The sequence below is a fragment of the Prosopis cineraria genome, unplaced genomic scaffold (assembly GCF_029017545.1).
Source record: "Prosopis cineraria cultivar Desert tree isolate PC_DT_omini unplaced genomic scaffold, ASM2901754v1 PC13, whole genome shotgun sequence".
Lineage (NCBI taxonomy): Eukaryota > Viridiplantae > Streptophyta > Magnoliopsida > Fabales > Fabaceae > Prosopis > Prosopis cineraria.
In genome coordinates this window covers 33,572,969-33,717,147 of record NW_026555344.1, presented here as the reverse complement: position 1 = coordinate 33,717,147, position 144,179 = coordinate 33,572,969, and the positions used below count along the sequence as shown (strand labels likewise).

The 144,179-nt window shown below is 30.6% G+C and overlaps 6 protein-coding genes and 6 long non-coding RNA genes across 17 annotated transcripts; 9 read left to right on the top strand and 3 right to left on the bottom strand.

Moving 5' to 3' along the window:
- Positions 1–2,661: 2,661 nt before the first annotated feature.
- On the bottom strand, positions 2,662–6,929 carry LOC129290040 (pyruvate dehydrogenase E1 component subunit beta-3, chloroplastic-like). Its single transcript, XM_054926757.1, is given in 7 exon segments — positions 2,662–3,432; positions 3,434–3,989; positions 6,317–6,360; positions 6,492–6,506; positions 6,508–6,589; positions 6,656–6,715; positions 6,799–6,929. Coding segments are annotated over 7 exon segments (1,305 nt in total). The 3' UTR covers positions 2,662–3,015.
- An 11,969-nt stretch (positions 6,930–18,898) lies between these two features.
- On the top strand, positions 18,899–21,063 carry LOC129291858 (uncharacterized). The gene is made up of 2 exons (XR_008588781.1): positions 18,899–19,056; positions 20,109–21,063. It is a non-coding gene; the product is annotated as an uncharacterized LOC129291858 (long non-coding RNA).
- A 6,929-nt stretch (positions 21,064–27,992) lies between these two features.
- Positions 27,993–31,971, top strand: LOC129289823 (uncharacterized). 2 transcript variants are annotated; one of them, XR_008588249.1, is made up of 4 exons: positions 27,993–28,143; positions 29,150–29,254; positions 30,526–30,646; positions 31,540–31,971. It is a non-coding gene; the product is annotated as an uncharacterized LOC129289823 (long non-coding RNA). The 2 variants fall into 2 exon arrangements; XR_008588248.1 differs by having other exon boundaries at positions 29,150–30,646.
- A 9,828-nt stretch (positions 31,972–41,799) lies between these two features.
- LOC129289801 (uncharacterized) lies at positions 41,800–51,364 on the top strand. Of its 2 annotated transcripts, none has more exons than XR_008588236.1 (5): positions 41,800–41,878; positions 48,146–48,200; positions 48,957–49,130; positions 49,742–50,353; positions 50,997–51,364. It is a non-coding gene; the product is annotated as an uncharacterized LOC129289801 (long non-coding RNA). The 2 variants fall into 2 exon arrangements; XR_008588235.1 differs by having other exon boundaries at positions 48,143–48,200.
- A 4,726-nt stretch (positions 51,365–56,090) lies between these two features.
- Positions 56,091–59,203, top strand: LOC129290368 (uncharacterized). 2 transcript variants are annotated; one of them, XR_008588333.1, is made up of 5 exons: positions 56,091–56,248; positions 57,377–57,454; positions 57,995–58,051; positions 58,683–58,834; positions 59,012–59,203. It is a non-coding gene; the product is annotated as an uncharacterized LOC129290368 (long non-coding RNA). The 2 variants fall into 2 exon arrangements; XR_008588335.1 differs by having other exon boundaries at positions 58,998–59,203.
- Positions 59,204–61,417: 2,214 nt separating this feature from the next.
- On the top strand, positions 61,418–64,246 carry LOC129290152 (uncharacterized). Of its 3 annotated transcripts, XR_008588264.1 has the most exons (5): positions 61,418–61,739; positions 62,372–62,437; positions 62,861–62,908; positions 63,032–63,102; positions 64,009–64,246. It is a non-coding gene; the product is annotated as an uncharacterized LOC129290152 (long non-coding RNA). The 3 variants fall into 3 exon arrangements; XR_008588262.1 differs by lacking the exon at positions 63,032–63,102 and having other exon boundaries at positions 61,420–61,739; XR_008588263.1 differs by lacking the exon at positions 63,032–63,102 and having other exon boundaries at positions 61,421–61,739; positions 64,079–64,246.
- A 1,486-nt stretch (positions 64,247–65,732) lies between these two features.
- Positions 65,733–66,978, bottom strand: LOC129290153 (uncharacterized). Its single transcript, XR_008588265.1, has 2 exons — positions 66,789–66,978; positions 65,733–66,020 (listed from the first exon to the last, which is right to left on the bottom strand). It is a non-coding gene; the product is annotated as an uncharacterized LOC129290153 (long non-coding RNA).
- A 10,066-nt stretch (positions 66,979–77,044) lies between these two features.
- Positions 77,045–81,788, top strand: LOC129291288 (serine carboxypeptidase-like 20). The gene is made up of 14 exons (XM_054928568.1): positions 77,045–77,209; positions 77,855–78,000; positions 78,135–78,211; positions 78,353–78,475; positions 78,561–78,663; positions 78,750–78,787; positions 78,858–78,959; positions 79,378–79,458; positions 79,614–79,856; positions 80,189–80,254; positions 80,400–80,521; positions 80,793–80,906; positions 81,256–81,301; positions 81,482–81,788. Exons 1-14 carry the CDS (start codon positions 77,067–77,069, stop codon positions 81,563–81,565), a joined length of 1,488 nt encoding a protein of 495 aa, XP_054784543.1. The 5' UTR covers positions 77,045–77,066; the 3' UTR covers positions 81,566–81,788.
- Positions 81,789–89,702: 7,914 nt separating this feature from the next.
- On the top strand, positions 89,703–98,449 carry LOC129290346 (uncharacterized). The gene is made up of 9 exons (XM_054927094.1): positions 89,703–90,152; positions 91,025–91,174; positions 93,531–93,745; positions 93,900–93,970; positions 94,097–94,259; positions 96,098–96,287; positions 97,031–97,189; positions 97,364–97,452; positions 98,148–98,449. Exons 1-9 carry the CDS (start codon positions 89,819–89,821, stop codon positions 98,238–98,240), a joined length of 1,464 nt encoding a protein of 487 aa, XP_054783069.1. The 5' UTR covers positions 89,703–89,818; the 3' UTR covers positions 98,241–98,449.
- A 440-nt stretch (positions 98,450–98,889) lies between these two features.
- Positions 98,890–107,477, bottom strand: LOC129291529 (linoleate 9S-lipoxygenase-like). The gene is made up of 9 exons (XM_054928931.1): positions 107,253–107,477; positions 106,183–106,469; positions 105,052–105,286; positions 103,860–104,207; positions 103,145–103,230; positions 102,161–102,250; positions 101,343–101,641; positions 100,104–100,367; positions 98,890–99,768 (listed from the first exon to the last, which is right to left on the bottom strand). The coding sequence occupies exons 1-9, from the start codon at positions 107,449–107,451 to the stop codon at positions 98,997–98,999; spliced, it is 2,580 nt and encodes an 859-aa protein (XP_054784906.1). The 5' UTR covers positions 107,452–107,477; the 3' UTR covers positions 98,890–98,996.
- Positions 107,478–109,485: 2,008 nt separating this feature from the next.
- On the top strand, positions 109,486–110,271 carry LOC129290420 (uncharacterized). The gene has a single exon (XM_054927179.1). The coding sequence runs from the start codon at positions 109,555–109,557 to the stop codon at positions 110,038–110,040; it is 486 nt and encodes a 161-aa protein (XP_054783154.1). The 5' UTR covers positions 109,486–109,554; the 3' UTR covers positions 110,041–110,271.
- A 9,297-nt stretch (positions 110,272–119,568) lies between these two features.
- LOC129291871 (uncharacterized) lies at positions 119,569–120,624 on the top strand. The gene is made up of 3 exons (XM_054929424.1): positions 119,569–119,728; positions 119,883–120,061; positions 120,152–120,624. The coding sequence occupies exons 1-3, from the start codon at positions 119,718–119,720 to the stop codon at positions 120,556–120,558; spliced, it is 597 nt and encodes a 198-aa protein (XP_054785399.1). The 5' UTR covers positions 119,569–119,717; the 3' UTR covers positions 120,559–120,624.
- The last annotated feature ends 23,555 nt before the right edge of the window (positions 120,625–144,179 follow it).

The window sequence follows — 144,179 nt, the reverse complement described above, 5'->3', positions numbered from 1 at the left end:
GATAAATTCAAATGAGGCACATCTAAGAAAAAGTGGGTGTCGTATCTATTGAAAGAAAATGATAGAAAATTATTTAAGATGATTTGGGAAAATACAAAGAAGACCATAGGAGGCACCCTAGATGAGAGTGGAATAGATAATTTTGAGTCCTGTCAAGAAGAGTAGAGGAAGGCCAAAAAGAATACTTTTGAAAGTTATTGAGCGAGACCTTTTAATTAACCAACATTTATAAAAGCTTAATAAATGATAGAGCACAATGGCATCATATTAATCCTTGCAACCGACTTTACCTAATGGGATAAGGCTTGTTATTGTTGTTGTTGGATCTCATAAAAACTTAGTTAACCACCACACTCTTTCTTCACTTAACCTTTTTACGTTTCAATAGAGATACAATGAAGTCCACTGGCTTATCGTTTTTCATTTTTAAGAGCTTTCTTTACCTCATTATTGCATATCCTTCAATGGAATCCCACAATTTTTTTTTCACGAGTTACTAAATCCTCCAAGTTATAGACAAACTCTCTTTATCATTGAACAATTTGAAAAAGTAAGTCTCTCATCTATCTTTAATACCACTATTGTGACCAAAACTCTTTCCTCTTCATCCTTTACGCACTTAACCTATTCCAAATCTCTTGAACATCTTTCCTTATTCTTAGCAATCTTATAATTTTTTTGTTTTCCATCCTTTGTTCCAAGACTATTGTAACTCTTCAAATATTTTAGACTGAGCTTCACTTATAGCTTTCTTAGTTTCTTTCTTAGTCATACAATACCTTTCCCAATTTCATCATTATTGTCTAAATGGATGGCTTGAAAACAATCCTTCTTAAATTTGACTTTTCTTTGTACACTATCATTATACCATCAAGACTTTTTATCTCTCCAATCAAACCTTTGATTCTCCTCAAACTTCTTAAGCAACCTTCCATATCTTCTTAGCTATATCTTTTATAAAATACTAGCACTTTCCTCGGACTTTCAAATTCCTTTGGCCAAAAGATTTCGCTTAAAAAATTCTTGCTTCTCATCTTTTAGGTGTCACCACCTAATCCTCGGAGTCACCACTTATTGACATTTTTTATTTTTACTCATAATACGCACATCAAGAACAAAGACCCTGTGTTGTATCGTTACAACAGCATCCCTAGGAATCAACTTACAATTTTTACAGAATCTTCTATCAATGTTCCTTACTAGAAGAAAATCAATCTATGACCTTAAAGATTCACTTTTATAAGTGATGAGATGCTCATCCCTCTTCTTGAAATAAGTGTTAGCAACCTTGAAATCATAAACCAAAGAATTAAGAATAGATTGTACTTTATTGTTTAGCTCCCCAAAAACTAAGGCCAACATGCACCCTTGCATATGATGACCTTTCTCCCTCCTAACTTGACCATCAAAGTCTCCTCCAATAAAAAATCTTTTCACTTTATGGTATACATTGAATCAACCCCTTCAAGTCTTTCCAAAAACAATTCCTTAAGACTACCTTTTGCCTCGGTTTGAGGTGCAAAGTGCTAATAATATTAACAGTCTCCCATCCAACAATCATTTTTAAAGAAATAATTTTGTCTCCAATTTTATTAATTTCTATCACATTCATCTTCCATTCCTTATCAACAATGATACCCACCCTATTATGTGTGTTTACTTTCTCTTTATATCAAAGTTGAAACCTTGAATATTCTTAACCTTTTCACTGGGCCATTTAGTTTCATGCAAGCACAAGATATCAATTTTTCTATGAATCATAATTTCTATCACCTTCATAAATTTACAATTCAAAGCCCCACATTTCAAGTGTCAAATTTGATCTTACTTACATGAATTAACTTCTTAACTAAACTCATTCAGAATAACACAATAGCCCTTGCTCATTCAACAATACATTTGGATATTAATACAATAGCTTTAACTCACTCATCATTACACTCGAGCCATATAACGAGTTACTTATGGGCAATGATCTAGCATTATCACAAATGGTTTGTTGTCCATATTCATGTGAAATTCAAAAATTTTACGTTGGTTATTAAAGATGTAATACAACTTTCCTCCTTTACCTTACCAGAATCAGGACTGGCTATAAACATAGCGAAAATTATGATTGATTAAAGCAAAGGACAGAGAGAGAGAAAGTGAGAAGATGAACTCACAGTAGCAGGTGCGGCTGATGAGGAGGTAAGTCGTTTCTGTTGACGACGGTGGCTGTTGCGAACCAGGAGATAGCGATGGCAAAGAGCACAAACGAAAAGAGAAGGAGAGAGAGAAGCTGTGAATACTAGAGAACGTGCGGGATGATAAAATATGGTGAGGGTAGTTCCAGAAGGGGGGGGGGCCAAAATCTATCCAATTTGAAGAGAAAGTTTTGAGGTAAAAATACATGGAGCCCACACCATTTTTTATCCCCCACTTTTCCTTCTTTTTCCCATTTTCACAGCAGCAGATGTATATTTTTCACAGCATTAATGTCAGAAAAAACGAAGTCAGTTGGGGGAAAAAAAAAATAGTAGTCAACAAAACTTGTTAGCTGGAGCAGTTTCGACTATTGAGACACAGTGGGGATCACTTTCGTGCATTTAGCATTTTCAGAACTTTGATACCCAAAAAAAAAAAAAAAAAAACAGAGAGAGAGAGAGAGATACCGCCCTATTAAATAATTTACTGTGCAATCCCCATACTTGCGTAAATCTTTGAATTGAATGCAAAAGCACTCAAATACACGCAGTACCATATACATAGGCGCATTTGCAAATAAATAACAAGGATTAAAGGCAACCACAAAATATTGTGCTTACCAAAGTTCTTACAAACTATATATCAGTGATGCAGAAGAACTAAATGAAACTCCCATAATAAACTAAAATCATAATGAGTTCCCCCCCCCCCCCAAAAAAAAAAAAGAACAAAGGAAAAAGAAAGGAAAAATATAATGAAAGTTCTAGCTTAGTCAACAAGAAAAGCTTTACCAGAACCACACCCTAATTGCTCATATAATTGAAGCAATTACTCGCAGAGCTTCTCAACTGCCGTCACAATCTGTGCAGGTTGAACTACAGTCCATTCCTCCAATGTCCCAGCATATGGGGTTGGCACATCCTGAGAGGATAAACATACAACAGGAGCATCCAAATAATCATGGAAATTTTCGTTGATGGCAGCTGTCAAACTAGAACCAATTCCACCTGTCCTCATGCATTCTTCAACAATTAGCACATGGTGCGTCTTCTTGATTGAATTCCCAATTCTGTAGAGATCAAATGGTTTCAAAGACCTGATATCAATTACTTCAGGGTCATACCCCTTGTTCACCAATGTCTTGGCAGCCTGCATTACATGATACCTCATCCTGGAATAGGTCAATATGGTTACATGCTCTCCAGGCCTAACCATCTCAGCTTCTTCAAGCGACAATACATACTCTTTCATCTGGAATTCTCTCCTTGAGGTTATAAAGCAGGACATGCTCAAATAGTATCACAGGATTCTCACTACGAATTGCAGCTTTCATCAAGCCCTTGGCATTGTAAGGGGTTGAGCAAGCCACCATCTGTATTCCAGGGATTGACTGAAAATATGACTCCAGTCTCTGGGAGTGTTCTGCCCCTAATTGCCGCCCAACTCCACCAGGTCCACGGATAACAATTGGTATTTTAAACTGACCTCCAGAAGTGTAATGGAGCATGCCGCAATTGTTGGAGATCTGGTTAAATGCGAGAAGCAGAAATCCCATGTTCATGCCCTCAACAACTGGCCTCAGACCAGTCATGGCAGCCCCAATACCCATCCCAGTGAAGGAGTTCTCAGCAATAGGGGTGTCCAGAACCCTGAGGTCACCAAACTTTTTGGCCAGATCTTTAGTCACCTTGTAAGATCCTCCATAGTGACCTACATCTTCACCCATGACGCATACAGTGGGATCCCTTTCCATTTCTTCTTCCAAACCTTCACGTAAGGCCTCAAAAAGGAGAAGTTCATGTCTGAAATCAAATATGCATCTGGTTAATGGCAGAAATAGGCCCTACCTCCAGAACTAGTGGGCACTGTAAACTAGGAGAAAACTTAAAACATAGTTCCAAGGTTTAAGCAACATCAACCATTCACGTCTACATTATAGATCATGCCTTAAGAATGTCCCAAAGGTTTTGATCCCACATCATTGCCCCACATTTATTCAAATATTGAATTTGTTGCAGCAATCCATCAGACCAGTGAGGAACATAAAAAATTATGAAGTTGTTAGTTTGCTTAAGAATTAATTATTAATTAGTAGCAATTACTACTTGTGTCTTCATGCCACTATCATAGCACAACTTTCCCAAGATCAGATACATAGACAAATATTATAATAAAATATGGCAGTGGATGGCACTTGATTGCTATTTTTTTTTTTTTTTTCATTTTAACTTCCAAAAGACTTTAAACTTTTATGCAGCATGTATATACACAGAATAAAGAAGAACAAGACATAGTAGAAACCTGAATTAAAAGGCCAGACAACTGGACTAAAATGAAACTGAGATTTTTCTATTACATATGTTTTCCTGCAAATGTGCTTTTCTATCGCCAAGATAGTTTAAATGATAATGATAAGGATAACAAAAATAAGCAATCATATTTGGATTTTGGTCCTTGTTAAAATTAGCCAATTAAAAATATTGCATGCATGTGGAACAATCCAGGCATGCCAGAACAAGTACTGAGCCTGATGTTCTCACAAGGCATTTGCACAAAATAGTCCTTATTTGTTGTGATATTTTATTTTCTAACAAAGTAGGCTATTGGTTGAACAGAAAGACTTCAACATGCAAAGACATTAATCCCTGCTTGTTTATTTTCCCTTGTTCTAGAAAGAAGATTTTCCTGACCAAAAGATACCAAAGGAAGGACAATTATATTACGTATGAGACTGTGAATTCATGTAAATGCATTTTTAAGTGCACTAGCATCCACCACGCTGTGCCTTTTGCCTGGAACATAATTGTAAGCCCCCCATCTTTAGAGCCCAAATCAGGCATCAAGAAAAGATGGCATTTATTCAAAATGCATCACTCTTAAGTAACAGAGTAAACCCCCCCAGCGTACCATCACCAAGCATGTAATGTGCTGTCTGGTATGGAATACTTGAGGCTAGACATATACAGAAACGAGAACAGTTGTATCCCAACAAATAGATCCAATAAGTCAATGATACTTAAGTGCATCTTATTCAAAATTAATTATATGTCATACAGATTCTGTGATGCTACTCATTTCAGAACAAGAATCTTCACATCTCTGGGGTATATACCCTCTATCATCACTCCTGCCATGTTATTATCATCACCATTCAAATTTTCACTCTCCCACATATGATAATTTATTGCGCTCGGAGAATGCCATTACTGGGGCTTCTGTGCTGAGCTTAGCTGTGATACAGAGACTAAAAATTTGAATAGGTACTTCAGGATTGGCAATAACATTTCTTGTTAGAATTGTATAAGGCGCGTTTATATATGAAGGTTTGTACAGCCTGTTCTTCATAGCTATGCCTTTTTGTTTCTGCAAGCTTGTATTGTTGCTTGTAATAAAAACAGATTAAATATATTCTTTGGTTCCTTAACAAACAAACAAAAAGTGTGAATTAAAAAAAAAAAATCAAATTGGTTTATACCAGAACTATTTCATACTTTTAGGTATCATTTCCAAGCAGACAGAAATGCTGCCAGAAGCTCAAGTTCCTTTAAAGTTTAAACAATATATTTCAAGTGTTCAATATTACAACAACAACAAAAAACCTTATCCCACTAAGTGAGGTTAATTATATGGATTGTATGATTTTATTATACTCCAAGCGTTCAACTATTATCCAAAGTTATTTATATTCCAATTTCAATTGTAGAAGGAAAAAATGAAATGTAGAAGGATTGATAAGGTTGCTAGTTTCCCTCCTCCTTTGCTCTCCCACAAGGAAGTCTAAGTTGATTTGCACTTTTTACATTTATCATTTACGACGTTTTCTTTTTTCATCGATAATCCAAACATTCTAAGTGTTAAAACTATTTCTGATAACTTTTAGATGAAACGTTAGGGTGAAAACTGGAACAGTATCATCAATTTGAGTTACATTGGACTGCATTAAAAGGTCAATTTAGCACTAAAAGTACTATACAAACAAGAACATGGCTTCCATCTCAAAATTATATTACAAGATATCATCGAATAAAGATTAAGCAGGAACGAGAAAGACAGAGGAGAAGCCAGATATACAGAGAGAGACAGCCGTGGATGAGATGGAACAGTAAGTAGTTAAAGTTAGAAAACCTACCCAGGTTTCGATGAAGTAGAAGCCGCAGAACTATCTCCTTTAGTCTACAGAAAACCCACAAAAACTTAGGGACGCGAGGCTAGAATGAAAACCCATTCGCGTTGGTCCAATAACAGATTTGGAACGGTGGAGAAGAAAACCAAACTCGGAAAGTAATGGAAGAAAGATAACTTACTGCAACTGCTTTTGGTAATCAAGCGTTCAGCCTTACGAGCTCCGGCACTGAAGTTCAAACTCGCATCAGATCTGACTACAATATGCCAGCTTTCCTCCCTGAACCAGTAGTACGTTAAACCAAAGTGTAAGAATCAACGTTAGAGTCAATGACACGGTACATACCCAAAAGACAGACTATAACTAGAAATGACAGAAAAAGGAACAGCAATTGGAATCATAATCCTAGAATTCCAAACATTTATGGATCGCAGAAGGCACTATCTCTGTCACACTGCAAAAGTGAGTCCAGTAGAATCAATAACTACAAATCCACAAGGGCAATCCAGCAAAGCATAACGGGAGATAAAAATGAGATAGGAAGCGAACCCGAGAATTTCTTGGAGTCAAGTGAGTTTGAGGCAGAGAAAGCGGAAGCAACAGCCACAAGGGGCGCCATTAATGAATGAGGAAGGAAATCGAAGATTGAAAAAGACGGAAATGAGGAGAGAAAGCAGGGATGGGAATACTATAATACGAGAGAAATGAGAATAGGAGAGGAAGAGAATGGGCGGAGAAATTGAGGAGAGAATCGATATCGCCGATGCTCCCGAGCTATGGGTCTCTCTGGTCGACGCACGGTGTTTCTCGCATGAAAGCGAAAATGATATTTGTGGCATTGCGAGAAAATTTAATATTTTGATATTTATAAAATTTGGAAGAAGTATTTTTCCTTCAACGGACTTATTTAAAATTTATAAATAAACCCGTTTTATGAAATTCTTTGAAAGCAAACTTATTTACGTCTTAGTTTATATAGTAGATTTATTTATAAATAAATTTTATAAAATTATTTAAAAATTATAATTAAAAATTTTAATTTTGAGTGTAATTTGAATTAAAATTCAAAGATAATACTGTTCATAATTATTAAGTTTAACTTTTAAATATATAAAATTATAGTTGTAAAATATTAAAGTGATAGATATTAACTTATTTATCTGATAGTTGCATACAATAGTTGTACGTAGTTGAATAATTAGTGTTAAATTTTATTAATAGTGTATGATCTATTTAACTATTGAATATATGAAATTAATTATAGTTATTAAATATTGAAATAATAGTTGGTAAATTATTGATAAGGCTGTTATAATCAATTGTAATATTTAGTAAATTACTGATGAAATTATTGTAAACAATTACTAATGGTTTAACAATTGTATATGTATGGTTATATACAGTTGTAAAAGTTAGAGTAGTAATAGTTATAAATTATTAATAGAATAGTTATGAATTACTTGATTATATAATATATTTTTAATAGGAATATTATTTTATCTTTATATTTTAATTTTAAATTACACTCAAGTCTCAAGTTTTTAAATTTTGAGAGATTTATTTGTAAATAAGTTTGATCCACTAACCATAGCCAAATTATATTTTAGTGAGGGATTTTGTCTCTCGCCAATTCGTAGTTAAAAAAAGGCTTATTAAATTTAACAAGGAATCGTATTTCCCTCATTAATTAGCAAGAGATTCAATCCTCATTAATTTTAATGAGGAACTAAATCTCTCACTAACATCCTTCGCTAAATTATTTAAATTTTGATAATTTAGCGGGGGATTAGTCCGTTGTTAAATATTGCTTATATTTAAAAATAGTGATGTTATATCACCCACCCTGGGTTGCGTCAACTGTGACATATCACCACAATCTCGTTACACCCTATTACCAGCCACATGTGCAATGGACTCATGATATGTCATTATCCACCTTAACGTTATGTCACTTGCTCTTTATCATATCTATACATTCATTATGTTTATGTCAAAGTTTAAAACTTAAACCTTTAACCTCATACCTTAAAAGCCTTCTTATATTCTTTTTCTTGTCAATTAAATGAAAAAGCACCTGCACTTATATATAAAAATAAAATATATTTATTTAATTAAATAAGATATTCAAATAATATATTATAAAAATACACCATATACTACATATTAAATTTTATTTTCAATTATAATATGTATAAAATATTTATATTTTATTTAAATTTTTCTTTATATTATATTTTTAATAAATATTATTTTATTAATGAAAATCAACTTAAAATAAAGAAAATATTAAATAATTTTATTATGAATTTTTAGTTAATTTTTAAATTTAAATTTTTATTTTTAAATAAAAATAATTAATATATAATTAAAGTTATTATCAAAAGTTATTTTTTTAATAATTAGCTAGAGATAGAATCCCTCCCTAATTATCTTTTTTAGAGAGGGATATTAGTTCCTTGCTATTTTTTTTTGTGCTAATTTCTTATTTTAGAAAGAACAATTTGTAGTCCCTCATTATTTTTCTCACTATTACTCATATTTTAGAGAAGTATTAGTAGTCCATTGCTTATTTTCTTCGTTTTAATTGTCTTATTTTAGGGATGGATTGATAGTCCGTCTCGCTTTTCTTTACTTAATTCTTTTATTTAAAGAGAGATAACAGTTTCTCGCTATTTTACTTTAATTTTAAATCAAGTTATGAAATCAACTCCCTTACTAATTTCCTCACTAATTTGATATTTTAGAGAGGAATAGATGATCCCTCACTAAATTTTTTCACTAATTTTCATTTTTTTAGTAGTAATATACATAATTTTCCCTACAAATAAGGATTTAATAATATCATGTTTCTTAATATATTTCATAAAATATCTTATTTCTATGATCATTATTGATATTTCTTATGATTTTATTTTTTAATCATTTTCAAAAAATCTAAAAGTAATATTTTAACTTAGTAATATATAAAAATAATAGATAAATTTTTTAACGATATAATTTTATTAAAAATTATTACAGTCTAACGTATCTTAAATGAAAAATAATTATATTTTTTATTAATTAAAATTTTGTTCATTTTTTATAAAATATTTTCAAAAGAATTTTAATTTTGAAAAAAAAAAAATCAACTATTATTATTCAATATATACTCCTTCTGTTTTTATCTATAAAATATTTTTTAATTTTTTTCTTTTAAATAAAAGAGATTGTTACAAAGTTGTTAAACTCTCGAGTTGACTCTCCAAATTTAACATTTTTATATTTCTAGCTTACAAAATCATGTCAAATCACTCATAAGCTCAAACTAAATATACACTCGGTTAAACTTGCAAGTTTATATTCAAGTTTACTATTTTTATGTTTCTAACTTATAAAATCATACTAGCTAATTCATAAACTCGAATTATACATAAACTTAGTTAAAACTTGTTAAGCTTATCGAATTTTATTTTTTTGTGGGAGTTATGGTCCAATTAGTGAAAAATATTCCATAAAAAAACAACAATTTCAGTTTCAGATTTGATTTTGCACATAATATGGTTACATGTTTATGGAACAAGAGCTAGCTCACCTTGCATTATGATCACAAACAATTTGTGATATAAGGAAAAAATATTTGCAAATTGATTTTGTGATGGATTAGTATACTTTTCTATTTGCCACAATGTCTAGGTTGGACTTAGCATGAAAAATTTTCATTACAAATTCTGTCACATGAATTTTATATTTTTGTTATAGTGTCTCGGACAAACATTTTTGATAATAGAATTTGATTTGACTAGCTAGAAAACATAAGATCAAAATATGGTTGAAATGTTCTAGACTAGGTTGGACTTAAAACTCCCTTGATTGCATTAAATCTACATGTACAAAACACGTGCACAACCACACACATCACAAACCACGGCTTTCAAACCTTAGGACGATCTTCTCAGGGGCGGCCAAAAGAAACCCTAGTACTTAGGTCTCATCACCCTACACACACACACACACACAAACACACACAGACACACACACATATTCGTAGACCCCTTTAGATCCAAAAGCTATACAAAAGCGGCCGCCATCGGGCTTTATTTGAAGCAGAAGGTTTTTCTTTGGTTGCTGTTAACGATTTAGACATGTTATCGATGGAAGTTTCAGGTCAAGAAGATGATGATGGTGATGAAGCTCTGAGAAAAGGATTCACGCCTGCCTTTATAAATCAGATCAATGGAATACTAAATGAAGGTATATGTGGAATTTGACCATCATTCATGTAATCTTCTAGATCTTGTGTGTGTGTGTGTGATTATCATTTGGTGCTATCGATCATAAGCTAAAAAAATTATATCGCGAATCAATGAATTATTTCGGAAAAGAATAACAAATTTACAATTGCTGAGTTTCATTGACATTAGTTAAGGATTTTAGGGGTAATTAAAAATTAGGATTTTATGTTCAAGATTTAGGATTAGAGTGTCATAATTTTTTTCCACCTTTAATTATTTGACAAATCTTAACTTGCACATTCCATTTGATAGAAGTTCTCCCCCACCCCCCAAAAAAATATATTGAAAGAAATTATTTGATAGATGATGATAATAATTATGTTCTTGCCCATCCGTAAGCGAATTCGTAGGTCCAAAGATGAATAATAGTGCTTGAAACTTCAACTAAACAAATTAGTGGAAGAAATAAAATTGAGGTGCTAAAATTTATTCTATCTAATTTGATTTAAATAAAATTGTTCAATCTGCTCATTCAACATGGTATAATGCTACAAAAATGGGCTAGGTAAACATTTTTTAAAGGAAAAAATATAATAGTAAATCCCCTACTGTGATTATATTTTGTTTTTAGTCTCTATATATAGTTTTATTTAGTTATTTCCAGTTTCTTTAATTTGATCAGTTTATAACATAAATTCCTTGTATGAATTTTTCTCTTTTGTATACGTACATGTAATGGATTGGCTTTCCCAGACACAAGAATGTCAAGTGTATCAAACACAGAATCAAAACCATTCTTGTGAGATGGAAAACCTCAATCTCCAAGGTGAACATAGTCGAAGAAACGAAGATCTAGCACAGAGCATTAGAGAAATGATTTCTGTAAGTAAAATAATATGATTTATCTTCTATTAATGTTCTGACGAGTGAAATTTCATGTGTGCATCTTTTCATATGAAATGTGCAGAAATCAGTTAAAGACCTCATAGCTGATAGTTGAGGAAAGAAAAAAGAGAATTGTTCTACCAATAATTTTTCGAGACTGAAGTCATGAGAAATATTCAGAAACGCAGCAGAAGAAGAAGGATAAAGAATGATGATTGTGGTGCTGAAAATATCCAAGACATGACATCGTGGTACTGAAGTGCCTCGATCAGCTTACTAAAAATCTATAACTAAGGTAAAGTATATATACATGTATGTCTACTTGTCGTCCAGAACAAATATATACTAAGATTCATGCATGCTTTATTATTTTGTAAAAAGTTATTATTTCCCACCTATTATTTGTCATTTTTAAATTTTATTCAGACATTGGCATTATTTTTGGGACAGATATCGCTGAAAGAAAGTTAAATTATTATTTAATTGAAATAAGAAGAAACAAGTTGTAAAGAACAAGCATTGGGTAAAAACTTAGATTCTGACGAAACTTTACTTGATGGCCTGTATTAGAGTTCTGCATTAATCACAAACTAATTAAGATTCACAACCTTATTTTAGTATATGTTAATCTTTATGGCCACATATTTATATAGTTGTAAATTAACTTTCTAATCACTCAGTGTGGGACTATTGTACATTTAATATGATAACCTGCTAGAAATGATTCGTGACATGAGAGAAAGTTGAATTAAATTTAATTAGATGTAACATTTGATTTAGTTTGAGTTCATTATACACGTACCGAAACAATTTGTTTAATTTTATTTTATATGTTTAATCAAACAGTTGAGTTATTGATATTTACATCTCAACAGTGGAACATTCATCAAGACTGAATTGGTTGCAGCTAATAAGTAGCTCCTGACTGAATTGTTTGCTATTAAGATATGAGTTGACTTTGCTAGTATATATACAAATCTTTCTTGTATGTTATATATAACAGTTTTATTTTATTTCTGTCAAAAGTAGCTTTACAATACCAAAGTAGACTTTGTTTTTGGCTCCATATTATTAATCTTTAAAACTCTAATTTGCAGGTTTAAAATATTACCTTTAAAGAGGTTTCACTCGAAGGATTTCACGAGAATTATTTGGATGCCACATTTTATGACATGGTCAAGTCAGACCTTGTAATTGGTTGAGGATCTCAACAAGTTAGTGAAAAAATTGGCTTCAAGCTGAATCTTGACCTTTTACCAATGCTTTTCAAGTATACTCTTACTTGTGAGGTTTCCTAATTTCAAAAGACTTTACTCGGCCTCCTATTGGTCAAAATTTTTTGTGGGTAATTCTTTTCATGAAACTGACTTCTCTAAAAAACATTAATGTTACATGCACAAAGTCTAAGAAGAAAAACCTATCTCAAAAGATTAATTGCCTGTTAGGATGAAGAGCTCCTTGCACTTATAAATTACTTCACTTATAAGGCTCATAATGTAGGACTCATGACATAGTGTTTCAAGATTAATTCATTATTCTTGTGAATTTCAAGTGCAAGTATATGTTATGATACGGTCATGTTAATTGTTAAATGGATTAATAAATTTAATCACTATGTAGAACATATACCATGAACAAAAAGGCTCAGGCTACAATTAAGTCCTTGTCACTATTTTTTTGTTTATTATTTTTCCAGAAGGCGTCGAAATATGCTGGAGTTAATTTCTTAGTTTGAGACAAGAAGATGACGCATATTACATGATATACTCAAAATTACGATAAAAATTCAAAAGCTAAAGGAGTCCATCAATGTGTACGTGTTTCTGCTGGCTTTTGAAGAAAACTTTTTCATTTTTAATGCTTTGATTTAGTTTAATAATGACATAGAATTAGACATTAATTAGTATTATTGTTCGTTACACTTATTTTTAGAGAGAAACTGAAGTAAAGCTTAAGAGCTAATAAAATCAGTTATTTGCAAAGAATTTGTTTAGTGATGGATTTGAGGGGGATCATAACAGCAGGGTTGCTTGCCTCCCATGTTACAAATTTAATTTGTTGATGACTTTTATTTGGAAAAAAATAATAAAACTACTTTTGGCCCTTCGCGAGTTAAGTTCTGGATCCATCACTAAATGTGTGTGGTGAAGTTTCTTACCCCAAGTTTTGACACACAAGGATGATACACACAAGTTTTGACAATTATACTATGTATTCGTCCTAATTTATAAGATATTTTAAAATAAAATTACGCATATTAATAAAACTTATTAAATATATTTTTTTTAAAAATAAAATATGAACTTTAAAAAATATTATTTATTTAATTCTTCATTTCGAATGAATCTCTCTCTCTCTCAAAGAGAGAGAGAGTTGGTCGAGAAAGGTAATATTGTAAAAGTATTGTTAATACAACTTTATTTTTATTAAAATATCTTATCATTTAGGATGTTGAATTTTTTTCAAAAATGTCTTATAAATTTAGATGAGGGGAGTGTTTTCAAAAGACAAAGAAGAGAAAATAATATCAATGGAGGTTGGGTTGTGATGAACTTCAGTTTGAAATCTTATTAAAAGAAGTGCTCACCTTTAATGCTCAACTGTGTCTGAAACAGGATCACACGTGTGATCAATTAAAAAAAAAAATAGAGATAGAGAGACAGGGAGATGAGGAAATAATCCTATGAAAGCTCAAGAGGGATAGTGCTCATTATCTGCATAGAACGTAACATTTTGGAGTTGCCACCTTGGGTTTAATTTTATTCATGATTTTGGCAAGTTACATCATCCAATTATTTCATTGAAAAAATTAAATATTACAATGTTATATAAGTTATTTTCATTTTCAATTTTCTTGTATGATAAAGAGCGATTAAACTAATTTTGAAATTAGGATGGAATACACTTATACACAGCCAAGAGATGGTCCAATTTTGGTGCTCTACTTTTTGGTTCGGAAATTGGAATCCTGCTTAATTAATTACGAATATTTTACTCCAACATATTTTACCTAATTTGATAATATATTTGTAATTTTTCAATACTTTAGCCCTAATATCATTAGTTCTATTAAAACAAATTTCTTACATTAAACTTTTGAATGTTGATAAAATATTATCAAATGTTGATATATTAAATAATTTTTTAAAATAATTATGATTGGGGGAAAAGGTATTAGTTGAATTTGGAAAATTGAATAAAAATATGTCATAAAATTAAGGAACTAAACTAGAACCTTATACTAGTTTTGTCTCAATTTATAAAATACTTTTATAATCATGAATATCAACAAAAGCTCATTAAATTCAATTTATAATTTTATTTTTGTAAACTAAAAATATAAAATTTTTAAAAATGCCTTTCATTTAATATTCATTTGTGAAAGAATATTAAAGAGAGAATATATGGGATGAGTAATATTAAAAAATATCATTAATAAAACTTTAATTTTATCTAAATGTCTTATATTTTGGGGCCATTAAATCTTGTCCAAATTTAAAATTTATTATAATTTAGGATAGAGGGAGTATAAAAATGATGTTGGCCCCATTGTACTTGAAATTTTAAAATATTTGAATTTAATAGTAAGAGTGATGTGTCATAATTAATATTATTGGTTGATTAGCATAGATCTTGCATTACATAAAATCACAGTTCTGATGGCTTAATTCCTCTAAAAGACCATTATCTTCATACGTTATTTTCTTAAAAAAGTTCATTTTCTACAAATTGTTTTTGGTAAAAGAAAATTTATGTGAGTCAAGTCTTTGGAGCTCACAAATCATTTTTTCCAATTAATTTGCGAATCATGTTCTTTTCCTGAATTTTTTTTCAACTTTTTCCGTCCTAACCCAGTACAGTATAACTTCACTCACGCTTCCCCTTAATCCCTTCACTCACGCTTCCCTAGTCCCCTATACACGTATTAATTACCTTAACCTGAATTCAAAAGACCATTATCTTCATACGTTATTTTCTTAAAAAAGTTCATTTTCTACAAATTGTTTTTGGTAAAAGAAAATTTATGTGAGTCAAGTCTTTGGAGCTCACAAATCATTTTTTCCAATTAATTTGCTAATCATGTTCTTTTCCTGAATTTTTTTTTCAACTTTTTCCGTCCTAACCCAGTACAGTATAACTTCACTCACGCTTCCCCTTAATCCCTTCACTCACACTTCCCTAGTCCCCTATACACGTATTAATTACCTTAACCTGAATTCAAAATATACTTTTAGATAACATCATAGAGTACATACTAATAAAATTTATTAAATATACTTTACAACATTATTTTTTTTAAAAAAATGTAATTAAACTTTCAAAAATGCTTTAGTTTAATACTATATTTGTGAAAAAATATTAAAGGAAGAGAATATATAAGAATGGTAATATTGATAAAATATTATTATTGAACACTACTAGAAAAATATAAATTAGAAAGAAAATTTAGCAAAGGATCATCTATTCCTCTCTAAAATATCAAATTAGCGAGGAAATTAGTTATGGATGTTGATTTTATAGCTCAATTGAAAATTAGCAAGGAAAATATCTAGAAACTGTCAATCCCTCTGTAAAATAAGATAATTAGTGAAAAAAATAGTGATGAACTATTAATCTCTCTCTAAAATAAGATGATTAGTAAGAAAAATAGTGAGGAACTGCCAATCTCTTTGTAAAATAAGATAGTTAGTGAGAGATTTGATAAAGGATTTTATCCCTAGCTAATTAAATTAGTGAGGGATTTGGTGAAGGATTTTATCCCTAGCTAATTATTGCAAAAGATTTTGACTTTGACTTTTAATTATATATTTAATTATTTTTATTTAAAAATAAAATTTAATTTAAAAATTAACTAAATATTCATAATAAAATTATTTAATCTTTAATATTTTCTTTATTTTAAGTTCATTTTTATTAATAAAATAATATTTTATTAAAAATATAATATAAATAATTATTTAAATAAAATACAAATATTTTTAACATTAAAAATTGAAAATAAAATTTAATGTGTGTGTGTGTGTGTATTTTTATAATGTATTATTTGATATATTTGTATAGTTAAATAATATATATTTAATTTTTCATATAATGACTACAGGTACTTTTCAATTCAACTAGTAAAAAAAGAGAGCATAAGGCTTGAAAGGTAAGAGATAAAGTGTTTAAGTCTTGGCTTTAGCATAAATGTAATGAATATGCGACATGGCAAAGAGCAATTGATATGATGCGAGGTGAAAAATAACATGTCATAAGTTATCATACATCTGGCGGGTGATGAGACACAAAATGGTACACGATATGGCAGTTAATGAGGCACAAAGTTGTTGGTAACATGTTACAAGTTGATGCATACATGGTAGGTGATGTGAGATTACCATTTTTAAATATATGTATATTTAACAAGGGACTAATCTCTTGCTAAAGATTATCAAGAGATGTGGCCCTCACTAGAAATTAGTGAGGAAAATATAATCACTCGTTAAATTTAGCAAGTCATTTTTTAGCTATGAATTTAACGAGAGACAAAGTCCCTCATTAAAATACAATTAGCGAGGAAAAATGGCTTTTAATGAGGGATTTGTCCATCATTAAATTTCATTTTTTTAGTAGTGAAAACCTTATTTTTGTTAAAGTGTCATATATTTTAAAACATTGAATCTTTTCCAAATGTGTTTTATAAATTGTGACTGAGGAAGTATATTACAATAAAATTTTATATGGACCTGGTGCATCACGTTATCCATTATCTACCTAATAAAATTACACTAATTCAATCAAATAAAATTTTATGTGTCATTATTTTTAATGATTTTATTTCTATAATATAATGCCTATTTAATTTTTTGCCTTCTCTCTCTACTATCATTAATGTTAGAATTAATTTATAGTTAATGCCATATGAGACATTTTATTTGATGAATCCTAGATGACGTGATGCATTGGGTTCGTGCAAGAATTTCTTGTATATTAATAGGCCTTAGTGTGTGTGCGTGTGTGTGTGTTTTTTTTTTGGTGGAAAAAGTTAAGGTAAGTTGGGTCCTAGAGGCTTATTAAAGCCAAAGCATACACCTAGGCTCAAACAGTTGTTACAGAAAAGTAGCAGGATTTGGACCTATGACTTTGTTGGTTGTGGGTTGTTTATGGGTTCTATAGATGCTAAGGGTTGTGGAGGACTAGTTTAGGATACCAAAAGGAATATCATTGAAGCTTTCATACTCTGGTGAAAGGAGGGTGATAGTCTAATAGGAGAACTATGGTCATGCTATATAGGGCTTAAGAGAGCTTGGGATATCAAATGCAAGCATGTCAAACTTCATAGTGACTATTGCGAAGCATTATCTCTATTAAAAGCTACTAATTATGAACTTCATGAGGATCAAGAGATTATTATAGAGATTCAACAATTACTTCAAAGAATTTGATAGGTTCATTTGATTTGCATCAGAAGGAAGTTTAACACTGAAGTTGATTTTTTAGCTGAACGTGCCTTATCGCTCCCTTAGGAACTTCACATAGTGGCTGGTGACTCTATTCCTTTGATCATGGAGAATTCTTAGTTTTCTTTTGTTGTTTTTTATTTTTGCTTTTTTATCTTGTATCCATAAAAAAAAAAGACCAACCTTTCCTGGCTATTGGGCCTTAGTGTTAATTACATAAGTTTTGTTGGTTTTTTTATTTTTCTAGCAAAATTATATAATTTTTATTTTTTTTTTTTCTATATTTTAATTTCTCATCTTTACTGCATTTTTAATTTATTATATTTTATTTTTATTTGAAATTAATTATATATATATTTCAATTATTTTTTTATTTTTTTCTTTGACAATAGTTAATATATAATTAAAATATTTCAATTTAATCGCAATCAATTCATTCAAGCTATAATTTTGACCACAATTTGACTATATGTTAGTGTCTTAATTAGTTCAATAACTAGTTTAGTTTTTAATACCTAGTCCCAACTACTTCCTTTGGTCTTTATTGTAATCCTTCTAGAAGGAATTTTTTATTTTTAATATAAGGCACTTGATGTTGTATTGATTAAGTTTTCTCAATATTATCCTATCTAAATTCATTAATAATGAGAGAGAATGTAATGCAGATTTAATTTGAAATTTTTTCATTTAAATAAGAGTAAAATTGGAAATTTATTATATTTTTAGCAAAGTTAATGACTTAACCACCTCTTTTTAATTTTAATAAAATAATTAGAGGTATCTTATAATATAGAGACCGAAGGGAGTACATGCATATAATACATTAGAAAGCAAATTGAGGCAAACAATACAATGGTTATAATATTAGATGGAATGCAAGGCTGAGATTTGCTGGATTGGATTATATGTAAAACTCTCAACTGCATTGAATTTGAACCTATAAGCACGAAACACGTGTATGCACATTAAATAACCACAATTTTCAAACCCTATGTCTCGTCGTCCTATATATACCACATTATCTTTCAAAAGTTGTAGCCGTCAAATTTCATTTGAAGCGTAAGGCTTTCTTTTGCTTATAGTTGTACTAGCAATTTAGACATGTCATTCATAGAGATTTTGGTTCAAGACGACGATGACAAAGAAGCTCAAGAAAAGATGATGAATATGGGTTCATCAATAAATCAGATCACTGGCATACCAAATTAAGGTATTTGGAATTCATTATCATGCATGCATTTTGTTCATATAATCTTTCAAATCTTGCATGCCCAAAGAATGAAATCAACCATTGTTTCGAGTTTTATTTACATTGGTTTAGGTTTTGATGGGTAAGAATTTAGGATTTTAAGTTGAAAGTAATAATTTTTTAATGTTTTTATCTTTTTGTCAAATTTTCTCTTAGATTGAATATTCCATTTCACACAATTTTCATTTTTGATAAAAGATAAAAAAATTAATAATTAATGTTTACACTATAAGAAAATAGAAAATTCGTGAAGAAACAAATCCATTTCAAATTTGTCACAGAAAATATTTCGATAGCAAATCTGTACTGCATCCATCGCAAATACCCCAAATTCATAGCAAATCCATCACAATGTTGTCTCAATTCCATTGCAAAACCATTACAAATTTCCTGTTTTTAGTAATATTAATGAGATATTGATTTTCTTGGTCATTTGCTTAAAAGTAAATTAAAAGTTATGTGGATATTTCTGGAAGAATTATCAATAGAATTTTATTTTCTAACTCTTATCATCTCTGCATCTCTCTAGTTAGATTTTTCATCAAGAATGCACATTTTTACTCACTAATAATTACTTTAATGAAGTGTTCCTGATTTATATTTGAATTAATATAATTTTCCAGCAGTCTAAGATAAGTCTGTTAATATGTCGATAATGAACCAAGCTACCTGATACAAGTTTATATGTGTATATATATGCTATTATCAGCATTGTTGCTTTCACACTTCATGTTTCTTTCCTTTTCTTTTTATAGTTGGCTTCAAAATTTTTGAGACATGAGATGGACGCTCATTCTATAGAATAGAACAGAACCAATGAAAACATATTCAATCTCCTCCTACTACTAATTGTTCCTTTAGGCTTGCTTAGCCTAGCTACTTGACACTATACATGTACGTTTGTGTTTATATATTAGGTTATGATAAATTTGATATTAGAGCTTTTGGTTTTCAAGGATTTTGTTCCTGCAAAAAATGGTAGTCTTTATAAGTAATTAATCGCTTTTTGTTAGCCAGGAAAAATTGAAGAAGTCACCGGAAAATATGGTTGCTGGATGAGGAGGACGAGGAGAGTTCAATTTTTTTGAGTCTCCACCGGACGACCTTGTCCTTTCCATCCTCACCAAACTCAACTCCACAGAGGAATGCCCCTTTGATTTCATTAGTGTTTTAAGCACATGTGTGTCTCCATGGATTTGAGAATTATTACAATACTTCATGGTTTGGCTCTCCAGTCTCAGGTCCTATCGAAAGCTTTTATATATGCAGAGACAAATGCCACTATTTGGAGCTGCCATGCTATATATACTTACTTATTAAGTCAGTACGTGGCACAACCCTACAGCCCCGAATGTTTCTTCAAGATTAACAATAATCAGTGTCATCATCGAAATTCACAGACTACTAATCATCACTAATTAATTTTAGCTTACCCCATATATAGGAGGACTGTGAGCAAGGACTTTTTCAACAAGCTGTGTTCTAATCTACAGCTTGTGGTGGATTGTTGATATGTCTCTAATATTAAGGTTCAGCAGACGAGAACCGCAGGAAGAGGAAGAAGCATTGATCAGAAGAAGAAACATGAAGCTCAGTACAAGGCAATAGGCCATGAGACCAGACTTGTTGCAGAAACTTTAAGAGTCATATTTAATCTGTATGTGTCTGATGATGATATGTTGATCATACATGTATAATCAATCAATGAGGGCATGTGGTTTTGGAAGACAGATCTCACACGTGAAGAAGCAACTATACATATGGAAGAGTACTGTTGGTCCTAGAGACATCCTGGAAGGGTAGTGTATTTGTAGTTCTTCTATCTTTTGAAGTATTTGATGTTGTGGTAGTGTATTTATACATGTTTTTCTAGACTACAAATGTTATTTGAGATAAGTTGCTAGGTTGGAAAATTACAATCACATTATATATAAACAAGGGTTAAATGGCAAACTCGCCTTTAGATTATACGGCTAAGAGTATTTGAATTCCTAAATTTATTTTCGATTTAATATTTTTCTCTAACTTTTGAAACGGTATAATATTTTGTTCCTGCACTTAATAACTGTTAATTTTGACTATCAATTAACTAAAAAATTATAGAAAAGTATTTCAAAAATTACAAAGAAGAACCAAGAATTTTTTTTTTATCTTTTTCTATAATCTCTTGAGCCCTTGTTTGTAACTTTATTCAGGTTTCTTCAATAATATGTAACATTGATTCATCATTTTTGAATTTTCCTTCGAGGACCATGGTCCTTTTGTCCAAATATTTGAGCCATATGGTCCTTTTGACCAATTTTTTTTTTTCAAATTATTTTTTCTTCCTTGAAATTGTTTGACCCCAAGTAACACTAACCCGAGATGAAAAGTTCAAGGGAACTTGATTTATGTTCGAATTTAGTTCGTATTTCATCATTCCTACTATTGTCAAGGTTTTGCCATTTTAATTTTTGATGAAAAATTATATATTTTTAACTATTTTTATTAAAATATTTTTTATCTGCAAACATATATTTTTTTTTGTTGAGCCATGGTCCAATTAGTGAAAAATATTCCATAAAAACAATAATTTCAATTGCAGATTTGACTTTGCACATAATAATGGTTACATGTTTAACAAGAGCTAGCAATAAGCTAGGCCACCTTGCATTATTGTGACAAAAATTTGTGATATATATAAGAAAAAATCTTTTGCAAATTGATTTGTGATGGAGTAGACTTTTCTATTTGCCGCAGAATTTCTGTATTAGATTTAGTGATGATGAAAATTTTTCACTATAAATTCCACCACAAATTTGATATTTTGTAATAGTGTGGTTTGGTAGTAAAATTCGATGTAACTAGCTAGAAAAACATAATATCAAATATATGGCTAGGATTTTCCAGACTAGACTAGACTTAAAACTATCTTGATTACATTAAATCTACATGTGCAAAAACATGCATGTGCGCAGCCACACACATCACAAAACACGGCTTTCAAACCCTAGGTGATCTCTTCATGGGGAGAAGAGTCTCTTCATTTTTTTCCTCCATTTCTCCAATCCCTACAATTTAAATTATTTTATTAATGGTGGGGATTGGGAAAATGGAGGGAAATGGAGAGGAAAAAAGTGAAAAGATCTCTCTCTCTCTCTCTCCCTCCTCATAAGGGGCAGGAAAAAGAAACCCTAGGTCTCATCACCCTATATAGGCACACATGCACACTCCTTTAACTTCAAAAGCTAGCTACAATAGTGCATCGTCAAACTCTATTCGAAGCATAAGGTTTTTCTTTAGTTGCTACTAACAATTTAGACATGTTATCAACGGAAGTTTCAGATCAAGAAGAAGACAATGGTGAAGCTCAATCTGAGAAAAGGATGCATCTATGCCTTTATGAATCAGATCAACGAAATACCAAATTAAGGTATGTAGGAAATCTGAGCATCATTCATATGATTTTCTAAAAGAACTTATATTGTGAATTAATGAATTATTTCAGAAAAGAATAAAATGAACAATTGTTGAGTGGGTAAGATATTAGGGTTTGATGTTTAAGCTTTAGGATTAGTGTCGTAATTCTTTTCCACCTTTATTTGACAGATCTTGCACATTCCATTGGATAGAAGGTCTCTTTTCCCTCCAATATATTGAAAAAAAAAAAAGTAATAGTTGATGATAGATAAATTTTCTTACCCATCCGTAAAGTCCAAAGATGAATAATTGGGGTTGAAATTTCAAATAAATGAAATTAGTGGAATAAATAGCTAAAATTTATTTTTAATATTCCTTACAAAGAAAAGAATATATCATTACAAAGGAATCATGTGGAAACAAGAGGGGGTAAACACACCTCTTTGCCCCTCTTAGATCTGCCATTGCAAGGGCGGTGGTGTAGATTTTCCTTCAAATTCCATTATGCAATTGTGTTGAAGGATTTTAAGTTAATTCCATATAGAAAAATGGCTTATTTATTGCTCTCACAAGTGTACAAGGATTTTAATTTTACTTTGATTATTTTGTTTTTTAGTCTCTATATATAATTTTATTTCGTCATTTCTAGTTCCGTTAGTTTGATTAGCCTATAACATTAATCCCTTGTGTGAATTTCACTCCACTGCATATGTACGTGTGATGGATTAGCTTTCCTAGACAGAAGAATGTCAAGTTCATTAGATGAAGAGAAACAAAACCCTTCTTGTGAGATGGAAAAGCTCAATCTCCAAGGTGAACACAGTGGAAGAAATGAAGATCTAGCACAGAGCATTAGCGAAATGATTTCTTTAAGTAGAAAATATATGGTTTATCTTTAAAAAAAAATGTAATGATACTTCTAATTAATGTTCTTGCTAGTGAAATTTCATGTGTGTATCTTCTCATATATATGAAATGTGCAGAAATCAGTAAAAGAACTCATAGCTGATAGCCGAGGATACAAAAAATAGAATTGTTTTGGCAATAATGTTTCGAGACTGAAGCCTTAAGAAATCAAAAAACGAGGAGGAATAAGAAGGATGAAGAATGATGATTGTGGTGCTGAAAATATCCAAGACATTGTCGGACTGAAGTGCCTCGATCGATCAGTCTTATCCTTACTACAAATCTATAACTAAGGTAAAGCTTATATACATGTATGTCTACTTGTCCAGAACAAATATATAACTAAGCTTTATGCATGCTTTATCTTGTAAACATTATTATTTGTCATCTTCAATTTTTATTCAGACACTGACATCGTATTTAGGAACAGATATTGCTGAAACAAAGTTATTTAATTGAAATAATAAGAAAAAAGTTGTAAGGAATTAACAAGCATATATATGGGTACCAAACTTTACATGATGGTCTATTAGAGTTCTGCATTAATCACACACACTAATTAAGATTAACAACCTTATTTTTAGTTTATTTCAAGACCAGAACGAAGGGCCATATGAAGTAGAAAACCAAACGGTGGAAAAAGTGAAGCGTTAGTGCGTGGGGATAACAATGAACCAGAAGAAGAAGGAACCAGAAGGCCTGTCACAATGGTTGCCATTTCCAAACCTTAAAAAGAAAAAAGAAAAAAGGAAAAACTTTCAAAGGCTAAACGCTAAAATGAGCTAATCAATTTCAGGTAAGAATCAAATAAAGGCAGGAACTTTAATGGGGAAGAAGCAAAATCAGAGGAAAATGAGAGAAACCCTGTAAGATATCAGGTAAAATCAATGGTGCACCTTTTACAAATGCTAAGTATAGACCTATTTACTAGATCCTTAAGTAATCTGCTCCCTCCTCACTTGATAAGGATAAATTTATAGTTGCTCATGCATTATGCGTCATTTGCATATCGAAGCTGTTTGGTTGTCAGGGCGCAGAAACTAGAAACTAGTAATCTCATTTAGCTTGGCACATCTGTTTTATTTATGTTGGATTGAGTTGGCGTTGAGAATTAATATTGGGTTAGGTTATATTGGGATATGTTAGTATTTTGAGTTTTAGTTTTTTTTTTTTGGGCCTGCATGCCTCATTTGGGCCTGCGTGCCTTAGTTTGTTTGTTTTAGTTCTTGTTGTTTTGTTGTTTAATTACTGGGCCATAGATATGTGTTGGTTAGTCTATTATTGTAGTTTTTCCAGGTGCGTATTGTACCATGTGTGCAAGCTCAGAGCCCAAGAGGCATAAGAAATATATTTGGTATTATTCAGAAGTTCTTGTTGTATTATTCAATTGGGTGGCAGGAAGGGTAAGAAACTTATGAAGCAAGGAAGGACATGTCATGTAGAACTTTGAAATTCTTTTAATAAGAAGATAAGTGGCTGCATTGTTTCCATTAGGGTGTGAGGGGTCTCATTTATAGATTTTGATAACTTAGTTTTCTGATTTTTGAAATCAATATTGTTAATTTATCAATTTATTTTAGATTTTTAAATTCTATCTTTTTAAAAGAAATTTTAATTTAAAATTTAATATTTTTCCTAAAAATATCAGAATGAGTCACAAATATATATATATATATATATATCACAAAATTCATGTCATTTTAGTCATTATGTATCTAAATTGGTTTTTGAATCAATTCATCCAAATAAATTTTAATTTATCTAATCAGCTTCTTTAAAAAAAAAAGAGTATCCAAATATAAATCATTTTTAAGTTACATAATTTTATCCTAAATTCAATTTGCAAACCTTAGTTGGGAATTTTTTAATCCAAACATGCTCTTAGAGGGCATCTTCTAAAAGCATTTTTGGTCCAAAATATCGGGGAATATAGAATGTTAACAAACTTTCTCCTTGTATTACCCCTTTCCTCGTTTATATAATTATTCATTGGTGCTCCTGGAAGTTGGAACTCTGCTAATTACTCCTAATGAATAACGGTATACATGGAAAGAACTAGCAGCTTGATTAAGTATATAACCAATGTTCCTTAAGATGCATGGAATAGTTGGGATCGTCCTAAATTTAAGACGTGGGGAGGAAGCATGGTTTTGTTTATTTAATTTCTTCATCTTTTTCTTATAGATTGGGAATATTATGATCTTTTGCATATTTCATCACACCCCAATATAAATTATAAGCTGCTAGCTCCATCAATATTAACCAGTGCCGTCGTCGTGCGAACCTCGTCTTGGTTTCATCTGCCATTTTTACAGTTTTCTGCTTTCTCTTTATGATTTTCAAATATTCTACGTACTACTCCTTTGCTTCCTTTAGTGCCAGCAAGCAATTCCAATTAAAGATAGTACTCCAATTCATATTTCATATACCCCATGCGTTCCTTTGCTTCCAGATTACCACACATTCGAGATTTTTTTATCCATTCGTTTCATTTTATTTCCTTAATTTTATAAAGTAATTTTTTTTATCCTTTTTAATCCTATCATTAGTTTTACTATAAAAAAATATACAACTTTTAAATATTAATAAAATAATTTCAAATATTGAGATATTAAATTTAATATTTTAAAATAATTATGATTGGCTCAAAAAAGTATCCTTTGAGTTAAGATGATTGAAAGAGTCTTCGTAAAATTCAGAAACTAAATTGAAACTTCATGAAAAAAGTGATGTTGATTCCATTGTACTTGACATACCATTATATGATTGGTTGATTTTTTTTTTTTTGGGCCAGTATGATTGGTTGATTCTAGTAACGTAATTCTTCTTACATACCATTGTCTTTGTAAGTTATTTTCTTTAAAAAAAAATCATTTTCTCCAATTAATTTGCTAATCATGTTCTTTCCTAATTTTTTTTTTTCAACTTTTTCCGTTGATTCGTATTTGGCGTCCTGACCTGATGCAGGAAAAAAAAGTCAAAAATATACAAAACTTCTCCAAACTTTAAGGTAAATTTATATGACTCCCCTCACATTTTAACATTTAAAATTAACCCCTCTAATCTTTAATTTTATTTTCAAAACCCTGTACCATTATATTAATGCAATATACATGTCAAATGATATTGAAAAACATTTTTTTTATTTTTTTTAAACACAATTTAAGAGGTAAAATTGTACACATGATGGTATTTTCATTTTTATAGTTGAGAGAAATTTTTCTCATCATTCACAGGTAATACAATTTTAAAAAAATTATAATTTTATTATTCTTTATCAATTAAAACAGCCTTTTATATTAAATAAATGAAAAGAAAAATATCTAAAAACTATCATTGATAAGAGTTATATAAATTTTGTTATCTTCTTTTTTGTTTTCTTCAAACTTCAGTATTCAAACAAACAAAAATGTTACTGGTATGTTATAAATAAAATGTGTACCGCTTTAGAATAAGATTTTTTTTTACTATTGATGATTTATATCGATTTTGTTAAAAAAAATTATAAAATATCATAATTTTTTTGTATGAAAGAATAAATTTTATTTATGTGATTCTTATCAATGATAGATTTTAAATATTTTTCTTATGATTTGTTTAATATAAAAGGCTATTTCAATTGATACGGAATAATAAATTGTAACTTTTCTTTTAAATTGTGTTATCCATGGCAATACAAACAATGTATCTTAACTAAAAAATGGTAGCATCATTAGTAAAAATTATAATTTTGTCCCTCCTTAAATTTTATTAAAAAATAATAAAAATATTTTTGTTCCATATCATGTGCAATGTGTATTACCTTAAAATTAAAAGTAATAGTTAAGGTAAGGGGTTTTGAAAAACAAAATTAAAAGTTTGGGGGGTTAATTTTGAATATTTAAAGATGAGAAGGATCATATGTAATTGCCTTAAAATTTGTAGGAGTTTTATGCATTAAATAAATAACTTCACTCAATCTTCCCCATAATTCAACCTATCGCACTTCCCTTGTCCCACTACGGATACACGTACGTTTATTATTAGGCCATAGTGTTCATTACATATAAGTTTTGCTTTTTTATTATTCCAACAAAATTATATTTTTTATTTTCTTTATTTCTATATTTTAATTTCTCATCTTTACTTCATTTTTAATTGATTATAATTTTATTTTTATTTGAAATTAATTTTTTATATATTTCTATTATTATTTTTATCTTCTTTGAAATTAATCAGTATATAATTACAATATTTTAATTTCATAGCAATCAATTTGGTCAAGCTATAGGTTTGACCACAATCTGATTATATATATACAAATTTCTCGACCAGTTCAATAATCAGTTTAGTTTTTAATGCCTTATCCCAACTACATGAATATAATATACTAGAAAGCAAATTGTGACAAAAAATACAATAAATTATATTAGATCAAATGTGTGGTTGAGATTTGTTGGACTGGATTACATGTAAAACTCTCAATTGCTTTGAACCTATGAAACACATGTATGCATATTAAATAACCACAATTTTCAAACCCTAGGTCTTGTCGCCCTATATATACCACATTATCTTTCAACACTAGCGGCCGTCAAAAATTTCATTCGGAGCACAAGGTTTTCTTTTGTTTAGTTGTACTAGCAATTTAGACATGTCATTCATAGAAGTTTTAATTCAAGAAGATGATGAAGAAGAAGCTCAAGAAAAGAGGATGAATATATATGGCTTCAATAAATCAGATCACCGGAGTACCAAATTAAGGTAATTTAGCACTCTCACTATCATGTGCCTTCATATAATCTTTCAAATCTTGCATGCCTAAAGAATGAAATCAACAGTTGTTTTGAGTTTCCATTTACATTAGTTTATGTTTTGATAGGTAAGAATTGAGGATTTTGAGTTGAAACTAATAAAAAATAAAATAATAATAATAAATGTTACATTACAGAAAATATAGAAGATTTGCAACGAATTTGTGATGGAAATTTGTGAAGGAAACAAATCCATTTGCAAATCTGTCACAAAATCTTTTTCAAGACGAATTCATGATGGAAATGCAAAATTCCATGCAAAAAAAAAAAATTGTGACCAAAAAATTTATGATGGACTAATCCGTACTATATCGGTCGCAAACACTTAAATCCATCACAAATCTACCCCAAATTTCCTGTTGTTTTTAGTAGTATTAAGGGAAAATGACAATCAAATAATACCCAGAATATACTAATGATAAATAAACACCCCGGAAGGTGATAGTTATTTTTTAATTTGTACGGAATTGTTTGTCATTTTAGTTTTTTTTTTTGGAAAATGACTTATTTGCCCCTTCCAAACCACGAATCTTAACCAAACCCAACATCCAATTTCTTCCTCTTACCACAAGGGTTTGGCAATTCAGGGGACATGGAGAAATCCATGGGTGACATGTATAGGAGACATAGGAGAAGTTATTCCGGAAGATTCTGAGCTTCACGGAGCATAATTAAGAAGAGGCTTGAAAGAACCTGATTGTTGTGGTTTGATTTGCTTATTATAGGATATGCAAAAGTTAGTACCCTGTTTGATCTGTGCATCTAGGTTCGTGACTGAACTTCAAACCATTTATGCTTATTCCAACATTTTCTTTGTTTATAAGGGTGATCGAAATCGAGTCAAATACTAACGAGGTTGGTTGGTTCATTGGATTACCTTTTTTTTTTTTTTTTAACTATAAACCATTTATGTTGCATCATTCTTGTTGTTTACCTGATTTTTGGTAAAAGTGCAGAAATTTGAGAAGATAATGAGAGCAACACAAGGTGCTCTTATTGTGGCTAGCTTCAACCGTCCAGATTGTCGTTGGCTTCGGTGGTCTTTGGCGCAATATATTGAGGTTGATTGAACCTTTATACTTTGAGCTACTTCATTGGTTTTTTTCCCTGTTGAGTTTTACAGACATATTGTGCCATTTTCTTTGTCAGATTATCTATGCAATTAAGTAATTCTTCTACTTGCATATGCTTGTCAAGAGATGTCATACTTCAATAGTGAATTCATATTATATATATTTGAAGTTATATATTTGTTTTGTTGGTTGGCCGAAAAAATACATTTGTTTTCTGCCTCCTGGTTACTAATCTGGTTTCTATTTCCTTGGGTTCTTAAGTCCTCTCTCTGCTATTTCCTTGATTGCTCTATCAGGCTTTGGCCAGTATGAGTTGGAGTTCTAGTTCCTTTTTCACACGCCTTGAAATATTTAAGACCTTTATAATACCTATTGAATTTCTGTGTTTATTGGTAATGCTGCATATACCTATTTATTTTGTTATTGTTAACTTGGTTAGAGAGTAAAATGATATTACTGGTATGATTGTCCCATGTTACTATTTGTGCCATATATTTAACTCTAAAAAAAATTTACATCTCTTTATTTTGGCAATACTACAAATAATTTGTATCATTTGACCTTGTTCAAATTATCCGTGTCACCCATAAATGAACTAAGAAAGTATCCTTTGGAATGAGTGTCCCAAGTGTGTAATCCGTAGTCCTATTCATTCTCATATCATAAATGTTGATGCTAGTCTCATCCTTTTATATATCGTACGGTTTCATCATTCATTTCTATTAATCCTTAGTTAGCAAGAATTGTTATACATTTAAATAAATTAAATATCTCTTTTATTTTATGACTATTGAATTTTATTTTTTTAATTTTTTTCATTTATTTTAGGGGTGCTTTTCTGGGTTGGAAATCCTACAACCTATAAAAAAACCTTTATTTTTTTTAAAAAAAAATAGTATGCTTTACATTGGTTATCACTGCATTCGATGTCGAATATGGTACTTTCAACATTGATTGCACGTGTTAACCGATATTGAAAGTTATTAATTTTTTAAAAAATTCATACAATTAGTAGCTTCTAATAGTTGTTTTGGAATTGTTGTTTAAGGATTTTTATAACAGCGCTCATTTGATCATTAAAAGTCACTTACTTTTAATATCCCTATAATAACAATGATTTTTTAATTGCTGTCAATACTATTTTTTACTGTTAAAGGTCTATCTTGTAGCAGTGCGTGTCTCCATTGATTTCAGAATTATTATTTTGTACCTGGTTTTTTCTGGATTTCTCCCTGATAAGTTTGATGTTGTGGGTTTAGGTGCAAGCATTTTATCAAAAGGATTAGCTGTTAGAGCCAAGAATAGATTGACTCAACTCATTGATTTCTGAAACAATGTGCCGATGCTGGGAATGTTGAAGCTTGCTATATTTTGGGCAAGGTCAGTATATATTTCATTGCAAAAAAAAAAACTTTGGGAGCATTTTTTTTAACTCTTTCAAAGCATTTTCAAAACACACCGAAAACTTACAAACTAGCGCTTCTAAAACACTCCCATAGTATAGGCTACTATTTCTTAGCAAATAAATCATGCTAACATAAAATACGACATCCTATTACCATCAATTTGTACAAAAAATTTTATTTATACTTTATAGTTTAAGTTAATAAAAAAATATGCTTGTAATTAATAGGAAATTTCAATGGTTAAATATTGCAATATAGGAGACAAGTGTCCCATGCATGAATAAAGTTAATTTTGATTCAAAAAAGGAAGTCGTCATTGATGAAAATCCATATTCAAAAACGAAACAAGATTGTTTAATTTATAGAACTTCTTTGAAAAGAATTTATATATGTGGAGACAAATGCTACTATTTGGACCTGCCATGCTATATATACTAACTTATTAACGGCTTGTTTGTTTAATATTAAAAAAAATAAGTAATTCTTAAATAGTTTTAGAAATTTTATAAAAATCAAACATTATTTTTGTTTTGTTATACTAATAAAAAGGTGATTTTTAATTTGGTATTTTTAAATGTTATGATTTCTTCCTTAACTTTTGTTTCATAAAAATAGTTTATTATTTAATTATTTTAAAATTTTATGATATTTTCATGTGTCCCGCATTTTTAAAACATTCTCTCTCGTCTCCCACGTCAGATTATTTTTAATAACTACTTAAAGTAGCTAGCTTCTTAAAATAATTAAAAATATTTTTTTGCATTATAATTATTTTTAAAAGTTTAAAAACATATCATAAAAACTCATAAAATAGATTTTACTTTTCAAGAAATAGGTGGTGGATTGTTGATATGTCTCTATTGTTAGGGTTCAACAGACAAGAGCCAGAGGAAGAAGCATTCAGAGGCTGAAACATGAAGCAGTACAAGGCAATAAGCCCTGAGACCATACTTGTTGCAGAAACTTTAAGAGCCATATTTAATCTGTATATGTCTGATGATGATATATGTATTATCAATGAATGAGGGGTTTAGTGTGTATATATGCTAGTAAATTAAACCCAACACCAAGCTTGTAACAATGATTGAAGAAGAAGAAGAAAGCTTGGGAGGTGGGCCTGTGGTGTTGGAATATAGATCTCACACACGCACACACACGCACACACAAACACACACACGTATGTGAAGTAGCAGCTCCATCTAGAAGACTGTTGGGCCTGGGGAGCATCTCGGAAGGGTAGTGTATTTTCAGTCCTTCTATCTTTGTAAGTGTTTGATGCTGTGGTAGCGTATTTATACATGTTTGTCTAGACCACACGTTTTATTTGAAAGAAGTAGCTAGCTAGGAAAATTATTACGATCACATTATAAACATCTTAAGCTTGTTCTTTGAAATATAGTCTAAGTGTGGGTACAATGTAAACTGGAAACAAATAAACTTGTCGATTGGGATATGATAATGGAGATTGTTCTAGTTATTGTACGTTAAAGTCCCTAATATAAGTTCAAAATCTTCAACCTTGTTTATATTGTTCAGCTACTTGAGAAAGTTCATATATATTGAGATTTATGTGTAACTTCTTCAATTGATAAAATTCAGATCTCATAAAGACAAACGCTCCTCATACACTTCTGAGAAAGGTTTACGAGCGATGAAATTTATATATAGAAGTGAAAGTGTTGGCAGAAACACACAAATACTTGACATGTTCCCAAGCAGTCAAAATTCTCCTGAAAAAGCCAAGAGCTAATGGAGTCCATCATCAATCAGTACTTCTTTCTGCAATTGCTTTTGGTGAAAACTTTTTCATTTGTAAAGCTTTGATTTAGTTTCATAACGAGAATGAATTATATACATAAGTCTTGTTGGCTACTTTTTGTTTTTAAAGAAAGAATGAAGGTATTACCCCTTAAAGCTCAAAAGTTGATGGGGATCTTCTTTTTCCTTATAGAAAAAATATAAACTTATAACAGAAAAAAGAAAAAGAAAACAAAGTCGGAAAGTCAAAGTAATAATGGAGAGTTAAAAGAGAAAGACAGGGAACTATCATGAAGTGTGTGGCTGTAGTTGGTTTTCACAAAACACAACTGATAAAACATTTCAAGAGGGAATTGATATTCTTGATAAATAAAGAATTTTATATATTTTATTCTACCTTTTCCGTACATTTTAATGAGTTTTTTGGGCTAATTTGAATTTAACTATTAGAAATTATTAGGATTATTATCCAATTCTAAACAACAATATATTTTTGAATTAATTATGAGAATTTTGGGTTTCAATTGTGAATATTTTATTTTTATATTCTTAACATGGTTTAATTTTGCTGGTTTTTAATTGAGTTTAATTTGAATTATTATACATTATTTGAGTTTTTAGCCATTTTGTGGGAAAATTGCAATTATTGAAAAAAATTAATTTTGAAATATTTTTTTTTACACATGAGGTTTATTTTGGACAAAGCATACACTAATGGGTGCATTTGATTTTTTAGGCTTTGGAGATAAAATTAGTGGAACTTAATGGTGAAGTTAGAGTCTTGTGAATTAAAAGAGAATTCAAGGGTTATGAAGAAGTAAGGCAAGGAAAGAATTTTCAAGGTTTTTCAAGGATACAATGGACATTTATAACTAAAGAAAATTAGAGAACATTTTCACTTTCTTCTTTTTATCTTTTTTCTCAATAGTCCATTTTGAATTTGATGGTTGAAATTTTTCTTCAATTGTAAACCCTCTCTTCTGGTCATTAGATCATAATTCCCTAATTTATCACACTCTCAGCTGCAACCCTATTTTCTCCTTTCTTCTTTTGGGACACTCTTTGGTTTTTTTCTTCTTCGCCTGCAACTTCTTGGTCCACATTTTTTCCCCTCTTCGTCCAGTTCTCTCCACATCACTCCATTATTGTATTCTTCCACTCCATTCATCATTTAACTTCACGCCACCTCACATGTACTCATTCTTCAATTTCATTTTATACCCACGGACCCATAACCATCAACGCATCATCTTCTCTCCTCTACAATCATCACTGCACACACTCCGTGTTCCATTAACTTCACGCCACCTCACTATATCCCTCTCTCATCCACCTCTCTATTGCCATGAGTTTCATATTGAGGAACCTCACAAGTGGTGTGAGATTTATAAGTTTAAGATGCTTTCCCACCCAACAGGCTAATTTGTTGGGTGGTGGTATCACTCCCTTCGAACTTGTGGTCTCAAAAAGGGTCCCTCATGAAGGGTTTTGACTAGTCACAGCTAAGTGAAGTACTGTGAAGCAAGAGCCACTGAAATTATATGATTGGAGGGCACTCATACCACACTATTATTTTAAGAATCACAAAAAGAGCTACTCATAGAGAGTTCTAACCAATCAATGGCCAAGTGAAGTGCCATAGAGTGAAGCTATCATGCCCCAAACATTAGACGTGATCGGCACAAGATATATGAACTAACACATATCCCTTAAAGCTTGATCAAGAAAACTCTAATCAAATATCTTAATTCATGTGAAAAGGGATTGGAAATCTTTGTAAAATTTTTATATAAACAAAAGGATCTCTAAACTTCATGCAGAAATTTTGGCAAAATCTTCCTTATAAATAGAACTTTTCAAAGTTTTTACAATAGTGATATACAGTCTCAATCAATAATGCAAAACTTTACTCCTCCACAACAGGTAGACAATATAGATTACAAATTTGAATCCTAACTATAGTTAACATGGAGCACTTAAAACAAAATTTTAAAATATAATACATAATTAAATAGTTACATCAAAAGCAAGATATTTTCAAAGAACTTTTGATTAGTTTAGCAATGAGCCGCCAAAGGTCAATAAGAGGTACAATGTTAGCTATGCTATCTAAGACCAAATAGAATACTTTTTAGTGAATAATGTCCCAACATTTATAACATTTAAAAGAATAAAATAAATAAATAACAATGATTATAAAGTTAAAGAGACAATAATTTCTTATAAAATATTTCAGCAAATAATTTTTTTCAGGAATTTATCAGAATAATTAACGAATGTGGATATACAATCTATGAGGGTAAATAACCAAATATAGCTTATGTTATGGAGACAAATGTGAATATATAGTTCATGAGGGTAAATAAGTAAGCACAGCCTAAGCTATAAAAATAAACGTGAACATACAGTCCACGAGACCAAATGCAACTTGAGTTATGAAAAAAATATGGAAATACAGTCCACAAGAATAATGTTGACCAAACGTGACTTGAAGCTATGAAATCAAACGTAAGTGTTAATCCCAATGAATAACAAACGTGAGAACAAAACTCATAAAAATCAACTAGCTAGTTATTGACTATAGTGCGCTAAGGGCTAACAAAACTGCCATTACTAACTAGTGTTCTGTATAAAGTCCCTTTCAAATCCATTTTTCAAACATGCGAGAAAATAATCACTATAAAAAATACAATTCCATTCTCAAAATCAAACTCGCATGAATAGCTTTTGGCATCAAAATTTGTCAGAATAAAATTTCATAACTAACTTCCATGTTTGCATTTATTGAAAGACCAAAATTAACAAAGCTGATAAAAATAATTTTATCAATCTTGAAGGTATACTTTATAAGGAAAAATAATGCACATGCCATAATTTAATTATTCTTTACCATCTCTTTATAATATCACAAAATAAAAAAAATAAATAACAAAATATTCAATACTTAACATAGTTGTCACTAAGATAATCTACCTACAAAATGTAATATTTCAAAAAAATAATTTTATAAATAAATTAATTGGGACTCTGTGCACTTAGCTAGTGTACTCCCAAGTCTTACAACTTACTTCAAATAAACCGCTTTAGTAAAACTTTCACTCTAAGATTCCCTAATACCCAAAGCAACACTATTAACATTTTCACTCCACAACTTTGTAAAAGCATAAACATATTCTTTTAATGAACTTTTATAATTAACATCATTCAGAAAGTAGAAAGGGATTCTTAACATCAATCTTTTTGTATATAAGATGACACCATCAGTTTAGTGTACCATTTGCCATAACACATGTATATATACAATATCCATACTTCCTATCACACTCTCTACATATATATCTCCAACAACATTTATGTTCTGATATAAATATAAAGTTTGAATAATCATAATTCCTATCAATTTCTCCTTTGAAAAAATTTATCAAACACTTGCATCAAGGTTGAATTTGTAAGCAAGCATCAAGCATTGTCCCTACTATTTCCTTCAATCCGATTCCATCATATAAGCATACCGAGTAGTATCAGCATGACCTCTTACTTTCTAAAATTTAACAAAATATAATAAATTCATAATCACAAAATTTCAGCACAAATGCTATATTTACATAAATTCTCCCAGAACTGATTCTAGTTTCAAAAGCCCAAATGGAAAGACTAAAAGAACACTTCTATTCCTACCGTCTTAAATGCACGGTCAATACAAGAGATGAAGTATTTAACATCTATACACGCCTAGGCAATAGAAACGAAGAGAACATCCAATAAAAACACACCCACACCAAGAGAATCACACGGCCACCAGAAATTTATAAACCAGCAGCAAATTTAACAAGAAATAGTAGGGAAAAGGAGGGGTTTTGAGCCCACCACTTCAGATCCACTCACAATATTACAAAGAGGGATTCGAATATTCATACCTCAAACAGCAATGAGAAAACAGAGAAGAAGCGAGATAGAAGGAAACTAGCTGTACAAATAAGAAGGAAGATGACCCTCGTGCACCCAACGGCGGCACAAAGGTGGAATGGAGAAGACTACAGCAAATTTCAGCGTCTGTGCATCACCAAGAGGAAAAGGATGAGGAATCATTAATGAGGCAGGGGAGAGGAAAAATTCACGAATCAGACCCCAAGATGGCGCACTCACCCATGTCGATGAAATGGGCATCAAAGGGAGAAGGAGAATGAAGATTAAGGAAGGCAAGGGTTTTTCATTAAGGTTCTCTCCACTCTCGGTCACTCACACTCACAGAGTTGAAGAAATGGGGAAGAGGAAAAGAAATCCTTGTGCGCACGTTATGATTATTCTGATATGTATTAGTATGTGTATATATATTTAAGAGGGACATATTGGTAATTTGCGGAGACTGTAGAACAAAATAAAATTCCTCCCTTTGCACAAGGATTCGATTTATTAGAGACTTGGAGGTAGACATCAATGACAATGACCACTAAGCCACCGAGTTTACCAAGATAAGTTTGCTCTATAGGAATATATATATATATATATATACACACACAATATAATTAAATACCTTACCATTAATTTTAATCTAACTAGAATCTTTAGGTTATTACAGAGGCTGCCATGAACATCGGCTCTTAACGGAGAGATATTATCATGAGTCTTACATTAAGGAACCTCTCAAGTATTGTGAGGTTTATAAATTTAAAAGACTCTGCCACCCAATAAACTAGTCTATTAAGTGGTGATACCATTCTCTTTAGGCTTGTGGTCTTGAAAAGGGTTGTTCACAGAGGGTTTTAATCAGCCACGGTTGAGTTAAGTGCTGTAGAGCAAGAGTTGCCAAATTATACATCTAGGGGGCACTCCTATGAGGCTAATCTTTTGACATGGGCTTTCCTTTTAGGCTTATTCTCGTTACATCCATGTTACATCATTTCCTATGGTCGTGACCTTTTGCTTAGAGCTTGGAGGATGATCACCATTCATGGAAGCTTGAGCTAAATGGGGAGACAACTTGGGATGAATATAGAGGAAGCTAAAACCTAGGATTTACACGTAAAAATCATAGAGGAGTGATTTTTCATTTATCTTTTTAATTCAAGAGCTTAGAATTATTTAGTTTTAAGTAATTTTAAGTTGTAATACTTGAGTACAATCTAGTTTTAGGTTATAAATATTTTTGAATTGGATTGATTTTTGGATTGAATTTGAGTTGAATGAATTTATGGATCGCATTTATGCTTATATACTTTTTCTTTGCTAGTTAAATTAATGATTGAGTTCTCATTGTTAATTTACTTGTTATTGTAGTACTTGTTGCAAACTTGAGTTGTTTTTTTTTTTACCTCTTGATTGATCAATTGAGTTAGTAATTTATCTAATTATTCAATCAAATAATTTAAATTTATTTTCTAAATTTATTTTGAATTAATCATCATTAGTTTTAATAGGTTTAATTTTCCTAATTCATAGTTGTAGCATTTGATTCACTATGAATTCTCTACTAGATTAAGTATTAGACTTTGTCTTTATGGGTTCTCTTTTCTTTAATTAGGTAATTAAATTTATTAATTTCACACTCCTTTCATTTCCCTTTGGTTTAACTAATTTAGTTGTGTTAGGAAAGTTAACTCTATCTAAAGTCCTTAAGTTGCCCCATTTATCAAAATTAAATAAAACTTTTCTAAATTTTTGGTTAATTAATAATTTTTGTCACTTAATAATTTCTTTAGTTTATATTTCATTTTTTTCTTGAAACAAGCAGCCCAATCATAATTTTAGACTCATGCATTGCATAATAGAATTTAGGTATTAGACATAAGTATTAGCATCCATCTAGGTAGTTTTAGTTGCACTAATTGCATTTTCTCATTTGCATTTTAGAATAGTAATATTACATTTAGTTTTAGATCTTTTTGCATTAGTATTTACATACCTAGAATCAAATTAAAATAATCTCTAAATTGCTCCTTGAAAAGAATGATCTAGAGTTTGCTTATGTTATATTAAGTCAATCTTAATTTAATTGAGTGTTGATACAACTAAGGCATCATCAATCCTACTGCACAATGCTCTGGTTTGCACTACTTTGATTCTTGATTCCAAGACTAAGCCCTTTGAAGCAAATTTTAAGAGAGCGTTATTGATCCCAAGATATTTTGAGATAGCATTATTGATCCCTAGATATCCTAAGTGGTTTAAGTTTCTGATTGAGATCAATAAGCTTTTGATACATGATTATATGAATAGATCTAGTGGTAGAAAAGCTAATTTTCGAAATATCTAACTCTGGTTTTCTTCTTCAATGCAGAGGATAAATTTTAATTTTTATTATCATTAAATAACATGTCATTTATATTATTTATTTTAATCTTTCTTTTGTACTTCTTGAGGTTATTGTATTATTTATTTTATTATTCATATTTATAATTATAATATATAAAAAATATAAATAATAAATAATAAAAATATAGATGATTATATATTAGTTTATAATTATTTATTATTCTAGGTAGTTTTAATTAAAATTAAAAATATAGATGATTATACATTAGTTTATAATTATTTATTATTCTAGGTAGTTTTAATTAAAATTTTATTTTCACTTTCAATTAACAATAACTCTTAAGTAAAGTAATTGACTTGTTTTTATATTACATTTTTATTTTTTAAATGATAATTTTATAAGAAAATTATACACTATATTATCTATTTTTTTTTATATTTATGTCTCAAGATAGCATCAAACAAAAAATCATATACCATCACATATTTTATATATTCTAAAAATTAAAAATAAAATTTTAAAATGTATCATTTTTCTTTTTATTTTTCTCTTCACTATCATTAGTATTCCAATTAGAAACCTCTAAACTAGCATTAAGCTTCAAAGCTTAACCATGAGGATCAAAGTTATTGATATTAAATGTCGAATTTGAATGAAAAATTAGATTATTTGAAATATCATTCTATAAATGAATAATATTAACTATCACATGTTTATTTATTATAAACAAATAGCGATGTTGTTTAAAATATTAATTTAATCATAAAACAGACGAAAATAGAGACTCATCACCACATTATATGCATTCCAAATTAAAATATCAAATAATAGGTTTTTGAACGAATTTATTACTTTATGTAGGAGTGTGCATTGGTTGATTAAGTTAAATTTGATATTAATTTACTAAAACCATGAACTATATGGGCCTAAATAGTTAGACTGAATCAAATTGAACATTGTTTAATAAACATTATTATCATTAAATAATACCTTAACTTTATCTTAAAACATATATAAAATGAAAACTCACCACCTTATTTTATTTATATCATAAAATTACAGTAATACAACAAAATTAATATCTTAAAATATTAAATATTGGATTAAATAAAAAAATTATGATGATGATATCTAGTTACTATTGATTGTCATTTTTTAGCGGGTGATTGTTCTAAAAGTCACATTTTCTATGACATCTCTAAAAAGTCATTATTGATTATAAACTTTTAGTGGAAACTTATTATTATTAAATAATACCTTTAAATGGGTTTAATTTGTAAAGCTTAATTGTTGTTGAAAGTTTGACAATTAATGATAACTTTGTAGAGGTGATGTTGAAAGTGTGACTTTTAGTGGTGAATTTGACAATTATTATTTTAGTGGCGAAAGTTGCCACTGAATATATATATAAATATATATATACATACTGTAGATGTTCTACATTAGTCATGAGAGCCACTCGGATGGCTGCCATAAGAACACTCATATCCTTTGGGCGCTTTTATGCTTCCAAATCACATTCCATCTAGCATCCTTGGAAGTCCAATCATCCTCCATGATAAGCTCATACCCATATTTCACCGAAAACTCTCCATTAGAGGATTAAATTTTATTCATGATTTTGGCAAGCTACACGGTCTAATTACTTCATTAAAAAATGAGTAATTACATTGTTATATAAGTTATTTTCGTTCGATTAAACTAATTTTAAAATTACTATGCATATCCACTTCTTCATATTTGAATATTAAGTTATAAAATTCATGCTATAATTGACTGGAATAATTTTTTTATGTAATATTTAGATATTTATAAATTTGAAAACTATTAATTTAATTATGGTAAATTGAAATATGGTTAACTCATGAACATTGAATTCGTGTTATTATAGCTTAATGAGCAATGATGGGCTCTCCAGTTGGCATAGTTTTATATACCATCGGGGGTCAGTAGACCCAAAAAAATAGAAACAAAAATCACTAGAACTGAATGTTGAAGATATAATTAATAGTAGAAATTAAACGGATATTTGATATTGTAACATATGGAGATATATTACAATCAATGATAATTCCATTCTATTTGAAGAATTAAAATGATGATAGTGTTGGAAAATCCAATAGAAAAGATTATTTGACTCATATATTAGGACATTATTTTTAAGAGTTATTTCACCACACTGATTAAATTGTGATAGTTCCTTAGGATTAAATGAACCATTCCTAAACAAATAAGGTGATTGAATAGCATAAATATAAACAAGAAAGGTAGAACTCATGAGGAGGAGGAAGAGAAGCTTGAAAATTCAATAGAGGTGGGTTCACTAACAACCTATATGGACACATGCTAATGGTGATTTAATATAATTTAATGGTTTTAAATATAATTAAATATTTCTTAATGACTATTAAGGAAAAACTGTGTCTAAATTGTAATTAATGGTAATTAAAGTGCCCGGCACCACATGGAAAAATAGTCCAACTCTCAACTATATTGGCATGTTTTTACATGCGTGTGCCCATTTCTCTTATTAAACCATTTATACTTGCTCAAGTTCTCATCTTAATATATATATATATATATATAGTTATGGTATTAATTGCATTTTCTCAATATTACCCCTATTTGAATTCAATAACTATGAAAGAGAATGTAATGCAAATTTAAAAATTTTTTATTTAAATAGGAGTAAAATTAGAAGTTTATTATTATTTTTAGACAAAGTTAATAATTTAACCACATCTCCTCAATTTCAATGAGGAAATTAAAGGTGCTTTATAATAGAGATCAGAGAGAGCACACGAGTATAATACACTAGCAAGAAAATTGTGTCAAACAAATACAATGATTAAATATTAGATCAATTGTGTGGCTGAGATTTGTTGGATTAATTACTTGTAAAACTCTCAACTGCATTGAATCTATATGCATGAAACACATGTATGCAAATTAAATAACCACAATTTTGAAACCCAAGCTAGGTCTCGTGATCCTATATATACCACATTATCTTTCCAAAGTATCGGCCGTCAAATTTCATTCGAAGCATAAGGTTTTCTTCTTTTCATAGTTGCACTAGCGATTCAGACATGTCATTCATAGAGGTTTCAATTCAAGAAGACGATGATGAAGAAGCTCGAGAAAAGAGAATGAATATATCTTCAATAAATCAGATCACCGGAATACCAAATTAAGGTATTTAGAACTGATTATCATTTGTCTCATGCATATGATCTTTAAATCTTGAATGCCCAAAGAATGAAATCAACAATTGTTGAGTTTCATTACATTGGTTTAGGTTAATAATTTTTTCATGTTTTATCTTTTTGTCAATTTTTTTCTTAGATTGAGAATTTTATTTCACACAATTTTCCTTTTTGCTAAAAAAAATTAATAGTTAATGTTTATACTACAAGAAAACAGCAAATTTGCTACGAATTTGTGACAAAAATTTGTGAAGGAAACAAATCCATTGCAAATCCGTCACAAAAGTTTTTCCATGACAAATCTTTGATGGAAATGTGAAAATCCAACCCAAAAAATAAATAAATAAATAAATTGTGACCAAGAAATTTATGACGGACTAATCCGTGCTACCTCCGTTGCAGACACCCCAAATTCATTGCAAATCCGGACTTATTTTATGTTGTTGATATGTCTCTGTCACTACTTTTTAGCAGACGACACCCACAGGAAGAAGAAGCATTCAGAAGAAGAAACATGAAGCAGCACAAGGTAATAAGCCCTGAGACTAGTTGCAGAAACTTTAAGAGCTATAATTAATCTGTCTCTGATGATGATATATGTATGTATATGTATAATCAATAAAAAGGTGATTTGTGTATATGCAAATGAGTATATTTATGTGTCTTTTCCATTTATATATCTCTTTTCTAGCATAGACATTTGCTCTTAGGGACGTTATTAGCCATGCACACTCTTTAGCTAGGGAAGCACATTTGCATTGGATTTTTATTGAGGTATATATGTGAATTCTTTTGCTTTTGGGTTAACTGGTGCAATTTTTGTAAAGAGGCGCATTCTTGTATATAGCTTTCGCCAAAACCTTTTTCTTTGTATATTCTAGAGATGTGTGCATGTTGAATCCTATTTTCTAAGCCCGTTGTGATCTAGTCATTGTTGTTACTGCCAATTAATTTGCATTCCTTGTTGCTATGATGTGATCAATAATAATGATGTATCATTGTTACATTTCTCCAGAGAGATTTTAGTTTGATAGGTAGAACTAACGTGTTGAATTAGGAGAATCCCCACATGATAGTTTAACGTAATTAATTATTATGATATGACCAGAATTCTATTGCTCTTCCGCCTCATGTTTGTGTGTCTGTGAAGAATTGGAGACAGTTAAACGCATGTAGTTAGTGAATTCTAGCTCAGTATAATATGAACTTCAGATTCATGAATAATTAAGTTTATCTTTAATTTCCTGGAATATATATTGACTTTGATACAACATTGAATGGACAGAATCTGCTGACTCTGGAATCATCCAACAAATGTGACGATGGTGGTCCTTTAATGCATTCCAGGGGCTTCAGATTATTCATCTTTTCTCAATGCCTTGTTCTGGACTTGTCATCCCATTCGTCTGATGGTCTTGATGAATAAAGAAGAAACCCTAAAATCACCTCACAGGTTTGGTTTCATTCGCGTTATTGATGCAAAATTTCAGGAAAATTTTATACATAAATATACATACACTCTTTAACCTTTGATGGAGAGAACCTTTTTTCATCTTTATTCATTCCAAAGTCGTGCACTCTTAGTCAATCCCAGTAATGTCAATGATCCAATCATAAATCACAGGTGCCCAGCAGGAAAAGTACATTCCAATTAAAAGACATGCACTCAAGTTAGACAAGTATCTCTCTTTCTTTCTTTCTTTCTTTTTTAGTTAGGTACATGTATCTTGTTAAAAATAATTCTATTTGAGATACAATTGGATATTAAATATAAACATTTTTTCCAACATTTAAACATTGATTTGTTATGTTGTTTTGTCTTCATTTTTATTAGTAAAATGTAACAACATATGCAACTCAAAACTTCTATTCGATTATAAATTTAATAAGGAGAATTACTGTAAAGTTCCTGCAAATTCATTCAATTATCCTCAAGTCTCATAAAATGCTTAAATTGTCATCAAATCCCAAATCCCCATGTAATTACAAAAATGCCCTTACATCTTGAAGACTGTTGGGCCTCGGGAGCATCTTGGAAGGGTAGTTTATTTTCAGTCCTTCTATCTCTGAAGTGTTTGATGTTGTGGTAGTGTATTTATACATGTTTGTCTAGACCACACATTCTATTTGAAATAAGTAGCTAGCTAGGAAAATTATTACGATCACATTATAAAAATCTTAGGCGTCTTCTTTAAAATATAGTCTAAGTGTGGGTACAATGTAAATTGGAAACAAATAAACTTGTTGATTGGGATATGATAATGATTATTACGATCACACCGTGTCACCTTGCCCATGTGTGCGCCACATCACGTCACTTTGCCACCACGTGTCATGTCACAAATTCATTACGAAATATACTTAAGTCAGGATTTGAATCCATAATCTCCACCTCCCAAGCTTTAAGTTTTTCTTTTTGTCAGTTGACATGAAATACACCTGTAGTTGTTATATACAAAATTAAATATATATTATTTAATTACATGCACATATATCAAATAATATATTATTAGAAATATATACACATATATTATATTATATTTTCATTTGTTAATATGATAAAATAATGTATATGAGTGCATATATATATTATATTTTTTAATAAAATATTATTTTTGTTGTATCAAATATTATTTTTGTTAGGAAAATGAACTTAAAATGAAATAATTTTCTTATAAACATTTTAACCAATTTTTAAATTTTATTTTTATTTTTTAAATGAAAATAATTAAGTATATAATTTATTTATAAATATGTATTGTATTAGTTTATGTTAAATATCTTTTACTTTTGTTTATATTTTTCTCAAAATTTAATAAATAAATGATTAAACTTTTATCTTCTCCCAAGTTAAATTCTTCCCCTTCTTTGATTAAAAATAAATTTTATCTATAATTTTTCAATTATCTTAAAAAATATCTTAATAAAAAATTTATTTTAATCATATAAATTTTGTTAATAGTAATTTTGCACAATTATTCTTTATTATCTTTGAGATAGGAAATGGGTGGACATGTGATAAACTAAAAGTAGATGCTAAAAAAAAAATCTAAATTAAAAACCTAAGTGGATATTTCATAATCAAAATAGAAAGAATCTTATCTTGACTCAATCTAGATTAGTTTAAATTTTTATTAAAGTCTCTTTAATAAATTCAAGCTTAAGATAATAGGAAATACTTCCTGATAACTTTAAAATTTAAAATAAATAAACTTTAATAATTTATATATAATTTCATCCATAACTCAAATATTAACATAAATTAAACAATCAAGTTTAAAATTCTCATCCAATAATAATCCCAACAAATTTGACTCTAAAAATTAAATAATTTGAATAATTTGAAGAACAAGAATCAGATGAAAAAACACTACCACATAATACTCTCATACTAGACGCTTATTTTTGTTAATAATTGCTGGTTTTCAATGGTCAAGTAATAGTGCGATGTATATTATAGCAAACTTTACTTGACAACTAAAAACCAGCAAGTATTTTCTACCTATTTTATTTATTGCTTATTTTAAATAATCATCAAATATGGAGCGTCTTATTTAAATAATCATGTGGTAGTGAAAGGTAGAGCTCAATAGACGGCGTAGACACCATGTAATATATACCAAGCCGAGCATCAAGTATGCAATGTGTCGAATAATCTACAATGCTATTTACATTTTACAATATCTATACAACTTTAACATTTCAATGCTATTTTTGTATATGTATGTAAGTAAATAAGTATTATATATAACTTAGTCTAACTATAATTTAAAGAAATTTTTTTGAAATAATTCATAAAAAGTTATAAGAAAATAATTCATTTATAATTTATATATAACTTTGCTTGATTATGTATACTAGCTTAATAAGATCATTATTAAAAAATAATCCATAAGAAATTTTTTTAAATGTAATTATTAAAATAAGATTATTATTATTAGTTTAGGAAGATAATTATTTTTAAAAGTAATTATTATTGATCTTATATATAATTTATTTCTCATTCCATATACAAATACCCTTAGTGGCAGCAAGTTTTGCCACTAAAAATAATTATGTAAATTAATTTTTATAAAAATATTTTTAATTATTTAATTTTTTTTATGAAAATACTTTTGATGGTGTCAACTTGTCACCGTTAAAAGTAATATTACATAAATTATTTTTAATTTTTTGATTATTTTCTTATGAAAATACTTTGTTAAAAGTAATTACATAAATTATTTTTAATTTCTTAATAAATTTTTACAAAAATATTGTTGATGGCGATAGTTTATCACCACCAAAAATATTTATATAAATTATTTTTAATTTTTTATTTAATTTTTATGAAAATACTTTTGGCAGTAACAAGCTAAAAGTAATTACATAAAATTTTTTTAATTTTTTAATTTTTTTATGAAATTACTTTTAGCAGCGACAAAGCTAAAATTAATTACGTAAACTATTTTTATTTTTTAATTTATTTTTATAAAAATACTTTTTGTAGCTATAATTTGTTGCTAGTTAAAGTGATTGTATAAATTTTTTAATTTTTAATTATTTTTTATGAAAATATTTTTGGCCACGACAAATTTTAACCACTAAAAGTTATTACTAAAATTATTTTTTTTTAATTATTTTTTATAAAAATAATTTTGGCGACTGTATAATTGCATAAATTTTTTTTAATTTTTTAATTATTTTTATAAAAATGCTTTTGGTAGTGATAACTTGGCGCTACTAAAAGTGATTTTTAGTGGCCGTAATTAAAAGTCATCACTAAAAATTTACTTTTGATGGTGACTTCTAGCAACAATTTCTAATTGTCGTCGTCATGGTGAAAACTTTTTTGTTATTGCTAAAGTCGCTGCCAAGATTTTTATTTTTGTAGTGAATATGAACAAGGTTGAAAGAGGAAGAGAAGCTTGAAAGTTCAATAGCGGTGGGTTCACTAACAACCCACAAAGGCACATGCTAATGGTGATTTAATACAATTTAATGGTTTTAAATATAATTAAATATGGTTTAATGGCTATTAAGGAAAAACCATTTCTAAATTGTAATTAATGGTAATTAAAGTGCTTGACACCACGTGGAAAAATAATCCGACTCTCAACTATATTGGCATGTTTTTATGTGTGAGCCCGTTTATCTTCTTCATTTACTTGCTCAAATTCTCATCTTATATATATATATATATATATCTAGTTATAGTTATGGTATTAATTACATTTTTTCAATATTACCCCTATTTGAATTCAATAACTATGAAAGAGAATGTAATGCAAATTTAAATGTATTTTTTAAATAGGAGTAAAATTAGAAGTTTATTATTATTTTTAGACAAAATTAATAATTTAATCACATCTCCTCAATTTCAATGAAAAAATTAAAGGTGCTTTATAATAGAGATCAGAGAGAGCACATGAGTATAATACACTAGCAAGAAAATTGTGTCAAACAAATACAATGATTAAATATTAGATCAATTGTGTGGCTGAGATTTGTTGGATAATTACATGTAAAACTCTGAACTGCATTGAACCTATATGCATGAAACTCATGTATGCAAATTAAATAACCACAAGTTTGAAACGCAAGCTAGGTCTCGTCATCCTATAAATACCACATTATCTTTCAAAAGTATCGGCCGTCAAATTTCATTCGAAGCATAGGTTTCTTCTTTTCATAGTTGCACTAGCGATTCGGACATGTCATTCATAGAGGTTTCAATTCAAGAAGACGATGATGAAGAAGCTCGAGAAAATAGAATGAATATATCTTCAACAAATCAGATCACCGGAATATCATTTGTCTCATGCATATAATCTTTAAATCTTGAATGCCCCAAGAATGAAATCAACAATTGTTGAGTTTCATTTACATTGGTTTAGGTTAATAATTTTTTCATGTTTTATCTTTTTGTCAATTTTTTCTTAGATTGAGAATTTTATTTCACATAATTTTCCTTTTTGCTAAAAAAATTAATAGTTAATGTTTATACTACAAGAAAACAGCAAATTTGCTACGAATTTGTGACAAAAATTTGTGAAGGAAACAAATCCATTGGAAATCCGTCACAAAAGTTTTTCCATGACAAATCTTTGATGGAAATGTGAAAATCCAACCCAAAAAATAAATAAATAAATAAATTGTGAGCAAAAAATTTACGACGGACTGATCCGTACTATCTCCATTGCAGACACCCCAAATTCATTGCAAATCCGGACTTATTTTATGTTGTTGATATGTTTCTGTCACTACTTTTTAGCAGACGACAGCCACAGGAAGAAGAAGCATTCAGAAGAAGAAACATGAAGCAGCACAAGGTAATAAGCCCTGAGACTAGACTTGTTGCAGAAACTTTAAGAGCTATAATTAATCTGTGTCTGATGATGATATATGCATGTATATGTATAATCAATGAAAAGGTGATTTGTGTACATGCAAATGAGTATATTTATGTGTCTTTTCCATTTATATATCTCTTTTTCTAGCATAGACATTTGCTCTTAGGGACGTTATTAGCCATGCACACTCTTTAGCTAGGGAAGCACATTTGCATCGGATTTTTATTGAGGTATATATGTGAATTCTTTTGCTTTTGGGTTAACTGGTGCAATTTTTGTAAAGAGGCGCATTCTTGTATATAGCTTCAGCCAAAACCTTTTTCTTTGTATATTCTAGAGATGTGTGCATGTTGAATCCTATTTTCTAAGCCCGTTGTGATCTAGTCATTGTAGTTATTGCCAATTAATTTGCATTCATTGTTGCTATGATGTGATCAATAATAATGATGTATCATTGTTACATTTCTCCAGAGAGATTTTAGTTTGATAGGTAGAACTAACGTGTTGAATTAGGAGAATCCCCGCATGATGGTTTAACGTAATTAATTATTATGATATGACCAGAATTCTATTGCTCTTCCGCCTCATGTTTGTGTGTCTGTGAAGAATAGGAGATAGTTAAACGCATGTAGTTAGTGAATTCTAGCTCAGTATAATATGAACTTCAGATTCATGAATAATTAAGTTTATCTTTAATTTCCTGGAATATATATTGACTTTGATACAACATTGAAGGGACAGAATCTGCTGACTCTGGAATCATCCAACAAATGTGACGATGGTGGTCCTTTATTGCATTCCAGTGGCTTCAGATTATTCATCTTTTCTCCATGCCTTATTCTGGACTTGTCATCCCATTCGTCTGATGGTCTTGATGAATAAAGAAGAAACCCTAAAATCACCTCACAGGTTTGGTTTCATTCGCGTAATTGATGCAAAATTTCAGGAAAATTTTATACATAAATATACATACACTCTTTAACCTTTGATGGAGAGAACCTTTTTTCATCTTTATTCATTCCAAAGTCGTGCACTCTTAGTCAATCCCAGTAATGTCAATGATCCAATCATAAATCACAGGTGCCCAGCAGGAAAAGTACATTCCAATTAAAAGACATGCACTCAAGTTAGACAAGTAAATTGCAGTAACAACAAAATTATGCATTGGATATTTTATTATCTTAAAGCCAAGGTTTCACACTTCACATGCTATATATATCTTAAAAAAAAATTAAATTGAATTTACAAAATAAAATAAAATAAAATGTAATGTAAGGGACTAGATTAATAAGAATTAAATTGACTTAAGGGTTAATTTAACTTGAGAATATATTTCTGATTTAAAACTTAACTAATAACATGATATTTTAAGTTTGGCCAAAAAAAGAACATAATATTTTAAGAACACACAAGGAACTAAATCAATAAGAATTGAACATGAGGGACCAAGGCAAACTTGAGGGACTAAAATTTGAGAATAAGGTGATTGAATTGGGGTTGCTTTGCCTTTGTCTTTACAGATTCGATTCTACTGTTTGCAAAACAGAGGAAGCGAACTGTTGCTGATGGCCAAGGCGACGATTAACTCCGACGTGCGAGCTCTATATAATTCCCTGGCAGAAATGGGACAAAGAACGACAAGGACCTCATTGTCGATGTGGCCAACAAGACCTAAGCATATAGCTTATTATAATATTATGGATTCATGAATTGATTTCAATGTAATTTCTGTGTAGCTGTGTGGTAGAGAACCTTGGTCCAAGAATTATGACTTTGGGGTGTCTGCTGCCGTCTCCATTGTCTTCTAATGTACAAAATCTCAGCCTTTTGTTGGGCTAATGATCAAAGCAAATTCATCTCTAGTTCTGTCAAATGATGGATTGGAATTTTGAACATTAGAGGGAAAGGCGTGCATTAGTTTATATATAATATCTCATTAAACATGAATTAGGATTAAGTATATATTTAAGTTGATGATGCTTAGCTTCTTGCTTGCAGGCAAATAAGATACCATCAAATCATGAAGAAGATAATGTTGTAACCTCCACAAGTGCCAATGGCCCTTTCAGTGTTTAAGGAGGCAAGAGAAGCTCTTACAGATTTGGCTGTTCACTCTCCTTTCTTATTTTGAGGTACGCTCTTGCACTTTCTTATTGATCTTCTTTTCATAACATAACACATTAATCAAAGATCTTCTTATAAGGACACGTGCAATTAGAGAGAGAGATTAACATTCTTTTCTTCGTTAAAATGATTGATATAGTTCATCTTTCTTTGATCAAACGCGAAAATAACACAGTTGTTCTAAACAAAAAGTCTTGCATACTTTTACATTTATTTAAAACTGAGTTTAAGAGTCAGCTGGTAGGCTTTCTTAAGATCTAGAAGAACTCTCTCTCTTTTCAGTACTTCTATCTTTGAAGTATTTGATGTTGTGGTAGTGTATTTATACATGTTTGTCTAGACACATGTTGTTTGAAATAAGTAGCTCGAGGTTGGAAAATTATGATGATATTATAAACAACATCTTATCCAGACTTGTTCTTTAAAATATAGTCTAAGTGTAGGTACGATTTAAAATGGGAACAAAAACTTGTTGATTGGGATATTATAATGAAGTTGGTATTAGGTGAACTGCTTTTTATAAAATTGGTTAGTGTTAAAGTCGCAAATATATATAAGTTCAACTTCTTCAACTTTGTTTATTATTGTTCAGCTACTTGATAAAATTCATACTGAGATTTATGTGTAACCTCTTCTCCAATTGAAATGCAGATCTCACAAAGAGAGAAATGTTCCTCATACACCTCTAAAAAAGATTTACGACACGATGGCGTTTATAGAAGTGAAAAGTATTGGCACAAAGACAAAAATATCCGACATGTTCCCAAGCAGTAAATAGAATTTTTTACTCATAATTTAGAATGTATCAATAAACATTTCCTCCGATATTTATCCTTAGTAAAGTTTAAGGTATGAATAAACTATATCTAGAGTATAATTAGGCTTATTCATTTTTTTCAATTATGTTTTGTGTTCAATCAATTAGGTATGAATATGTCTTATTGGAGGAAAAAAAGTTTGAGATTATTAATTCAGCGGAAAGATATATAGGCAAGCAACTTGATGGGAAGCATTTGTGTGGGACAACTATGAATAAACTCTTTAAGAGTATGAGTAGCTGCTGAAAGTGTGTGTGCATATGGGTTGATATAGTTAACGTGGTAAGTGGGTTTTTGTTTTTAAAATATCCTTTGAAGTCATACCACAGAAGAAAAATTTTGTGGACCTTCAAGCCGTCATTTAAGGGATTTTTTCTTTTTTTAATAACAGGATTGATATAACATTAATTTTATTATTTTAGGGGCAAAATCGTATTAAATTGGAGTTTAGAATAATGTTTTAAAAGTCCAGTCCAATGTCGGATTTGGATACTGTGAATGTAGCAACTAGTCATTCAGTAACTTTATCCACATGGCAAAATTTAGGCTCTCTATTAAATCAACGGTTTGATTAATCTTGTTGCAATTAAAATTAGAAAAAACTCAATTCCAAATCCATCTAAATCTCTTAAATAACATCATGGAATAAATCTCTATCTTATTTCCCGCCTAAGATTCAGAGCTTTCTCAGACAGTGCTATGTTATTGTTCTTCTCCAATCGATTATCAGATGCAGAGGTTTTTTTCTTCCCCGACTAACATTGCCGTGCTCTCTTATTTTTCTTCAATGGAATAGCACTCTGTTTTACTTATCTCCAATCGACAAGGTGGAGTTTTTTTCCCCCAAGCGGTGCTCTATTTTTCTTTAGCATAATCTAAGGTGATATTTTCAGGGATTGATTTATTTTAATCTTTTTTATTATCAAAATTTTTGTTCTGGATTGCTTCCTATCTGAATATTCTCTATCTTCTTTATTGAATTGAAATATGCCATTGATTTCTATATTAGCTTTCCCGTTGAATCAGAGGACGGTGCTATACATGATGATCAAAATTTTGGTGTTTTTTTTTTAAATTTCTAATTTAAGGAAACCAATTCTAGAAAATATTGCCACTAGTTTTTTGATATTATTTGATTTGGATTGAGTGTTTCTGATTTTAGTTTCAACAAAATTATCCAAACCATTGATCTAATCAAGGTACGTAAAACCGGACCGATCATTAAACCAGTCATGGCACTGAGTCACGGGTTAATGGTTCAATTGGGGTTGAACCGGTGGCAAACCGGTCATGATTAAAATAATACAATTTAAATAAAAAGACATTCATTATAAAAACATTCAATTAAATCCAACTACTCAAAAGTCTAATAATAATAAAATACCATATTTTTAGACTTAGCATGCTCTGCCTCTAATTTTTCATTTTTTGACTTTAATTTTACTTTTTTTTTGTTATCTTATTTCCGAACTCAGAGCTCTAAAAAATTAAAAATGAAGAAAAATAAAAAACGATGTTATTTTGAAGGTAAAAGTTTGAAAAAATAATAACTCGGTCAACCCAGGTTGACCAGGTTATACCGGGTTGAACCTGGGTTGACCGAGTTACACCGGTTTACTCCCTCACCGGGTTAAGGGTAAACCCAGACCGAATAAGGGACCAGATCACCGGTTTTCAGGTCGACCCAGCCGGTCCAGTCCGATTTTCAATACCATGGATCTAATAAAGAGCTTGGATTTATCACATGGCTAAAATCACTCAATGACTACAATTATGGAATCCAAATCCTCAGATGTCAAACAAAAAAGTTAATTAGTCACAGATTTTATGGTTTAGACAATCAAACCAATAATGGTTCAGCCAACAATATAATAATTAAATAAAAAATAATATTATATGCATAAATAATATATCTATAAAAAATAAAGTAAAATATATTGAAAATAATAAAACACATCACGAACACACAAAATATTGACAAATATGCTAAAAAAGCGTAGTTAAATAGCTCAACCAAAATATACAAAATTAAATCAGTTGAGATATTTTTTCACATTATAATATAAAAATAAATTTTTGATAATAATAATAAAACTAACGAGAAAAATTTACCAAAATTAAATTCAACTTTAGATACTTAAAAGATAAAAAACAAAAATTATTAAAAAAAGAAACGAAATTTATAATTATAAATAAATATATAATATTAAATTAGAAATACATATAAAACATAAAATTTGAACCAGAAAGAAAGCAAAACATGCATGCTAGACTTGCAGCCGTTGGAAAGCTCAATTACAATTATATCGGATGTCCCCGAAGTGACAAAGCTCAATTACAATTAGATGTGCCCGGGTGTGAATTATGCGTTGGAAAGTGTAAGAATATGTGCTTAAATTTTATTTTTAGTATCTCAAGGCAGATAATTTTTCCAATCGATGAAGCCAATTCGTTATATTATAAAAAAATAAAAAAATTACATATAAATCATATAAAGTTGACTTATTTATAAATAAATTTTGCAAAATTTAAAAACAACAACTAAATTTCTAGGGACCTAAGTGTAATTTAAAATTTAGATGAAAAGACAATAATGTCCTTATCAAACATATGTACATTATATTAATTAAATAATTTACAACTGTAATTTTAACTTTTTACAGTTCTAATTTTATATATCGAATAGTTAAATTGATTAATTTAATTATTGAATATGTGAAAGTACAGTTATAAAAAACTGACGTTATAATTGTAAATTATTAATAAAATAGTTGTAAATAATTAATATTAAATTTGGTTAATAATGTATAATTGTTTAACTATTGGATATGTAAAGTTACAATTATTAAAAGTTAAAATTATAGTTATAAATTGCTAATGAAATAGTTATAAATTAATTATTTAATTGATATCATATATGTTTAATAGAGGTATTATTGTCTTTATAAAATAATTTTAAATTATAATTAGATCTCAAAGAACCTAATTGTAATTTTTGAATTTACTTTCGTGGGACTTATTTATAAATAAGTTTGTTATATGTAATTTTTTTAAAACAAATTAATAATGTCCATCCATCTTTGAGAATTATTATTAGTCATTGGTTAATGGCATCTTTTTCTCTCTCCTTGGCTGTACTTGGGTCTTTTGGGAAAGCAATCAGAATTTGTGCATTTTTTCTTGTTTCCTTCTTCTTCCTTAATATTCAATTTAGTTCTCCTCTCCTTTCATAGAGTTGCTCTTTCTTTCTTTCTGTTTTTTTTTTTTTTTTGAAAAAAATAGATGTTAACTCCTAACTCATCTAGTTCCACAAAAATTGTTTTAGTTTTCAATTTGACTCTGGTTCCCATCTTAAAAATTGATTTAAAATAGTTCAATCCAGTCAAATTTCTTCAAATAAGTAAAACAATCAAGCCAATTTGCTTCATTGTTTTGACCGTCAAGTTTGACCCGAGAATAAAAACACTAGTTTAGAATAATAAATTCCCCTAAGCAAATAGTTGACGGGTGAAAATATTCTCTAACCCTAAAATATTTTAAGTAAAAGTGTAATTTTATTTTTAAAAATAATTATGATTAGCAAGAAAAAAAAAGCCTTATTTGAGTTCAAAATTCAAATAATTAAAAAAATATTTTCTAAAATTAAAAGATTAAATTAAAGCATAGTGTAAAAGTGATCGATGTGGGTCCTATTGTACTTGAAAATAAAATTTCAGAAATGGTTAAATTAAATAGTAAAACCAGCATGTTATAATATGATTGGATTTGATTGATATACTCGCATTGCCTAAGTGCTAACTTAATTCTTCTTAAAGCCATTGTCTTTATAAGTTATTATCTTAAAAACATCATTTTCTCCAATTAATTTGCTAATCATGATCTTGTCCTGAAATTTTTCAACTCTTTTTCCCGTTTTTTCGGTGATAGTGTCCTAATAACCCAGTACTATGCAGCATAAATTCACTCACACTTCCCTAGTCCCTTACAGATACACATTTAGTACTAGGCCATAGTGTTAATTACATAGTTTGTGTATAAAACTGGACCATCCGGTTAAACCGACGTCCCATTTGTGTACGTCTGATCTAGTTTGGCTATTTTTTGGGGTGCTAGTCAACCCCAATGACCCGAGACTAACCCGGAGTTACCCGCCGAAACTCACAGGCTGAGGAGTTTGGGTCGGGTTACTTTTTTTAGATATATAAAATGATAAAAATATATCATGCTTTTATATTTACTTTCAAGCCTGATATTATACAAATATATTATTTTAAATGTTGTTATGTTTTATTATTGTTAGAATTATTAATGTATGTTGTTTGAGATATATATTAAGTCTTGGATATAGATGAATGTTTTGAGAATTATCCTTTTTATTTAAATTATATTATGTTAATTATGACCGATTCAATTGATCTTTTGTTCAACTGTCGATGTCCAATTTTTAGTACTATGGTTAATTATATAATTTTTTTTCCAACATAATTATATTTTTTATTTCTCTATATATTTTAATGTCTTATCTTTAGTTTATTATTCATTAATTACATTTTTATTTTTATTTGAGATTAATTTTTTTTATATATTTGTAATGTTGTTTCTATCTTTTTCTTCAAAAATAGTTAGTATATAATTAAAATATTTTAATTTAATCACAATCAGTTTGATCAAGCTATAGGTTTGACCACAATCCGACTATAATACTAGTGTCTCCTGACTGGTTATTCAATACAATATATTATATTAGATGAAATGTGTGGCTGAGATTTGTTGGATTGGATTTCATTTAAAACTCTCAATTGCTTTGAACCTATGCGCTTGAAACACATGTATGTACATTAAATAACCACAATTTCCAAGCCCTAGGTCTCATCGCTCTATATATACCACTTTATCTTTCAACAGCATCAGCCGTCAAATATTTCATTCTAACCACAAGGTTTTTCTTTTGTTTAGATGTACTAGCAATTTAGACATGTCATTCATAAAGGTTTCGGTTCAAGAAGATGATGATGAAGAAGCTCAAGAAAAGTGGATAAATATATATGGCTTCAATAAATCAGATCACCGGAATACCAAAGTAAGGTATTTAGAACTCTCACTATCATGTGTGTCTTGTTCATATAATAGCTTTCAAATCTTGCATGCCCAAAGAACGAAATCAAAAATTGTTTTGAGTGTAATTTACATTGGTTTAGGTTTTGACAGGTAAGAATTTAGGATTTAATTAAGTTGAAAGTAATAATTTTTTGTTTTATTTTTTTGTCAAATTTTCTCTTAGATTGAGAATATACATCAATTCCATGCTGCAAGAAAACAAAAAATTTGCAACGAATTTGTGAAGGAAACAAATCCATTGCAAACCCATCAAAATTTTTTCGTGATGCATCTGTGACGAAAATGCAAAAATCCAACCCAAAAAAAATTTGTGACCAAGAAATTTTTGACGGATTGATCCACGTTATATCTGTCACAAACACCCCAAATTCATCACAAATCCCTCATAATTTTCCTCAGTATTGTTGCTTTTCATGTTTCTTTTCTTTTCTTTTTATTGTTCACTTAAGTTAACCAAGGTATGAACCTATTCAGCTCTGCCATTTTCCTCTCCTCACTAAAGCAAAGAAACAAGCATTGCTGAATCATTTTCATGGGTCATTCCAGGAAAAATTAAGAAGCTAGTAATGCATGATTAAGCCCAACTTTTTGTTGTATGAATATATTGAAAAACTACAAAAATATCTTCTCATCAAGTTTTGAACAAACAAATTATATAACTCTATTCTTAACATTCGTATTGTACTACATAAGACTCAGATACCATATTAGTAAATATGATTTGGCTTATTGGATGCTAAACCAACATAGGTGTAAAGGATCTATTTACATGAAACCTTCGGCCATTGTTAACTTTCTAATTCATACGCATGTAGATTAAGATCAATATTATTTTAACAGATATTATTGAAATAAAGAATATCCCTCCTTCATTGGAAAATCCATCTCATTCCTCATGCACCTGAATTCTTTTCTTGTTCATTTGAGACATTGGAAGTATTTCTAAGGAAACATAACAATTGAACAGCTAATATAATTTAAAAAACCTCGTAACAAAATTTACAAAAACATATTACATTTAACAACATGACTTGAAAGGTGTGATGACATTGTGCTTTGGCTTTTCACTTATATTTGTATATGCATAATACTCAGGCACAGGGTAATTGAATTCCAGTGGACAGTTGTTAGTCTGTCTAATATTGGAGAGGTCACGGAGGAGGTGCCTTACAGGTATGAACAAATCTTTAAATTGCAAATAATCATATTTAAAATATTCAATAATATATGTATAATTATTTGTTGAAATTAAAGTTGAATAAATAATATATGCAATAATTACGTATGGTTAATTATTTCCTGAAATAATAAAGACAGATGAAGAGGATGGGAATGAAGCCAATCCTTTTGAGACACTTGCAATCCACTTTCTCTTATATATATGATAATTTCTTTCAATTTATATATATATATAGTAAGGATTTACTTTCACACTTTTCAAAATACTTTATATTCCACTTCTTCACTATCACAGTAGTTGATATTTCAGGGCACTAACGTCCATCAATACTGTTCTTCATCTTTGACACACTTTTAGATGAAAGCAAGAAGTAAAACAAGAATTTAGAGAAATGAACAAGAAGGCGGACTGTACATAAATTTGTAGAATAACCCATTGATTTTGTCATTAGAAATCAACAACCAGTGTATTTGTTTTTTCAATCTGGAAATTGAGTATAAGGTTATCGAATTGGGGTTGTTTTCTGTATACAGATTCGATTCTACTGGTCGACTATGATGACGAGGGATCAGAGGATTTGATCTCCAAGAGTAAGAACTGTCTACTTCCCTGAATTATGAATACAGTATACGTCGACCTAGAGGAATGCCGAGTCAACGTAGAGGAAAAAAAATATAGTAAAAGAAGTCGAACTATGTAGCTCATGTGAAATCCCATTACAGGCTCAAGTACAAAGCCTTGATTTGATCTAGATGTTCCTCCAGTATTAAGGCTATCACCATGGATCATCATCTGGTATCAAAATCAAGCCGAATCTAGCCAAATTTAAATCAGTAAAAAAAAAAAATTCCCTAGTTTTATCAATGCAGGAGACAAGTGTCCAATTAATGAGTAAAGTTAATTTTGATAAACCTGTCAATGGTGAAAATCCATATTCCAAAGCAAAAAAAGATTGCTTAATTTATGTGGAACTTCTTAAGGTTCTATATAATTTGGACCTACCATGCTATGTACACAAACTTATTAAGTCAATACGTGGCACAACTCTACAGCCCCGAATGTTTCTTCAAGATTAATAATAGTCAGTAGCATCATTGAAATTCGCAGACTATTAATCATCAATAAAATTAAAACATGGAAATCAAAGGAGATCAATAAGATTTATTAAATTAGAGATGAAGATAGAAAGAGTGGCTAAATTTTAGCTAACCCCAAATACAGGAGGAGTGCGGCCTAGGCCATTTTCATCAAGCTGCCTTCTACTATGCAGCCTGTGGTGGATTGTTGATATGTCTCTGTAACTACGGTTCAGTAGCTGAGAGCCACAGGAAGAAGAAGCATTCAGTAGAAGAAACAAGAAGCAGCACAAGGCAGTAAGTTGAAGAAACTTTAAGAGCCTTAATTAATCTGGGTCCGTTGATCATATAACAATTATGTGCGCGCGCGCGCGCATAATCAATGAATAGGTGCTTTGTGTATATGCAAATGAGTATATTCACATGTCTTTTCCACTTATATATCTCTTCTTTGACATAGATATTTGCTCTTAGGGACGTTATCAGTCACTCACACTCTTTAGCTAGGGAAGCACATTTGCATCGGATTTTTATTGAGGTATATATGTGAATTCTTTTGCTTTTGGGTTAACTGGTGCAATTTTTGTAAGGAGGCATTCTTGTACATCGCTTCAGCTAAATCCTCTTTTTTTTTTTTTTTTGTATATTCTAGAGCTGTGTACATGTTGATTCCTATTTTTTTAAGCCTGTTGTGATATAGTCATTTTTGTTATTGCCAATTAATTTTGCATTCATTGTTGTTATGCTGTGATCAATATTAGTAATGTATCATTGTTACGTTTCTCCAGAGATTTTAGTTTGATTTGTAGAACTAACGAAGATGAATTAGGAGAATCTGTGAGGATCCCACATGATCGCTTAACGTCGTAGTTAATTGTTATGATATGATGAAATTATATCGTTCTTCCGCCTCATGTTTGCATGTCTGTTAAGAATTGGAGATAGTTAAACACACATAATAGATTCCACTTCAGTATACTATGAAGTTCAGTGTCATGAAAAATTAAGTTTATCTTTAATTTCTTGGAATATATATTGACTTTGATACAACTTTGAATAGACAGAATCTGCTGACTCTGGAAGAGCTAAAAGAACATCCAGTAGTGTATCATACATATCATACAACAAATGTGACGATGGTGGTCCTTGAATGCATTCCAGCGGCTTCAGATTATTCATCTTTTCTCAATGCCTTGTTCTGGACTTGTCATCCCACTCGTCTGATGGTCTTGATGAATAAAGAAGAAACCCTAAAATCACCTCACAAGGCTAGTTCCATTCACGTAACTGATGCGAAAACTTCAGGAAAAAATTTATGTATGTACACTTGTTAGTTTAATTCAAACATTTGATGAGAGAACCTTTTGCATCTTTGATCATTCGCCACCTTGCATGAGGAAGGAGGTGGATGATGATTGGATTTCTCTCCTTTAGTTTGTCTTTGTACCGTTCCTTTTCTTTAGTGAATGAATCTCAGTTTATGATTTAAAACTAAAAAAAAAAAAAAAGCATAGAGATTCCTAAGTCTTGTATTCTTAGTCAATCCCAGTAATGTCAATGATCCAATCATAAATCACAGGCACCCAGCAAGAAAATTGTAAACCAATTCATGCACTCATGTTAGGTAAGCAAATTTCAATAACAACAAAATAATGCATTGGATATTTTCTTATCCTAAAAATAAATTAACAGAGTGCATGAAATTTGTCTAAATATAATACGAAATGTTGAGAAAATCCTATAAATCACAAACTTCACAAGGATTCTCACATGATACGAGACACAAACTCCCAAAGCAAATTAAACACGTGCTTCTCCTTAATTCAAGGCCAAAATTATATGTTCATTAGGAGGAGATGGATATACTACTTTTTTAATGAGCAAAGGAGAGAAGAGAAGAATTCCTTGTTGCCAGCCTTCAGTGATAATTAATGATTATGCACTTCAGATATTCAAGCTATAAGTTCCCATTGAATCTTACACAGCAATATTCCAAGACAAACTACGCACGAGATCATTCACATATTACAAAACAAGTTATGAACAGCATAACTTATAACTAGCATTATGTATGACATATGAATAGTATAACTTTTTGTAAATTTTGAAACACTCCATACATTTACAGAAGACAAATAACATCTCTTGGAATAAAATAGCCTATGGAACTCAAGTGCCATTATGAAATCTATTGTTCCTATCCTCACACACAAATATACGTTTTTGTTAATTTCTACACACTATTTTGTAGGATTTGAATTTTTCAACGTTGATAGTACATACGATTTTGAATAAAAAATTCTTGAAATATGCAGTTTTTTCATTATCCCAATTATCCCATGTTTTGTTTTCAATCTGGAAATTAAGAACATAGTGATTGAATTGGAGATGCTTTGTCTATATAGATTCAATTATACTCACTACTACAAAATATATTTTAAAAGCACATTTTTTGTAGCATTTATAAAAAAAACACTCTTATATATTGAGATGAAATTTACTGGAGCACTTTTAAAAAGTGCCCCATAATATTACTTTATTGGAGCACTCCTATAAATTATAAAAAAATAAAAAGTAGAAACAAATTTCTTTAGAAGCACTTAAAAATAAAGCGCTCCTAAAAACTTGTTTAATGTAAAATGCTTTGAATGGTTAAGTTAAAAAAAAATTAAAAAAAAATTATCTTTAGGAGCGCTTACCCAATATCTTAAAGGTACTGGGTAAGCATTCTTAAAGGTAAAATAATAAAAATATAAGAACGCTTTTAAAAAAAAAAAATTAAAAAGTTATATAGAAGCCAAAAGAATTTTTTTTTAATATCAAAATACAATATTTGTAAAGCTCCACAAGTCTCTCGCATTTTTAAAGTCCAGATCCGCATATTGTCTCTAAATCCTTCTCTCCCAAACCCTTCCAACTTCCCGTTTGTTGCCTTGCCACCATCAATATCCTAATCAATGGCTGCCGTCAACCGTCGCCTGCCTATCGTCGGAACACGCCGTCCCAGCCACGCCGAACAGCTATACGAAATCATAGATCTGCGTAGTGTCGCTGCAGATCTGCTCCTTATGTGTCGCATTTTCCCTTCAATCTTTGCCGCTATTGTCGCCGCAGCTTTGGTGCATCGCGCTTCATCGTCCTCCTCGGTTCACCCTCCAGCTACGTCGTCATGCTCCTGCGTTCAGTGTTCTCTAGATTAAAGGTATTGTTTCACTTTAACCATTATCTTCTCCTAGAAAACTCATCGATTTGGTGCCAAAATGGCTTGAGAGACGCAAGGGTAATTTTTTCTGTGCACTGTTGGGTCTGTTTCTCGGCAAAATTCCTTAGTTGATGATTATGATTAGTGATTTGGTAAACCTAGAGAACTTGTTTTTAGCTGCTCGAGCAATTTTCTTGCTTGTCCTGTGCTAGGTCACTACTCGGTTGCCTGGAAGAAGGACCATTTTCATCATTTTCGTTTATTCCAATTTTACTTTCTTGGCATTTTTGCAGACTGCATTCTTCTAAAGAGTGTGAAATTTGATTGCAAAAGATATTATTCAAATCAATCGAGTCGTGTAATGGAATAATAAAATTACCAAATTCTTATCAGCAAAAGATACATAAAAAACATGATTGCGCTCCATTTCTATCTTCCTTAAGCAAACACAAAAATGAAGTAGTAGTTGTATTGATTTGTTTCAACTATAAAACATGATTCGTCATATGCATTAATACTTGATGGATTGCTTTATCAATTGAGCTGGATGGGCCCTTTTTTTTCTTTTAAATCAAATAACACTGCTGATACTGTATTAATTAATCTCCCAATTTTTGTTTTTATATATGCAGTGACTATTTGTTTAAGCTTTTGCTTATTGGAGATTCTGGTGTCAGCAAATGATATCTCTTTCTGAGGTTTGCTTTAAGTTTTGAGCTTCTATCTCTTTCTTGTTCTTTCTCAGGGTGATGTGCTTCATGTTCAGCATTCTCTGTTTGAAGTTTTAGTGCGTTTGGGACAGCATTGCACCTAATCAAACATGGTTTGTGTAGGCCATTTGTACTATTTTGAACATTGAAATTTGTGGCCTGGTCATTTGTATTGGTGGTCTGTGCAGTGCGTAACAAAATTCTTTTTGTTTTGAACCTTTTAATGTAAAATTAAAAAAAGCTTGCTGATTTTTCTACTGTCATTGTAAACCACGATGATTCATACCTTGACAGCTATATCAGTACAATTGGAGTTGACTTTGTAAGAATATATATTTCCTATTCAAGATCAAGTTCCAGTTGTCAAAATATAACTACGTGACTAATTATTCTCTATGCTCTCTTCTATAGAAATTTCAAGCTGTGGAACAAGATGGGAAGACTATCAAGCTTCAAATAGTAAGTACAAGATAACTTTAAAGTTAATAAGATTCTGAAATTATTTTAGATAGAAAGTTTTGTTTCTTTCAACATCTAATTATTGTGCTTTCTTGAAATTATCTGAATTTTTTTTTAATAAAGCTTAATTTCAGCCAAACCTCAATGTTTGAAAACTAAGCAATCAACCTCCAGGCTCCAGCAATGTTTCTTGGGTATATTATCTTTCTTTTGTTGTAGAATATCCTCTATTCAATATGATGATACTCTGGGTTTATCCATTTTTGTATGGGAGAAAAAAAAAATTCTTGTGGTTCAGTACTACACACTTAAGAAACATAGGAAAAGTTAATTGTGGTTATTAATCATGTCTACATGGCTCGTGCTGACAACATCCATTTCTTTGAATATATAGTGGGACGCAGTTGGTCAAGAGTGTTTCAGTATCGTTGGCAGCTATTATTGTGCAGCGGAGGAAAGGGCACATGTCCTAGAGAAAAGGATGGGCCAAGAATTTGATCCAAGAATGTTAGATATGAGCTTTTCTATACAAGAAGACATATTTGGGGTTATTTGAACTTTTGGATGAAAGGTTTTCAATTCCATAGCAAAATGTTAATAGCTCAAATTCATCTAGGCAATAAAATTTAATCATAATTGTCTAAAATAACTTTTATATGATGTGCTTTAAAGTTTGTGTAATCTTTTATATTTTGTTCAACTCTATGTATGGATTAGTCATTTTTAATGAGCTGTAAGAGAAAATGTAAAAAGTTTTTGATTTTTTTTTAAATAAAAACTACCATATGGGAGCGCTCACTTGAAGAGTATTCCCACAGAAACTGTAGGGGGAGGATACAAGAGCGCTCTTTTGAAAAGCCCTCTTGTAACGGTGTGTTTTTTATATTAAAATTCTTTGGAGTTCATGAGCATTTTTAACAAAAAGTACTCTTATTAGTCACACCTACAGGAGTGCTTTTTTAAAGAGCACTCCTATATCTTCCCTCTACAGAAACGCGTTTTAAGAGCTCTTGTGTATATGGGAGCGTTGGCTACGGAGCATTTCAAAAATACTTTTGTTGGCAAAAAATAAGCACTCCCATATATTTATTTTGTAGCAGTAACTATTTGCAAAACAGAGGAAGCGAAGTGTGGCTGATGGCCAAGGTGACGATTAACTCCCACGTGCAGGTTATATATTCCCTGGCAGCAACGGGATGAAGAATGACAAGGACCTCGTTGTCGATGTGGCCAAATGGTACCTGAGTATATTGGCTATTATAATATTATGGATTCATGAATTGATTTCAATGTAATTAATATTCTGTGTAGCAGTGGTATTGGTCCAAGAATTATGAATTTGGGGTGCCTGTTGCCGTCTCTACCGTCTCCTCTAATGTTATGACCCCCAAAAAAAAAAATTGAGTCGAACAAATTTCTCTCAAAAGGATATTTTATTTAAATAAATTTTGTTAACAAGTTTGATTTTATTTTATTTTAAATTATAAAAGAGTTTGGGGTCCTTGTAATTTTTCTTAGGTCTTGCTTGTAATTTTTTTGTGCTTTTTCTTGCACTTTTTCCTAAATATATATATATATATATATATATATATTTTAATCAGATCATATTCTTCACGTGAAAGCAAAAACAGAGCATTCCCATGTCTCTTCTTCACCGACATTAGACTACTCCTTTCTCGTCACTGTTGAGCCTTTCCTCCTCACCGTCGGCATGCCTCTTTCTTCGCTGATTCTTCTCTGCTCTTTGTCTACTTTCTGTCTTGTGCTGAGCTGAATCTCTGCTCATTTCTTCGCTGTTCTGTGGCTGAAAGAGGCGCGCTCATGCGTGTATGTTCAGCTTTTCTTTTCTTTTCTTTCCCCTCAACAGTTGGAAGTCTCTGTGTGTGTGGTAATCTGATTTGTGTGTTTGCTGGCTGAAATTTTCTGTCTTCTTCCTTCCTTATGGTTCTGCTCTGTTTCGTGGCTAACGAAGTTGGTGTATGCACGCACGTTCGGTCATTCTTTTTCTTCCTCCTCAGTTGCTTAAAGTTCCGTGTGTGTGTGTGTGTGGTAGCTCGACTATTTTGTTTGCTGGCATGACCGGCATGAGATATGTATACAAAACCCACAACCTTTGAGCTCAAGTTTTAAACCATAAATAGATTTGAGATTAAAATAGGATTTTATTTTTGATATTTTTTATATAAACAAATTTTGTAAATTTTTTTCTGTAAAGTTTAGACTTTTCAAAATTTTAAAACAACAAAGAATAACAACAACCAAACAAAAAAATGCTCCTCTCTTAACTAACAAAAATATAATCTTGTAATACAAGGATCCTACTTATAATATATGTGGAGCATCTAGGATCAAACCATTAATCTAATACACAATTCAAGCTATATCAAATGAGACTTGTCTAAGTAATTCTTTCACTCCATTTCAATGATAAAATGCCTTAATGAACACCTTGAGATATAAGTTGAGCCATACCATTTGAGACCAAAAATATTTTTTCAATGAATAACACTCTAAAGTAAAATTAAAAGAAATCAAAGAAAGAAATATAAATAGAATAAACTTGAATTTAACCAAAATAATCATTTAGAAAAGCAAGTGTATATAACTCAAACTAAATAATTTTTCATTTAAGCATTTAATCCAAAAATATCCTCATATGATGACAACACACGGTCAAGTTTTGATTTATAAACTATCAAGCTTGTATTAAATAGTTAAGAAATACAACTTTTTCATTATAAAGAAATCCATTCTTGAAAATCAACTTGCTAAAAAGATTCGGTTAAAATAAATAAGTAAGTAAATATGTAAGTAAAAACAATAATTTCAAATATCATTTAGCAGGACTCTATTAAAAACGAGCGTGAACATGCAATCCATGAAGGTAAATAATAAATAAGTGTGGACACACAATCTACAAAAGTAAGTAACTAGTCAAGCGCAGTTGGAAGCCATGAAACAAGCATGGCAGAAGCCACGAAACAAGCTTGAGTACAATGCTCATGTATATTCATCCCTCTGTTCCACGTGCATTGGCCTACACACGGGGCTAGCATCTCCTACAAGAACCTTGCTATCTACGTGCACCATGGTACGCCAAAGGCTAATAGTACTATCATTAGCAAACAGCATTCTGATTTAATTTCACATTTTAAATCAAACATGCATGGGTTGATAAAATCAATATATTATCTCTTTTTAACATTTCTTATCAAGCTCAACGTAAATGAATTCATATGTATGTGTGTATATTTATATATATCCCATGCACGAATCATGATGGTTAATCACTATTTAAACATAAAATCAACATTTCTAACATAGCAGATATTTTCATACGTTCAATTGAAAGATAAACTGAACTATTCTATATAATATAATATAATATAATAAAGTATAATATAATGAAAACATTTCCATGCATGATAGTTAATAATAAAATTAAGAATTTGAACCATAAAAATAAATTAATCAATTAATACATAAATTAATAAATAAATTAAAATATTCTATTATTTGTTTTCATAGAACAAAAATGATTATATAAATAAAAGAGAAGGCACATGTATATGCTAAATCAATATTTTTATAAAAATGAATTTTCTAAAGAGTTATTGGGATGATATTCACTTACCTGAGACATTCTCAAATGTATATAATTTACTTCTAATTAGCTACTTTTGTAATATTATTCATGCCTTAATTCCCTCAAATCAACCATGATAAAATAGAGAAGAGAAAGAATCCATAGTAGAGAATAGGGAGGAGGAAGAAAGAGAATGTCTGATGATCCCCACACCATGGCAAGGATAAAGACGATAGAGAAGAATTAAATGTTGAACATAGAAGAGAGAGGAAAGACAAGCTCAACCTAACTTACAGTTGATGAAGTGAAGAAGAGGGAAGAATCTTCGATACTGCTACTACAATGAAGGGAGTAATAGAGGACAGAAGAAGAAGAAGGAGACTCCATCACTCTCACGGTCATCTATGGCAAACGAGAAGGAAGACGGAGAAGAGAGGATAAAGAAGAAAGAGGATTGAGGATGAGGAGGATTTTTTTTATCATCTTCTAGGTTCCCAAATTGTGGACTGAATTTGGACGGAAATTTTTGGAGAAGATAAACTAAAATATCTGAAGCCATTTAATTAATTTTTTTTCAGAGGGCATTTTGGTACTTCGCAAAGGACTGAGATAATAAAAATAAAATCCCCTTCTCGTCGTGACAGAATTTGAACAAGGGACCTATTAACCAAGGATCAAGTTCAATGTCACTAAGCCTTCAAGATTTCTTGTTATTTTTTTTTCAATAATTAATAAAAATACACTTTCTTTTAAATTATTCTCATTTTATAAATATTCTAAGATATTACAAGGACAAATGATCAAATGGTTAGAAGAGATGGTAGAGAGTTTAAGAAAAATTTCAACCATTGAATTCAAAAAAAATCCAATAAGAAAAAAGATTAAAAAAAAAGTAAAAGTTATTTAACTTTCCTTGGTTAGAAATGCTCATTCTGCCCTTAATAAATCTCAAAAATGTCTTTCACAACCTTAACCATTGGAAGACTTTTGGAATCCAAGAATTAATCTTCATAATTAAATTTTATTAGTTGTGCTTCCATAACCTGAAAAGTCAACACAAACTTATTACTATAGACTATGTCTAAAATAAATCCCATATCTCATAAAATATTTTTAAATTAATTTTTTTCAACAATTATAATTTTTTCCTACAAAATGGCCAAAAACTCAAATAATTATAAAAATTCAAATTAAGTTCAATTAAATATTGGCAAATTAAACCATGTTAAAAATAGGAAAAATGAAATATTAACAATTAAGCTCAAAATTCCCATAATTGATCCAAAAATATATGATTCTTCAAAATTGACTAATAATTCAAATAATATCTAATAAATCTAAATTAGTCCAAGATTATCATTAAAATGCGTGAAAAAGGTGGAATAAAATATATAAAATCTATGACTTATCATACCATTACCTCTACTATTGTCACCTCCCTTACCATTTCCTCCATTGCAAACTATCATGCTATTGATGTGATTTCCTAGACTATGAATCACATCATTCTCAGTAGTCCTCTTAGCCCTTAACTCTACCTAGTGGTGCTACATAGTAGCTCTCATCTCCATCAACATATTCCTCATTTCTTTCAAGAGGTTCTCATTCTCTTGAGGAGGTTGTTTAAGTAAAGGATTACATAGTGGAACCTACGGGCTAGGCTATAGATTATGTTGGGGTTTACCATTCGTAATTTTAGATATCTGACTTTTGGCTATTCTCCCCTCTTAAGGATGAAAGTTACAAAAAATAGGTTAGCACGCAATTAGATTAGTTTAAACTATGCAAAATGGGAAAACATGTATAAAGAATACATATTGCAAACATTTCTATATGCTTAATATACAAACCAACAAGTTATAAGTATAGACACACAAGCACCAACTCTTGAAACTCGAAAACTTGATACCAAATTTGTAATGTCCTCTGACATTAACCATACAATTACCCAATCATAACACTACTAGACTAATAAAGAGACTTACAGAAAGATGATAAGATTAACTTTGGCTATTTGAAATTCCAAAAACTAATTATAATACCTTTAGGTAAATGAGATCCCAAAGACTCAAGTTTAAAAACAATAATTAAGGCCCTTTAAAAACATTTGGAATTATAGTGACATTAGTTACGAAAACATGAAAAATAGTTTGAGCATAAAAAAGAAATGAAAGAGGGTAAAAGAGTCATTTTATCACAATTCTTGTACAATTTGTTGTGACTTGTGGTACAGAGACCACTCACAATGGCAAAAACACAATCTATCATGGCCTTTTGCATAGATGCCCTCTGTCATGGCCAAGCATACCATCCATTGCAATTGACACCCACTATGTCATCTGCCACAACTAACAGAAACTTTCATTGAGGCTAATAGGTAACTTCACTAAGAATACAACATATGGGGTCTAAATTTTAGAGCATTTAACTTTCAACTTGCACCTTCAATCAAGGTGATGTCAATGTCCACATATAGACAGTTAAGTAAACTAACTAATGGGGCTAGTCTTACCTCAATCTAGTATCTTATGAGTATTTTGGACACTTAGGGCTAATCACATACTTGTCACACCTTCTTCCAAATCAATTGAGTGCCACAACTAAACACTTAACCATTATCCATAACAATAATAATTTACATAAACCACAAACTTACTAAACATGCTTAACTACTCAACATGCCAATTTAGTTAAACAACAACCAATAAGTATGCACTTGCATGATAGGCCTTATTTATAAAATCATCATGAAGGACATTAACAAAAATTACCTAAGTCCATGACAATACTCATGTAAATAGAGTATGTTCTATCAACAATAAGTCCCCTAATGTTGAGAAATTCAATTGCACAATAGCAAAACAAGCTAGAGACTTTACAATACAACTATGTATCTCTAGCATCGGATGCTTCCCCCTTGTTATTGCCCTTATTGACTTCTAGAAAAGGTATTAATGAATGGGAGTAAGATTATACAATCTTAATAACTGAACAATTTAATTCAAGCATATCAAAGTATGGCAATTATAAGTAAGTAAAGCATAAGATTGCACTTGGCAATGTTAACACAATGCATCAATAACAGATATCTTGCATAATCAAATGCAACCAACTTATTCCTCTCTTTATGCCCTCTTATTGAATCCAAAGGCTACTAACTCATATATAACTAACTCATATGACTAGATTAGCCTACTCTTTAATAATAAGGGGTTACCCAACTAAAGATTCTCACACTCACTCTTGAACTATAGATTCCCTTTTCTTGAATTACTAGGGTGTCATAATTGCCTGACCCATACACTCCCCTATAAGACCCAATGATACTAAGCATCATACTCAACCTATGCCATTCTCGTAGATTAATGACAATACTAAGCACGTTTAATTATTCATATATGCCAACCACTATGTGCAATTCTCAACAAAGGCCACAACATATGGATTTCCAATAACACCATTTACTCTCTTTTAGGTGAACTATCCATTCATGATTAAGAAATTCAATATTTATGCTATGGCATACTCAGAACTCTCTCAAATTAAATTAAATTCAACCATATACTTACACTACTTAAAACATCACATGTCCAATGTCATGCTTCTCAATACATACTCATGTTATCACATAACATATGATGTTACTAATCATCATTAATTAATCTTAATCATAGTTAAGGCCTTAATCTCTTATTAAGTGTCATTAACCAAAATCAACTCCATTTCTCACTTTCATTAACTTATTTAATCTTCACTAAGCTTAATAAACAATGTCAGACCTCTTAATTAATTTACACTAGTTTACTTAGCATTATGGTTAGGCTTAAACTCATCATTAATGACGTTAATTGCTGCCATTAACATAAAGTAAAAATTAGAAATGCAAATAAACCTCATTAGACTTCATTAAAGTCATATGAATGGCTAAAACTTAGCTTAAGATTTAGACAAAATTTCTACTCCTCATGGACTTGCAAAAAAACACACAAATGTGGTAAGAGAAAGACAGAAGAAGCTTACCCAAGGGTTAAATAGCTCCAAAAATCCTTCAAGCAAGACAAACCTTTATAGAGCTCACTCTTCACTTTCTCTTAGACCCGTGTTTCTCTCTTTTGTTTTGAGCAACAAATCACATCTCTAAGTTTTTAAATTTTGATAAATTTGCTACAAATGATGCAATCTAGAAACCCTACTTGGGCCTAAAGTAGCCTAAGGCTCCTTAAGGTCCTATTCCAAGCCTTTAATAGACCTAAAAGAACTCCAATTACTTTCATTAATCTAATTAGGACCTAACTAATTAACTTAACCTTCTAATTAATTTAATTAACTCTATTTTAAAATTTTAAGATGTTACAGAGTTCACCTAAATAAGAGAAGGGAGTTGTAAAATCCATGTGATGTGACCTCCTCCAAGATTTGCTCATGGTGATTGGTGAGATTTATTAAAGGTCCTTAGTATTGTCATCATCCAATAGGAGATGGTATAGTCTGAGTACAAATGCTTAGTATCACTAGTTTCCTACGAGAGATAGTGTGGGACGAGAACTTATAACACCTTTAAGTTTTCTAGAAAGAGGGGAAATTTATGGTCTGAAAATGAGTGTCAAGACCTTTAGCTGAGTGATAGCTAAGTTGATTTGGTCACACAAATTAGTCTTATATATATAGTAACTCATGGATTTAGTCAAAAGATATAAGGAGAGTAATAAGGTTGGATGTATATAATCATGTGTAATACATATCATTTACATGAATGCTTGAGTTCATTAAGATTATGGATATGAATTTCTACTTCACTTGCTCATATTTGTGCTCTTACATATGCTTGAACTTATGTTCCTTAGTTACTAAGATTTCATGTCTCACTCTCTATGGTTTAATGTTTGGATAAAGTCCAGCAAGGAGCAAAAAAGAAGGTTTTTTATTATAGAAGCACATGGGTGTAAATCTCTAGCTAAGTTATATGTTTAACTTGAATACGCATATTGACAACTAGGGGTCATTCCATGTTTAACTAGGTTTGACTATTTCCCACTTGTATTTGTAACTTTATATGTGTTGATTTAGGTATTTTTGATATTTCTTGAACTTGGTATGGTTTAGGTTTTTAGTCTAGCTTTTGAATAGGCCAAAATGTTTACATAAGTTCATTCTCATATGTTAAACTTGTTTTGAAAGTTTAAAGTTAATGATGTCATATTCTAAGGAAGTTCATTTTATCTCACCTCAAATTGTGATTGTTAAGTAATGGGTTTTAAATTATATAAAATTTTGTATGCATGTATTGATTTGGATATTATGCTTTAGGATTTATTGAGTGTAGTCTAAGGCCCAAAGGGGGCGGCTAGTTTATGGGTACCCAATTGAGTTTTAGAATATTGAAATTGTGAAACGGTCATGGGTATTTCAATTCTCTATATGTTATCAATTTAGAGTGGGATCATAGCCATTGGTTAGTGTTTGTTCTCCTCTTTATATAGGCATTTGATTCACCTCAATTGAAGGTCCGAGTCAAAATTTGTGTGCTCTAAAAGTTGGCTCTAGTTAGTTGTCATTATAGCTTTGCTATTAGATAACGTGCATCATGATAAATTGTGTGTCAACTACCATGCATCACATAGGGATTGTCAACCACATCAAATGGTGCTATTAGCCACAGCAAATGCTCTCTGAACCATGAGTCACAATGGACATGTTTTTGGCCATGGCAAATGGTCTCTTTTATTCAAGAATGACTCTTTTGACCTTGTTTCAATGTTTTTCAATCCTAAATCTTTTCCATGCTTCTCAAGCATGTTTTACACTAATTCTTGAGGATTAAATTATTTTCAAATCTTAGTTTTGATCTTTTAAATGATTTTTTTATTCCAATTACTAATATTTCTACACTTAGCTAATTCGGAGTTTACTCAGCCAAGGTTGATCTAAAAAATATGAATTTCAATATCAATACCAGATGGGAAAGTCAGATGAAAATGAATGGACAAAGGGTAGGAAATGAAAAAAAAAATATGGGCAAACTAGGAAGGATCCACTCTTCAAAATCTCCCTATTTTGAGTCCCAGGCATTTTTTTTTTGTCTCATTTTTCTTTCCTTAACCCATATCTATGTGAGATTCAACAAAGTTTTACATTACCTGTCGAGGGCCTAACACAAGCATCATCTAGACTTAGGACTGGCTATAAACATAGGTGAAGTTAAAAGGAGGTACAACATGAGAACTTCCTAAAAGGTTACCTATCGAAAGAAGAAATATCTTTTTTCTTTTCATTTTCTCCTCAAGACATACTAGAAGCAAACTTTTTTCTCCCTCAAGACTTACCTTTTTCATGAGCTAACTTATCCAGTGGAAGAAGAAATAATTATAAAAAAGGAAAAGACAAAACACCATTCTCAAAATATCAAAGAAGAATTTATTAATAGTTAAGCACAACCTTTGACCAATTATTATAGTGTAGGGCAATTAGACTTTGGTGGAACTCAGTGCCAAGAGGAGAAAACTTAAGTGTAATTAAGTTTTCTTTTTTAGATTTTAGATTATGTTTAGTTTAATTTATTTCACAAAGTTTAATTGGAGGAAAAAAAATTAGTTCTTTTTTTTTTATTGAGCGCTGGTGTAATCCAATTTGGAGCAAAGCCTGACACTAAATGCAAGCATCTCTCCTAATGGGTATTGAATTTTGGTTTGTCACATTATAAGAGACTACTAGCTCCTTTCAGTATACCTAAACCCATTGGTAAATTTAAAGTGTTTTTAATACAACACATTGCTTTCTAATAAAATTGGTAACTTATTCATAATTTACAAATTTTTAATAATAATCCGCTATGTATAATGCTAAATGATTCTTATTCGAATGGTATTGAATTCCAAATGAAGCATCAATACCTTATTTAAAATATTAAATTCCTTCCGTTCCTGTTTTAGGATAACTTGTCACTTTCTATTCATATGATAAAGACATTAACGTTTTTCTTGGTATAAAGACACAATACATTAATTTATTTTAAACTGCAGAAGATTCCCATATATTTAAAATCTTTACTTAACAATATATACTCCCTCCATTCAAAAATATAAGGTATTTTTTGAGAAGTTGGATGTTAAAAAATATAAAGTATTTTTAATTTTTTAAGATGTAATAGTTGTCTTTTTTTTACAAGTGTCCCTATTAATGAATAATTTTATATTTATTATAGTATGTTTAATAGAAATAAATATAAAAAGATAGGTTTAATTTGAAAATATGTAACTACTTTATTGAGGGGTGAGATTTAATTAAAAATGTCTTATATTTTTAAATGAAAAGAGTATATATATAATAAACTCTAATAAGTATTGAAAGCTTGATTGGTTATTAGAATGAAGTGGAAAAGAAAGGAAAGAAATGGATTGATAGTTAACAAAATAAATTAAAATAAGGTTCTATATTGATAGAGAGATTAAATTTTTGGAAATGTAAGAGTCTTGGAGTGATATTAAAGGTGATGATGAGAATTGATGGCTTTATTCACGGCAATCCCCATCCTCACCCTTTATCATCCTATAATTTTAATTTTTTCTATTGTCTTCATCCCTCTATCATTTCACAAATTTATCTCAGGTAGTATTTGGATTGGTAGACTTAAATTTTAATTTTAAACTTAAAATCTTGCATTTCAAATCTCACATTGGGAATTCATTTATTTAAAATTATTTATTTGGGTAGTTTAAAAAAATTCAAATGAACAAGAGAGATGACTTGAACTTCAAAATGAAAAGAAAAAATTAAAAATAATGAGTTTATACCTATATTTTTCAATCAACAAGAGGTAAGAAAATATATGAAAGTCATAGAAATATTAATAGTAAACATACAAAGAAAATGAAGTTATTGAAATTTCAAATGATAAAGATATGGAAAAGATTTAAAATTATAAAGGAAATGTAATAATTCAAATCTAAATCTATAAATTTTTTTATATCCAAATGAGGAATTTAATCCAAATCCAAATCCCTATTAATCCAAACACACTATTCATTTATTTTGTTCTCTATAAATTATTCCATTCCTCCCCAATAAACAAGAGAGCCCCAAGTGCTATAGTAATTCGTGAATAATAGATATTGCAATTATTTTTGGAAAAATTACGTATAGGTTTCATGAAAAAGAGAAAAAAATTATATATAGATTCAATGGAATATATTTATTTATCAATAAATCATATGAAACTTAGAAACCACAGCCAGGTCCCTTAGGACCTGAGTGTAATTTGACATTGCAAAGATAATAATACTCTTATTAAATATATATTATATCAATCAAATAATTAATTTACAACTACTTCATCAAAAATTTAGACTTATAATTTTAACTTTTTATAACTATAACTTCATATATCCAATAATTAAACAATCATATATTACTAATAAAGTTTAATAGTAATTGTTTACAACTACTTTATTAGTTGTTTATAACTATAACTTCATATTTTTACAACTATAACTTAATATATTTAATAGTTAAACTAATCAATTTAATTATAGAATGTACAAAGTTAAAGTTGTAAAAAATTAAATTTATAATTATAAATTTATTATGAAGTAGTTATAAATTATTCGACTGATATAATATATATATATATATATGTTTAATAAGAGCATTATTATCTTTTTATCAAAATTTTAAATTACACTCAGGTCCCAAGGATCTAATTATGATTTTTAAATTTTGTGAGACTTATTTGTAAGTAAGTTTGCTCCACATGACCTATATATAATTTTTTCTAAGACTTATTGGCAAATAAGTCTCACAAAATTTAAAAATTATAGCTAAGTCTCTTAGCAGGTGCAAAGATAATACTGCCCTTGTTAAAAGCATCAATTTTTTTGTCAGTAAAAACATTATATTATATATGAAAAAAAGGTTACATTTGTATTTATAAAATATGAAATATGACTTATAAATTAAGAATTTTTACTTATAATTTGTGAAGTTATAGTTACAAGTGAAACATAAATATAACTTCAATCTATTATTTATAAAACACAGAATAATACTTGTGAATTAAGAATTTTTTACTTGTAAATTATGAAGTTGCAGTTCTAAGTAAATGGTAAATATGACTTCAGTCTATTATTTATAAAATGTAAAATATTAAAATTTTTTATTTGTAAATTATGAAATTGCAGTTGTAAATGAAGGGCAAATATAACTTCAATATATTATTTATAAAACATAAAATATGACTTGTGAATTAAAATTTTCTACATGTAAATTGTGAATTTGTAATTGTAAGTGAAAGATACATATGAAATTAGTTTATTATTTATGAAAATGAAATATGACTTGTGAATTAAAATTTTTTACTACTTTAAATTGTGAAATTGCCATTTTAAGTTAAGGGTAAATATGACTTTTTGGTGTTTTTTTTTTTCATTTTAGTGAGTAGGGGTATAAAGGTTTTTTCATATATTTTTTCAAGTCCTAAGTGATTAGGCTATATTTTTTCAAATTTGTGGGATCATATTTGTTATTATTAATTATATGCAAAGTGATATATAAATCACATTTTAAAAAGAATTATTGATCTTTTTTATAAGTCACTTTGCATATAGTTAAGAAAGATTATTAATTATTTTCTTCCAATTTTACCCCTTCATTATGCATTTAATAAGGGTAAATTAGATTTTTTTTAGATAATATTAATAATTTAATTGCCTCTTCCTGATTCCAATAAAATAGTTAGATGAAATAACTTATATACTCCCTCCAATCTAATCTATGACATTTTCTAAAATCCCAGCTTAGTCCAACATATAAGCATTGGGTAGTGTTTATAGTTTTTTTTTTTTTCAAACCATACCCTAAGTTAATTTTCAACTATAAGCATTGGTTTAGTGAAAAAAAATTTATATTGGTTTATTGAAATTTCAATTGTTATTATTAAAATACTTATATAGACATTTAATGAGAATTTAATTAAAAAGATGTATAATGTTCTTAAAAAAAATTAAAATTTCAACTTAACTTTTTTTTTTTTAGAAACCGTAAAATAATTATTAAAACTTTATATTATGAGCAGGAAATACAGCCAAGGAGAGAGTACTACCAACTTCATGCTAAACGTGAGAGTTGAGACCATCATCTTACTCAAACCTGTGTTAGAGGCTTTATTAAATGAGACAGCAAAGGAGTCCATGACACGTGTCTTATACTATTGGCTGTCGCAAACCATTCACTGTGACAGCACTGTTACTCTAGCACTTCTCCACCATGCTTGAGAAGTGAGGCTTAAGGCTACTCATCACACACTAGTTGGCCAATAAAACACCTCTCCTCCCACTAAAACGGCAGCTTTTTTCCGTGTAAATCGTAGTCAGTTATGTATTCTAGTGAAAACGGGTTCACTTTCTTCTCATTCACACTCACACATTCATCTTTTTTGTTAATCTTGCCTTGTAAGTAAGACTAGTCACATAATTAGCAAGTTGCAGGAATGAGGGTCACATCCATCATTGCAGTGTTCAACTTCATCGTTATAAATAGGGTTCTGAGGCCTGTGATTTTTTCAAACAGTTCTGTAGAAAAATGGCTAGGATTAATTGTTTCATCTGCTCTGTTTTATTTCACTTTCTCTTGAGCTCTGTTTTCACCCAATCAGCGCCAGAAACTTCGCTTGTTACTCAGATTCCTGGCTTCAATGGCACTATACCTTCCAAGCACTACGCTGGGTACATTATATCTCTTTCTTCTTTTATTTCCATTTCTGTAATGGCTGTTCATGTTCTCACTTTATAAATTGTGTCTTTTATTTTTATTTTTTAAAATTTATAATTTGGTGCCTATTTACTGTTGGGTTTCTTCATGAGGAAGACTTGCCTTATGTATCAAGCTATTGAGTACACTAAATCCTTCTTTGCTTATATTCCCATCTCTGCAATGCATTGTAAGATTCTCATCTAAAAATTATGGTTTTGTTTTTTAAATATTGTTTGGTGTTTATTTCATGATTTGAATGTTGGTTTGGTTTTTTTTTTTAAAAAAAAAAATTAAACTAGACTTGAATTGTGTCTCCAGCTCTTGGGCACTTTAAATTCTTATTGCTGTCATTCCCATTTCTGCAGCGTGTAGTCAGATTTTCACGGTAGAAATTATGAGTTTTTTTTTTTCTTTTTATAAAATTTCTTGGTGCATATTTTATGATTTGGAATATGGGGCTTTGTACGAAAAGAAAACCTAGACCAAGTCTAATGCTCTAGATCTTTTTGCTTTATTCCCATTTCTGCAATGTCTGTTTTCAAGTTCTCTTTTTGATTTAAAAAAAAAAAAAAACGCCTTATGTCTGATTCTGTGGTTCTTGTAATGGAATGTTGAAGTTATGTGACGGTGGATGAAAGTCATGGAAGGAACCTGTATTACTATTTTGTTGTATCAGAAAACAAACCTTCTGAAGATCCTGTGGTTCTTTGGCTTAATGGTGGACCAGGCTGTTCTAGCTTTGATGGCTTCATATATGAGCATGGTAATCATTCGAGTTCAGTTTCAGAAATCTGTTTTTATCACTAAAATCTCATTTTGATCCTCCATATATGATGTAGCATCAATTGACTCCCTTTATGTTTATATCATATTGTCTTACATTGATTTGTGTTTCAGGCCCTTTCAATTTTGAAGCAGCAAAGACTGTGGGAAATCTTCCCACATTGCACCTCAATCCTTACAGCTGGTCGAAGGTACCAAGTCTGAACCTTTTATGATGTTTCAAATTCTGAAAAGAACATAGGTTTTTGGGCAAAAGATTTCATTTTAGTCTCAGGTTTCAATTTCATTCCTTAACTAAATTTTGCATATAAATTAATTTCTCTGCATTCCAGGTCTCCAACGTTTTATATTTGGATTCTCCAGCTGGTGTGGGTTTTTCTTACTCCAAGAATGAATCTGATTACAGAACTGGAGACAAAAAGACTGCCTCTGATACACATGCTTTTCTCCTTAAGGTGATTATGGAAAAATTTGGAAATCTTCATATAAATTGTCTGAATCAATAATCCTCTATTAATTTTCTGAGGTTGTTTAATCCAGTGGTTTGAACTTTTCCCGGAGTTCCTGCCCAACCCGTTTTTTGTCGCTGGCGAGTCATATGCTGGAATTTATGTGCCTACTCTTGCATACGAAATAGTGAAAGGTAATAGTTTATCCTTTGACTGCTGAAAAAAATTGTTAAAATACATTTGGATCAGAAATAAGGTGCAGTTTCTCAATGTTTTACAGGAATTGATGCTGGTGTGAAGCCCAATCTGAATTTCAAGGTCATTATCCTTAATTGATCAATATGCTTTCAAGCCTACGTGGCTGCAATCTGAGGTGATTTATGTGCAGGGCTATATGGTAGGAAATGGTGTTACAGATGAAGATTATGATGGCAACGCACTGGTTCCATTTGCTCATGGGATGGGCCTTATCTCAGATGATCTCTATGAGGTGAAAACTGAACCCTCAACAGTAGACAAAAGACGATCGCTTTGTGAATCGTTTCGAAATATATATATATATATATATATTAATTGAGCATGAATTGATATTTTGGTGAATAGTTGATAAAGAAGACGGCATCGATTACTGTTAAGCCAATGTCATGGTTGACTATCAGTTGTCATTGAGATGTGTCTTAACAAAGCTTCATGTCATTCAAAGTAGTTAAGAGTGTAATATACTCAAGTGTTCTTCCATGGCATGTCTTGAAGACAACTAGATGCCAATGGTTGCATTGACAATTTCAAATTTCTGTTAAATTTTCATGAGTTCATTTTCATATATTTTGAGCACATTTACATTCTGAGTTTACTAAGTTGATATAGCTATCTTGTTTCTCACATGATTTATATTATCAATGGGCCAGGAGGTTAGAGCTGAGTGCAATGGGAATTTCTACAATCCACTCGGTCAAGAATGTGCAGACAAGCTTGCAAAAGTTGATGAGGTGATTTATCTAATCATTCTTGTGTTTTCTTGAGCTTCACACTTATGTTTAATTTGGTGCATATACATTAAAAACTACATAGGCTAGATTATAAGTTTAGTGAAACTCGTACATGGTTATTATTAGATACTCACTGTTGTTTATTGTGATTACAGGATGTGTCTGGGTTAAACATATATGATATCCTAGAACCATGCTACCATGGCATTGATACAGAGAAAGACAAGGCATCGAAGATCAGGTTACCGACAAGTTTCTTGCAATTAGGTGCAACAGATAGACCCTTACCTGTGAGAAAAAGGATGTTTGGCCGTGCTTGGCCCCTTAGAGCACCTGTGAAAGATGGAATTGTACCAACTTGGCCTCAACTTAGCAATTCCAACAGTGTTCCATGCATAGTATGTTGCTTTGCTGATACTGAATATTGATCTTGTTTTTGATTTGGTCCTTTGAAATCAAGATTTTCAATTCCATCTTCCAATTTAGTTCATCTATTTGTTAAACTGGTGTGAATTCAACTGAGCTGTAGGCATAGCCTACCAAAATGCTAGTGCAGCCATTATGATTGCGCTTAGTACTCAGAAATGTTGCAGAGAACCTCTGAATTTGCTAGCTACACTCTGTTATCTTTTATTTTGTTAACATGAAAATTGTTGAGTATTGTCTTTTTGTGTTTTACTCTTACTTGTGTCATAGATTCATTATCTGATTTCTAGTATTCTCTTTTTAGAATGATGAGGTTGCAACGTCGTGGTTGAACGATAAAACAGTTAGGAAAGCACTTCACACTGCAGAGGTGAGATTTTTTTCCCGTCTAGGAAGCAGAGAAATTGACATAAAATATGTAGCATTTAAATCTAATTTGAAGTGTCACAATGCATCTGAAATGAGTGCTGCATGCTTAGAAAAAAAATTAATATGTGATCTTGTTTATTGAACAGGAAAGTGTAGTGAGTAGGTGGTTTCTATGTACCGACAATATTTTATACAACCATGATGCAGGGAGCATGATCAATTTTCACAAGAACCTTACTTCCAAAGGGTATAGAGCACTCATATACAGGTAGGTTTTCAAACTGATTTGTTTTTTTTTTTTTTTTTTGTTTTTTCACTGTGATTGAATTTTCTATGTTCATGATGCTGATAGTAAGTACTCATCTCAAGATGTCAATTTGCATATGAAAAGCTAACATCTTGCATTCTGAATGTATTTACTTGTACAATTTTTGTGCTAGTGCTTTCAATGGATATCAATGTATTTTGGGAAAGCCAGGCATATCTTTTGTTCATCTATAGCAGTAGACCTAAATTTTATGTTTTCATGGTTGTGGCAGTGGTGACCATGATATGTGTGTTCCATACACTGGAAGTGAAGCATGGACTAAATCACTTGGATACAAGATCGTTGATGAATGGAGGCCTTGGACATCCAACAATCAAGTTGCTGGGTATTTTTCATGTCATTTTTGTCATCGTTGAGTGAGAGTAAAACACAAGAAATCCCACGTCGAATAAAATAGGGATGAAAAAGGACCATATAAACTGTCTCAAGCGTCCCATTCCTCGTTGTCTTTTAGGATCCTCCAAGTCTCAACAATTTCTTATCCAAAATCTCAATGGAAACATTAAATTCAAGGGTCATTTTTCTTTATATGTTCCTTGGAGTAACAACCTTAAGAGCTAGTATCATGAGCATAACACACGTTAATAAAAAATCTAAAAACATTAGGTCTATTTGTCACAAAGCATGCATGACTTAATTTTCTTCATTAACCTAATTTTCTCCATTAATTGCAGGTACACTCAGGGATATGAAAAGAATCTAACTTTTCTGACAATAAAGGTTTGTTCACATACAGCTATTTTGAGAAACTAGATCTTTAGCCCTGTGTTTTATAAGGCTAAAATTTGAACTTTCATGGCTCTGAACAATATGGCTTTTAGTAGTTTATGTATATATATTGATGATGATCTTCAAGGTGGCTTTTTTCTTGGTACTTTCTGAATGAATGTATTGGTGCAGGGGGCTGGACACACTGTTCCAGAGTATAAACCAAGAGAGTCCCTAGATTTCTACAAGCGATTTTTGAAAGGTCTGGCTTTTTGAAAGAGGATGATGACTGACAAAGAATAAGAGTGCGGTCATACTGCTTTGGATTTTCTTTCTCTATACTTGCAAAATGTGAAGTTCAAAGCCCGTTTAGAAGATATGATATCCCTGTATTTGACATTTAGCTCCGTAATTTAATGCTTTGATAATAAATTTCTAAGTTAAATCAAAATTTTGAAAAAAAAAAAAAAAACTGATGTTATTTTTACTGTTACTTTTATCTATTGTTCCCTTATTAATTATTATTCTCAAAGTTTATGTCTGTAACTTGTGTATGTTATCTTGCCTAAAGGAAAATAAAAAATACCAACAACATAGTGTGGATTCTAAGTAAGTGGGTATGTACTCAAAATCGAATAAAACCATTTGACTATATCAAAACCAGCTAAATCCAACCAAGCAAAAAAAAAAAAAAAAGACTAGAAAATGATTTCCTTATGTCCTTGAATAAAAGGCCACGGAAATCATAAAAAGGAAGAATCAGCTCATTTCAAAGCATAAAAAGTTTTTACACCCTAAGGGTGGTTCCACAAAAATTGTAATAATTAGATCGGTGTTCGACATTTGATGAGCAAACTCATTCATGCATCTATTTCGTTCTCTAAAAATATGGTTGAAAATAACACTTTAATATTTCATGACCAATCCCCTTATTTTATTGATAATATTCAAGAGCAAAGGATCAAGGTGAAGTTGCATTGAATGAGAGTAACAATCTTGATTGAGTCATTGTTGACATTGACTTTAATGAGATTGTTAATCCAACAAAGGTTAAGAGCTTCTAAAATACCCATAACTTCAACAACAATGCTAGAATAATAACTTAGGCATCTAAAATCCAATTATCTTGATTATCACAAATGAGACCTCCACAAATGACAAAGCCGTTGATGTCTGCAGAGCTACTAATGTCCAATCTGAGTAGAAAATGATTTCCTCAAGTCCATTTGGTATTGGTATTATAGTATAAGAATTGATTTAGGTCATTTTAATTGATAAAATCACATTGAAAGACTATTTAAGAAAATTATTCATAAACAAAAACTAATACAAAATGGATTGTTATTAAAATGAAAATGTAACTTGTTTTTTCTTGAATGGGTTTGTTGTTAGTTTTCAATTGTGAATAATTTTTTTAAGTAGTCTTTGGATGTAATTCTCCTTAAGTCATTCAACACATCTTGTTTTGCTCAAAATGTTGGAGTAACTTAACACATGCCAAACATGTCAAAAACGTGTAAATCTCAATTCAACCAGACTCCTGTGATCTTTTATCCCAGTTCTCTTAAATTGCTGTTTACGTTATTACAGTGAATGGAAATTGTGGATCAATTAATTCTCAGCCTGACACATTTTTTGACTCAAGACATTTTTAGGCAAAACACACTCAAAATAGTTCATATTACTATTTTGGTTTCGATGGACACTTATATAAAGTATTATATCTATATACTCTCTATCTCACCCCTAATAAATTAGTTAATTATCTTTCAAATAATATTAACTTTTTATTTTTGCCTCTATTTAATAAGATATTTCACTTGAAAATAAATATAAAATGAATTATTTATTAAGGGCATTTTTTAAAAAGGAAAAACATTAATTATACCTTGAAATACTCAAAATATTTTATATTTTTGAATATTCAAACCCTAAAAAAATGCCTATTATTTTTTAATAGAGGGAGTACATCAATAGCATTAGAGAAGATAACATTTATAATAAATTATACTATATATAAATCATAAGCAATGCAACTAATTATATATATAATAATTATATTATATAGTAAGGGCAAATGTGTCTAATTCATATTTGTATGAAATAGGTATTAAGAAACTCTTTCCCTCTCTCTCTCTCTATATATATATGGAAAAATCTTATATACTTAATGTACTTGTTTTCAATCAAATTAAGGTATGTAAATTTTATATAGATTATTTATTATATGATAAATTTTTGTTATTAATTTTATTAACATATTAAAATTTACTTGTCATAATTTGATTGAATTGAATATATGTATATTAAGTATATAATGCTAAATATATAATTCTTACTATATATATATATATATCTGGTAGTAGAACCTTATTAATTCAAATGGGGATCTATGTATTAATTTTCTACAACATTTTGTTTGTGAGTAAAGTAGAGAAGGAGGGACATTAGAGCGGGATCTCTAAATTATGAATAGTCCACATGACATTGTTTCACAATGTGTAAGTGAAAAAATAAACAAAAAATTTGAGAGACACAGACATATCTATATATTTAATAAATTTATAAAAAATGATATTTTCTTTTTTCTTCTCTTAAGAGAACTATGCGATTTTTTTTTTTAGTTGCTTTGTTATCAACAGTTATCATTTAAGCAATTATGTTTAAGACACGATCGGACATTAAATATGAGTATTTCTTTTAATAGAGATTCAAATTTAATTTGTTATATTGTAAAAAATTAATTACTTTTACTGGACCAAATTTTTATAAGTTGAGTGGATATACTTTGTTAAAAACTTTGGAAGACTAAAAACAAATGCTAATGGCTCCTTCATAGGTGATGGAGTAGGGAGTAGGAACCCTTTGGGTTCGTCATTTGGATTTATACTTGTAAGCCTAATTTTCGTTTTGCCTATCTCTTCAGGCCAGCTTGTAAGCCTACATATATTTGCATATAAGGTCGGTCCTAAGTAGTGGATCACGCGGGCAAATGCCCCTAAAATGAAAAAAAAGATAAAATTGCATGGATACATATGCATTCTACCTAGAGTTGGAATAAAAGTCAGACCTGAAAATCTTATTTAAATAAAGCTTCAACTTTCAAAATTTAATTTTTTAAAATAATCAAATTTGAGAAGCTGGCTCTGATAAGCCCTGTGAAAAAAGACTCAAGCTCGGGCTGCCCTTCAAGCCCTGATAAATTGGATTATCTCATATATATATATAAACACATACATACATATATATGACTAATAATGACACAATTTGATTAATGTTTAATATAAGTGATGAAGAAAAACTTACAAAGATAATTGACATTAAATATTCATCTCTATCTTCAACAAGTGGATCAATATTTGAGGAATCTAATATTTTATTTTTAGATAATGATGAAGATGATTTAGATTTACATTAATGAAGATTTTAATTTTTATCTTAAATTTAAAATTTTAAATCTTTATTAAATTTTATGTGAGATTTTAACTTATTTTATATTAAATTTTAAAATATTTTATTTAAATTAAAATGTTAGATTTTTTTTGAGGAAAAAGGCTTAGAGACCTAACCTTGCGCTCTACAAATGAGGCCTGAACCTCAAAATTAAGTTAAATTTTCAATAACCAAGCTTTAGGGCTTGAGCCTTAAAGATCGGGCTCACCCTGATTTTCACCTCTAATTCTGCCACCACTCATATCTATTTTTTGAACTCAGTAAAATATGGCCCAAATCAAATTGTTGTTCGAACCTTGTACAGAATAGATTGCTTTTATTAGCTTAAGGTCTTAGATCCGCCACTACATATATAAATATAAATATAAAATTATAAATAAAAAACTATCATACGAATAAAAATGCAACACATATCTACTTGTGGAGGAAGTATTATTGAGAGTATTGTATAGACTTTTCTAAACTAAATTGCTATATATATATATATATATATAAGAGTTGGAATTCAAATGTTCAAATACTTACTCAAGTCACAAGAGTCTCCATTGCTCACCCTTAGTTTAGGCTGTTACTTAGCGTACTATTAATGCAGCTATACTTACTTTGTTTCGTTTTGTACTTTGCTTTCGTATTTCTTTGTTCTCTCGTCTTTGTTTAGTCGTTCATGGAGCTCGGTATGTTTTTCCAGTAGGTGCTGCTTTTATAAATACTTATGAGGAATGAAACTTTCTATTAAAAAAAAAAAATTGTAGTTCTGAAGATCTACAAATAATACCATTTAAAATTAATAAGCTAATTATGAAAATCTATTTTTATCTGTTTTAACAAGCTATTTCAAATAGCTTACTAAAATATTTTTTTTTCAGCACACCGTTGTAGTTTCAATAATTTTCTCAGGTTAAACTTTAACTTACTAATTAAAATCATTTTTTAATCTAAAACAAACTAGTCTTAATGTAGTCATTCGAATGATCTCTGTTATAAAATACCTTCTAGAACAAATTTTTAATCCTTAATACAAGGTATATGGATGGATACTCCCTTTGTCTACAATATAAGGTATTAGTAACTATTAAAGAATGTTAATTGAAACTTTAATTTTTTAATTATACTCTCATTAAATATCGTATATAAGTATCTTGATAATGGCAATTAAAATTTCAATTCCAATGCATCATTATTTCAAAAAATTAATGAATAAAATAGGGATATAGTTAAAAAAATAATTATAAAAATTATTTAATAACCTATATTTTGGACTAAGCAATATGCATTAAAAATGTCCTATATTATAGTGTAGAGAGAGTATTTGTTACCATTTTTTAAATTTTATTTCTATTATAAATTTAATTTTTTGCCCATCATATATCGTATATCTATTTTAATTTTTAATAGAAATAAAATTAAAAAATTACTTTATTTTTTTTAATAGAATACTAGTCGATGCAAGGTCGGGTATTAAATGTTAGAACTTTTTCCAACAAAAATTTAAATATTGGTTCTTTATATTATAAAGAATTAATCTCTTTTACTAAATTCAATTTCCATTGATAAAATTATTTTATTTTATTTTAAAATATATTTAATGAATTAACAGTAGTTTTTTTTTTACCAACAACTGTAGCTTAAAATAATTGAAAGCCAGGAATATGACTTTGTATGTCACCATTAGGTGGCTTCTTGTCACCATTAGGTAGCATTTACTATTGTTTATTAAAACTCCAAAGCCCCAGCCCAAGTCAAAATTCTATTAAAAGACTCTGTGAGCAAACTTTCGATCTCCTCATCAACTAGCGCCAAGATCCGTTTTTTTTTTTTTTAAAACCAAGATACGATACAAAGTAAACGAAAATACCAAAATGCTATACGGTAAGAATTATTTTCTGAAAAAACTACATTTAAAATTGTTCAGTGGAAGAATGGTTTTTAAAATTAATCAAACCAAGAACAATTTCTTCGATACATAATTTCATGTACCAAAACTTGTTGTTGGCAGGAAGGATTTATCAACTTCATCTACATCATATGATTTGTGTAATAATTTAATTGTAATTTGAATGAAAATGATGAGTAAATTATTGTTACTAATATGATTAAGGAATTATTATATGGTGTATTAAATTAAATGTTATTAATAATAAATAAATAATTATAAGATTTTATGAAAATTAATAATGAATAATTAAGTTATATGAATGAAAAATAAAAATTAATTTATCTCACAAATAGTGACTTTCGGTGCTATATCTTATTCTCATTATCATATGTTGTGGTCATTGTTGTTGTTGTTGTTGTTATTGTATGCTCATCTCTTTTTGAGATTTAAGTGTTTTATTTATCTATGTAGTCGGTATATTTTAATCAAACCAAGGTAATTCAACTAAAGAAATCGATTGTCGAGAAGTGGCATATGCTTCATTTGATGGTTCATCATGTTCAAAAGTAAAAGTGTTGTATCTAATAGAAAATAGTGCAAAATCATTAAGTAAAGATGTGAATCATTCAAATTGAGTAGGAGTGGGTGAGTTAAAAAGGGATGATGATGAAGGTGGCATATGATAAGATTTAAATTGAGTGGGATTAAGAGAGGTGAAAGGGGGTGATAATAATGTTAAGATTAGCATGTAATGAAATTGACTAAAATTTTGAGACTTTTGGTCCTCTATAGTTTCATTTTCAATTGGTGGTTGGGTAAATAAATAGCCATTATATCACTTGCTTGATCTATCTCGAGAAATTTGTGAACGAGGTAACTCAACTCTTGGTGGAGCAGGCTGAGAATCCCTGTTAAATCATTGTTTTCTCATTGAAAATAAGATGTTGTGTTGGTCTTAAACAACCCTATCTAGATAGTCAATGCAATGAGAGCATTTTAAATGAAAATTAACCATTAGCTTGTATAACTCCTCTACTATGTCAACATAAAATAAACAATAAGACATTAGATTACAATTCTTTTTTTTTTAAAGAAAAAGGATAGTACAAGTGAAAGAAGGTGAAAAACTTATTGCATACCCAATATCATTATTAATATGTTGGATCTATTATTGGATATGTCTCCAATACCATTGTATGTCCTCATATGTTCTATCAAACTCATCGAGTGCTAGAAAAGCACTAATAATAGTAAGTAGTCATCTATCCTATGCTTGAATGAATATGGAGTTTTTTCAAGTTCAATTTGTAGTCATTCTATCTCGTAATTGAATTGTGTGGTAATTCCTTAAATAAACAGGTGTGGAAGGAATTAGTTGCTGATGATCAAATTGTCTTAATACACGACCAAGGTGATGCCATTCTATAATATGAAAACAAGTTAGGAGAATTGTGACGAGCTAGATCTCGGGTGTTGCCAAATTATAATTTAGAATTAATTGGCATCCTTCAGGATATTCATATGGCCACCAAATTATCTCATCATCAACCATTTTATTAAGGGAACTCTTATATTCTTGCAAATCATAGTAATTAGATGAGGGTGTTGCCTTATATATTTCCATCTATTATTACAAAAATAGCTGTTAAAATTTGTATATGTTTTAAAAAGAATACTTGTTGGATAAATTTAACATATCTAAAACCTAAGGGAGGTAAGAGATGATAGATATTGGAATATGGATCTACAGGCGTAGGTAATTGTGGTGGTAGTATGGGCAAGCGATCTCATGCCCACAAATGTAGTAATGGTATGCACCCTTCAATCCCATCCTCAATTGGGTTAGTAGCGTTATATAATTCCCTATATAGGTGAGCCAAAATCGCTGATCCTCAACTAAATTTTTCAATTTCTTCAAGATTACTTGATCTATCTAGCATGAGATATTCGCCAATCAACTTAAGGATGTATGCATAGGTGAATTGTTGAACTTGTACATCATCTGCACCATTGGGTAGGTGATTAAAATTCTCTTCCAACTAACTTATAATTAGACATTGTCCATACATTTTATCTTTATGTGATCTAATATCGAGATGCTCTTTACAAACGTCAAACCAATTGCAATTTGTTTGCCCAATGATAGGTATTCTAGTGCTTGGAAGACCTAATTGTATGGTTATATCCTCCAATGTTATAGTGCACTCTCTAGGTATAGTATAAAAGTCATCACTTTTCATTAAATGTTGAGACCAAACTTCAATCATAATCAAATTGTCCTTCTTGAGCAACACCATAAAATTTAGCTACTATAAGATATTTGATTATTTAACTCAGAGACTCTATCATTCAATTAGTGTGTAAGACTCGTCTAATGTGTAAGATCTTACTAACCTACAAAGGAAAATAAAAAAAAATTTAATATTGAAGCATAGCTTTTATAATCTATCATAAATAAAATTTGCTTACATTATTATTTCACACTTGTTGTGAAACTATGTTGGGGTTGCAAGTACAAAAGGAAGTTATCCACCGGACCAGGGTTAATGACCTCTTCTGGAGATTGTGCCATTTTCATACGTGTGTGCATAATTTAAAGATAAATGTCTAAATAATAATAATAATAAAATTAACCAAATACAATTTCATCTCATTAAAAAATCATAATATTACTTCTATTATAAATTTAATTTTATTGCCCATCATATAGCATGTATCTCTTTTTTTTATTTTTAATAGGGATAAAGTTAAAAAATTATTTTATTTTATTTTATAATAGAATGCTAGTGAAATATAGTTCGAAATAATGTTGGATATTAAATGTGGGAATATCTCCCAAAAAAATTTAAATCTTAATTTTTTATATTATAAAAGATTAGTCTCTTTACTAGATCTAATTCTCATTAATAAAATTATTTATTTTATTTTAAAATATATTTAATGAATTAACAGTAGTTTTTTATTTTTTTACCAACAATCTTTGAATGTCGCCATGAGGTGGCTTATCGTGACGATTTGGGGGCATTTAGTATGGTTTATTCCAACTCCAAAGCCACAGCCATGCTCAAAATTCTATTAAAAGACTCTTTGAATCTCCCCATCAACTAGCGCCAAAATCAGAAACTTCAGATTCAGAACGTTATAGTTCATAGTTCATACTCATAGTAGAGATAGAGTGGAGACAGTAGGACAGATAGACAATGGCTATAGCTTCAACACTTTCCCCCAATACTCTTCATACGTATAACAATACTCTTGCTTTGCGTGCCACATGCTCTTCTGGTTTCGCCTCGAATTCGAGCTTGTTTGGCTCTAAGCTTCGCCCAAGATCCTTTTTCTTGTCCGCGGGGAAACCTCACGCTAATCGTTTATCTGAAATCAGACCCATCTCTGCGTCTCACGAAGCTTTTGATGTTGTGGTAATCGGAGCTGGAATCATCGGGTTGACTATCGCCCGCCAGTTGCTGATCGAGTCGGACCTATCAGTTGCTGTAGTTGATAAGGCCGTTCCTTGTTCTGGTGCAACTGGCGCAGGTGATAAGATGCCTCCTCTATCTTCTCTATTCTTCATGGTTCATTTGCCGTAGTAGAGTTTGGATTGGTTGCATTCCTGAGATTTTATGTTTGTTGAATGATCTTTAGTTTGTTTTTGGTGTTATCCATTTCTCCAATGTATTCTTCTTCTTCTTCTTCTTTTTTGGGTGAAAATTTTACAATGTATTCTACACGTCATCTTTTGATGGGAGAACAACAATCTTTAGTTTGGATTGGTTGCAGCTCATAGATTTTGAGGTTTATTGAATTAATGGGTTTGTTTCGCCGGGGAGACCTCCCCGCTTTGGCCTTTAGGCGTCTACTCTCAATAAATTTATCGCATGCGAACAATCTTAATAACTTAGCACTATGTTATTTGATCGCTAACAAATGTTTTCGCGCAGATCATAATTCTGTTTATAGAAAAGACCCCAAGTTTTTTCCTACAAAATGAGCACAGCTGCGCGGCAAGAATGGAATTGTTCTGATGCAAACTGTAAAATGGGTTTGTGGGCATTTGTCTTTAAAAGAAGGAAAGCTTCAAAACGTTATTTTGGATTTTCTTCTTGTAAAATGGTGTTTTTACTCTCAATATGGATTTTTTGATGCAATATTTAGTTATTAAATTACCTTGATGGCTTGACTCTTTTTATTGTTTTTACAACTTGCAATTATTTTTCTCATTCAGAATGTAATTTAACATTGTTGACATTAGTGACCTAAGAAGGAAAAGGAAAGCTACTGTGATCTTTTTCTAACTAGTTTCTCTACGTGAGGTCTTTTCTTTGGGCCCTGGCAAGTTGTGCTTTTTCTAAACTTCAGTTGACTGTAGGATTTCTTCTCTTTTCTTTTGGAATTTGAACTGGTTTTAGGGCAGGGATATCTGTGGATGGTAAACAAAACACCAGGAAGTGAAAAGTGGGATCTTACACTGAGAAGCTATAAACTGTGGAATATGTTGGCAGAAAGTCTACAGAAGCAAGGCTCAAATCCTTTGGAGGAATTAGGTTGGAAAAAGACTGGTATGACAGATTTGGATCCTTATTCCCTGAATGCCTCTTTTTTTCTTAAATAATTTTGAAGGGAGTCAATTCAATGGTTTAAATACCTGCAGCTGCAGATGGAGTTGCATTTGCAATGATGTGAATTCTTGACAAGTTCTTGTCCATCTAATTTAAATTATAATTGTAGAGGCAAACTAATGGATAGAATGTGAAACTTTTTGATTCAAGAATAAGAGATTGGGTAATTTCTTATTTATTATTTAAATTCCTTATTATTTCAGTCTGTATTCATGGGGAGCAAGATGTCAAGAAACTTTGATACTGTTTTGAATGTGTAAATTTTGAACTTGCGCTGCCATGACAGGAAAGTCTGTGGTTTTTTTTTTTTTTTTTTTGCAGGTTTATATGCTGTCAATACATCTTAAAAAGATTGCTTCTATTGATTTGGCTTTGTGCTTAAATGTTCCACGTAGATCATGAATTTTATTTTTCAATGCTACTTGGCAATATTCAAAGGTGAGAGTTGACTCAGATCTTCATCTGGGCATCTAACAACACAAAACACTAGTGTCAGAGTCTTGGCATGCAACTTTCATGGTTTCTATCCCTTGAGACTCCCTAAATTGTACCAACAGCTTTGACTGTAACTTCCTTGACATGAAATCCTTCAAACTAAAGCTAAAACCAAGCTGTCAAATTGCCGTGGAAGAGCTTCACATTTGCAACCCCAAAATTAAAAAACAACGTCCTTGCTAGATTTTTCAGCCATGGCTTAGGTCCTAAAACAGCTACCTAGGAATTCACATAACCAAGTCAGATCACCAATACAAAGAATCATTCCTTTTGAGAGAAAATCTTACTTCTTACACGCATGATGCTGGAGTATAAGAATACAACCTCTTTTTCTGTAAAAATTAAAAAACATGGCTTTCTAACCTCTGACAAATTTTAAAACATCCCCATTAGTCATTTACCTGCTCCACTTCAAACACTTGCCACTTCTTTGGACCACCTCTGTGCCTGTCCAACACTGTCCCCCCCCCCTTCCCGGGGGGAAAAAAGACAACCCCCTGAATGCCTGAATGCCAAGGCACCCTTATCTGGCTTCTGCCATGGTTATTGCTGGAAGATTCTGCTTGAATGACTGAAATTATACTCCAAGGTCGTAAAGTTAGATCAGTGACTGAAATCACTTGAGCTCCAATTGCAACCAGTCATTGATCAAGATATTTTGGACCTTATTAGAAATGAAAGTCATTTGTAGGCTTTGATCTAATAGTTTCAGCTTTTGGTCCTATGTTTCCTAAGCATGGTATAAGAGCTTATTCTGCCAAGTGATTATGAGTTTGATATTCTCCACCTCTATTCTCCTAACCTCAGTAATTTTTTTTAGCATAAAGTAAGGATTTTCTTCTACCTTTTTCCAAGTTTCAAGCTCAAATGATTTTCATTTGAGGATTTATGTTGGAGATTAAACTCATTCCCTGGTCTCCGTGTACATTTTGAGCTTTGTGGTTGATTTGTTTGTTATCAGACCTATGTAGTTTTGGGTACACCTATTTTTGGAGTAAGGAGCAAGAGTGGCAGGGGATTGTGGTCAACAAACAATATAAACATCTGGTTGCACTTCAATTCTTCAAAGTTGCAGTATTACAACGAAATACCCCCATGGCTACACTTTATACAAGTTGAGTTTATAAATAAAACTGACAAAGTCATGTTGCCTTTCAAGAAAAGTCCTTTCAATGTCTTTCAATATTTCTTGAATGACAAAGCAAAAGTGCATCTCTAACTATTGTAATCTGGTGGCTTCAACAAACAAATCTTAATATTCCTATAGTAGAATATTTTTCTTATATCTGAAAATAGATATATAAAGAAAGATCTGAAATCTATTTATAAGAGTGGTACCTTATATTGTGGTCCTGTACGAAAAAAATATTACCTCTGTTTAATCAAATGAATTGAACAAGCAGTTGTATTGCTGTAGTAAATGGAGACAATTGATCAGCTATATACTATTGCATTTTGAATGAGTTTTGGCCAATAAATTTGCATGTAGATTTTGACCTTGAAGGGAAGTCTCAAAATGGAGAATACTGATTATGATGTAGAAATTTTAGCAGACTGAAATTGTAAACTAAAGTTGATGATTAAAATTTTAGCAGACTAAAGTTGTGGTCAATAAATTTGCTGTTAGCTACTGTTCTCCATTCATTGGTCTGAGTCATTTGTGTGACTGTGCCTGAGTTTCCAAGATATGCCAAGTGGTGATAATATTCAGGGGCATTAATATTTTTGATGTGGAAAAGTAAATTCCTTTTCTCTATGGCAACAAGGCTGGGACTGGTATGATATGACATCTGATCTGCAGGAAGCCTATTAGTTGGCAGAACTCATGCAGAGTCAGATATGCTAAAAAGGAGGGTTAAACAGCTCACTGAGGCTGGGTTGAAAGCAGAGTATTTGTGTAGCAGTGATTTATTCAACAAGGAACCTGCTCTGTTGGTGGATGAAGACAGTGGAGCTGCCTTTCTACCTGATGACTGTCAATTGGATGCTCAACGTACTGTGACATATATTGAGAAGGTTATTATTATCACTTTACACACACACAAACACATTTTATTTTGTTTTACTTTAAAGTAATTGTGCTATTTTGTTCCCCCAAACGTAGTTATAACTAGTTACCATGTCACTTCATGGCACAGACTGCAGTCACAAATTTATGGTTGATGTGTAGGCTAACAGGCATTTTGCATCAAAAGGACGATATGCAGAGTTCTACAATGAGCCTGTGAAATGCTTAATCAGGTTTCATTTTGATTAGGTTTAATTTTAATTTATTTCTGTTTCACTAATAGTAGCATAAATGGAACATGTTGAAAGAATATGTATTTTTTTTTTTGGGGTCAACGTCATGTTTCATTATGTGCTCAGAGGGGGCAGCGATGGAGAGGTTGAAGGCGTTGAGACTATCAAGAACACATTGTATGGCAAGAAGGCGATTATCGTTGCGACTGGCTGTTGGACTGGTTTGGTGATGCATGATTTGGTTAGAAACTGGGGAATACAGTTACATGTTCCTATAATGCCAAGAAAGGTGTGTATATATGCATCATGAACTGACATGGTGATGTATATTCCATCACCAATTCTTGCTAGTCATAGGATTCCTTTATACTTTTGCCATTTATGCTGCAATTTAGTACCTTTTTTTTTTTTTTTTTGTGCTGCTGAAGTCGTGACAGTTCCTTGACTTGTTTAGTGTAATCATATGGTTCATAGAAATGCCTTAGAAGTTGCACTCTTTTGTAGCTAGTGAAGTGAAAACTTTTGAACTTGTGGAATCCCCTTCCAACAACTTGTAATAGGATAGGAGAGCTTTGAAAACCACATGATATGTTTGATTAATACTATTGGTCTTGACATTTCCATACTATTTCATCCAAATTTTTTGATCAATAAGTTTATTAAATATTTTTTTACATTATTGTCCACTTAACAACTTATGCTTTCCAGATGAAATAATTCTTGATATGAAATTAAAGCCTTTTAAATCAAATGGTGAAGGGATTGATCATTGCCACTTGCAATTTGCTAATGTAGCGTGTGAAAAAATTTCTACCACATATTTTGTTAGGAATATTGAGTCATTCTCTTTTTAATTTAGTCAAATTCATACCCATAGAAAGTATTACACCCTTGCTTTTTTTTTTTTTTTTTTTGGTGAATGATGGAGGCGCATAACTTTTCCATATTTTGTTTTCTTTCTGAAAAATGTATTAGAGAGAGGATGAGAGGAACAAGGTGTGGGTGGTAGGGGGAAGAGAATGGAGGGAAACATTAGAAATTAATTTGTGATCCCACTCTTTTTCATGGTTCTGTTGGACAAAATATTTGGGTCGCAAAATTAGTTTTTGACCTCACTTCTTGCATGCTAATTGTTTTGGAGCAATTTTTCCATTGCACTATGATGGAGTCCAATCAAAAAGATAAATCTAACGCTGAATCAATATTCAATAGCCAAATAGTCTGTAAAAACATTGTTACAGCGGAAAATAAGCCTACAGTCACTGCAAGCAGGCTACTTGGAAATATAGGAAGACACTCTCACACTCAGAACTTAATAACAACGAAACACACAAACAGAATAGAAAATGATGAAGAAATGAATCCTTCCTCCACTTCCAACCTGGTGTTCAAGAGACCAGGTGCTCTCCCTTGGCCCCAATCAGCTTGCCCCCTCAGGATCCTCCAAACCCCTTTAGTAAACCTCTCCAATCCCACAAATACTCTCTCTCTCCTCCGGCTCACCACACTCATGACCCAATTGACATTCTTAGTACCTAAAACCCCTTCTTTCTCTTCAGCCAGGCCTTAATACTCTCTTTTGTCTTTAGCCTCTTGCCACAGACCACAGTCCATCAACAACTCAGGCCAAGAAGCTACAGTTCCATCAGCCTAATTATCTTTTGATGTCACTTGGTGCATTTTGGTGGTGTGGGAAGAAAAATATTCATCTAATGTAATACAGAAAAAAGCACTACAAAATGACAAATATATTATTGCTTTGGTTTCTGAATTAGCAGAAGGATCATATAATGATTAATGTTTTTAACTATCTTTCAAAAATATTATTTTAACTATTCTTATTTTTTGTTATTATTTTTGTCATTGGAAGATGATTGTTTTTTAAAAAGCGGGATAGTTAATTTAAAGACTGAATGGCATTGAAGCAAGAAACAAGAATGATCCTATTGGAAACAAGAAACCTTTTGACAACAGAATTGGTTTTTATTTGTATGAAGATAATGGTGCAGTTTCTTGAGTCAATTCCTATATAAAGCATGGGATGATTCAAAATGATTATGTTTTAGTTGATTGACTAATTAATATGTTCCCTTAATTCTTTTTTTTTTTTTTGTGATTCTTGTGAAGGGTCACTTACTTGTGCTTGAGAATTTCAATTCCCTACAATTGAATCATGGTCTGATGGAGGCAGGTTACGTTGACCATCAAATTGCATCTTCGCCTCCTATGGTTTCAGGGTTGGAAAGATATGATCATGGGCGAAGCTTATCTGTTTCAATGACAGCAACTGTCAATGCAATGGGGAATATTCTTTTAGGTATTTGTATTGCCTATATATTTGTTCCTAATGGGGAATAATATATGGTTAGTTTCTATGGCCAATATATAATGTTGATAGTTTCATGTTAAGTGTTAGCTATAGTGACTGCATGTTACTAATATTAAAATGAAGGTTCTTTCTTTGAAGCGGGTTTTCTAAAGAACATGCAATTATGGTGGGTTTACTTTATGAACTCTTGTCATGTTATTTGTAGGTATTTTGTAAGGCAGACCTCTCAGCCGAGTTATCAATTACTCTATTTACTGGAACATGCTTGCTTCCTTCATTGTTATGTTCACCTTTCAGTGTAATCTCACCTTTTATTGAGAAAATAGGTGTATTGAGGATGTGACTTGAATGAATGGGGTGCTCCTGATTTGAGTTAACATGAGGTGGAGGAGAAAAAAAAAACAGAGAAGAAAAAGAACAACGTGATTTTGACATAGTTTTATAGTTGTGTGATGTGAAAATATTATATGCCTAACGCCTGAAAAGAACCATTATTAAATGGTCTTTTGATCATGATGTTTATTAGCCTATCTTAAATACTGGGAAATGCTTTTGGATTGAAGTTGTCTTCCATTGAAACTTAATTGAAAGTTTCATTACTCATTATAATCAGAAATAAATTTTGTACGATAGATTAATATTTGCAGTGGATCCATATGTTTTGCTTTTTCGATTTTCCATTTTAACACTATTCTCATTATTTGGGGTAAACCAAAATTCCAATCATTAAGGAAGTAGCCGTGAATTTGCTGGGTTCAGCACTGATTTGGATGAGTCCATTGTCAATCACATATGGAAGCGAGCTGGAGATTTCTTTCCCACATTAAAAACACTTTCCCTTTCAGATCTCAGGGCAAGTAGAAATGTCAGAGTTGGATTACGACCCTACAGTGAGTTCTAATTTCTCTCAAATCTCCTGTGGTTGAACAATCGTTTTGTTAGCTTCTCAAAGTTATCTGCATGTATTTTCTATTTCCAAAAAAAAAAAAAAAAAGAAGTTATCTGCATATATTTTCCTTACTGCCTGAGATGTATTTGACTTGTAACAAAATTTAACACATCAGTGCCTGCTGGGAAGCCTGCGATTGGGCCTGTGCCTGGCTTGTCTAATGTATACCTTGCAGCTGGGCATGAAGGGGAAGGGCTTTCGATGGTGAGTTTGCACTGTCCTTAGCGTTAGTTAAATTAAAGGACTCTGAAAATCAACCCTTCTCTTATTTAAAAAAAAAAGAGATAATGAAACTTCCAGTTTCTCAAGTTTGTATCAGTTAATTTAAATTTTTATCAATTTGATTCATTATGTTTTCTTAAATTATCATATTAGTCCTTTAAATTTTAAAATACAAACTGACTTTCAAATTAATCTAACATGTAATGTATGTTAATGACTTAGCATATATATGTAGCTAAATGAGAACAAATTAGCCTTCTAATTAGTTTAATTTTTATCAATCTAATCTCTTAGGTTGTGTTTTATTCCTTGTTTTTGGTAAAATTTTTGTCTATTTTTCCTATCTAAATAAATACACTTCTTTTCATTAGTTTACATGGTTGCCATCAATAGTTTGTCATCTATGTCAATAAATTTTAATGGTATTACCTTTTTTTAAATAATAAGAACCAAATTGATAATTGAGGCAAATTGAAGGGATCAAATCAATAATTGAAGCAAACTTAAGGGACTAAAAGTTTCATTATACCAAAAAAGAAAAATCAGCATTGCCTATCTATTGTAGAATGGTGGTGAATGTGCATTTGCACCTTTACAATGTATCTGGGAAATGCAAATTTCTTATTTAGGCTAGAAATGAATTGAAAGATCCTTCCTAATTTTGGAGCAATTTCCAGGCTTTAGGGACTGCTGAACTAGTCACTGATATGTTGTTGGGTCGTCCTACAAAAGTTGATGATGCACCTTTTTCTGTGCATCGGTGCTGTTGATGAAATGCCCGATACGAAGAAGAATTGTTATTCATGCATTTGACAAAATCTTGGTTGTAATTACTGGTACAGGTCTAGGATTTTCGAAATAAGAGGCCATCTTGTAACTTCCATAAATGGCTGATTTTCAGAGTATGACTTCCCTTACTGATTAGCTTTCTTTCTGTAGTCCTTCCTATTTTCATTGAATTTGTTTACCCCCACCTATATTTCCTTGCTTTTACTTAAATTTACTTTGCTTTTTTTTTTTTAATGTTTTTATCTTATGAAAAGAATCGCTGAAATGGTGATTACTTTGATGAGTAAATAATTTATTTCTCCTGTGATAGACAGTAATGAATCACATTTTTTATTTCATTATCTATTTTGACGTCTTAGCTATTCTGCTTCCGCTATCACGTCCAATTCAGCTCTTTCTATGGCGACTATCAGATACTATAACAGGCAACTTCCCCTTTCCTCAACTTTCTTTTTGATGGCGTTTGAGAAAAAATCAAGCTTATCCTGCCACTTTGCTTGTGTGATTTGAACTTTCTGCGACAAATGGTTTTTGCTGGGTGTAAATTTTATGGAATTTTTTTGGGGTTTGGGGGGGGGGGGGTAGACAAATTAAAAGTACCATACCGGACAAGAGTCAGTCTAACTGTCCTTGGGTAACTTCTGTTGGGTATCTTGGACTTCCCAACTCCTGTTATTATTTTTTCTAGCCTTTAGTTAATGAGGAGCAATTATTTTTCTACATAAATTTACAAACAGTTAAATTGATATGCTGTTTGGTACGCCTCTTCCCGTGACTCCTTTTGATCCAGAACTTGTTGTATTAGGGTACAAGAGATTGTACGTCATTTTTGCAGGGCCATGTCTGTTCTTTAGCCTGGGGTCATTGTTTCTATTTAAGATCCTTGTCTGAATCTTCTTTAATTCTTCACTGAATTGTGCAAATCTCTTTCGAGCCTCATCATTGTCTATCCACTCGGGAGAGAGTTGGCAACCCAAGTACACTTCATCACAAGTGTGTCGTGAGAGGACTTCTACTAATGCTACAACCAAACTCATTTCAAATCTTCCTGGCAACATCTTGAGGAAAAAATCATCTGGGTCCTTAATAAAGTCAGCAAATTCATATGTTCCTTCGTCAGGAATAAATTGTCTGCATAGTGTTGGACGACCTGGTGGGTAACCACAGTATCCATATTGTCCATAGTTAAGCGAAGCATGCATAGCTGAAGCAATCCAAATGAGTGTTGTCAATGCTTCTACAAGGTTTGGGAGAGTAGTCATTTGTTTCCACCAAGTTTCATTGCGCTTATCGCCATGGCCAACATTTTGAATCTCTGACCACCAAGCCTGGAGTTCGACATCAGACTTGACTGCATCATCATCTTTGTAGAAGAACGAACAGAAGTCGTTGACCCATTGCTTGATAGCAACCCATATTTCAAGTCCATCAGTGGCATATGGATAATCCTCCAAAAGAAGTTGAATCCCCGCAGGGTTATTTACATCTGGGTCTTCTATGGCCAAACCCCTGAAAGACCACAATCAGAATCAAAGATGCCCAATGAAGCTTCAGCTTCAAACTCTGTAGTTGGAAGATTAAAGAGTAAACTAACAATTTACTGCCCGAATATTTAGAACCAGCTAGCTTTAGTCTTCAAGTTAGTTAGTGTATAAGTTAATCTCTAAAAATAATAAAGTTGAATATTAGTTCTTTTGTCATGTGGTAAAAAATGTTTGAAGGATTAGTTAATAACGAGCTTATTATATTGGATGATTAACTTGTATGGTGTAAAACTAAAATCACACTAGTCTAGCACTCATAGGTCAAACGTTGTAGTCCTTGCTACTGAAGGTGCAATGCACCTTTTGAGTAGATCAGCAGGAAGTCCTTGTTCATTGAATCTCCACTCTTTGTAGAGCTCAGATGATATTCGCATGGAGATTTCCCTGGAAAAAAATGTTTTCTCGAGAATTCCTTCTGCATTTATAAAGATACATCTTGCTAAAGCATTTATATGTATGGTGTCTTTGAAATGAGGATTCAAGATCCGATGGATTGGATGCATAACGCTAAGATGTCTTCTGGTGGCAATGATAAATGGTTCAACAACTGCATGGGTATGTAACCTGCAAAAAAAAGTTCATTGCAGAGAACTTAGTAGCAAAACAATCTCCATGCTTATTATTTATTGAAATAGAATACGGTGTGCGTGCAGAGATTATGAGAAAGTTAGAATTTATGGGAGTAGGGTGGTTATTTGCTGCTAAACAATTGCTCATTTCTCTACTTTTATTGGCTAGTTCTTAGTATTGCTCCTGAATTACTGAATATTTTCCATAGGTGGCATAGTTTAAAACTAGACACATTTCCGTGTGCATTGCATGAGTTTGAAGAATGAGTTTAGTTCGAGACTTCATAATATGGGATACCAAGTCTTACATTAAGTACTATGAGATATTCAATGAAGTATTTAAGTGAGATACTCAATGGAGTATTTATGTGGGTTGGTTCTCCCACCTCAATAACTAGCTTTAGGTTGGGTTGAGGTTGTTGAACTAACCTACTTAAATATCCCATTAAGCAACTCATGTTATTTAATGTGGGATTTGGTGGTATCTCACACTACCAAGTTTTCATCAATTGACCTTCCATGAAAAGGTGATGTCTTAGTGGCTACATTTCATGACACTTCACTCAATCTCTTACCAATTAAAACCCTCTATGAGTAGCTCTCTCTAAAACCACTAACAACTAGGTTCTAATACTAATTGATGGATATCTAAGTAAAATGAGGAACCCTAGCTCAAAAGTTGGCTATTGAGGTGAGAGAACCAACCCACTTAAATGCCCCATGGAGCATCTCATACTACTCAACATTGGAATTTAGTATCTCATACTATCAAGTCTCTATCAGAGTTACATTATTCATGGCGTGCAAATATTGCAACTTGCTATAAATTTTATATTTTATATTGGTAGAACCTGATTGGATTTCAATGGTTTGCCATTCAAATAACCTTTGTGAGGTGTGTGTGAGTGATGTTTAACAATATGTGAGACGTCAATGCATGTGATTACTCACAGAAGGATGTTGAACTCACCAATGGCTAATGAGTTGATGGTAAAGACTGTCATTAGCAGCAACATGTGCTTTAGCAAGCTGCCAAAGAGCAGTTTCCAGTCCTTCTTCTGCTGGAAGAAAGACTCTGTGCTTTTCATTTCCCAGAGGAGTTGGAGGCAGACTGAGCTCTATTATTAATGGCTTTAGCATCCCATCATTCCTCAAGAACAGCAATGTCCTTGATGCATAGGCACAGACTCCATTTGTGTTGATTCTGTCTAGGAATGGAAGGAGATAGTCATGATGGTCCAGTATGAGTATTCTCCTCTCTTGCAGTGCCTGACACAATCAATTAATTCATATATTATGTTAAACTACATAATAAAAGAATGAAACTGTTTGTGATTATATAAAAAAGAAATTAATCATTTAATCTTCATCGTTTTGACTCTATTATAATCCTATCCCAAAACTTTAACTACAATTCATTTCATATAGTTTTGATTTTGTTCTTATTTAAAAAAAAAAAGATATAGTTTTGACTCAGTTAAAATTTAGTTCAATGCAACTCAATTTTTATAATATTAGCTATTTAAAAAATTATTTCCTAAATTTCAAGAAATAACTTTAGTTTTTGTAATTTTATTATTTTTTATAAACATAGAGATAAACATTTTAAATAAGTAAAATTATAAAAATTGAATTATATTGAGGTAAAGTTTGAGGTTTGATTTTTGAATCAAAACTCTAAAAATTAAATGATTAATTATATATATATATATATATATATGACCATATAATATATTATCTTTTATAGCTGTAAATATTCTGAATTACGGAAAGAGTGCCTTTACTTACCTGCGGTAATGTCAATCCTTCAAGGTTGTGTTCTATGTGTGCGGCTTCTATTGAACTATTCACTCCATTTTTGCTTTGAGGTGGGAATCTCTGAAAAGTTATAATAAGTTGTTCTTTAAGTCATTAAATAAAATAAAAACATTAGGTTTCAATTAAAATGTATAACAATTGATATTGAAATCCTGAATTTGACAATAATGTTTAACTTAATATTTGATCTTGCAAAAAGTTTTCTAATTTTAAAGAATTAATAAAAATATCATATTTTTTGTTAATTTAATGATATTGAAATTATTTCGTCTATAAATCGGGTTTAGATCCTCTCATTATCCCCTCTCTCCTTTTCTTTTCCTCATCCCATCTACACATTTAAATAATGAAGTGAATGATTCAGATTTAATAATTTTTTCCTAACAAATTCAATTTAATTATTTTACAAAATAATTATCATATAAAAATAAATAAATTTAAACTGTTAAAATTTGATCTGCACAGTTCATAATTATATACCATATTAATTTCTTATAAAAAAAATTTTATTTATTAATTTTATTGCAATCGTGTAAGTTAAATTTTAACAGTTTAAAATTATTTACTTATTTTATTGAGAGGTATTTAATTTAACATTAAGAGAGTTAGAACAACTTATCTTGTAATCTCGTATTCAAGTCTTGGGATATGCAATTATATTAAAAAAAATGACAAACATTTTTAAGATATCCGTGAGTTATGACTGATAATAACGGTCACAATAGGGGTTTAGATTAGTGTGGGTATTCTTTATCTAATTTAAGGATGAAAATGAGATGTAGAAAATAAAAGAAAAGGAAGAGAGAGAGAGAGAGAGAGAGAGAGAGAGGCCGCGCAGGGGATCTGCTTCCTTATAAATCATACAACTATAGAATGGTAAATAATTTGGAAAAGAAATATACATATATATATATATATATAGAGAGAGAGAGAGAGAGAGAGAGAGAGATTTACCTCCAAGCATTGGATTCTCAATGGGTGAATTCCTGCAAGCATTTGTCTTGCAAATTCCATATCATCCATCCAAGCCCATTCATTTTCTTTTAAAAAAAATCTTATAAAAGCATTAGTTTATAGCCTAATAAAAATTCCTTGGTTCCATTCAATTATCAGAAAATATAAAAAATACTAAACCACAGGTCTTTTAGACTTTAATTTTAAAGAAAAAATTATATAAAAGTGCCCACATTTTGCAAATTTTATGTTAAATTTACAACAACTTTAAATTTAATTTACAAACTACAGGTGCCTTTCAATGTATGAGAATTTGCACTTGAACTAATTTTTTCATTTGAATTTGAATTTAATACAAATTAAAATTCATATTTGTTATATTTTTTCTATAATTTCAAATTCTTTCTAGCCCTTAATGATTTGACATTTCAACCACTTTAATTTTCTCATTTTTTTCATTCTTGATATCTATGTTTTTCTTATCTCTCCTCTCATAACTTATTCTCATTTTTTACCGATTAAATAATAAAAGTAAAATTGTCACTTCCAATTTTTTATTTCTGTTTTTAAATATTAACTCATCTCTTTTATATTTTTAAAATTTTTTATACTATCCAAACAGATGGTTTTTCTTTTAAATATATGAATTTAAAATTTAAAATTCAAATTCAAATTTATCAATACAAATGACTACCTAAATGATAAGTGAAATTACCAGATATGATTTGAGGAAGAGGATAACGCACAGTACTCTTGTGGGAAGCATGGTGAATGATAGCATTGGCGATCTCAGTAACAAGTGTATCCTTTATTTTGTCTTTGAAACTTCCTGCAACCTTGCAATCTCTATTGGGAGAGAAAAGGTTCAGAATCTCTTCGAATGAGTCAAAGGTATCATCAGAATCTGCTTCAAGCAGTGACTTTAATTCTGGAATCACGAAGTGCACAAAAGCTTGCAATGCATTTGATTGCAGCTCCTTTAGTTTCTTGGGGCTGCATCTCTCATCTGCTGGAACATAAATGCTCCAAAGTATTGATTCAGGTCTGCTCTCACTTGACAAGCCTATCATTTACATGTAGTTTTAGGTCTTAGAAGAATTATTATAGCAATACTACCAGTGTTTGGATTTGATGCATTTCATGGGGTTTTAATGAGAGAGAATGTCAGTAAAGTCTTAAAAGAGGAAATTAATAACATTTAAGTTCCTGACAAATTCTTTAAAAAAAATTAAATATAACTATTGATTCAGATAATTGCAAACAAGGATTTATAGCTATGATTTGAAAGTTATCTTAAATTTAAATGTCTTATTTACAATAAGTACTATTAAATTTGTAACTATTTGAATTAATATAAAAATAGTGTCAGTGTTTGGATTTGATGCATTTCATGGGTCTTTTAATCAAATCATGTAAGGAGGAATCTAGTTAAAAATTTTGATAGATTGATCTCGTTGATGTCATATCATTGATTTGTACTAACTCAAATGATATCGTTTTAAAATTTTGGTTCGAATGATAATTGGTGATGGATCAAATCAAAATTACATTCAAAATGGATTAAAAATCTAATAAAAGATAATAAGGAGAATGGCAATTAAATCTCAATAGAAATAATTAATAACAATCATGTTATTCCATTTTTTTTTGAAAAATAAATTGCAGATATTGATTTAAATAATTGCAAGTTCAAGAGTCTTAATTACAAATAAAACATTTAAATTATAAATAAAAATTTTAATTTGTAACTGTGATTCTTGTTTAAAACTGTCTGAATTAACATTAGGAAATGATTTTTTTTTTTTAAATTTTTGTGGGAGAGTTAACTGTTTATAATTTCCTATCATTCTCCTTAAAAAAAAAGTGTAGTTAAAATTAAGGAGGAGAGGAAACTGATAATGACATACTTAATGAAGCACGTTGTCGTCCTGTTCTGAGTCTGCGAGGATATGGTAACAACCTGGAACGACCCAACACAGGTCTGGGATTTTGAGGATCACCAAGATCATTGTACACTCCATAATCATATATTCTGTCCCATTCCTTTCTCTCTCCTGATTCTCCATAATTCCCTCTCATCCTTTCACTTTCTTCCTTCCTTAGCCCTATCAGTCCTCTTGGCGTTTCTCGTGGAATATAACACTGTCTTCCAAACCCCACACACACACATGATTGTTATGTACTTGTATTGAAAAAGATCTTCACAAATGCTTTTTTAATTATTTCTAAAGTTGAAATGGTACGCTGCACTGAAAATGAATTTATAATCTTAAACGCTTTTAAACTTTTAGTTTAGAAGTTAATTTTTTCTTTTAACCTTCAAATTACAGTGACTTCTCTTGAATTTAAGAGAATGTTATTAAATTCAAGGAAGCTTTATGTAAGTTTGTCTTTCATTTAGAATAGTGTGTAAATATCTTGAAAACTATGGAGAGAAAATCTGTATAGGTATGGCTAAGAAAAAAAAAAGTGTATTCCCTCTATATTAAATTAGAAGACACTTTTAGACAAAATTATATGTATTAATAAAATTCATTTAATATACTTTATAACTTTTCTTTTTCAAAATAAAAATATAAGTTTTCAAAAATAATTTTAATTGATTACTCTATTAAGGAAAGAATATTGAAGAGAGAGAATATATGAGAAGGATAATATTAAAAAATATCATTAACAAAATTTTATTGTTATTAAAGTATATTATATATTGGGATGATCAATTTTTCTTAAAAATGTTTTATAATTTGGAATGAAGGTAGCATGAATTTTGAAATAAGAGGGGCTTTATGTAATTTTCAAGAGAGGTGTGAGAGTCCACACATCTTCTATGAATCACTTTGTTAAAATCACACAAGCTTTTGTTTCATCTTCAAATTTTGCACAATAATCTTCCCTAAAAAGGAGTAAAACCACACATTGTTACCCTAGATTTCATTAAATGACGCATGTGTGTGTATGTGTGTAAATATATATATCTTGAATCACAAGAAGTTTTAATTAAAAATATAATTAAAATGATGATGAGGTCTGAAACTTACAGTGTTGGAGAAGAAAATCCGATGAGATTTGGTGATCTTGAAAGGGTAAATCCAAGAATTGCAATCGAAGTGAATGATGCCATTGGTTGGAGTTTCGATGGAGGTATGTTGAAGATAGAATCTGTTCTTCTTGTGTTGGTTTTTTATCAGAAAAGCCAATGGAGTCCCAAAGTTCAGGTCAACACGTATTCTGATTCTGTATGTTATTAGGGTTTCTTTGTGTTCATGTTTCTTCCTCTTTCCACCTTTAAGATGAGCCACATCACTCACCTTCCCTTTCCCTGTCTCTGTGCAATGCAATTCAAGTTTGAAACTATTAATTAATTAAAATTAATTAATATAGTAATTTCCTGCTTCTCCTAAATACATCAAGCCCATATCTCATATATATATATATATATATAATATGCGCGCTTAGGGTCTTAATGATATTAATAATAATTGAGAGAAAAAATATAAAAAAATTAAATAGATATTTTATTATAAAAATAAATTTATTAAGAATAATTATGCATAAGATTTTAGTTGATTAAATTGGTACAATTTTATTGACTGAATCATGGATAACATGACATACTAGGTATAGTAGGTCTGTATAAGAATTTCTCAATTGCTATGAGCGTGGGTGGGTGAATCAATAATGCATTAAAAATCGGATCGAATTGGTGGATTGAAGCAAAAGAAATTGACAAATCAGTCATTGATTTAATTTAAAAAATAGTACAGTCAACTTCCCCGATACCTCTTAGTTTGGAAATTTGTAGTTTAATTTTCTTTTCTTTACAGAAAATGATCTTTTCATCAAATATATAAATATATATGTATATTAAAACAAAACTTAGGTGTATTTGTTTATATCCATTACAACTAATCATCCAATCAAATATCAACACTTGGATTTTATCATGAATATAATTATAACCAGTTATATTTATGTAAAAGATAAAGTGAGGGGAAAAAAAATTAAAGCCCAAGTATTGAGATTTAACAAGAGAATTGGTTGAAATAATAGATATAATTAAGCAAATGAAACTAATTAGTCTATGAAGCCAAAGAAGGAAGGAACTTACTCGGGTCAATTTCAGTGCCACTGCATATCTGAACCGAAACTGATTTCCCTTCTGGTGCTGATTGGCCTTCGTACTGAACCACTATGAAAGTTCCCTTGAGAATGCTTGTTTTCTGATCATCACGACCTGAAACATCATTGCGTTTTCGAGACCAAAGACTTTTCAAAGGAGGCACTCTAGTTCTGCCAGAAACTTCCATTATTTGGGAACATTCAAAATCATCAATATTCAGTTATATTGGTCTCTATGTGTATATATATATATATATATCAGACATGCATAGTAGCTGATGAGCTCGAGCCTTTTAATTTGCTGCATCAAGTCTTGTTTTGTTTGCTTTGCATCTGATGCCTTACTTATTGCCTTGAGGTTTTGATATTCTCTCTAAGTAATATTGCAATATTCTTACCCTTAGTCATATTCCAAAGAGGAGTGATATCCATTTGCAGAAGGTGGAACTACTAAATAAAGAAAAGAATTAGAAAGATTCGATCTTTGTCAAGTTCTTGTCTTTTCAACCAATCTCCATGAGTTGAGCTCATCCAATCATTTGATAACTACTTATTAACCTTTAACACTTAACACAATAATCAGGCTTGATCGGGTTTTATAGCAATACTATCAAGTCAAATTTGAGAATTGTTGAGCTAAATTGAAGGTAGCTCTTTCAACTTGATTTTTTTCATCCACAAAATTTAAATTTCGATTTTACGTATGGGAAATCAATGGAATTCCATCCACTTGATCCAATTAGCATTTATCAAACAATATCATTGTAAATACACACAAGAACCTCACAAAAGGAGAGACTTTTTATAGTAGTATGTTCTAAATGTTGGACTCCCTCCTATAAGGAATTAAGGATAGGGAATTAGGGCTGTACAGATGACTCAGTGGTCTGGTAACCTTGATCTTGGCCAAGCAAGGCTTTGGGCCGAACACTGGGCCCAACCCAAAAATATTTATATATTTTATTTTTTTTTCAATTTAATTATTTTATAATGTTATTTCACTTAATTTTTTATGTGTTATATTGTTTTTTATGTTCATCATGCATATTTTTTGTAATTTTAATTTTTATAATATTTTTAAATATTTAAAATTGATTTTTTTCTTACTTCATGTCAAGTAAAAATAATGAATAATTATTAATTATATACAATTTAAAAATTATTACTTTAAATTCTGACATTATTTTTTTAAAAAAACCATTTTATTTAATTAATTTATAATTTATTTCACTTAATTTTTTTATGTGTTATATTATTTTTTTTACGCTCATCATGCATATTTTTTGTAATTTTAATTTTTTTAATATTTTTAAATATTTAAAATTGATTTTTTACTTCATATCAAGTAAAAATAATGAATAATTATTAATTTATACCATTTAAAAAATTATTACTCAAATTATAATATTTTTATGAAAATCCATTTTAAATAATTATTATTATATTTTTGTTAGTTAATAATTTATTTTCATATTTTTAAAATATTTTAAAAATAAATTTAAAGCATGGAACCAAAACCCAACCCAAATTTTTAGGCAACTCAATGCCTAAATATGTATAACACATAGGGATGGGCATCGGGGTAGGGTGGAGGCCAAGCTAACTTGGTCCATGTGCACCTTCAACAGGATTTTAAATAGTTATATGAAGGTTCCACCTTTGACAATTTCTATAATTATTCAATTAAATAAATAATTATTTAACCCCCTTTTCTCAACTAATTTCTTTTTTCATTCCATTGTATTATTACCTTTGAACCAAAAATGCCAAGTAACATCAATTTCCTTATGGATTATGATATCATACATTATTAGTTTTCTTATTTATAAAATAGTTTAATTTAATTATAAAAAATTAATACTCTCATCTTATCAACATTTTTTAAAAATCTTATTTGATTCAAAATATAAGGCATTAAATAAATTTTATATATTTTATTTAATTATACTCTTACTTTATTATACTCTATTCAAGTAATGTTTTGAATAAGTCAAATGTTATATTTATTTTATTTAAAAGTTTAATTAAAAAGATGTAAAAAAATTTTAAAAATTAATATTTTAATTAATTTTTTAATAAATATAAATGAGTTAAAAATGATTGATATTATGGTGATAGAAAAGTAGAAAATTTTACAAATATTGGATTTATTCAAATATTTTTTTTATTATTACCACTGTTGCTGGAATTGAACAGTACGTCTTGGGGGGGTGTTCGCACGTGCGTGGGATTGTGGTGTTGCCACTTTCAATTTCGTCCCAGAGTCCACAACGCTTCCCAGTCTCGCATCAATGGCCGTGGCGAATCTCCAGAGGCTCTCCTCTCAAATCCATCGTCTCCCTTCTCTCTCCTTCTTTTCCAAATCCCTCATTTCCAGATCTTCTGCTTCGTCTTCCTCCTCCTCATCTTCCAACAAGGTCGCCGACCGCATCGTCAGGCTCTTCGCCATCGATCCCTACGGCCAGAAGCGCGAGGTCGTCGGCCTCGCCGGCCAGACCCTCCTCAAGGCCTTGGCCAACACTGGCCTCATCGATCCCGAGTCTCACCGCCTTGAAGAGATCGACGCCTGTTCCGCCGAGTGCGAGGTCAACATCGCTCAAGAGTGGTTGCAGAAGCTCCCTCCCCGATCCTACGATGAGGAGTATGTGCTCAAACGGAACGCTAGGTCTAGGGTTTTGAACAAGCATTCCCGCCTTGGATGCCAGGTGGTGCTCACTCCGGAGCTTCAAGGTATGGTCGTTGCAGTCCCTGAGCCAAAACCCTGGGATATTCCCTAGGATTTTTCTGAAATTAGGCTTGTTGGGTTTTTTTCTTTTCTTTTCTCGGATTCAATAATGTCTATCCAATTTGGTGAAATTAGAAAGACAGAAACTTGTTGAGTTCAATGGTTGTTTTGTGGAATGTAGCCCCTTTAATTTATTATGTGGGCATGTTGGAATTTGTGTTTAATATATTGGACTTCAATTCGAGCAATAGGCCTGATATGAATAACTATTGCATTGTCGTTAGCCTTGGTTTCCTTGTGAGAACAATCATGTATCTCCTATGAAAATTTGCAAAACTACTTGTCGCTGTGGGAGGGATTGTTTCTTTCTTTGTGAATTGGTTTGAACTCTTGGAATCAGTTATGTGGTAACTTCTTTTTACTAGTAGTAGTTTGTTAATAAGGCTATTTGTGGGATTAAGGTAACATGTCAAATTTAAAGTTGTCTGCTTAATCTCAAAAACAGAGTTGGAACATTGTGAAAAAATTCATGAATGAAGCAAAAATTTAGCAATCAAACCTACTTTATTCCAACATTTGTTTGATTATTTTCATTAAAATTTCGATGGAAGATATTACATGATGCTTAACTGATACTTAAACAAATCAAAGAGATTTAAAAAAAAATGTAGAGAGATGTCGATTGATACAAGTTTGGACTGTAGGTGGGCAAATGGGTTTGAGGGAAAATCTTTATCTCTAAATATAACATAGATAGAATGGCCGCGATTAGGAGTTTGCTCATATTTCTTTTTTCTCAGGCAATTGCAGTAAGCTTGTGGATCTTTAGCTCATATAACAAAACAAGGTGAATGATGAATTGGTTAATTTCATTAGAACTTGTTTGCTCCAGTAAAGCTACTTTTGCGGTGGACTACTATGCTGTTTTCCAGTTGAAAAATCTTGGCATAGAATCATATCTTATATCATTCACTAATTCTGTTGACATATATGAAGCTTTATGTGAAGCTTATCCCTTGATAGTTCATAAGTAGGCGTGGAAAGTCCTCTTCTTGTCTATACACCTACCAACAACAGCAGCTGACCTATGTTACGGCAAAATAGGCAGAAGCTAGCTAAGTACCAAGACCCAGAAAACTCCAGAAAGTAATAAAATTCAAACTTATTCCTGAAGAGTAATTTTCTCGCCTACTTTTGAGCCTATTGGTTGCAGAAATTCCAGAAGATGCTGAAAATCATCGTCATATCTTGGCTGCCTTGCCAATCAGGCTACAAGCTTGATCATCCAAAGTGCCAAAAGAAGAGTTTGGCTTAAAAACCCCCTTTCCCAGATTCATGTCAGAGGCAATCCACAGTTCTTTCTCCCTCGGATCACCTATGGCTTGGCATCTTACGAAGGATAGCGATGCCAATGAAACCTTCGAGCTAATTTCTCATTCCAGCTCTTGAAGTTAGCATATGCAATCCAACGCAACCTTTTGCGATAATTGGCTTGCTAGGCGCTAAAATACTTAACTGCATTCACCTCCTTGGCACTGGGATTGGTGGGTGATGAGGAATGTTATTTGATTGGATCTTCATTGTTAGGTGTTGTAATAGTCTCCATCAAGGACTTTTTTCAATTGTTGTTTGAATGGGCATGGTCAGATAAACAACAAAATCAGCAGTTAAAGAAGCTCAAGGATTGTCTCCGAACCACTTGCTAGCTCCAAGAAGTTTAGACCAACTGGTGTTTCCTTTTTCTCATCACATCCCCATACCTTGGGGAACCTTCCTCTTTCTTCCACACTTAGATTGATTGCCTATGCAGTCTACTCGAGGCGGATAGAAACATTGGGCATTTTCTCAATTTGGGTGGTGGGCATTTCTCGCGATTTCTTGGATGTCACCCTTGACGTTATTGACGACCCAACCTCGACAAGCATAAAATTCAATCCACAACTAATTAATAGCCTGCAATCTGTGAGAACCTAAAAAATATCGTTTGGGCCAGAGGACAGGGTCTCGTTGACTATGTTTTGTAGAAAGGTGAAATCAATCTGCAGCTTCATTGATGCCTGCAACTGTGAAATCAAGGCAATGAGCCAATCTGCCAATGACTGAAGATTTGCTGCACAGTGCACATGATAGCTGGAACCCCAGGTTGATCGGACCAGATGCACTGATAGGACAGCGATTCCTCACTGCCACCCCTGCTCTCAGACGATTTGCAATGTTGGTCTAGCTGTTGGAAACGCTCATCTTCATCCTCACCCCCTCATTAGAGGTATCTTTAACCTAGAAAAAGGCATCCTGTTTAGACTTAGAGATGGAATATATTTCGTTTCACTGTGACAGTATAATTGCTATATTGTTTGTTTTTAGATTCCAGGTAGCTTCTTGCCAACTATTCTCCTGAATTCCTCTATTGCCATTTCGGCTCCTCTTCTCCTTTTACCTCTCACACACATTGAACATCAATATCTTAGGTACGTCTAATGCAAAGAGATCGAACCATAATCAAGGGGTCCTTCGGTAACTGTCAGACATATGGTCACTAACCATGATTCCAAGGTGTTTCGAGCTGTGTTCCGAGATCTGATTGCAGAAATATGCTCAGAAGTTGGAACTTATTATGCCTTTCTATGGAGATTACTGAGGAAGAACCTTCACCTTCCCATAAACCCATCTTCAGGTCAACAGAGCGTTGAATGATGATAAGTCTGATTCTTTGCTTATATTTTTCCAACTGCAAAGCGTCAGAGCTATCAACTATTGCTTTAGTGGGATTGGCCTAACCGGGTGAAGTACCAATTCATCACCCAACCTACTTTTATTTGAGTAGAAACTGGAACTTTTCATTAAATGAAAAACAAAGTAGTAGAAAGAACTACAACAACAGCGGGTTACTCTCCATCATCTTCCTCCTCTTGTAACATGGAGAAGTCTCTCTCTGTTTTTTTTTTTTTATAACAAGGGCCACAAGGGGGAAAAAAACAAGCAAAAGACAACTAAACAATAGCAATGTCCTGCACAGGAACAAAAACTAAATCAGGGGGAGGGAGGAACATAGTATGAAGTCCAACAACACATAATGAGAAGCCTTTTCTTACTTTAAGTTCAAAATATAGATTGAGTAGGTGTTATATATATATATATATATATAATTACACTTTTATTTTATTGGGTAATTAATAAAGTATTTTGAATAAGTGAAAATTTTATTTATTATATTCAAAGACACGATTGAAAAGATGCAAAAAAATTTTAAAAATTTAAATTTAATTAATTTTTTAAAAATATAAATTATTTATTAATAATTTATATTGTGGTTTGATGAAATATTTTGTATTGGAGGTTTTTTTTTTTTTTAGAGCAAAAAATTTTTCTGCTAGAGATTTGTTATTGGTGTTCCTTTGTCAACTTGTTCCCGAATTGTTGTAGCTCCCTCCCGAAAGATGTCAGACTCATTTGTTGCTCCACCTACCTTGCCATACTTTTGTCGACCAAGAAATTACAGTGATGTATGACTTTTATTGTATTTACTTATATTTTTCAATTAACAAGTGACATGTTTTCGAAAAGTGATAATAATAATAGAGGCATCGATAATGAAAATATAGAGAAAATAACACGGTTGAAATTGTTAAAATTTCAAATAATTAAAATTTAAAAAAATTAACAATATAAAAAATTATAATAAAACAACGATATGTGATATTAGAACAAAATGTTATCATGTTGAGTCTAATTCAATAAACGTTTACATACTAGTATTTGATTGGTTGGTACAATGAAATAGAAGTAATAAAAAAAGAAGTATACAATTGATTTGTGAATGAAAAGCATGTTTTGTATTTTACTATTTTTATAAGTTCAAATAATAAAATGACAATTTTTGTTGATTAATAGTAATATAAATATTATATATTTTTATGTACACCCTCGTTGTGCATAATAGAAAGTCTCTCTCTAGAAGCATTATCAAACTGAATAAAAAGTTAAAAAAAAATAAAAAAGTATAATTGTTAGTTCCTATATTTTTTAATGTATTTTAATAACTTTTCATCTCATATTTTCTTGGTTAAAAGAATAAATTAACCTCTAAAATATAAGTCTAAGGATATTTAGGACCTTAAACTTATAGTTGATACAATGTTTTTATTTAACCTTTGAAAATGATGTAATTTAATTTTTATCACTAACAAAAGTTAACTTTGATCTTTAGTTAGTTAAAAAAAAACTTTAAAAATTACATAAAAAGACTAAAAAATTACAATAAAATATTCAAAAATTACATATAGAAACCCAAAAAATTATAGAAAAGACCAAAAAGAATTTATTGGTTTTTTTTTTAACTTTTGAGGTTGTTTTGTATCATTTTTAATTAGCTAAATATTAAAGTTAACTTTTATTAATAATAAGAGTTATATTGTATCGTTTTTAAAAGTTGAAGAGAGAATATTATATAAACAATAAATTTAGAATTTCAAAAGATTTTAAATTTATAATTTAAAGACTAAATTACTCGCTTACCCTATTTTCTTCTACCTTAACTCAATTTTACTGTTACTTGTACATTTAAAGTGCGCTTTTCCCCACACACGTATTAGGCTTTAGCTGTTGAGTTAAAAGAAATAGGCACCCCCTCTGCTGCTCTACTGTCCCACCGTGGAGGGATAGTAAATTTAGATAATCCATAATTAAGATAATTTATTTTTATATTTATTTAATAAATTCACTTGATCACCAAGATTTAATATGATAGCTTAAATTTAATATTAAAATTTTTTATAATTTTTATGAATTAACTATTGAGATATACTTTGAACAGTGTAGAATTAATATTAAAATTATACTAAATTTGGACAATTCATATAAAATTTGAACTGTGTAGATTGATGATTAAATTTAACAAAATTTTATAATCTTTATTTTAATAAATATAAAATTTAAATTAAAATAAATTTAGATGGTCCAATTTATCTATGGAAGCAGTGAAGGGGCAGAGGAGGGAGGGATGAGAGGATAGAAGCTGAGTCCTGAGAGAGGAATGAGGGAGAAAAGTTTACACATGTTTTTTAAATGAACATATTTGAAAAGTATAAAATTAAAGTTATGCGTCTGTATATTTACTGGTTCATATTCTTCCTCCTCTCTAGGTTCCATCAAGTAATATTGATACAGCCCGTGTACATCAACCTTGAGGAGTTATGCCCATATTGGTCCTAGATTTTACTAGTGATAGATTGAAACTGAGAAGGGAGCATTGGTGAAACCATGTAATAGAGATTCTCAATGCTTGAATACGAGATGGCCCTCAGTCGACATTAGTCCCTATCTATTGAGCTAGATGCAGCTTTAGCTATATAGGAGGTCCTTCAGCCTTATTATAAATAGTGGACATTTGTTTTTTTTTATTCCTTTAGTATTTGATTTGTATAAATTGTCTTTTGTAACACGATTCGTATAAATAAATAAAAAATTCTTTTTCTTTTGTTGTATGTCCTGAGATCATTCTAGGCCTTGGGGTCTTTTATTTCTTTGTTCTTTAGGCTTTGTTATAGTGACGACCAATATTTTTTTAATTAGACTTGTATCTTTTTCACATTTTAACAAAAATTAAAAACATTTATTCTATCACGCTTTGTGTATCTTTTACATTCAAATAAACTGTGGTAAGAAAGTTTGACACTCTTTTATTATCAATTAAAACTTAATATTTAACACGCCTGGTATTTATTGTTTACATGATGAACAAAAGTAATTTCATGTCTATATACAACATTGCTGGGTGGCAATTGTATAATGGGATTAACTCAAAATGTAGCTAAGAAAACAGAACCAAAAGCTATGTTGTTAGATCATGAATTTAAAAGTCTAAATTTCTCTTTGTCATTTTATTTATTTCTTTATTTGATGTAATTAAGAAAGTCAAACCTTTATCTTTTTTCTTCTTTTTGAATCCACATTTTTATTTTAAACAACTAGCTAAATCTTCTTTATATTTTTCTATTACGGTCTTTGTAATTCCCCCTTCAATCTCATCTTTATTTTTTTTAATAAACAAATCAATAACATTTAGGAAAACAAAATTTCAAGGCTATAATATCACAAGAAGAATCAAAAGAAAAAGGAGTACAAAAATCAATCTCATCTCTATGATTTTGCGTTTCTCATGCTTGCTAAGCTCATTATTCAATACTTTTATTATTCCTGTCAAATGCACTTGAGGTCACTATCCTTGACGATGGGCCTCCTGATTATTGTTGTAAGTATTTTTGTCACACCAAATAAGTAAATAAAGAAATATTCTATTATTCATTTTTATGTTATATTCAACTACTAATATGTAAAAATATATATTTCTATATACTTTTAAAACATATTTATATGGTTTAATGGTCATATATTTAGCGCATATATAAAATTTTTCATCATTTTATTTAAAAAATTGATTGATTAAACCAAATTGGAAGTTTTCAGAATATCTTAAAAAAAAAAAACTGATTAACTTGTAATCAAAACCTTTTGTTTTTAATATTTCCAATGCAATTTTTCTTTCATCCCCAATGTTTACATAGATTGGCTTATATAGCTGTGTTGCTGTCTTTTAAAACATGCTTTGATAACATGTTACTTACTTACACTGACACTTGTTTCAATCCATTTCATAAGTCTCTTCTACTAACACTTGTCTCACATCTTTGATGTCAAATGTAATTATTTTGGAATCTACATAATGTTATAAACTTATAGCTAAGTTTAACATTGTTCTCATTTAAAAATTATAATAAAAAAGGGTCAAAATTTTTTGTTGGGCTGTTATCAACGAACTGGAAAAAAATTCCAAGTGGTTTAATATACAACTTTATAGTTTAATTTTGTTTGGATGTTTATTTCTAACCTAACTTGTAGTCATGAATTACTTTGTTTCAATTTTGTCCTTTTACAATTTTTGATAATTAGAGAATAAACACTTATAGGAGGGGAGAGAGGGAATATTTTTAAAAATGATAACATTTAACTAGGATAAATTGAGAGATTGATTTTTTTTAGACAACTTTAATAACTTAACTACCTCTTAGTTGGTTTTGGTGAATTAAAACTTAAAAGTGACTTATAAATATATACTCTTTTCAAATCACAATATAAAGTATTAGTAACTACTTCATGGTTCTTAAAAAAAAATATTAGGTGAAACCTTTTAATCTCTTACAAAAATTTCATTTCTTTGCAATTATACTCTCATTAAATAATGACATTTGAAATTTTAACACATCATTTTTTTTTCAAGAAGAGTAATAGATTAGGGGCATAGTAAAAAATTGTAAAAATTACCTAATTGCCTATATTTATTACCAAACAAGATGTTTAGAGGATGTTTTATACTGTAGTCTGGAAGGAGTAGGATAAGAGGGAGTATGTATCAGTCCCCCCACTTTATATGTGCTAGTTGCCCTTGTTGATAATATTACTTTCTAGTAGTGCATCCATATATGTCTCAATATGTGATGGCCCACAACTTAAATTTTATTTTATTTCAACACCTAATATCTTGAAAAACTTAGACTATTATTACCTATTACCCAAACTAATCCATATATACCTTCATTGTGTGGGACTGTATTTTACCGAAAGCGGCATCACATATATCTCAAGAATGCATTCAATATTTTCATTTAACATAGTTGTGTATCTTAGGACTTGAATCTAAGACCCCAAGACATATTAGGTCAACTTCCGTGAAAGCACGATTAGTCAAACCAAATGTCTCCCAATTGGATTCAAAAAATTCTAAATTGTGATATTTTAATTCAAGTCCATAAATTCAAACAAAAAATATTGAACTCACTAGATCCGAGCATTGGTAAAAAAAAATTGTTTAAAAAGTGTTTATTTTATGATAAAACAAGCTAAAGAAATTAAAGTTACCCTATGATAGATTTTTATTTTTAAGAAAAAAGGAAAATTTTCTTTTTGGGTAATTTTTTGAATGAATGGATAAAAATTCTTATCTTCTTAAAAATTTTGATATATATATATATATATATATTTATGTAATTTTGATCTCTTTCACTCAAAAGTACATAGTTTTTTAGAGTGATATTCTATTTTTTTAATTAAGTAATTGTACATCTTCTAGATTTTGAGTAGAAAATGGATAGGATTAATTTAGAGGATATGTCATCAAATCTAGAAAAAAGATAAAATTATCAATTTAGTTTGCTCAACATAATCTTAGCCATAGATCAAGATGCATCATTTTATTTTTACTTATATATATATATATATATATATATATATAAGTGAGAAGTGGCGAAAGACTTGAAGTTCTCGTGCTTTGCATATTTGATGAGTTGTAAAATTGAAAAAAAAAAAAAAACACAAGTCATTATAATAGAAAGCATATAACTTTTGTCCAAACGTCGATAAGTTGGATTGGTGGAACCAAGAATCAATTTGAGGTTCAGTCCATACACCAAAAAAAAAATGCTTAGTTTGAGAATTGGGGAAATAGATGGGTAAACTATGGAGCAGGTTTTTTCAGATCAAGCCCGACGATCCAACTAGAAATTGCTTGAAAAAAATTAAGGTCAAATTTAATTATATAATCTTTTTAAGAGGATATAGAATATTTTAAGTTCGGCTCGAATTCAGCCCGACTTAAATAAGCCTAACATGAAATTTTCAACTCTATATACATACATATTTAATAATTTTGGCTAAGTTCGATTGGTCAGCCCAAACTTAGCCAAAAAAAAAGGTAACATTAGGCTTGATTATGTAGGCTTTTTAAAAAAGGTAGAATATTTTAAGCTCAACCTGAATAAGCTAACCCATCTGAATTACGACTCTAATAAACTATGGTCTGATCATTAAATCATAAAACAGTACTTAGACTAATGCAATGATCGATCAAATTTAATTCCCTTAACAGAGTGTTGATTTAAGGCATATACGACTAGCCTACGCTATGGACAACCCCAGCCATGCATCACGATCAACTGTATAATGTCAATCACCAGCTTTTGCTAGTAGCTACCATTAGCGGACATTGATCACCATCATAGTCCATAGACCACCACCATTAACCATTGCTAACTTTAAAATTATTTTCAAATTAACATAATTTAACATATTTTTCTTTGTTTTTTTATTTTGAAAAATAACTTTTAAAAAGTGGTCAAAAATAATTTTAAAAATAAAAATGCCCAATCAATGTAAGTTATTTCCCAACGCATAATAGTTACTGAGTGCAAATATATCAGTTATCAAAAATAAAAAATGTCAAACAAGTCTCTAGAGATCCTAAATCATAATGATCAGATTTCGTGGTATTAATTGTTATTTACATAATATTTGGTGCTATTTTCTTGTCATTCTCCCGTAAATATATTTTCTGGTAAGAGAATTCAAATTTACACTCAACTTATTAAAATAAAGAATTTACACTCTCGTCCACTTCCGTTGTTAATTAAAAAAACAAAACGTTAAAAAAATAGGAAAAAAGCGACAAGCCGAGAAGAAAATAAAACACAAGAAGGCCCACCTGTTTTCTATTATCTCATTATCGTCCTCTTGTTTTCTCTAGACTTTCCTTACAGACTTTGCATACTTTAAAACTCTCCGAAAAGCAATATACTCAGGAAAGCTTCTCCTTCCTTTCCAAGAAAAAGCAGACCAAAACCACTCTTAGCAATTCAAGAATAAAATCAAATAAAATTCATTCCTCACACAGATTCCTCCATGGAAGAAGAGTATCTCTCTCTCTCTCTCTCTCTCTCTCTCTCTCTCTCCCTCCCTCCCTCCCTCCCTCCCTCCCTGTCGTGTAATCTCTGCATTTTTTCAGTGTCATCTTCAAGTTCATATATTACTTGTCTGATTTGTTGGTGTGTCCTTTTGGTATCTCAGATCGGAGCAATATCCAAAGGAGTATGATTATAATCGACAAGACAACGCGAGGACGGTCCCACCTTCGTCTTCTTCTTCGTCGACGGCGAACATTCAGGTTACGGCTCTCGACGGCATCGTCAACGTCAACTCGCTCTTCACCATCGCCGTCTTCGTCGGCCTCTCTCTCACCACTCCAGGTGATGATCAGACAGCCAAATTCCTCAGCTCAACGACCTTTGATTGATTAACATAATTATTAACAGAAGCTTATTCATACATATCTATAGGTCAGCGAAGCCTGGAGAACCGATCGTCGTGCGACGCCGGAACCGACGTGGCGAAGAAGCTTCTGGTGTTCGAGGTGGTATCGTTCAGCTTCTTCCTGTTCTCATCGCTGGTGGCTCAGGGGCTGAAGCTTGCGATCAACCTGTTGAATAGCAAGGACGTGGACGAGGCGTTCAGATCGCATCTGAATGTGAAGGTTTTGAGGCTCGGAATGTTGGGCTCCGCCGTGGGCTCCGTCATGGGGTGCTTGTTCTTGATGCTGTCGATGATCAATGTGATTCAGATCAGATTGGGATTGCTGTCTTGTGGAAGCAAATCGGCGATTCATTCGGTTATTGCTCTCGTCGTGCTTGTTTCTTCTGCTCTTTTGACGTATATTTCAACTGCTGTATATGCTTTCACTCATTAATTCATGAACTCAGTTGCAACATAGAAATAATAAAAATAAAAAAAAAACAAGTGATTGTTGTCTTAATTTTAATTTCCGTTCATTTGATCTAATCTTAGAAGCGGCGTTGGTAGCATATAAAATATTTTCTAACTAATTTCTGGGCAATTTTTCTTAAAAAAAAACAAATACTTAATATATTATCAATCAATCTGAATTGTCCCAAATATTTTTCGGCATCTGGTGTCAAATATCTGAATTGGAGTTGTTCATCCCAAATAGATAATTGAAAAAAAAAAAAAAATTCTCTTTCAGCGTATCTTTTTCCATGATAAAATTTGAAATCAAAATGGTCTTCCTTGAATATCTAGTCTTAAAAAAAAAGGGGGTGCTAAATGCTGCGTGTTTGACGCATATCCTCACGTTTAATTATTTCACCTAAATTAAGAAGAGGTAGTTTATTTATTAATTTTATTTTTATTTAAATAACAAAATTTTAAAATTTACATCACATTATTTTTTATAATTAATGAGTCTAAATAAAAGTAATATTAAAAAAATATAATTGATATCTTATTTTTATATTATTGATTATAAAATCATTCCCGTTCTATAATAAAGAAAGGAGAGAGTATTCTTTAATAAAAAAATTAAAATAAAAAAATGCAAATAATTTTATAGGTTGATAATTAGGAGTAGTAATTTTGTGTGTTTTTTTTTAAGGAATATGCTAAAAGAAGCTTGATTGATTTCACTTGTTTGGTACACATGCTATGTGAAGCCACTTTCGAATATTATTTAATTAAACACCGAGTCTCGTATGTTTTTGTGTGTGGTAGCGTCCAAGTTAGGTTTATTTATTATTATTATTTTTTTGGCCTGAGTCCAAGGTATGTTTAATTTATCTTATCAAATAGATTTTTTTTATTTCTTTTTCTTGCTTTCTTGTTCGTCTTGTTTTAATTTTTCTTGCTTTCTTTTTCAATTCATGTGCTTTAATTGCCGTGTGTTAGGAGGTGATTTAGGTGAATTATTATTTAGGCTATGGGCAATTGCGAGGAACATGTGGTGTTAGATTAGGCCATATTTTATTGGTGTTAATTTGTCCAAATTTGATGTCATTTGCTTAATTAATTTATTCGTATTAAGTCATTACTGTGGTGGCAAACCGGCATTCGATGAAATACCTATCTGAATTTGCAAAGTCTCCTTTTCTTAGGCAAGCTTCTAGAGGAATTATGACTTTAGTCTATATAGTACAGCCAACACGCCAACCCTATGTATTTTGTTTGTACGACATTTTATCTCATACAAGAGGTGTGTGTGTGTGTGTATACACATGTTTTTACATACAAAGTTTAGGTGTGCAAGGCCTTAGAATCTCACCAGGACCAGAGTATATCACTATATTCAATGAGTATTTACAGATATATTTATTTATCACCCATTAACAAGATTCTTATATTGATAATAAGATTTGATTTTTCAATCTTATAAGTTATAGATCAAATTTATATCAATTGAAAGTATATAAGAGGAATTGAATTCAAAGAGCTATGAGCCATATTTGACACAGATTCATTGGGCCCAATAAACATTACATTTGGATCCAGAACTAAACACGAGCCTGGTTGGCCCAAGTTGACTCCTACCCATAGACATGCAGTCAGCAACAACTTACCCGTAGGGGTTCACCCAAAAAAAAAAAAAAAAAAAAAGAAGAAAAGAACAAACGCGTAGGGCCCAGACATCACATGTACGAGAGAGACGCAAAAAAGCTGACCCGAGTTGGCTCTTACTAAAAGGGTTACGATCACTTGTAAATGTAAAAAATATTTTTGAGAAAGCTAACCCAAATTTTACACCATAATACTTGTATGTTACATAATCAGATAGTCATATAAAAAAATTATAAGTAAAATACTTAGACCACCTTTTTTTTTTCTCCTCCAATTAGAAAAACTTTTTTTATATACTACTAGAAAAATGTAAATTAACAAAAAAATTTAGCAAGGGATCGTTCATTTTTCTCTAAAATATCAAATTAATGAGAAAATTAGTGAGAGATGTTGATTTTATAGCTTGATTTAAAATTAGTGAAAAAAATAATGAAAGATTGTCAATTCCTCTTTAAAATAAAAGATTTAGTGATGAAAATAACAAGGGATTACCAATTCCTATATAAAAGAAGACAATTAGCGAAGAAAATAATGAAGGACTATCAATCCCTCTTCAAAATAAAACAATTAGCAAGAAAAATAGTGAGAGACTGATAATCTCTCTCTAAAATAAGATAATTAGTAAGGAATTTTATTTCTAGCTAATTACTGCAAAAAAAATTTAACTTTTGACAATGGCTTTTAATTTTATATTGAATTATTTTTATTTAAAAATTAACTAAAATATTCATAATAAAATTATTTAATATTTTATTTATTTTAAGTTAATTTTCATTAATAAAATAATATTTTATTAAAAATATAATATAAAGAATAATTTAAATAAAATATAAATATTTTTAACATATTAATAACTGAAAATAAAATTTAATATGTATATATGTGTGTATTTTTATAATATATTATTTTATATATTTATGTAGTTAAATAATATATATTTAATTTCTAATATAATGGCTATAAGTGCCTTTCAATTTAACTGACAAAGAAAAAGAGTATAAGGTTTAAAAAGTATAAGGTTAAGGATTTAAATATTGGTTTTGGCATAAATATAATGAATACATGATATGGTAAGAAGTAAGCGGCATGACACAAGGTGGATAATGACATGTCATGAGTTATCGTGCATGTAGCGAGTGATAGGGCATGAGATGATAAGTGACATGGTGATTAACAAGGTATAAGATTGTTGGTGACATGTCAAAAGTTGATGCACACATAACAAGTAATGTGGTATCATTATTTTTAAATATAAACATATTTAGCGAGGGATTAATGATGGACTAATTTCTTGCTAAAGTTATCAAATTTTGAATAGTATTAGCAAGGGATTAGCAAAAAATTCAATCCCTAACTAATTTTAGCGAGGGATTAAATCCTTCACTAAATCCCTTTTTAATTAGCGAGGGAAATATGATTCTTCACCCCTTTTTTAGTTACGAAATTAGCAAGAGACAAAATTTCTTATTAAAATATAATTTAACTAGAGAAAATGACATTTAGCGAGAGATTTTTTTCTCTTTTTTAAATTCTATTTTTTTAGTAGTGATATTTTAAAAACACATAATTTAATCTAGCTTGTCAATACATTAGGAATATTTTTCAAAATATTTAAAACAATTATTAATTTGAATTTAAATTAAATAATGTCTCCTTTACCAATCAATTCCTCACCATAATAAAACCCTAATTCATCTAACCTTAATGGCTTTGGCTTATGTAGGTTTGTGCTACATAACATTTTGTTTTAGAGATGGTTTGCGTAGGTTTTTAAAATAAAAGAGAGTCCTTTGTAAATAAATTAAAATAATATAGAAAGAAGGTTAGTGGATTTTACTCAACAACTAAACTTGACATATTAATAAAATTAGTTAAAAATAATTGATACTCTTAATTATGTTCAAAAAAAAATATAGGAAAAATTAATTTATAAGTCCATTAAGTTTTCTTCAATTTTAAATTAGGTCCCTATAATTTATTTTATTTTAATTAAGCCTTTATAGTTTGATTGATTAAATACATATGTTAGAAGAAAAAAAATTAATTATACATTTTGAAAATTAATTTATAGAATGATGCTTGTAGGGCCTAGATCGCTACCATTTGTACAACACCAACTTGGTAATTCTTAACCATTCTTCAACTAATTAATTTTTATTTGGCTAAAAAAATAATAATTAATTTTTAAATCCAACCAAAGGAAATACAATAATTTATTTATTTATCTAGATATTGTACTCCAATATTATTATCATTATGAAAATTGAAAAATGAAAGCGGGATGATTTGTGTATTGGAGACTTATTATAGGGTTAAAAGTTATTTTTGTATCTCAACTTTGTGTAAAAAGTCATTAGCAGGGGCATATCCTCATTGGAGAAAGAGGGGGCAATTGTCCTTGTGAAATTTGCTAAAATTATACTTATTTTTTTGTTTAAATTACACTTATCCCCTCTTTAAAATTGCAATTGCCTTCCATAAAAAATTAATTGCCCCACATTTTCTTTAAAACTATCAAGCATACATATTTAAAAATATTGTTTACCTTTTTATTTATAATAAAAAAAATTATGATGTAAATGAAATTAAGATATATTTTTAAACTTTTCATATAATTTATCTATATATGACTTTAATTATTACTTAAAATTATATTTTTTTAAAATATTAATATTTATATTTGGTATAAAATATTTCCCCCATTACTAAATTTTTCTAAATCCAGCACTGGACTCACTAAGGATTTTAAATTTAACTATGGATTAATTCTATTCATTAACATTAAAGATTCTTTTCTTTATCACTCTGATATTAAAACCACTTAATATCCATCAGTCATCAGTGGGTCTAACTATTGTTTTAATATTTTTTGGGTTAAAAGTAATTTTCATCCTTTAACTTTTAGTCAAAAGGTTAATGGACACCTTAACTCAAATATTTTATATTAAAACAATATAAAAAAAAAATATAATGTGAGACCTACTAATAGTCAACTAATGGTGAGAAAACAACTAGGTGATAAGGGAGGGAATCGTTAAAATTAAATGATAAAGTTAATTTATAGTTGAGTTTGGATTTCTAATGATCTTTTAAGGAAAGTTGAGGAGTAAAAATAACCCTTAATTATTTATTATAAATGGTGATATGATTGAATAATCTCTCTCCATATTTGTTGTGATTTAATTATGAAACAGAGTGGACTTAAGTCCAAATCAATCTTACGTTGAGAGAATCCGTTGAGAGAATCAAAATCTCTGACAAGCAGATCAAATCCAGACCAAAAGAGGAGTTGGAAAAAAAAAATAAAGAGAATATTAGTTAATTGAGAGGCAGAGGGAGAATACTAAGGATGTGTTTGGATTTTAATTAAAAAAATTAATTATAAAAAAATTAATTATTAAAATGTGATGATGTTTGGATAAATTTTTAAAAATTAATTTTTATAAATTGAATATGTTTGGATAATTTCTTGAGAATCAATTTTAAATGTGCAAATAAATGATATAAAGAAAAGGAGCCAAATGGAGTTTTGCAAATGGAAGAAATTTCAATTTCTCTAAAATAGAGTTTTCCAAGCCAAATGGAGTTCTGTAAAATAAGGGTGTTTAGATAAATTTTTACAAAACCATGATTTTGATCCTAGAATTGATTCCTAAAGAGTATCCAAACAGGCCCTAAGAGATCGCTTAACCTTTTCCCTATAAATCAAAGAAAAAAAATGAACTATAATGAAATGTTTAGAAAGTAGAAAAATAAAAAATACATCTATCTCATTTTCTTCCTAAATATATTTATTATTTCTTTTCTAAAAAATACTTTTCCAATCACCAAACATTGCTCAAGACCCATGGTAAAGAATAAAAGAATGGTAATATTAATCTTATTGTATTATGAAAATTAAAGGAGATCAATGAGAGAGTGCAAGAGCGAACCTGAAAAGAAAGGAGAGAAAAGAGCCAAATCTGTAACAGTTTCGCTTGCTTCCTTAAATCAGCACTTGTGGATGCTACAACATTATCTTCTTCATGATCTGATGATATCTTGTTTGCCTGAATTATTAAATGTATATGTAACAAATTGGTAATTAACTAAGCAAAGTTCCATAAACCAGAGTTCAGCAAACAAAACATCAGACGACCATCAATTTCTTCAAAAAGAAATGGTATATATATATATATATATGTTCATTATTGTGTTGCTTTGACATCAACGTAATGCGTCAGAAAATGGAAAAGCTCGGTGAGCAAATAATTGTAATATGTTCATTAGTAATTTAATGTATTGTGCGAGAGACCATAGAGTAATTCTCTCGTATATCAAGCTACATCAATTAGCTAGCCCATTGTTGCTCATCGAACCAATTATGACACCAATTCAAAATTCCTTAGTTGAATCATACTAGCAGCATAAGGGTCTTCAATTAATAATAGGCATCTACAACTACAAAGGAAAATCAAAGATATTTAGAAGCCACCAATACGTTGAAGTCAATTCCCTTTCATAATAACAAAATTAACTAATACAATAACAACAAGCCTTTTTCTTACTGTGTGGTTTTAGCTATATGAATTGGATGACATTATTGCATTCTATCAGTTTTTTGAGAAATTAAAAATGTACAGCATGCCAAAGTCACATATGTGATTAAACATGATGTAATGAACTTGGTTAATTATATATTTTGCACACTTTTCTTTTACATTTGTCATCATATTTTATTGATTTAGACCCTAACATGCATAATTTTAATATTGGATTTGATTAGCGGCTCATTTGCATTGAGTTTTGGCATTAAGGATATTTTGATCATTTTACATATTTTATTGAAATTAATTGTTTTTAATTTGAAATTTTAATTCCTTGACAAATTTTATTACTTAAGCAATTTTTATTCTCATTTTTAAGATTTTTTTGATTCAATTTCATTAGGTTAGTTTAATTATTTTTAATTTTGTGTTTTTAAGCATTTAGGGGACAATTTAGTAATTTTTTATTTTTATTTTAAATAAGTTTTTGGACTTTTCAAAAAGAAGAAAAAAAGAAGCGGAATAGAGAAGAGATTCAGTTCGTTCATGCCACGGATTCATCTCCTTTAGTTTGGGAGTTCACACGCACGGCAACGGCCACCTCCTCTCGGGCTCAGTTTTCAGACCACCTACGCAAATAAACACTCATCTTCTTCTCAGTCCAGTTCGGTCACCACGCTCATCTTCATCTTCATTCAGCTGGTCGCATGCAGATCGCTCATCTCTCCTCTCGGTTTCACAGTTCGTCGAAGCTCATGACCGCTCATCTCTCCTCTCGGTCGTACAGTCATGGCAGCTTCTTTTAGGCATCTCCCTCAATTAGTTGTTGAAGAAATCGAAAAGAGGAGCTGAATTTCTTCTAGAGTTCTTTAAGGCGATGGGAGTTGCACTTGAGTTTTCTTAGCTTCTTTTCATTTTGGTTTTGCTATAATTCACTTCTAATTCTTTGAGTTTGTTGATGTTATTGACTTGATGATTCAGTTTTGGTTAAATTGAATTCTCTAGTTGATTGTATTCTTTTGAGAGAGATAACTTTTACCGTAAATTATGTATTGATATTGATATTTCTCTCACTAATTTCTTATCAAGGGTAGCTTCGTTTTTTCTTCATCAAATTTATTTTTAATTTAGTTTTGAAAGACTGAACTGAAATTTTACAATCTTTTAAAAATTATTTAAAGATATCTTCTTTCCACGATCTTTAAGTAAAACTTTTCCTTTAAAATGTTCATCCTTTTAAATATAAAAATTTATAATTAATGTTTCATGAACTTCTCTATCAATTTTTGTGATTGCCTCTCTTAAATAAAAAAAATATTAAAATTTATAAAACTATTTTCATCAATCTTATAAACATATATCATAGCAACTTCAATAACTGTAATGCTCCCAGTATCCAAAATTTACTGCTTACAACTTCATTTGAATTTTTCTTGTTCCAAACACCCAAATCAATTGAAGAAATGAAGAGAAGAGCTTGAAGCTTTACCACACCAGATCCGTGATTTCAAAAACAGGGTAAAGATGGAGATGCTGTCATGTAATGCGGGAGAAGAAGGAGAGAAGATGGTCAACGGTACAGTAAGGGAGAAAGGAGTCCGGCACGCACTCAGTGACATCGATCAGAACGGTGACTCACTTGTGTGCTGCTCTAACTCAGTAAAGAAAGAGTAGAACCTGAAGGCCAAACAGGGGAAGGTGACAGTGGTGACGCGAAGCATGGAAGGAAGAAGTTCGATGCCTCCACAGCCATAGCCACACCCACGAATGCAGCAGCAACTTGAAGTAAGAAGAAGGGAAGCCGTCGCACAAACAGAGAAAAGCAGGGGAGAAAAAGAACAGTCGGCGATGTGGATGAAGAACGGACGAACGAGTTAGGCAAAGATTACCAACAGTGAACGCTGTGAAACAAGACGGAGAAGACGACGCATGGACCCTTAGCAACACTCGATCATGGTGATCACATACCCACGTCGGTGGACATGCTGGAACGGAGAAGGACAGAGTTGAAAGTTTCTGGAATCCTCTCCCTCTCTCTCCTCTTGCTAGGAGCAGATCGCAATATTTGGTCTGGAAGGATAAAAAAAATTTCCACTGTTGTACATAATGGAATCGAACCGGGGACCTTGGATTTAAGATCAATAGTGCCCATCACTTGAGCATCAGTTTAGAATGGCAAACTAACTCCAGAATATATATAAATATCATTAACTTTCTAAAACATAAATCTATTTTAATTTCATTTTTTTGGGTTATTACAATACTAATAAAGATAGATTTTAAAAAAATAACAACAAAAATAAAAAATATTTTAATCTAAGTAACAACAATAAATGAAAATTTTAAAATAATAAAGAATAACATACAACTCATTAGATTAAAAAATTGTTTTAATTATAATGATGGTTGGAAAGGGGGAAAATGAAAAATAACCCTCAGGCGACCTCTAGTATTATATTTAGTATACATGAAGTTGCAACAAGATGTCTTGTTCACATAAGCTAAACGTCAGTCCGTTAGTGTTGGTGGGTATCATGTTTTCTTTCTTTCATCTCTCCTCCCCCTCCTTCCTTCTCCTTCACTCTCCTTTCTCTGTTGGCCTCAAAATGCTGGACATATGGTCTGATTTTTTGGGGTTGAAAAGTGTTGTGGAAACCAGACACATGACCTGTCCGATTCTTCAAAAACTATCCCTGGTTACCAGGTCAAATTTGGTTCTTGGCTCAAAAGTTGGTCCAAAACAACTCAACCTAGTCTAATTCTCAAATCAGTTCAATCAATTGGACAAGCCATTTGGACATCCAGTCGCCAATTGGATCAGTTCAATTGTTTGGTTCAAATTTCAAAACATTTTTTTCGTCGATTTCTCTCCATCCCTCCCTTCTTTTCCTTTTTAATGACTATCTTAACCACTTGATCAAATTTGAATGGTTTAGATTTAATATTTTATAAAATTATTATTAAAATATGCAATGATAGATAGAATGGAATGTAATGGATTAAAAAAAGTAAAGACAACAATAAAATGATTAAAATGTAGAAGAGAGATTAGTCAATCATGTTCATGAGAAAAAATGGTTTAGTTCATGAAATTGAGAGACGTCGTTCATGAGATTTTTTAATTGCATAGCGATTCTCTCATTTGTGGTGTGTAGCATTGAGTTTTATCATATCATAAATATTACAAGATGCATTGACAACCAAGTATAGAAAAATAATAACCATTATTTAGTTGCCATTTTGCTATAGTTGGTTGTCAGTGAACCTTTAATTGTCATTTTTTGTTATACTCAATTCTTAATAAATATTGTAGTATTTAATTATACTAGAAGACTTGGGTGTTATTCTCCCAAAATAAATTTATACTCCTTGTGGCGCGTATGTGTCTTTATATAAAAGAAATAAATAAGTTAAAGTAAAACAACAGACTATGCATGTTTCTTATGTATTTAGAATAAAAGTTTTTTTCAAAAAAGCCCTCATTTAATTGTAGGTACAAACTATACATAAATAAATAAATAAATAAATAAGTAAGTAAGTAAGTAAGTGCCTTGTGAGCCCAGTACTACTATAACTATAATAATGAAACTAAAGCAAAGCATTACAAATGAAAAATTTTTCATCTAAAGCAAGTAGAAATAAACAAGTACATATATTGAAGATGGATGATCCATTAGGTTTTGGCCTTTTTTTCCCTACTATAATTTAGACTACTTGAAAACATGTTAGGTATTAAATGTGTGTGATCTGCATCATCTTCTTGTCTCCAGATAAGAAACCTTGGCACAATCTTTACAAATGATATGTCCTTCTACGTGTTAGGATCTTGTGGAGATCATCTTCTACATCTTCTAGGGCAAAAAAAAAAATGATACAACATTATCAAGTAGTACTTCATTATCATAACCAAGCTGGCAAAAGCACATAACTATAATGATACAAAATATTTACAAATTCAAAAATTGAAAAAAAAAATCATTGACAAATTCTATTAACGCTTTGCCCCCTTCTAATTCAAAAAAAGTTTTTAATATAATAATTTCTTAAAAAAATTAAGAAAAAAATCTGAATCAATTCTTAACCATTCTTCAACTAATTAAATTTTAAATCCAATCAAAGGAGTTAAACTAATTTATTTTTTTTTTCTAGATTGTACCCCCATACATTATTATGAAAATTGAGAAACAAGGGTGTGATGATTTGTGTATAGGAGATTTATTATAAACGGTGTAATAAGATTGAATGCTTTCCCTCAACATTATTTCTTGTGATTTAGTTATGAAACAGAGTGGACTTAAGTCCAAATTAATGTTATGCTAAACTATCAAAATCTCTGACAAGCATGTCAAATCCAGGACCAAGTGAGTGGTTGAATGAAACAGAGAGATAGTATTAGTTGAGAGGCAGAGGGAGAATACGATTGCTAAACTTTTACCCTATAAAAGGAAAAAAAAAAAAGAACTTTAATGTAATGTTTGGTAGGTAGAAAACTGTTTTTTTAAAATAAAAATAAAAAATACATCTATCTCATCTTATTTCTAAATTCATTTATTATTTCATCTCTAAAAAACAGTTTTATGTGTAGCAAACATTACATTGTAAAGCAAAAAAGAATGTTAATCTCTCTTATCGCATGTGTCCTTTTTAAGTTCTTTTGTTATATTATGAAAAGGATATCAATGAGAGAGTGCATGAACGAACCTGAAAATAAAGATATGAGAGTGAAAGAGAGTAAAATCTGTAAGAGGTTCGCTTGCCTCCTTGAACTTGGGTGATATTAAAACACTGAAAGGGCCACTAGCACTCGTGGAGGTTACTACGTTATCTTCTTCATGATTTGATATCTTATTCGCCTGCATTATTAAATGTATATGTAACAAATTGGTATAATTAAATAAGCATGGTTCCAAACTAAAGTTCAGAAAATTAAACATAACATATCAGATCATTAATTTCTTCAAAGAGAATGGTATGTCCATTTCTGTACAAGCATATTGCTTTGAGTGTACTCTAATGCATCAGAAGATGGTGTTGAACTATCAAGTTGTCTTTGAAAAAAAAAAAAAAAGATGGCACACAATACTCTAATAATTTTTTTTAATAACTATTAATTCCATCCATTGCAACTAAATGCTCTAATTTTTTTTAATAACTATTAATTCCATCCATGCTAAGGTAGCTAAGGCCAAATAAAATTAGAGAGAATAACTCTTAGGTGGCACACAATATACTAAAATACCTTAAAACTAAAGCCTATTGACAACAAGCATATGTAGCAAGTTGACGGGAGTAATTTGAAATGTTGTGTGACATCAATTGGCTAGCCCATCATTGTTCATTGAACGAATTATGAAACCACAAAATTCCTTAGTTGAATCATATTAGTAGCATGAAGGTCTTCAATAAATGAATAGGAACATCCAACTACAAAGGAAAATCAAGATATTTAGAAGCCACCAATGCATATTGAAGTCAATTCCCTTTCACAATAACAAAATTAACTAATAGGTACAATAACAAGAAGTATTATCCTATTAGATAGGGTCAGCTACATGGATTGCACTGTACCATTATGTTTTATCAATTTTTTGATAAATTAAGAATGTAAAGCATGCCAAAGTGACATGTATGAACATGTATGTAAGAAACTTCACCACATTCTTTTGCATAGATAATTAGACTTATCAGCTCTTGAGCTTTTGGGTGTATTAATCTCATTCTTTTTTTTTTTTTAAAAAGAGTAACCAACATGACCTATGTATAATTACTTGTCATTATGAAACTAAATCAAAGCTTTACAAACGAAAAAGTTTTCATCTAAAGCAAGCAGAAGTACATACATAGTGATGATGATGAACTTCATTAGCTTTTGGCTTTTTATCAGAATTTCGACAGCTTGGGAACATCACGTGTCATCTTCTTGTCTCAAGGTAAGAAACTCCAGAAAATCCCTTACAAATGATTCGCCCTTCTATAAACGCCATCATATACCTTTCTCGGGGACATATGAGGAACGTTTTTAATTTACGCGATCTGTATATATTGAATTAAAGAAAATGTAATTACACATAAATCTCAATATTAAACAAAATTAAGAATTATTTGAGCTTATATTTGGGACTTTTACGCTAATAATCTTCATAAAAAGCAGTTCATCTGATATCAACAAGTTTTTGTTCTCAGTTTACATTGTATCCACATTATTGGACTACCTATTTTGAAGAACAAGTCCAGATAAAATGATGTTTATAATAATGTGATCTAGTTGAGAATGTATATATAAATACACTTACACAACATCAAACACTTCACGAAGATAGAGGGTCGCACCTCACTACACAGATCAATTACTTCAAGAGCCAAGTTGTATTTTTCAAACTTTTGATCGAATGACTGACTATTACTTGTGCTATTGTTCCCTACCACCATTGAAATTGAAACAATGGACACGTTATCAAATAATCCAACCAAAAACCGATAAATGTGAATCAGGAATCAGTGATATGTACAAGGCATATTGAAAGAACATTAATTTGAAAGGAGTTCAAAATGAAAAAAAGAGAAGACAAGAATGAAAATTATTGATCGTATGGAAAAAATAAATAAATAAGAAATGAGAATCAATGAGGGTTGGGGTTAGCCTCTCACAATGTGGTGAATTAACATTTAAATCTTCATTATGAGAGGTGTCCACAACGTACCGGATAATATGGAGAATGTGTCCATTACACATTTTTCTTCCATGAAAAATTCTTCTACAAAAATTTGTCATGAATGATAAATGTCACCTACTTACAAAAATAATTGTATATGACTAAGGCATCATGATGAGTACTTTACTAATTTCTTCCCATTTGTCTTCCTTTGCTTTCACGACGCAGGTTAACACTTAACACTACTTGAAGAACATACATAGATGTTAGTTATAATGCAAATGTTTGTTAGATAGAAATATGACGCACATTTACAATTAATATATGAGCTTAGTTTTGATCTTTCTCAGCTTGGGTTGAGTTTCTCTGACACTGTCTAGAACGAGATTGTTTATAATAAAAAAGATACATGTGCTCAATAAAAAAAAAAACATTGGTACTTTCCACAAAACTAACAAAAGAAACTGTTGGAAAGGGAAGAGCCTGAGCGGCCAACACTTGCGTATAATTTTTTCTCTATTGGTAAGTAAATCAAAGTTTAATTGGAACCATCTACCATTCTTAACTTTCCAATTGATGTAATTAATTAAGATAAATATTATTCAAACAGGTATTATTGACATCCAGAATATCCCTGCTTCATTTGAAAATCCAAGTCATTCCTCATTCTCTTGAATGCATATATTTATTATTTGAGACGTTGGAAGACTATTTCTAGGAAATATGACAGTTGAACAAATAATTTGGAAAACCACGTAACAAAATTGATTAAAAAAACACATTACAATTGTGCTTTGGTAGTCAAATCATTTATAAGACTACGTTTCTTTTCTTTTTTGTTCGCTCTCTCTCTCTCTCTCTCTCTCTCTCTCTCTCTCTGTGTTTTTTTTTTTGGCCGAAAGGAACGTGTGTGTGTCAAATAGTTAGGCTAAGCAGAACCATTAATATTAGGAGGCTGAAAATGTACTTTCGATGCACAACAAGTACACTAATTCAAATATAAATAAGGAAAATCTCATTAAACTAATTATTCGTGAGTGAAAATGTGCTTTCTTGATGAAAATTATAACTAGCCATAGCGTTTAGAGATTATAAGAGTTAGAAAATGCTAAGATCTCTTGAAGCTTCTTCGCTAAATATATCCACATAAAATTATGTTCACTTTTTGACAAAATGAGCAAGAAAATTAATTTCTAATTAACATGAATTATTAATTTTTCTAGTTTTTAGCAAAAAGGAAATTATGTCGAATGGAAAATGCAATCTAAGAGGAAAACTGGAAAAAAAAATATATATGATAAAAGCTGGCAAAATTTATCACTCACAAATTCCATATCCTAAATCTTAGACCTAAAGCCCTAAATTGTTATTCCTAAAAACCTAAAACAATATTGTAAATGAAATTTAAAACAAGTGTTGATTTCATTCTATGTCTAATTCTTTGTGTGTGTGTGTGTGAGTGTGAAAGCAATATAATAATGTTGAGCATGCAAGATTTAAAAGGTTATATGAATGATATGACGGTAATTCTAAATACCTTGGTATTCCATTGATCTGATTTATGGAATGAAGTTATTCATCCTCTTTCCTTGAGCTTCTTCAGCATCATCTTCTTGATCCAAAGCTTTTATGGATAACATGACTAAATCTCTGGAGCAACTAATGAAAAACCTTATGCTTTGAATAAAATTTGACGGCCAGTTGCGCTTTCGAAACTGTGATATATACAAGGTGAAAAGACCTAGGGTTTGAGAGTTGTGATTTGTAAATATTGGAGTTGTTGAATGTGAATACATGTATCCATTTCAACAGATCTTAGCCACACATTTGATCTAATCATTTCGTTGTTGGCCATTTTGCTTTCTAGTATACTATATTCATGATGTTGGGACAAGAAATTAAAAAAGGAATTGACTATTGAATCGGTTAAAACATTGGTCAAATTGATGTTCATTAAATTAAGAGTTAAAGCCCATTTTTTTCCTAAACTTATTTTTGAGGAGCACCGAACACCCTGTACTAAAAGGTGGGAAAATTTCCCCCTAAGCAATATTTTCAATAGTAAAATTGCCTTTTTCACAAAGACCACTGTCATCCTCTCCATTCTTTGCTAACGTTGAATAATTGTGGGGCCATGCATAGAGATTGCAAGGCGTTTTGACCCATTTTATTGCTGTTTCACTGCTAAAATCAAGCCCAGTTCTTGACATTGCCAATCCCACCAACCCCTTTGGCCCATATCAAATGGTCAAAATGGATTAAAATGCCTTGTTATTAATGTGCATAAGCCTCACAACTATTCTACGTTAGTGTATATGGGCCCCACAGTTAGTATATAATAGAGAAGATAACAAGTTTTTGAATGAAGGGTGATTTTAATCTTGAAAAAAATTGTTTAGAGGGATAGTGCCACACCCTTCAGTATATGGTGCCTAATGCTTCTCCAAAAATGGGAAAAAATGATCTTTAATCCTTAAATTAATTATATACTAACTAATTTTAATTAAAAAAGATAAAGGTAATAACATAAATAATTTTTTAAAAAAACTATGAAATAAAAATATGTATAAAACTAATTTCAAAATAAATGAAGTAAGGGCAAGAAGTAAAATATAATTTGAAAATTCAATTTGATTACCAAAAAAGTTAATGTAAACAATGAATAAAATTAGAAATAATTTGGTTGGCAAAAAAGGAAGTAAAACATACTCCCTTCATGAAAAAATATAAGACATTTTTATGAGATAAAATATTCAAAAACATAAGATGTTTTGGATCTTTCAAGGTTCAATTAATGATATTTTTTCAAAAATACCCTTAATTAAGAGGTATAAAATCAATAAAGTTTTTCACTTGAGACACCCAAAGGCAACATAAAAGATAGACAGGACAAGATTTTGACCTAACCTAAAGTATGATCTTTTCCATGAATAGAATTAAGTTAGGCAACCTGTAATTTAATCTGGTCCAAGCTTAACCCAAAGTTGAATAGGACTGGAAGATTGGTCTCAATAATCTAGTACTTCACTTTGCTTTCCCCCCTTTTTCCCTCTATGAGAGGCAACAATTCATTTTAACTTGATAAACTCAATTAAGATAATAAAAATACTTATACTCACATAAAATTCATCCCAAAACATTAAAGCAAATCATAATAAATCGATCAATTTTATCATATTATAATTCTATTAAAAATAATTATAATTATATTAAAATAATTTTATAGGATCGGATTAGACCAAGTGGTATAAAAGCTTTGTCCCTTGTCTAGTCCAACCCGAAGATGAAGTCTCATCTCAGTGGTTTTTTTATTCCTTCAATTAAATATTTTATAGGAATGGACCAGGTTTGTCCAGTTTGAACCGGTTTGTACAAGACTATATTACTTTTGCATAGCCCTAACATATCTTATTAAATAGCGGTAAACATGACAAGAGGGTGTAATTTTAAGGATAAGTAACTAAGTTATTAAGGAGTGCAATTTGGTTAAGAATACCTTACAATATTGAACAAAGGAACATATAATCAACACTATGCCTAGAAAACAAGTAATCTACAGGGGAACCGGAGTGTGAGTGATGGGTTTGGATGCCAATAGTGAATCAACAAGGAAAATGCGTTTACAGCTGTACCTTTCATCGATTTCTCTCCATTTTCCTCCGCTCTTTTCCTCTTTAACTATAATCTTAACATTTGATCAAATCTGAAGGGTGATATTTAATATTTTATAAAATCATTATTAAAATATGAAATTATGAAAATTAAAATTAATAAATAAATTAAAAATTGTTAAAATTTAATTACTAAACAATTTAGAATATTAGTAAAGAAAAAAATTACCAAACAAATGATAATGTTAACCATATAATTAGTCATACCTAAATCAAAGCTTTACAAATGAAAAAGTTTTCATCAAATTAAAAGCAAGCAGAACTATGTATATATTGATGAAGGACTCCATTAGCTTTTGGCTTTTTTTTTTAATCAGAATTTTGACTGCTTGGGAACATCACGTCAGGTATTATGTCGTTGCATATATACTTCCTCATCATGACGAGACTTGGGAATCAAAGTGCGAATGGCCAACTATTTTTGCGTTTCTGCCAACACTTTTCACTTTTATATTTCTTAGAAGTGTATGAGGAGTGTTTCTCTTTATTTGTGAGATCTGTATTTGAATTGGAGAAGTTATATAAATCTCAATATTAACTTTCTTAAGTGGCTGAACAATAATGATAAAGAAAATTCAAGAAGTTGAATTTATATTTGGGACTTTAACACTATATCTACTTTATAAAAGGAATTTCTATTACTTAATACCAACTGCATATTATCAAATCCCAATCAACAAGTTTTTATTCCCAGTTTACACCATATCCACACACTTGGACTAGATACTTTAGAAAACAAGTCTAGATAAAATGCTGTTTATAATGTGATCGTAATTTTCCTACTAGCTACTTATTATTTTAAATAACATGTGTGGTCTAAACAAGAGCAAACCTAAAAATAAAGAAAGGAGAGTGAAGAGCCAAATCTGCAAGAGCTTTGCTTGCCTCCTTAAACTCTGAAAGTGCCCCTGGCACTTGTGAAGGTTTCAACATTATCTTCTTCATGATCTGATGATACCTTATTTGCCTACAAATAAATTAGAAGCTAAGCATCATCAACTTAAACACACACACACACACACACACACACACTCTCTCTCTCTCTCTCTCTCTCTCTCTCAATTCTAATTCATGTTTAATGAGATATTATATATAAACTAACGCACGCCTTTCCCTCTAATTAATTAGATGCGACAGTAGAGATGGAAACACGTACCCCAAATTCATAATTCTTGGACCAAGGTTCTCTACCTGCTGCACGGAATATTAATTGCATTGAAATTGATTCATGAATCTATAGTATTAGAACAATCTACATACTTAGGACCTGTTTGGCCACATTGAAAATGAGGTCCTTGTTGTTCTTCATCCCATTGCTCTTCATCCCGTCACTGCCATTGAACTAGACAACTGCTAGAGAATATGGAACCTCAAAAGCAAAATAAAATTATCACCACCACCACCACCACCACCACCTTTATTGCATTGACCATGTGAAAACCATTATCAACAGCGCTTTGCTTCCTCTGTTTTGCAAAGAGTAAAATTGAATCTTTATTGACAAAGCAACCCCTAATTCAATCACCACATTCTCAATTTCTAGATAGAAGGAAAAAACTACATATTTCAAAGATGATTTTTTTATTCAAAAACAAATATATACTGACCATGCCCAACATATAACAGGCTTCAACATTCCCAACATCGTCACACTGTTTCAGAAATCAGTGAGCTCAGTCGAACCATTCTTGGCTCTAACAGCTAAAGCTTTCAGTGAAGCTTTTAATAGGACCTGAGATTGGAGACCCAAACCATGAAAACGCTTACAACTGAACCCACAAAATTAAACATGTTAGAGAGAAACCCTGAAGAAAACCATGTGCAAAATAATAATTCTGAAATCCAAGGAGATTCATGATCAGAACACTAATGAAATTGAAGGGGTACGCCTTAGTGGAGTTGAGTTTGGTGAGGATAGAGAGGACAAGATCATCGGCAAGAAACTCAAAAAAATTGTGCATCTCCTTCTCTCCTCCTCCAGGAACCATGTTTGACTTCTTCAATTTTTTTGGGCAAATATACTTACCACAACTTTTCAAAACCATCCTTGTCCAAACTGATCCTCTAAGGTGCCACTAGCTAGAGGATAACACATCTCTGTCCTCAATCTCTAAGAAAATGAAAAATATAATTTTAAAAAGCACTAATTATTCAAGCTTCAGGGACAACTAGAATAAACTCAAAAGCCTGAATTGCTATGGCAGGACTTAGTTATATGAACTTGTTTTTTATTTTATGTTTAGGCTTATTCAGGTTGACCCTAATAAGTAAAAGCAATTACACTGCTATCTAATGCATTATGGATTTATGTTTAGGACCCCAAATTACCAACTTTAATACAAACTGACACTGAAATAGGTAAAAGCAATTACACTGCTATCTGCTTGCAGTAACTAATAGTAAAATGGTTTCTAATGCATTATGGATTTATATGTATGGATTCAAAAGTTTGTTTTAAAGATGAAGGACAATAGTGACCACTATCAACTTCAATGATAGCACTAAAGAAGAAGTGGGATTGAACATGATGAATGTTATATCAGTCAACGACATAGATGAGATTAATATACGATCTAGAGAATTCAAAAGGTGAGCATGAGAGTGAAGTAGAGTTGGAATGCTCTTACTATAAGGAAGAAGTTGGAGAAGGAGATGGATGAATTAAGAATAGGTTTTCATAGCATAAGTTTCTTGGAAACATGAGTAAATACAAGTGGGAGTTAAGAACCCTTTACAATCGAGGAGAGGATTTTAAAGAAGCTATTGTCTCATATATTGTGCATGCTAGCTGATAAAGGTCTTAATAAGTTTAATTAAAAATGACAAGAGGAGGATTATAGTATAAAGTGCAAGCTGAATTGTGATTGGAAGTCAGATTATGAGATATTAAAAAGACCTTAGACATGACAACTATGGATGATTATGACAGGCATACATGCAGCAAAGAAGTATGCATGCATGCATGTATCTATGTATGTAGAATTAAGATAAATATTATTTTAATAGGTATTATTGAAATCCAGAATGTCCCTGCTTCATTCATTGGAAAATCCTTCTCATTCCTCATTCTCCGGAAATCTTTTCCTTTTCATTTGAGTCTTTGGAAGAGTATTTCTCAGGAAACATAACGATTGAACAGATGATTTGAAAAATCAAGCAACAAAATTGATAAAAACACATTTAACTTCGCTTGAAAGGTGTGATGACATTGTTCTTATTCAAATCACTTGTAAGACTAGTTTTTGTGCATAAATTAAACAAAAGCCTTCAAAATTGAAATCTCTAATACCAAATTTATTATAACCTATTATATGTATCGACACCCCACATGTATAGTGTAAAATAGCTAGGCTAAGAAAGCCTAAAGGAACTAATAATTAGTTGGAGGGGATTAAAAATGTTTTCATTGGTTCTATTCTGTTATATAGAATGAGTGTCCATCTCATGTCTAAATTTTTGAAGTGAACAACTGCAAAAAGAAAAAGAAAAAAGAAATGGAACATGAAGTGAAAGGAACATTAATACTGAATGGTGATACCATTAGAAATATATAGAAACAAATAAAACTTGCAGCAAGAGGCTTGGTTTGCAAACATTAACAAACTTATCTTAGGCTGCATAAAATTACACTAATTCATATATATATATATATATATATGAGGAACATCTCATTAAGGTAATTATTAGAGTGAAAATGTGCTTTCTTTGATGAAAAATCTAACTGTCCATAGCATATAGAGATTTTTAACAAATTAAATATAGAGATTTCTAACTATCCATAGCACATAGAGTTAGAGAATGCTAATCTCTTGAAAATTCTTCATCAAATTAAATATCCACATAACTTTTAATTGAGTTTTCAACAAATGAGTGAGAAAATTAATTTTTCATTAACACTACTAAAAACAGAAAATTGGGGATGGTATTGTGACGAATTCGCGACAGATTTGGGTGTTTGTGACAGATGTAGTACGGATCAAGCCATCACAAATTTCTTAGTGGCAAATTTTTTTGTGACAAAATTGAAAAAGAAAAAATTACTTACAACTTCAAATCATAAATCTTAAATTTAAATCCTGAATTCTTACCCATAAAATCCTAAACCAATGTAAATGAAATATGAAGCAATTGTTGATTTGATTATGTGAGCATGCAAAATTTGAAAGATAAGATGAATGAGACACATGATAGCGAGTTACCTTAATTTGATATTCCATTGATCTGATTTATAGAAGTCATATACATCCTTTTTTCTTGAGCTTCATCATCTTCTTCTTGAACTAAAACCTTTGGGAATGACATGCTAAAAAAAAGAAAGCCTTATGCTTCAAATGAAATTTGACAGCCGCCACTTTCAAAAGATAATTTGGTTTATATATAGGGCTATAAGACCTAGGGTTTGAAAATTGTGATTTGTAAGTATTGTGGTTATTTAATGTGCATACACATGTTTTGTGTATATAGATTCAATGTAGTTGCAAGTTTAACATCTAATCTAATCCAATAAATCTTAGCCACACATCTGATCTATTATAATCATTGTATTGCTCGCCATTATTTGCTTTCTAATTTATTATATATATTTATGTAGTTGGGACAAGGTATTAAAAAATGATCATGGTCAATTGAACCAAACGAGATACTACTATATGGCCAGGTTGTAATCACATCTAGCTTGATCAAATTGATTGTGATTAAATTAAAATATTCTAATTATATACTTACACAATTTTATAGTATTTTTATTTGAAAAATCATAAAAAAAATGCTAAAATCTACCGTTTTGATACTTTAAGATATTAGAATATCTCTTATTTTATATAGAAGTTAATAATTCAAAAAAAAAGGAAAAAAATTGAAAAGATAGGGTAGAGAGCATTAGAGAGAGACACGTCTAACTTGTGATATTCCTTATATTTTGCTAACATACCACAATTTTTTTGTATCTTTCCATGTCTTCAAAAAAAGAAAAAAAAAAGAAATCATAAAATTTGCAAGTGTTCTTCCTTGCTAGTATATTCTGCAAACACTCTTCCCTATTTTGTGTGCATCTCGTCTTCTGAGAATTTTTTTCATGAAATCTGCAAGTCTTCTTCCTTTTCCTGATAGAAGATATTCCTTGTTTTGCAAACATTATTCCATATATTTGTATGTATGATCTTCCATGTTCTCAAAAAAAGAAAAATCAAAATATTTCATTTTTTTCATAAAATTTGTAAATATTCTTTCTCTTTATCTACGAGTTTGAACCTATGGCCAAGTGGTTAGCTGTCAAGCAATGAACCACAATGACAAAAGTCAGCTGCAAATCATCTTCCTTATTTTACAAATACTCTTTCTTATTTCGTGAAAATGAATATTTAAATTCCAAAAAAACAATATATTATAAAAAGGTAATATCTATAACTATTCCATCATTTTGATCCAACACACACACTCACACACACTCTTATTTCACAATTTATAATTTATAACTTTAAAATAAATACATACATTCATACATATATCTTTTATATTTGTTCATTTTTCATCTTTTTCTAATGCCTATTAGGTAAACATGTGTGTGTGTGTGTGTGTGTGAGAATTGTAGTTTAGATACATAAATTAAAAAGTTAGAAAATGATATCACCAGTTCAACTAGTTCATCCACTGGTTTTATGTATTTGATCAATTCAATGCCAATTCTATTGGTTCTCAAGTTTGCTAGTTTTCTATTGTGATAAAACAATACTTGGGATCGATTCTTGGTTTGATCCGATTCTCATAACACTAATTTTGAGAAAGAGAAAATGATTTAAAAGAAAGAAGGGAGAGATATATAATGTGGAGACTTATTAGTAAAGAAAACTCAGCCACATTCTTCATAGATTATAAGCCCTTATAGCCCTCAAGCTTCCAAAGGCGTGACACTGCCAATGGTGAAGATTTGGTGCATAACCCACAAGATCGATCATGGGTGTTCAAATGAAATTTTGTTGTCGATGTGAGGGTTTAATTGGTGGGCAATCAACATAACTACTTCTGTAAGCACTTTTTAAACCTAGAGGCATGCTTTGACCCTAGTGAATGCATTAGGATAGATCTTCAGGGTCTACAATTAATGAATAAGCATATTCATGTTTAGAAGTCACCATTACATTACATTACAAAATTAACTAAGGACATTCAATTTCTTTACACCACAAAAATCAAATTTTAAATGATTTATATAATTCAATGTAAGTATTTATTTTTTAGGAATAAAAAAAGTATAGCATGCCAAAGTCACAAGTGCAATTATACATGATTTTATGAAACTTCATCACATTCTTTGAAGATAATTAGCCCTATCAGCTCTCGAGCGCACTTTGGAGTCTTACATTCATTCTGTCTAGAAAATAAATGAATAGCCAACAAGACTAATTAATTAATGTATAATTCCTTGTCATTATGAACTAATTAACTCAAAGCTTTACGAATATTAAATGAAAAAGTTTTCATCATAAGAAAACAGAAACACGTACACATACTGTACTCTAGCACATTCCTTACAAATAATTCTCCCTGCATATCGGCTCTTGGGCTTGTGGAGATCTTCTATGTCTTCTGAAAAAAAAAAATGACAAAGATATACATTAATTAATTTTTTATCATTAAACCAAATTGAAATTTACAAATGAGTGTGTTTTCATCAAATGAAAGCAAAAGCACAAACAGGTAATTGATAACCGGACCAAGAATATTTTCTTTCTTGGATGAATTAGACAGCTAATTCGGTTATATTTTTACTTCTTTATCGCCACTATATGTAATTCTGAATGGAAAGAAAGAGTAAACATGCCACTTCCAGGAGCGTTACCTTCATAATGATCTGATATCTTGTTTCCCTACAACAAGTTTCATATACTAAAATATGTTACGTATTTATGCTTAATTAGATTACTATAGTCATATATATATATATATATATTGTTCTGTTCTCCCAGGAAATGCCAAAAGTTCAAATTTCATGTGACGAGTTGAAACTCTCGACCTCTACTCATAATAATTTGTTTATCATGATAATGCATTTTGGTCCACAATAATATGGTCCACGTATGTTAAAATCCTATTATTTATGTCTATATGTAAAAG

Bases quoted from the DNA above. Each gene is read 5' to 3' on its own strand.
- LOC129290346 (XM_054927094.1), top strand. From the start codon at position 89,819: ATGGCTATAGCTTCAACACTTTCCCCCAATACTCTTCATACGTATAAC. The intron at 93,746-93,899 runs GTTATTATTATC...GTTGATGTGTAG, and splicing joins CTGTGACATATATTGAGAAG to GCTAACAGGCATTTTGCATC. The intron at 96,288-97,030 runs GTATTTGTATTG...CCAATCATTAAG, and splicing joins AATGGGGAATATTCTTTTAG to GAAGTAGCCGTGAATTTGCT.
- LOC129291871 (XM_054929424.1), top strand. The intron at 120,062-120,151 runs GTGATGATCAGA...ACATATCTATAG, and splicing joins CCTCTCTCTCACCACTCCAG to GTCAGCGAAGCCTGGAGAAC.
- LOC129290420 (XM_054927179.1), top strand. From the start codon at position 109,555: ATGGCCGTGGCGAATCTCCAGAGGCTCTCCTCTCAAATCCATCGTCTC.
- LOC129291288 (XM_054928568.1), top strand. From the start codon at position 77,067: ATGGCTAGGATTAATTGTTTCATCTGCTCTGTTTTATTTCACTTTCTC. The intron at 78,664-78,749 runs GTAATAGTTTAT...AATGTTTTACAG, and splicing joins TGCATACGAAATAGTGAAAG to GAATTGATGCTGGTGTGAAG. The intron at 78,960-79,377 runs GTGAAAACTGAA...TCAATGGGCCAG, and splicing joins TCTCAGATGATCTCTATGAG to GAGGTTAGAGCTGAGTGCAA.
- LOC129291529 (XM_054928931.1), bottom strand. From the start codon at position 107,451: ATGGAAGTTTCTGGCAGAACTAGAGTGCCTCCTTTGAAAAGTCTTTGG. The intron at 105,287-106,182 runs GTAAGTTTCAGA...TTTGGAAGACAG, and splicing joins GGATTTTCTTCTCCAACACT to TGTTATATTCCACGAGAAAC. The intron at 101,642-102,160 runs GTAAGTAAAGGC...TGATTGTGTCAG, and splicing joins AAGGATTGACATTACCGCAG to GCACTGCAAGAGAGGAGAAT.